At 54.7% G+C, this 140,303-nt stretch overlaps 7 protein-coding genes, 1 long non-coding RNA gene and 1 pseudogene across 9 annotated transcripts; 4 read left to right on the top strand and 5 right to left on the bottom strand.

Moving 5' to 3' along the window:
* The first annotated feature begins 5,981 nt into the window (after window positions 1–5,981).
* Window positions 5,982–9,832, top strand: LOC119091603 (uncharacterized). Its single transcript, XM_037214411.1, has 4 exons — window positions 5,982–5,990; window positions 6,354–6,426; window positions 8,927–9,416; window positions 9,808–9,832. Exons 1-4 carry the CDS (start codon window positions 5,982–5,984, stop codon window positions 9,830–9,832), a joined length of 597 nt encoding a protein of 198 aa, XP_037070306.1.
* Window positions 9,833–11,340: 1,508 nt separating this feature from the next.
* LOC119091247 (uncharacterized) lies at window positions 11,341–12,265 on the bottom strand. Its single transcript, XR_005093391.1, has 3 exons — window positions 12,170–12,265; window positions 11,892–12,025; window positions 11,341–11,418 (listed from the first exon to the last, which is right to left on the bottom strand). It is a non-coding gene; the product is annotated as an uncharacterized LOC119091247 (long non-coding RNA).
* A 5,591-nt stretch (window positions 12,266–17,856) lies between these two features.
* LOC119092023 (protein mothers against dpp) lies at window positions 17,857–25,762 on the bottom strand. The gene is made up of 8 exons (XM_037214975.1): window positions 25,695–25,762; window positions 23,596–23,838; window positions 22,629–22,800; window positions 22,133–22,310; window positions 20,864–21,050; window positions 20,221–20,419; window positions 19,636–19,876; window positions 17,857–19,081 (listed from the first exon to the last, which is right to left on the bottom strand). The coding sequence occupies exons 2-8, from the start codon at window positions 23,824–23,826 to the stop codon at window positions 18,922–18,924; spliced, it is 1,368 nt and encodes a 455-aa protein (XP_037070870.1). The 5' UTR covers window positions 23,827–23,838; window positions 25,695–25,762; the 3' UTR covers window positions 17,857–18,921.
* Window positions 25,763–27,027: 1,265 nt separating this feature from the next.
* LOC119092608 (translation initiation factor IF-2) lies at window positions 27,028–34,553 on the bottom strand. Its single transcript, XM_037215563.1, has 5 exons — window positions 33,503–34,553; window positions 33,078–33,248; window positions 32,530–32,658; window positions 28,875–28,961; window positions 27,028–28,280 (listed from the first exon to the last, which is right to left on the bottom strand). The coding sequence occupies exons 1-4, from the start codon at window positions 34,091–34,093 to the stop codon at window positions 28,884–28,886; spliced, it is 969 nt and encodes a 322-aa protein (XP_037071458.1). The 5' UTR covers window positions 34,094–34,553; the 3' UTR covers window positions 27,028–28,280; window positions 28,875–28,883.
* Window positions 34,554–34,561: 8 nt separating this feature from the next.
* On the bottom strand, window positions 34,562–47,336 carry LOC119091602 (lysine-specific demethylase 4B-like; annotated as a pseudogene).
* Window positions 47,337–47,688: 352 nt separating this feature from the next.
* Window positions 47,689–55,949, top strand: LOC119091696 (septin-2). Of its 2 annotated transcripts, XM_037214523.1 has the most exons (10): window positions 47,689–47,860; window positions 48,166–48,289; window positions 49,737–49,879; window positions 50,250–50,273; window positions 51,425–51,618; window positions 51,819–51,930; window positions 52,950–53,142; window positions 53,480–53,607; window positions 54,021–54,194; window positions 54,557–55,949. In XM_037214523.1, the coding sequence occupies exons 1-10, from the start codon at window positions 47,831–47,833 to the stop codon at window positions 54,725–54,727; spliced, it is 1,293 nt and encodes a 430-aa protein (XP_037070418.1). In that variant the 5' UTR covers window positions 47,689–47,830; the 3' UTR covers window positions 54,728–55,949. The 2 variants fall into 2 exon arrangements, with proteins under 2 accessions (XP_037070418.1, XP_037070419.1); XM_037214524.1 differs by lacking the exon at window positions 50,250–50,273.
* A 1,776-nt stretch (window positions 55,950–57,725) lies between these two features.
* LOC119091695 (Rho GTPase activating protein at 68F) lies at window positions 57,726–65,656 on the top strand. Its single transcript, XM_037214522.1, has 9 exons — window positions 57,726–58,005; window positions 59,455–59,589; window positions 59,888–60,179; window positions 60,414–60,632; window positions 61,665–61,763; window positions 63,871–64,024; window positions 64,344–64,569; window positions 64,994–65,100; window positions 65,266–65,656. Exons 1-9 carry the CDS (start codon window positions 57,954–57,956, stop codon window positions 65,434–65,436), a joined length of 1,455 nt encoding a protein of 484 aa, XP_037070417.1. The 5' UTR covers window positions 57,726–57,953; the 3' UTR covers window positions 65,437–65,656.
* A 4,095-nt stretch (window positions 65,657–69,751) lies between these two features.
* LOC119091694 (C2 domain-containing protein 5) lies at window positions 69,752–92,745 on the top strand. Its single transcript, XM_037214521.1, has 22 exons — window positions 69,752–69,948; window positions 71,157–71,344; window positions 71,868–72,027; window positions 72,700–72,846; window positions 74,194–74,410; window positions 74,862–75,002; window positions 79,000–79,130; window positions 79,417–79,578; window positions 80,328–80,496; window positions 81,187–81,334; window positions 81,928–82,046; window positions 82,582–82,666; window positions 83,095–83,244; window positions 83,543–83,645; window positions 84,068–84,162; window positions 84,813–84,911; window positions 85,946–86,155; window positions 86,328–86,430; window positions 88,583–88,722; window positions 90,138–90,266; window positions 90,459–90,605; window positions 91,436–92,745. The coding sequence occupies exons 2-22, from the start codon at window positions 71,168–71,170 to the stop codon at window positions 91,502–91,504; spliced, it is 2,901 nt and encodes a 966-aa protein (XP_037070416.1). The 5' UTR covers window positions 69,752–69,948; window positions 71,157–71,167; the 3' UTR covers window positions 91,505–92,745.
* Window positions 92,746–105,990: 13,245 nt separating this feature from the next.
* Window positions 105,991–134,776, bottom strand: LOC119091601 (E3 ubiquitin-protein ligase TRIM33). Its single transcript, XM_037214409.1, has 13 exons — window positions 134,745–134,776; window positions 130,010–130,215; window positions 129,281–129,477; window positions 128,800–128,889; window positions 125,012–125,157; window positions 123,292–123,402; window positions 122,909–123,103; window positions 119,877–119,980; window positions 118,109–119,643; window positions 113,167–113,420; window positions 112,777–112,951; window positions 106,924–107,064; window positions 105,991–106,583 (listed from the first exon to the last, which is right to left on the bottom strand). The coding sequence occupies exons 2-13, from the start codon at window positions 130,182–130,184 to the stop codon at window positions 106,467–106,469; spliced, it is 3,240 nt and encodes a 1,079-aa protein (XP_037070304.1). The 5' UTR covers window positions 130,185–130,215; window positions 134,745–134,776; the 3' UTR covers window positions 105,991–106,466.
* Window positions 134,777–140,303: the final 5,527 nt, after the last annotated feature.

Below are 140,303 nucleotides of genomic sequence, written 5' to 3'. Positions count from 1 at the left end.
ACTGACTTACAATTACCGAGGTTAACATTTCGATTTTAGGAGCATACTGTTAAGCGTAATCTTTGGCACCTATTAAAATGCAAAACTCAAAGCAGCCTTGTGCGAACTTGGTCACGATGACCCCCAAAATGTTAAAAAAGCCACTGACCTTAAATGAGCACCAGTGACCGTTCGCTTATAACAGGTATCTAAATTGTGTGGGCACTTTGGATACCAGTCTGAAGCTTAACCTTGCTTGACCTTATATGCCCGAAGATCATGACTTAGTAACCCCAAAGTTTGACACCAGTGAGTTTGCATACAGGATTTAATGATTCTAGCTCTCTTAGTTGCTGAGATTTCCAGGAGGGGGGGGGGGGCAAATTGACCACCCAACGCCTTCCGAGCAAATGGTATCCAACCGGCCACACGGGCGCATGTTAAGTGACTCACTTTGTACATATTTCAGGGCCGAAGCCCGGCACGTGTCCAGTGGCTTCTGCTGTGGAGCCGGGGAGACCGAACTGTGACGTGGACAGCGACTGTGGCAATGGCGACAGAAAATGCTGCAGGAATCTGGAAGGAAATGCGCGCTGCTCTTCGCCAAGGTCACCAGGTCAGAATGGATAGAGAACTAGATAAACTTTGATCACGAAAGCAAGCCCAACGAGTGTTCACAGTCATGCCGCAACCTCGATATCTTTACGGCCTGTTCTGGCCTGATGACTCTCGCGGAACACATGAGGAGTATTCCGCAAGAGTTTTCCGTATTTGTATGGGATTTTGAACTGAAATAGCCCTCTTGAAGATCAGTTGGTATAGTTCCATCCCCGCCCTTCGTAAGACCTAAACCCGTGTTGTCTCTGAGGACACGGCCGCGAAGATAGGAAACTTTTCCAGGGATTTCAATGTCACTTTGGCATTCATGACGTCATAATGCCATGCAAACCCCGCAAGTACAAAAACCATGCGGCTATCATGACCAAGAAGGCTTTAATGGTCGAGTCGCTCGTATCCGGCGCTCGTGAGCACGATTTCCAGATATAATGGCCGTCAGCCAATGCTCTCAATCAATGTTGTGTAAGGTACGATGACGTACCCAAACAGTGTCGCATCGAGAAGCATATTTACTAAACGGAGAACTTGTGTTGTCTAGAGCGGTCTTTTCCACTTAACACACTCCAGGGTGGCCGGTTGGTTACCCTTCATGACCTTTGGGTCAAATGAGGTCAGACAAGATCGAACTCCTGGCTAGTCTCCAAAGTGCCTCACAGAACCCAGATACCTGTTTTAAGCAAAAGGTCACACGCCCAGTTAAGATCATTGATCTTTTTAACCTTTCGAAGGTAATGGTGATCAAAATCATTCAAGACTGCTTTAAGTTGTGGATTTGAATAACCGACAAAGATTACGGTAGGCAGTATGTTCCAGAAAGCGAAATGTTGATCTAGGTCATTTTAGGTAAGTGACTTACTTTGTATCTCTGCATAATGTGGTTTCTGTCATCAATAAATTAAAAATGAGCACCAGAAACTATCCCATACACCAAGCCCTAGAGTAACAAAACAGGTTGGCTTTGACCTTTGTCTGACCTTCATGCCTGGTCATAGGTCAATGGAATTTGTTCATTCAATTATTGTGTTGCCTAAGAAAGTATCTCAAAGATGTATGGGTCGTCTAACACTCGGTTGTTGCATCGGAATGAACGTTTGCATAGAAATTGACTTCGCTAAATTCACGGCTTGGCTTTGACCTACCGTAGGTCAGCGACTTTACTATGTACATTTCAGTTTCTGATACCAAACGATCCGCTATTCAATGGTCTACAGCTATGCAAAATTTAGCGCGGCTATGCCTCGCCATTCAGAAATTATTCTGAAAAACTTTCGCGGTGCGTCAAATTGACCCTCACCCGAGTTAAGTATTGACCCTGTCAAAATTATACTTACAGTTATAAGTAAGCTTGTTTCATAATATCTGATGCTTGCTTTAATATGATCAGATGTGAAACATTCCTTTTAATTAATGTCGAGCAAGCTGTGCAAGTTGCAATCGCGGATCACGTTTGGTACCAAGTAATATATGAAGTTAAATATGATTGCTGGCTGGTACCAAAATAACGCCTGTAGTCTAATAACTCAGAATAGTGTCATAACCGGGCATAATAATAAAAGTAAGCTATATTACTGCACTCATTTCACTCATTCACTCATCATGAAATGACGGATGCAAATGCAAGTACACCATGAGAAGTGCCAAAACACGAGAACATAACGACATTTGGCACAACAAATACTTCAGTACCGCCATCTCGCGGCAAGTTTGAAGTAGTACAGGTGAGCGCCAGGGCCGCAGTTTGGCACGGCTAGTTTTACAGTGCTTCAACGTCATGGAAGCGCTCCATGACGCCACTTGGCAATGACGTATTGAGGAGCATATGTATTAGAGAAAATGTGTCGTCTAGGGCGGTCTTTTTCACGAAAAGGATACCAATGGCGAAAAGTGAGTTTACTTTATTATCTGTGATGCGCGCCGTATATATTCATATATGGAACATTTCTGATGATCATTCCTATTTGGAACTGTTAATATTTGTACCGCATGTTTGTTTATATTTGATCTTTGTCCAGTGTCCCACGTATTGCTTTGCTTCAATACCTTCTAGCATGGAACACTTCTATTGATTATTCCTGTTGGGAACTGCTGATCTCTGTCCTTGTTTGCTTGTACTTGATCTCCGTCCAGTGCCTCACGTATCAACTTTCAGTGCAACCCCACGCCCATGTCACCAGCAGGCCGCTTGGACCCGTCATCATGCAAGCCGGTGGCTCCTCCGTTTCGTCTGTGCGCTCCCCCCCCCCCCCCCCCCCCGTCAGCTGACCGGTGTCTCTTTTCGTACAGGATCGCTGCCCAGACACGACTGGCCTTTTCACCGCATGCCAGTTCATTCCCGGAGTCAGCTGCCTGCGTCAGGACGAATGCACGGACGGCAAACTGTGCTGTCCTTATGGCTGCGGATCACGCTGTGTAAATCCCGTACTGGAAGCTTCTAGTACCGTACCGTACTAGAAGCTGCACAAGTTGAACGGCCCGTGGGCTGCACGATGGAACTACTCGGATGTTCTCGTCATAACTTTGAATTCTGTGCACGTTTTCTGGCGGCCTTTTCAGGCCAGTTTTGAAGGAATCTCCACGTGAAGGCTTCAAGACCTACTACAAAGGATAAGCGAAATATACATGTGTTCTTCAGAAATATTGAACCAAGTGTTTTCAGGAGCGGCAAAATGTTGGAGCAGGATGATGAACTGTAATGCGGGTAGGAAATCAATGCAGATTACAGCATGAAAGGCAAACAAATTCATAATCCGTAGTCAAACGTTGTAACAGATTGCAAATTAGGCGGATGTTGACCCCAAGCATTTGAAGGTTTCGTAAATTGGTCTTAACCGTCGTAGAATTTGGCAGCATTGCAGCTGCTGTCACATTTATTGTTCCCGTCTTCCGAAAAATTGCTTGCTGGTCGTGTTGGGTTGCTAAGATGCGATGCCATGGAATCTTGCACGTTTTGCAGCAGATTCCATATTTGGTCTATGCAATGGCAATAAATTGCATGCGTCCGGGAATTATGCTAGAGTCATAGCAATGATGCCCTAAATAAGTTGCAGCATGCTGAGAGGGCATATCTAAGGGAAGGTGTGATATCATGCCTCCCCCTCTGCCCCGCTCAGCTTCATTTTTCTGTTAAATTGTCCTTGTTAGGTACGTGCAGCTTGTTATCGATACGTTGAACACAAGTAATAGATAGCATACACAAACGCTTCGCTGCAAAACCCGAGAATCACAGGATATCAAATGATGCCCCAACGCAGCATCCTCAACTAGTGGTTCAGATAACTGGTAACAGATCAATTGCACTAGCATAACCATGTAAGCAATCACCACAATAAGCACCGACTATCAGTGCTACATCAGCCTGGCATTCCACGACACACTACGGTCAAGGCCACCATTGTATATATATATATATATATATATATATATATATATATATATATATATATATAATGGGTGCAAATATCAGGTCAGGCACTGATGTTGGGGAGCATATTGACTGCCAGGTTAACATGCTCCTCAACTTGCCTGCGGACACAAGGATTCCCCTTTGGAAATTCCGATGTCTGCAGCTTTGTCAATAAACACAAACACAAACCACGCGATCCAGCACCTCCACTTCACGCCAGGAGCCGACCTCAACAACACTCAATCCGGCGGGGCACACACCGCGCCTGCCGACCACAGCCTCCACCGCGCTGGCCCAGCAGCCCGGGCGTCTCTTCAGGTCATCTCCGTCTCGGGTAGGCTGTCGTAGCGGCGGTGTACGGCGCGCACGGTCACGCCGTCCAGCTCCGCGATCCGACCCATCACCAGCTGCGCGGCGTCCTTCACCTCGTTGTAGCGGTGCAGGGCGTCGATGTAGAGGGGCAGCTGCTCGGCGCGGCAGCCGGCCGCCTCCAGCCTGGCGATCTCGGCGTCCGCCGCCACCAGCGCAGCGCTAAGCTCTGGGGAGCGGTCGGCGGCGTCACGCATGGAGCTCAGCTCAGGAGAGCGGCCGGCGGCGTCACGCGCGGCCAAACACGTCTCACTGGCGTCAGAGATCGTAGCGGTGGCTCGAAGGGCCGGAGAGGCCCCGCAACAGTCGGAGGCCGTCGCCACTGATGCCCTGGCGTCTGGGGTCACACGCGTCGGTGTCAGGCAGGACGACGTGGCGGCGAGGGCGGGAACGGCCGGCGAGTCGGCTGTGACGTCAGCAGCGGGTGAGGCGACGATAGATTCCGACAATGGTGCCGGTCCCTCAGAGTGGGCCGCTGCCGGTGGTGGGGTAGTCCGGGCTGCGATCAGCGGAGAGCGGAATGGCTGCCGGAGGCGAGCCCCACTCAGAGGGGTCCGGAAACGAGCACGCTGCCTGCCCAATGGCGTGCTGCTCATTTTGGTAGTTTGTCTGCAAACAAAAATGGTGGCAAATTCAATGATTCAGCAAGGTACAACCCATGTGGATTTCCTGCAAACTGACATGTGAAATGAAAAAAAGCAGAGAACAGTTCATATTGAGTCTAGTGTGGAGATAGCCCAGCACCCTAATAGTTCAAAGTAAAACACCATGTCATAGCAGCAGTTTGGTCAGAAATGACATTTTCTAGTTGTTTTTTTTTTGCCTTGTGTGCTTTGGTCTTAACCAGCCTGCAGAGACAAGAGAGAACATGCAATTTTCCTCCTCACTTTTTCAAACATATCCTGCCTATGTCACATGTTGTTCCAGTGGAGGATATTGATACTCTTCATGTTATGAAAGAGATCAAAATGTACTCATGTTTTTTCCTTAGGACATCCTAGTTTTCCTTATGGTATCGAACCACAAACATAGATGACAGAAGAGCTCAAAAAGCAGGCAAAAATTCACTGCTAGGTGATGTGCTGGCATTTCTTACTGTTAACATGTGTTGTGGGTCACATAATATCCCAAAAGCAGACACCCTTAATGGTTTATGTTTACTGTAAGAGTACTACAAACTTCTTTGTGGCTTCAATATAATCAGTGACTCATCTAATTGTCTGTGATACACAACAACATGTATTGCCTCTAATTACATCATATGAACACAAAATTAAAAGCTTGAATGGCATACGATCAGCAATAACTACCCTATAGTGTATCTGAACAGCACACTTCAGTTGGCCAAGATAGTTACTTTTGGAAATTGTATTTCATTTGACCAACCTGCAGCTTAGCACTGGCCCCGAAAACACGGCATGCTTGGCACTTGTGGATTCTCTTCTCTTTCCTAATGGTGTCGAGCATCCAGCTGCTCTGCGTTCTGGCCAGACACTTCTTAAAATAACGCAAGGACGATTGCGGCTCGAGGCTCGATAGCTTCCATCCTGCTATGCCCGTGCAGTGTCCAGATTCGTCATGAGCGCCTTCGGCGCATCGATATTCAGTAGGTATGTTCGAAGTATTATACGCTAACATTCATGATCGACTTATATGCGCCAGCAAGTCTTCTAAAGAATGCTATGATATAAATATGAAGTTTATGTAAATCTGAACTCATTTGATTTATACCAGATATCAAAATTATACAATGCTCGTCAAAAACCGAGTGGCGTGCATGTGTGCCGAATGTAGCCAAAATTTGTACAGTAGTGGTGCAGGTAATACAAAACCAAATTACGGCAAAATCCTTACTTCTTGGTTGATATTTCCCCAGTGCGCTGTTTTCGCATGGCTTTGGGTGGAGAAAGCGGCTTATTTTAAAAAGAAGTTGGCTCTTTTTACAGCTGTGAATGATTCTAGGGCTACTACTCCCCACAATTAGGTAAGTAGGGAGCGTCCAAAGCCCTGTAACAACAGCGGGAGCAGCAGTGACGAATGCAAAGGAGGCGACGACGGTGCGTGCCCCCCCCCCCCCCCCCCCCGGCTCAGATTGCCAAAAATTGTGCGTCACACTGTAGATGCTACATGCTATGTATATACCTCTTCAAGGTATCACACAATTTCAGAGCATGTATACTGTAAACTTGAGCACTCAGAGTTTAATGCATGATCACCATCAGGTCCAGGTCATAGAAAGCCAATGCTTCATGGAGTTCTAGCATTGTGATAGTAATGTGGGGTAAAAATAATCTGCGAACAGTTAACCACCAAATTTTTATTGTTCAGCATAATTTAGCCCAACCTTAGTGTGGTGCGCTCTAGTATGAGGGTTGGCATACTGATGTGATGGTGTCTGGCAAAATTGATGGATTTTATAAACTGCTCATGGCTGCCTTGCATGCTGTTATATATATATATATATATATATATATATATATATATATATATATATATATATATATATATATATATATATATATATACATATATATATATATATGTAAATATCTATATCTATATATCTATATGGGACAGTTATAAATAGCAATGTGAGTGATAAAGGATTGATTTATCATAAGTGAAGAAGAAATGAAGCTGTCACTGCTAGGTGCCCCATAACCATAGCAGTTGGCACATCCAAAACACTAATCACTTCCACAAACCGTCGCTGTCCAATGGTATGATACAGCATGTGGTTGCTAACTGATTGGCTGGGCGTGTCTATTGTCAGATAGGAGGAATGAATATAATACAGCAAAGACAGCATCAGCTTGTGTTGTCACATTCAATCACATCTGTGCACCACACATGCAGCATCAAATAGCATGTCAACAGGACTAGACCATATTTTATGTCATATGTAGTGGTATATCATGTACTTTATCAATTGCTGTAAAAATGCAAACCTCTGAATAGTAGCAAACATTGAAATTCCTCAAAACAGAACAATAATTCATCATGTTAGACATAGATATTCAGCATGTCACGATGATCAGACCACCATTGGTCAATGCCTGGTGCTGCTTGCTTGGTAAGTAAGCAACAATGCTACCTTTCTTCCATCAGATCCAGTACTTAATAATCACTTCTGGAGTTCTTGTAGTTTGTGCTCATTTTTAAAGCTTCCTTGTAAAAATGATTCATGCAAGTTGTTCAGTGTATTAGTGAGAAACATTAGTCACAGATAAGACAGTGGTATTAGCCTTGTTGCTCAGAAAAACCAGGAGAATAGAAATTTAGTTAGGCTGATATTTCAGCAACACATCTTTCTCAAAACAAGAGTAGAAGTGAAGTCAGAACAGCAGAAGTCTGCTGATATTGTTTTGAGATTGGCATGTTGCCAAAATACCAACCTAACCGTATTTCCATTCTGCTGGTGTTTCCGAGGAATGAGGTTAATGCTGTTGGTTTGTCTATGTAAAAATGATTTATGCACATGGAACTTTGCTTATGGAACTGTGCACCGGCTAACTTGCGTATGGTACTTGAGCTATTGGCAGGGCAGTTTGTTAATTTATGTGTGTGGTATAGGATGATCATGATGGTGGTGGTTTGGTCTTTCTTGTGGTTTTCTTGTGTATTTTTTCATGATTGCATGTTTTCACTTGCTTTTGCATTCACAGTTGCAACACTATTCTTAAGCAATTTGATTCCTAGCCCGGTGTCGGGGGAGGGGTTTAGCGGCCGACCGAACCTGTTGACAACCCCATGCTTTGTGCCTATGCTGCTGATCATCATGCAATTTTCACCAATCGATGTGCCATAGTCGTTATCTATTTTTTCCATGACATGATGACCTTATGTCAGGTCAGAGGTCGCCAAAAATACGTAGTCACCTAAATGGGCTGCGGATAATCCTATGCCCCGAGCCTGTGGCATCAAGCTTTCATCAATCGGTGTGCTATAGTCAATATCCTATCCTTTCCAGAATATGGTGACCTTGGGTCAAGTCAGAGGTCACCAAAAATGCCTGAGACCACCAAAAACAAAAAGGTTACCATGTTCTGGAAAAGACAGATTGTTGACCATGGCGCATCGATTGGTAAAGATTGCCGATCAGTTCCAAAGGCTGGGAGCATGGAGATGTCTGCAAGCCAGCTTGAGGTGGTTTCGGCCGTTTTTGTGATCTTTGACTTAACCAAATGACACCGTGGTCTGGGAAGGGTAGGTTATCGACTATGGCACATCGATCGGTAAAGTATGGGTGCCGATCGTTATCACAGGCTCGGAGTATTGGTTGTCTGCAAAAAAATTTCAAAATAATTACAATATGTTGATAGATGTCTGGTATACAAGCTCGTAGTTGATTATTGCGACATATGTGCAACGAATAGTATGGTTACTGGCCACAGCATACTCTCCAAGTTGAGATTGGGTGCCGGTTTCATTCTTAAGAAGCAGTACATATAAGACAGGGAATTAATAGTTTCTAAACATGCACTGATTGCTATAATGTGTGAAAGGATGTAGCATGGGCCTGATCCACATTCATTGCAGGTGCTGCCATGTTTCCAGAGGTTGCCAACTTCTTGCAACTGGATCTATCTCAGAGCCAGCTGCTGAGCATCAGTGAGCAATCCCCAGGAGAAGCAAGCTTTGTGCTGTGTCATCTGATCAATACAGCACTGAGGGAGGAGATCCCAGTATGTGTCTTCGCACTGGACAAGCCTCCCTCCCATTATCGCCACATGTGCGGCAAGTGCGGCGGTAGCGTGCGCCAAGCGGAGAGCACTGGCAGTCTAACGTTTGTCGACGGCGCCGAGATGGCGCTGCAGGTGCTGCGTTCCGAGTGTGGTCCGCCCGCCGAGCGAGAGCGCACGCTGCGGCTGAAGGCGCTGTTCGAGCAGCTGGTGGAGGTGGCGGGCGTGCGGCCCGGCCGCGGCCTGCTGCTGCTGGACGGCCTGTCGCCGCTGCTTGGGCTGGGCGCCTCCGTGTCGGAGGTGCTGCTGCTGGTGCACCACCTGCTGGCCTGGAGCCGACGACGCGGCGGCCCGATGGTCACGCTGACGGCGCTGGACGCCGCTGACGAGGAGCGCAGCCGGCTGGCAGCGGCCGTCGACCGGCTGGCGCGCGTCACGCTGGCCGTGCGCGGCCTGGAGTCGGGACACTGCCCTGAGGTCACGGGTCAGCTGGAGGTGCGCCGTGGGGGCGCCGCCCCCGAACTGCAGCAGTTCAAGGCAGAGGACAGGAACGCCAGGGTGTTCGCGCCGGGAACGTCGCGGGCGGTGTTGTGAAGGCATCGTGTGGACGCATGTGAAGCACCACCAGGTGTCGCTGTTGTGCTTCAGTTTTCCGATGCGTCACTGGTGGGTCTTACGAGAGGTCGTGAGATGAAGGGTTGGACCGTTTGTCAAGTGGGATGGGCTGACGTGGTCCCCTGTATGGCCGGGCCAAAGTGCACTGGTCCTGCTCGCCTGGTAAATCTTCATGCTTTGTTATAAACTCGTAGGGTTTTACCAGAATTTTGCGGGATTTTCGTAGCATGTTCTTCACCTGCATGTCCTATGCAATGAAGCGTCGCAGCAGACATGTTGAGTTCTGGCGTCCATGCAGCAGGTTATTCGGTAAATAGGTCATGTTTCAGGGGCATTTTGCGCTTGAAGCAAGCCGCACAGCTGCTGTCTGTTAATGTATTTGGCATCTCAAAATATATATTTGTACAATATTCCCAGTGAAGCACAACTTGAAGCAGGTCCAGACATACTGCATTCATTTCCCGATGCGGCTATTGAGTCGCCAATGACGTACCATTTGCAACGCTACAAGTGTCCTATAACTAAGGAAAACACTGAAGTAGTCGCTAGGTGCCTAAAGAGGTCTATGGCGGCGTGAGTTTGGAATAGATGAACGCGCATCGTCGTGTTTCTCTTAATGAAGGTATCCAAGTTCTAATCGTGGGAGCATACAACGTACTGCCTTCATACAACGTTACGTGTAACGTAGTTCGCATGTGAAAAGGAACAACACCATGTGCTAAGTAGTAAACACTGTGACTATCTCCTTCTTGTGCTCTGCTGATTTTGGACGCAATCAGTCAATTGGAATGATAAATTTCAATACAATTAAATTGGCAACGAAATGTCACAAAAGGCTACACAACCACATAAGGACTACGTTCCATATCAGGCGTGGAGTACGAACGTACGGCAATCTGTAGTATGGTGTTCCTGTAAGTGAGCAGCTAAGATAAGCTGACATACTTAACTTTGTCCGTGACAGTCTTCAATTGCAGTACACTTAAAAACCTCCTGGTCTCAAAGAGAATGTTGAGGTTTCAGCCTAGGTCGCGCCTGGTAAACAAAATGAACAGCACAAACGGAATAAAACGTGGGAGAAACCACGGGCGTGCAAGCGGTGTCTCCACGGAGAGACCACTAACTGGCGGGGCAGCCCAGTTGCAGCAGAATCGGTGCCGTCGCGCGGGCCAGTAGCCCGGCTGGCGGCGGTGCGGGTCATTTGGGACAGACCACCAGCGCGGGCATGCCCTCGGGCGCGTCTGCGTCGGCCGAGTCCATGTCGAGCACCCAGCTGATGGAGTCGGCCTTGCGCAGGACGGCGCGCACGTGCGCCGGCGCCGGCGGCGAGAGCGACTGGCGCGCGGGCTGGGGCTGGGCCGGCCCGCCGCCACGTCTGCCGAGGCGGGAACGGGGCGTCAGCGCCAGCCGGCCGGTGAGGAGGTCGCGAGGGGAGAAGGCGAGGCGCCGAATGGCTCACGCCAGACGATCTCCCGTGAGAACCTATGTACTCCACGAGCGTCAGCTGACCTGGTAATTTATGCAAATACTACATTCATTAGGAGTAGCTGCAATGTTCCGATTTCTGCAGTTGAGCGGAGCAGGAGCGGGGTGCGGTGAGGTGCCCCTGAGTGGTCTGAGGGCTGACCTGAGCCCCGTGGCGGCGACCGCGAGGCGCGGCTTACCTGGAGACGCGCGGCGACTCGCTGCCGGCTCGGACCAGCGGCGGCGGGCCGGGGCAGGACCGGGAGCTGTTCGAACGAGTCCGAACGCCTGCCAGTGAGCATGATGTCAGACCGGAGCCAAGACGACGGTGTTTCACCGGGGCTCACCATGCCATCAGGGCTTTACTATGACTCAGCTACTGAGGCCGAGTGGCGGCACTTACCTCTTACTGTGGTAGGCAGAGCAGACAACGCGGGGAATCGAACCACTGCACCTCTGTTTTCACGGACACGCAGCCTAACCACTCTACTGCTGGTACCGCGGGCGCGCGGTGTAACGACACAGAGCACTGGAACGGTTGTTATAAGATGACAAGCCGTTGTAGTGGTTGTTCCCCGGGCTGAAACATTCCAAATATGCTAATCTCGTATCGCCCGTCATACGCCTCTGGGCTTTGAATGAGAATAAACACAAGTCCAGTCAGGCGAGATAAAGTGGCCAAGATCGCACGCGATTATTGACCATCGCCTGGTCCATAATGATTTCGTGACCTTCCCGTGGTCGCCTGAGCCTAGACATACCTGCCGCCTTCCAGACGTCGGATATGTTGCGGAGTTTGTACTGCAGCTGTTCCTTCTCCGACGACAGTCGCATTATTGTCAGCTTGTCGCGATCTTGGCACTCTTTTAGCTTTTTGTTTTCGGCAGAAAGATCGCTGGAAGGGATCGGTCTTTCAGAGCAGGGCATGGCCACTGATGAACGTAAGCACAATTTGATTAAGCTCCAACTGCTAGAGACAGCCGAATAGCCGACTTCCTACCGACGGCTCACGAGTATGTGTTCGAGGCTGGTAACTCACCCCAACTCCTGTGCCCGCTGACTGAGGGACGCGGCGAGTTCGGCGACCCTGGAGTCCAGCCTGGCGGCCTTTTCCTGGAGCCGGGCGCTGTCGGCCCTCTCCAGTTCCAGCCGGCGCTGACAGGCGCGCATCTCCTCTGCCTGCTGCCAGCGCAGCTCCAGCACCGCCTGCAGTGAGTTCACCTCTGCCTCCAGCTCCGACGCCCGGCTGGTCAGCTCCTGCGGGGGGGGGGGGATGCGGCGTGTGACCGCATGCGCAGCAACTCACGTAACGATGGAGAGGTCGTGAACATGGCAGCAGTGGCGCCAACATGAACGCTCATGGTTCACATGAGGATAATTATCAGTGAAGGAACCAACGGGGCTCTATCATTTCACGTGAAGCTTTCATTGTTAAAACCGCTCACCGTTTCGCATCCCTGCAAACCCTTGCCGTCACCTGAATCTGGGCTTGGCCGGCTTTGGCCGCCGCCTCCTGTAGTTTTGAGCGCCGCCGAAGCTCTCGGTTCTCTGTCCCCAGTAGTGTCAGCTGATGCTGAAGATCCTGGTCCCTCTGCCGGCGATCCCGCTCTGTCTCGGTCAGCTGGCGCTGCCACCGCGCCGTGGCCGAGGCCAGGGTGTCCTGGTGCTGCTGACTCAGCTCCTTCAGGTGCTGGCAGTACAGCTCCCGCTGATGCAGCAGATCCTGGTGGAGAAGGTGCTGCTCCTCGTGCCAGGCTGCGCGCACCTCCTCCAGCTCCTGACGGCAGGCCTCCAACTCCCGAGCGAGGTCTGCAGACTGATCTTGGACTGGTCTTGCGGACTGGTCACGAGCGGACCCAGCTGTGTAATCCTCAAAGGAGCTATCTGTTGTCAGCCCCTGAGCGGGGCTGGCAATCTGCCCATCAGCTGTGTCAGCAGTCTGTTCCTGACTGGAATCGGCAATCTGCCCCTGAGCCCTGTCCGCGGTCTGCTCCTGGGTCGAGCCGGTAGTCCGCTCCTGAGTGGAGCCGGTAGTCTGCTGCCGAGCACCGTCGATAGTCCGCTCTTGAGTGGAGCTGGTAGTCCGCTCCTGAGTGGAGCCGGTAGCCTGCTGCTGAGTGGAGCCGGTAGTCCGCTCCTGAGTAGAGCCGATAGTCTGCTCCTGAGTGGAGGCGGTAGTCTGCTCCTGAACGGAGTCGTCAGTCCGATCCTGTGTAGAGCCGGTCGTCTGTTGCTGAGCATGGTCGATAGTCCGCTCCTGAGTGGAGCCGGTAGTCTGCTCCTGAGTGGAGCCGATGGTCTGCTCCTGAGCGAAGTCAGCGGTTCGCCGCTGGAGCATCGGATGGCTCTGGTTGCTCGACTGCAGCCTGTCCGACTGCCGGCTTTGCAGAGCTTCCTGCACCCTTCGCTGATTAGCGGAGGCCTCGTCTGAAAAGGCATGGCTGAAGTTGAGATGCCGATCACAGGGAGCCCCAGCTGACCAGTAACGCGAGACACATGATTGTTATTTGTCATATTTGTAATTGTAATTGTAACTGCCATCAAGGAGGCTCTTCTTGGCCAACGGCGCGAGACACATGACTGTTATTTTGCGCCAGTGCAACCTAATTGCGCCTCAGCGCCTAAGATGGCACCTGTGCCCAGGATTCAGCTGATATCGCATAGCTTATCGCGTGTAACGCCTGTCCCAGCCATGCACCGCATGCAGCTCAATGTTTGTTTTTCACCTTACCGAGTGACTGCTGAATCTCCAAACTACGGTATTTTAGTGTTTTCACTTCATCTGCTAGCTGCGCAGGCGCGCACTGCAACAGAAACGATGTGAGATGTAATGTTATGTGGAATGGTGCATACAGCTCATTTTCAGCGTGTTGGGTTGGATAATACTCATTTGCCAGCTAGAATGTACGTCCACGCCTATATCGCACCTCGACGAAAGAGACAAACGAACAGTCGAAGTCCAGGCCAGCGCATGCGGCAGCCAAAAAAGACATACCTTTGTCGGCATAAAGGATCGGAGGGTGCAACGAAAGCAAGTCTGCATTGCACAATTTTGCTAACACTTATTAAAAACGTATTTTTTTCTTAACTTAAACAAGCACTGAAGAAAGGAAAACTTTGGTGGAAGTACTGAACGTTCTTAGGTACGGGCCACAGCTCACAGCGTTCACGATGTTCAGTTATCGTCAGCCAACGCGTTAACTACCTTTTAACTACCTTTTTCGCATTAGCTTATCACTAATTACCTTACGTAACGTCGCTAACTACCTTTCTGTGGAAGAAGTTCACCGCAACTAGGGCGGCCTCAAAGCCTCGAGCCGCCCTGTGCATGCTGACCCGGGCGGTCCTCAGCTCGTGCTGGCGCCGCGCCAGCTCCGCCTCGAGACGTGCGACCTTGACATCATGTCGACCAGCTTCCGCGCCGTGTGCTCTGCCAGCCGCAGCACTGGCACCTGGGACGTGAAAGTTGCGGCTGATGCGTGAGAACAATCCCGCTCGAATAACCCCGAGCACGCATTGGCCCCGCAAGGAGGCGTAAGTGCGAGCGAAGCGACACTAACCGCAAACGATAACGAGACGCATAAATTCCGGCCAAGTGGAGCGTTGGGAGCGTTAGCGTCTCTTCGTGAGTGTTGAGCCATCCCGACCTGGTTAGCGTGTGAACGCAGCACCGGTATGCGGAGGTGACAGATACCGACGTGTTACGTTACACTGCGCACCGGAAGAAACGTTGCGTTGCCGGCTTGTTCGGATGCCTGGCTCATTCCGGTATTGTTTGGTTGTTCGTCCGGGATTCCGAGAGTGAAGGGCGGGGGACCGGGGGTGCCAGGCGCACGTAATAACGTGTAGGGCGGCCCGCGTGGGCGTAGCCATCACGGGGGACGGTGTAGTCTGGACCCCACCAACGTTTAGGACCGATTCCGAGAGTGAAGGGCCTGGGACCGGGGTGCCAGGCGCACGTAATAGCGTGTAGGGAGGCACGCCTGGGCGTAACCATCACGGGGGACGGTGCAGTCTGGACCCCACCAACGTTTGGACCGATTCCGAGAGTGAAGGGCGGAGAACCGGGGGTGCCAGGCACACGTAATAACGTGTAGGGAGGCACGCCTGGGCGTAACCATCATGGGGAGAGGGTGCTCTGGATCCCACTAACGTTTGGACGGATTTAGCTATTTTTGTTTGTTGACCATATAGAGTGGTACCAAAACAGAACTGGATTCCATTAGCGATTTATGCGTGGTTACGTTCATGGCTTCTGTCAATGCATGCTCTCCTGTCAATGTGAGTCTATATCAGGTTTTCTAAGCCATTACACACATGATCGGCTGCACATCCTCGACTACTGAGACACTGAATAGGGAATTACACCACGCTCGTAGGGGGAGACCGGGTGATGCCTTTACATAGGTGAAAATGCTACAGTGCCTTTGAAAAACTGTGATGTTTGGTTGCAGGCAAAAGGGCGGTCGTACTGTACGCAGTCAGTTCATAAGTGCCCCATCCCAGTTTTAGAGCGCTGTCGCGGCTACTGTAGTTGAAACAACTAAAAAAGACAACAAAACAAAACAAAAACAAGCGGTATGTTTTAGGCCTCCCGTACCTCACACCTGTTCTGCTTAGAGCAGTCCGTGCCTGACCCGTCCAGTAAGGTCCTCCCAGCGCCTGTCCTTCCCAATGAAGTCCGTACCCGACCCGCCCAGCACGGTCCGTGCCTGTCCTGCCTAGCGTAGTCCGTGCCCGACCCTTTTCGTACATGCGTTTCTAGGCAACCCATGTAAACAACGTGAGGAATAGTGCGGACCGATTCCGGCTGGTTCGTCATATTTCACCACATTTCCGGCGCACAAGTTACGTATTGAAAACGCGTTTCTATCCCCTAGGTTGGACTTTGGGGGTGCTGGTAGTGTAGTGGTTAAGGCGTTTGCGTTAACCACTGCGCGTCTGGGAAACCAGAGGTACGGGGTTCTGTTCCCCGCGTTGCCCGCCCTTCCTGCCAGGGTGAGAGGCAAGCGACGCCTTATAGCCTCAGCAGCTGAGTGCGTCGTAAAGCCCCAATCACACACACACCCGTCTAGCACGGCCCGTACTTGTCCCCAGCGTAGGCCGTCTCCGTTCCATCCAGCTCGGTCCGCACATGTGCTGTCCAGCGTGGTCCATACCTGTGCTGTCCAGTGTGGTCCATACCTGTGCGGTCGGATGGCCCGAGCACCAGGCGCACGTCGAGGCGGCTGCTCTCCATGCCCCGGCGCGGTCACGTGACGCCCCTCTGCCAGCGCCTCTCCGACTGGCAGCCCCATCCCGGCCCGCGCCCCTGACTCCCGTCAGCCGAGGTCAGTGTCAAGCGGCGCCTGGCGCCCGGCGCGCGTCCGCTCGCACGGCGGTCGGCCCGAGGGAGCCGGAGCGCGTTCGATGGCGACGTGCGGTCAGCTGAGTGGAGGGGTCACGGCGGCTTCTGACCTCGACAAACAAGATCGGTGGATCGGGACGCCCGATGAGCGCTTTGTGGCAGTCGTGTTGAGTTAGAGTAACATTACTCGGTCAAAATATTACGCGTTTTTAACAAGCGGGTACGGGTTGGTGTTATAATACGCATGAGAGTTGATGGTATCCATCTCGATTATCCGGTCAAAATTAATGTTGTTCTCATTAAATTAACGGCGGGTATCTCTCATAGCAGTTGCATGCAAAGCCAGACGAGCTATCAAGAAGTTGAGGCCAACCTGCCATTGACGGAAGCGGGGTGCTTGAAGGGCGACAGCGGTGTGACCCGAGCTGCAGCAGGACCGCCGCCGGCTCGAACCGCGGCCATCCTTCAGCGGCCGAGGCCGGCGGTGGGAAGCGGCCGTCACCGGCGAAGCCTGACACCGCCGCGAGGTGACCCGGGGTCGCACGAGAGGTGGCCGGCCCGGCGTCCGGGTCACGGCCCGCTCAGCAGACGCCGACGAGCCGCAGCCATTGGCCCGGACGCGAGGTCAGTTTTTTTCGGGGGCTATGCGCTCACCCAGTGCAGAGCATGATGCATAGCCAAGGCTGCTCTACCCCTTACAGAGTTGCACCACAATGGATGATGGCATGCACGACGGTATTGTCCAAAGGTTTTATGAATTTCAGTCGACGCCACTTTGAGAACACAAGGTGGTACTGCTTTGATTTCTTAAGCATAAACGACTGAGACGATAATGGGTGCATTTTTACGACCCAGTGAGCCGCGTTCCTACTGCTGCCTTGGCGATCGGACCGACCTGGCTCTGCACGGAGTGGAGCCAACTGGCATCATGCTTTTAGTGTGAAACAAACCGAGACGATGCTTTAAAAAGTAACCCTGTGGTAAGCTGTCGTTTGCCCCCGTTCTCTCTGTCATTCAGGACGTGAATATTCTCAAAGCCATCCCATACGTTACCGCATGCTGCGCGTCCAGATGGGCGTATTTGTCCGGTTCTGATCTCCCCAAGCGTGCTAGGGGGTGCGACGTCGCAATTGCAAACGTGTTTTGCTTATGTGTAGTAAAAGGCTGCCAGGAGATGCTGACGAGATGCTTCCTCGGCATAAATGAGCCAGTATTATCTGCATTAAACAGGTTCGAGGTTCCCCAGCACGCTTCAACTAATGGCTCGCCCCTCACAGTCTCGATGGGGATCCCTGGAGCACACAAAGCTGCCAGTTGACAAGATGCCGGCTGCTGTCGCAAGCTGCAACTTGATCTTGCAGTGACATCCGGGTAGCACTCTGAAGTGTATTTATGCAAAACAAGATTCCACGTATGAAAGCCGCGAAAATATATCGAAATGTCAAATGCCTTTGCCCCCATCGCGGGCGGCACCCGAGGCCAGCACGGTAATGCTATTCGCCGCTATACGTTGCAAGCACAATCCCTACAAGCCACTACTATAGTAAAAACGCTATTCACATTAAACGACTCACGATAAAAGCTGGATCAAATCGGACGAGCATTTCGTTGTCTTGTCAGCTGGCAGGGCCAGCGGCTTTGGACGTCACATGATTGTCACCGTTCGGGCCCTTTCGCCGCCTCGTATTATGCACACGTTACGCGCGGGGCGCCGCAGACCGTGTGTCGTGGTCGCGGCGGGCGTGACATCAGGTTCAAATCCCATCAAATCAACATCCGAGCAACGCCTTGCAACTGGCCGCGTCCAACTAGATCACCAGACAAATGGCACGAGTACGTCCGGCGCCGCCCCCGGGCCGCCTACTTCATACTGGAGGCCACCTCTGGGCCAGGTCGCGCAGACGTCGGTGGCATCGCATCTGCGGAGCGCGCGCGCAATGTTCGCGTCGCGCCCGCATTATGGCCACGAACAAGCGCCGCCCGTTACAATGATCGCGTGGGGCTCGCCCCGAACCGGGGGGCCGCCAAGCTCGCACTACCGCTCGATCTACTGGCCACGCGGACACCGCGCGCACGCCTGCCTCTGGACCCGCCGCGTGCCAAGGCACTATGTACAGGGGCGCGGGCGGGTCCCGGCACGGCAGCGGCCGCCGGGGCGGGAGCGGGGGGAAAGGAGGGGGAGGGGCCCCAGGGAAGGGAGTCCCGCGGCATCACCGGACGGCGACCTCCTGACGCCGTCGGCAGGAAAGGCGGCTTCTCGCCGGCTCCTGGCGTCCGCGTGGAAGCCTCTGCAGCGGCTGTCTGCCAGCGCAGCGGTCTCGCGGCGCCAGCCTCGCGACAGGCGACTGCCTCAGAGTCCGAGGCGGCGGCGGCCGGGGAGAGTCGCTCGCGGCGGCCCTCCGTGAGATCGCGCGCCGCCGCCGCCGCCGGCCCCGGCCGGCCCATCACGACACGCTGGAGATGGCGTTGTGCGGCGAGCCCATCTGCGTGAGCACCTTGTCCAGCCACTGGAGCGGCCCGTGCAGATGGATCTCGATCCAGCAAGGCGTGGAGGTCACGTCCTGGCGGTGGTACTCGGCGCCCCAGCCCTTCACGAACGACATCCTGCAACGGCGCGCGGTGGCGGCGGTCACAGCTCAGTTACGCTCTTGGTGATAGAGTTGAGTCTTGCTCGCTCGCTCGCTCGCTCGCTCGCTCGCTCGCTCGCTCGCTCCCTCCCTCCCTCCCTCCCTCCCTCCCTCCCTCCCTCCCTCCCTCCCTCCCTCCCTCCGCACGCACGCACGCACGCACGCACCCGCACGCACGCACGCACGCACGCACGCACGCACGCACGCACGCACGCACGCACGCACGCACGCACTCACTCACTCACTCACTCACTCACTCACTCACTCACTCACTCACTCACTCACTCACTCACTCACTCACTCACTCACTCCACTCACTCACTCACTCACTCAATGCACACAAGACAATCCAACCGATTCGCAGCCATAAACATAACCAACTGCGACGAGAAACGCGGCATGCAAGACCACATAAAAGCACCATTTCTCATTGCCTACTCCCTGATAGCAATGAGTCTGTGTCAGATGTCCGCCCGTCCCCTCCCCTCCCCCCTCAGTCCCTCCCTCCCTGCCAGCCACCGAGCCACCCACCTGATGGTGCACATCTTGGTCAGCTCGAAGATGGCCTCGTAGCCGTGGTTGACGCTCTGCGAGAGCAGCTGGGCGAACTCCTGGTTGTTGAAGATCTTGAGACTGCAGCCGGCCGGGATCTTGCAGACGGTGGACGGGTGGAAGCCGTGGTGGTGGTTGCAGTTGCGGGACTGCACGAACACCGCCGAGTCGGAGAGACACTCGGCGTACACCTCGCCGCCCACGTAATACAGGTGCACGCCTGCCGACCACCCAGCCGACGGTCAGGTCACAGTCACGGTCTGGTCAAGGTGGGACGCGGCAAATCCGGCGCCCCGTCCACCTACCAAACTCTGCGCTGTAGTCGTCACGGCAAATCATGCGCATCTCGACCGGATCCCAGCACTTTCTATCAAATGCCCAGCACATGCTCTGGATCAACGAGACAAAACACGAATGGATGGCAGAACGCTCGCTGCCCGGCACCTCCACCACGCCCTCCCAGCCAGTGCGGGCGGGACGCCGGCCCGGCACCTGCACCACGCCCTCCCAGCTGGCGTGGGCGGGATGCCGGACCTCCGGCTCGATGGGCCTCAACCAGCTTACCTTTTCCGATGTGTTTGCGTGTGCTCTCGATGGTGGAGTTACGGTTGACGTTGGAGAGCTGGCCGAGGCAGAACCGGTCGGACTTGTTGTTGGGGTCGGTGAAGCCATCCACGATCACAGAGTTGACCGACGAGTGGAACACCTCGCCCACGCGGTTGTTCAGCTCGTAGTAGGCGATGCTGGACCAGAATTTTGGCTCCTGTGGGCGAGAACAACGCGCACTTAAATGCACTGCATAACATAAACACAACAGCTGCTCTGGCTCGCATAGTAGTGGTTATTAATACTAAGGGAGGGAGAGGGGGGAGGGCAGTGTGTGACCAAATGTAACTGGCCGTTCTGACTTGAACACATGCCAAGTGTGTCAACACATGTGAAGCATGGTGCAGTTATGACACCGATGCTATGCTGCTCGCCACACGTAATGCACGTAAATGTGCGGGCTTCGGGTAGCTAAGCGGCAGCGATGGCTGCCGTAAGCCATCCTAATATGATGGCGTCAAATAAGACGGGTAAAACTAAAGATAACACCCGGTCATTTCATAATGTCATTTTAATGCGCGCCGCAGTGAGCGGCCGTTCCGATGCATCCCCAAGCCGGCTTGGCTCGCTGCTGCTCCAGCCGTGAGCGGCGCGCCCTCACCTGGAATGTGATGGGCTGCAAGTCGCCGGCGGCCACCGCGCCGCCCGAGGTGTCCATGCGGTTGGCCGCGTCGCCGCCGGCCGCGCCGCCCTCGTCCAGCTGGCTGTAGGCCGGCGGCGGCGTGTCGGCCTGCAGGCCGAACGGCGACTGCGGCCCGGCGCCGACCGGACGCGGCGAGCCGGCCGAGCTGCGGCCCGGCCGACACGGCGCTCAGTGAGACGGCCGACGGACAGAGGACAGCGGCCCGGCCGACGCGGCAAACGGTGAGACGGCCGACGGACAGGGGACAGCGGCGCGGCCGACACGACAAACGGTGAGACGGCCGAAGGACAGAGGAGAGCGGCGCGGCCGACACGGAGCACAGTGAGACGGCCGACACACAGAGGACAGCGACACGGCCGACACGGGGCACAGTGAGGCGGCCGACACACAGAGTACAGCGACACGGCCGACACGGGGCACAGTGAGACGGCCGACACAGAGTACAGCGACACGGCCGACACGGCACGGAACGGTCGGGTTGGCCACAGCCACCCGCCGTCAGACAGAGAGCGGCCAGACATTGGACCGGCACACACACCATGGCACTAGTCACAAAGTGCAGACAGATGACAGTCCGGCATATCTGAGATAAAGAACACACCACCCAAGCAAAATAACGGGGGACTACCCACACCCAGGACACGGTAAACAGCAGGTGGCCACACAGCAGACAGGCAATAAGACAACAGACCAGACTGTGCAGATCGGCTTACAGGTCAGAAGGAACAATGGCCCACAGCAGGGTATACACGACCTCTTGGTTTTGACGCAATCATGCACCAACAGTGAGCTGGCTCCTCACCAGAGGTCAATGTAATCTCGGTCGAATGACATCCATATGAAGCATTTGGACATTTTCCAGCACAATACATTATATAGTCGTCACGCAAGAACAGGGCGTCAGTGCTCCGAAACCACCCTGCTGCTCACAGTGCTGCCGCACACCAGACCCACGGACGCCGCGGTGCGTCATTGGATGGCCTAGTGCCTCGCAACTGAGAGCCGCTCACCAGCTTTAGGATTGCTTTGACACATGTCTTTAGCAGGCTAACTCCATTTTTTTAGAATAGTGGTAAGGTTGTGATCCCTGTGTCCCCCTCTCCCCCTCCCCCCCTTCAACACCTCCTTTCCCAGGCGACACAGTACAAAAAATCCAGACGACACAAGTCTGGCCAAACCGCTGCCAAACTGTTTAGTCCATGCGTGCTGTCGCTGGCGGGTACGCACGAGATGGAGGAGAGCGGCGACGGCGCGCCGCTGGGCGGCGAGCCCGGCTGGCTGAAGCCCTGGCCGCTGAAGCTGACGTTGTGCGGCATCAGCGGCTCCGGCTGCTGCGGCTGGAAGTGCAGCAGCGAGTGGCCCGGCGCGAACTCGTTGTGGCGCGGCACCAGCACGGGCGGCAGCACTGTCGGCGGGGGACGGGAGCGAGTGGTAACGTCGGGGTCGGCCGGGCCGCCGGGCGGGGTCGTCGGCGTGACTAGACCGAGGCCACTACACCGCGGCACCAACGACGCGCAGGCCGCGAAACAGCGCGATGAGTTTCATTAAGTTGAATTCAATAGAACATGTAATGGGTATTTGAAAACCAAGTTATGCTTGCTGACAGCTTATAGAATATGGTCAATGTGTATAAAAGGGCAAACCCTCGCTACAAGCCGCTTTAACACCTAAAACAACAGCTCGCCTCCCTGTGATTCACACATCACGTGACCGGGATACTAACCGGGACTCTCCACGCGTTTGTAATGGTACGGATTGATGCAGACGTCCTTCTGCTTGGCCGTGAAGGGGTAGGCGCAGTCCTCGACCGGCTTCAGCTCGTGGTGCGACTGCAGGTCGGGCCAGCGCCAGACGCGGCAGTATATCACGTGCGGCAGGCCCTTGCGGTGCGACACCTGCGGCACGCCGGAGCCGGCGTTACATGCCCCGCATGCGAAGGCAGAACAGGCGTCACCATACGAAAAGATGCCAGGCACCGCAATATGCAGGATAGTAGCAATGCTGTATCACTGAAACCCATCACGAAGTGTGTGTGTGTCATTGGGGCTTTACGACGCACTCAGCTGCTGAGGCTATATGGCGTCGCCTGCCTCTCACCCTGGCAGGAAGGGCGGGCATCGCGGGGAATCGAACCCCGTACCTCTGGTTTCCCAGACGCGCAGTGGTTAACGCAGTCGTGTTAACTACGCAGTGGTTAACGCAGTCGTGCAACTACACTACCGGCCCCCCCCCTTCCGATCACGAAGTGCAAAGGCAATTAATGCGCCACTGGAACCAAACTGTGACCTTTTACTTCACTTCAGTAACAGAAGTAATTTACTACAGTAGCCTTGGGGCAAAAATTAAAACAGCTGGCAGAAAAGCCACATTTGCTTCTAAGTGCAGCTTGGTGCATTGGCACCAACTTTGTCCCCACGCCCAACAAGCTCGAACGATCGGAAGCTTTTCCCCAGCTCGCCGGCCCAGTCACGAAACGCCATAGCACGGCTGCCCGCGGTACAGGTCTCTTCTTGCCTTCGGAGAAGCGCCTCGTCGACAGTGGGGCGCGAAACCACGGCATGTCACCTCTACTCCACTTGTCACACTTCCAGGGACCTGTGGCGTTCTCTACATCTCACCTCGACGGCTTAGTGTCTGAGTACGGGCGCCTATCATGGGCGCAGCTTCCCCAGCTCACATCGCTTGCTCACCTGCAGACGGCCGTCTAGGCTGCGCGGGATGGTGACGCAGTTGGTGCGCTCGCCGGGACGGCTCAGCGCGTTCTCCAGGTCCTCCAGCGCGCCCTTGGTCTTTTTCAGCTTCTTGACCAGTGCATCCACTGCCTTCTCTGCCCATTTCTCCTCCTCATCACCCTGCTTCCATCCCAACAGCTTTTTCACGGCTGGACTGGTGAACGTGAACAGGCTGTTCAGCCCTGCCATTGCGCTGGTTACCTGTCAACAGTGACTGGTTGTCAAACCAGTGACACAAAACATCAAACAACTTACAGGATTGAACCTGCAGCCTTGTATACACATTGCTGGCTGTTTTGCTGAGCAAGATCAATACCAACTAGAATCTTAGATCAAACATGCATGGTTTGCATCTGAAAACAGAATGGCAATAGAAATATTTGGGTTGAATGTTCAGCAAGCATACCATTTAAATGATTCAATAATTTAACCATTAAAGGATTAAAATAAAGATTTAACAATAGTCAATGCAATGAATAACATAATTCAATACCAAAAAATAGTTTAATCATCATCTTTATCATGCAAACTGTCTCAGCCTCCATTAGTTTGTTTTGTACCAGATATTATGTACTGGTAACTTTTGCATTCCACAACATGCAAGCAGAAGGGGATTACCAAGATTGTGTGACCTATATCAACTATCAACTAATGAGGTACATTTTCATAAAATCCTTGTGTATAAAATACTGGTCTTTGAGCACAGAGAATGGCCATGCCAATTGATTAAATGAGTAGCATTTCCTGTGTTCTATTTGTCTGGCATATGTGATTAACAGATCATTCATTATAGCAAATCTGATCATAAATAGTAAAAAAAAATCAACCTCATCCTCAGACCACATCAGCTACAAGCAGGTATATGTACCTGTTAGGTGTTTGTACAAAAGGACAACCATGCACACATTGGATCAACCAGAGGATCTTATGTATTATTTTGTTTTGCAATGCCTGAGTGATGTGAATCAAATCAATGGCATTGTGATCTGGGTACAACAAAATTATAACTACAGCACAATCACTTCTCAAAGCATTCATACCTCATGTCATGGCCAAAACTTTATGGAATTATTAGAGCATAAGAGAAAGTTCCTGGGCAACAAAGAGCCAACAAACAAATAAGGGAAGTGTGCTAAGTACTATTATACTATTACACTATATACTATTACACCCTCTACACATTATTCAAAGTGCAGCTTAAAACTAGCACCTGATGCTTGGGTGCTTCTCAGAACTCCCAGAGATAGGGATACTTTGTCTCCTTAAATATGAACAGGAAAAGCAACATAGTATTGGCTTTGTTTCATCCTGCAAAAAAGCACACACTGCATCATCTAAGCTTGTACCTGATCTTAAACCCAAATTAGCAGGCTGAACTTTGCACACATGTAGCCATCTCAGTCCTGGCTTCATTGCAATGCATAACCAAGCAGTTAACTTCCTTGAAATTATGATTCCATCCAAAACATTTTAAAAGTGTTCCAAGTTGCATGCAGACAGATTTACACCATATATGTACTGAATTTTTGGGTTCAATTTCACTGTCACCCTACATACCTATACTCCATGCAACATGCATTTCCTCCTTATATGTGTTTGGGCCATGGGAAGCTTGGTTGATCAATTATGAAAACAGCACTGCATGACATGATTATTTTTAACTGTTAGGTGTGATGGCAGAAATTATTTGAAGTTTTCATTGGGGACATCACATTGGGTACATGCTTGCATCCCGATTTGTGGTCATTTTCAGATTTAGCTCTGATGCACAAAGAACAAAACCTATGAGGGCGACGTTGTGCAAAAAATTGCTAGTTATACCCAACAATGATGCACACGCCTGCAAAATACACACATGCTAAGCATTGCAAGGGATAGAAGCGCCCATAAAGGTGCGCTGAAGACCCCAGCACTGCTAAGCCCTAACAAAATCAAAACCATTCACAAGGATGTCGGACACTATAGCATCAAGGATGACAAGTGAATAATCAGCCAACAACCAGATTAGTAGAACCACATGCTTAATCACTTTGAAAACAGCTCTTGTCCTTAATTACCTTCCTAAATACGCATCGGCCAGGCAGTACCGCCCGCGGTACGAGCGGTACGAGCTGTAAACAATCAAAACTGTTTGGAATCGGGCACCAAAGTGGGGCGTTTGCGGCGAATATTTAATATATCATGCTACTAAATACAAAGGTCTAGATTACACAGCAGCGAACACTCCTGCAGCGTGTAGGTGTTTTCCAAGCCGATTGATACTATATTTAAGGCTGAGATTATATTTTCGATGCATTTCAATGAAGGGTTGATCGATCATGCAATCCTGAAGTGACGTAACGTTTAACTTACCTTACCTTACCTTATGGTGATTGGGAATTATAAAAGGCCACTAGGCCTGTATGCTCCGGTCTTGTCAGGCTCCCGGTACGGTAGCCGAACAGACTCAAATTATGGAAAGATTTGGTGTGGGACGTCATACATGATGTCAGCCCAGTACATATTAAGCCCAGAATTGAACTGTTCATCTGAGGTTGACGACAAGACCGGGTGTGGAAGGGCGTTCCAATCGTTGACGGCCCGCGTTACGACGGAAGGGAGCCCTAGGTCGAGGTTTTCTGCGCTTCCATTGGTGTCCTCTTGTCACCTCCGAATTGTGCCTTGTCAAGAACTCCTCTTCCGACAGCAGCATACCTCCGTGAAACAGCTGGTACACTGTTACCATGTCTCCCCTACGACGACGGTAATACAGCCAAGGCAACTGAAGGAGTCCGCAGGTTTGTGTACGTAACAGAGTTTGTATACAGGGTGTTCTCGGAAATCGATAGGAGAGATGGTGCAGCAGAAAGCGTCTGGGCTTTTGGGAGGCCTCGGTCAACGGCATATCTGGCTTACGCTCAGAAATAAGCATACGCAAACCATCGCCTTTACTAAGCTCGCCCGCACTGGTGTGCAATACCTTCAGACCTTGCCTACCCCTGCACTGAGGAGCATTATGTAGTCATTTTAAACCTCCGCAGCCAGCATCAGCTTGAGCCTGAGAATGTTGATCCATGGATCCACCCTGAGATCCTGAGTGACAGTTTTAACTTATCCAACCACGCATGCGAATTTGCACGCCATCGATTATCCGCGGGGCGGCGATGCAGGCTGACGACCGACGGCGGGGGGATGAGAAGAATTGGAGCGGACAGGAAGCATTCTAAGCCGCTCCCCCACCTAGAGTGACAGCTTTGTGTCGTTTCGCACTTACCAGCGGTAGCTACAGCCGGGAGCCAGATGGACGCAATTTGAATTAATGCGTGCTATTTCTAGTCACCGTATCCCACCAGGCAAATTGTTAACTCGGATGCCAGGGTCATTCTAGCAAAGACTAGTAAATGCAGCCAGTATATTCACCGGAACAAACCGTACCCGAATGGCTGACGCTGGCGCAAGCGTTTCCGATTGTTAGTATTTGTCCAATGAGTGGGGACTGACCGGACCGTCACCGGACGCAAAAAAAAAAACACGCATCACGCAGTGCGAAAGGGCAGTAAAGCGACGGATCTCAGTAATGGGCTCCACCATGCCACGCATGTAGAGTACACATCCTGCACTGAGCGTACCGGTTGAAGGGACGCCTTGCGACTCGCCCGCCAGTTGATGCAATGGTAACGGTCCCATGGTAACAGCACCCGTCCCTGGAGGCAAATAATGAACAGGCTTGTCCACCGGCGCGTCCGGTACATGAGACTAAGCACAGAAGAAATCAGGATCACCGAATTCCACATACGAAATCTCACGGCGCCTAGCCAGGAACGGAGCGTGCCCGCCGGCACTATAATGAACACGCGTTCTGTGCTGGAGTATGACAATGTTTTTCATCATGCACGCATTGCTGGCGTAATGAGATTCTCTGCAGCGCTGGGCCATCACGCGACGGGTGCTGGCAGCACATCAGTTCGCACTGCACAAAACACGACGCTTTTTTGTGGGCGCGTGCTTTGTCTGCATACGATTGTGATATCCGACGGAGGACGGCCGGCTTTGTACTGGCCTTAACAGTAACGCACCACCACACGACAGACTATCCCGCAACACACCATCGGCATGAGCCAACCAAATGCGTGCCATCCCCAATGAGCTAAAGGATCGACGACACACTAAGCCAAACGTCCAATGTGCATGCGTCGAACCAACTGTTACAAAGCACAGAACATAATCGGAGACTTTTGGGCTGGTTCTACCAATAAGCTCGAATATAAAACATTAAAATCTTACACCTTTGTCTACAAATAGGTAATATCCAGACAGGGTCAGGGCAAGCTCGCACAAAAGCACCATGTAACAAGCCCGCACTGCGCAGCGGCGCGCCACAGCGCGATCAGAGGACACGAGCAGAGTGCTCCACCAAAACAACACACCGTAGAACATATTTGGTGGTCGTCCAAACCGGGCGCATCACTAGTCGACGACAACCGCTGACGACTTCCTCTTGGTGAGATCTTGAAGGCCGGGCCGCGGCCAAATCACCCCATAGCGTCCAACTGCGCGCGGCCCTAGCGAAGCTGCAGAGCGGTACAGAGACGCTCGCCTCTTCGCCTCCCACGGAGAGCAGCGAGCCGGAGACCAGCGAGCCCGCCTCCGCTTGCGTCTGCACCCTGCGGACGGAGCGTGGGCGCTGGTGTTATCACCACCAGCCAGGACCTCCACCTTCGGACCATGTCCATGCCGTGACGCCCCGCGCGTGTCGCAAGCGTGGACCCGGCCGCTGGTGCCCCTCGCCGTCTTGGATTTTATTCGGCGTGCTGTGCTCACAGCGCACACAACGCTAGCTGACTATTATGACATCTTTCGCAGGATTAGGTGCATCGAGATGATTTTTTAAATATGTGGAATGTTGGGCTGAAAGCTGATCAGCAATTAATTATGACGGGTGTTCAGCCGTCAGTTTAAATTCAAATCTTTCTCGGTGCCTTTTTGCAACGTATGCATATGCCGGTATGCAGTCTACAAAAGTGAGTTTTTGCAGACTTAGTACTGTTAACTACAAATCCTGCATATTCGTGGTCTTATATATTTTCATAGATACTAATAATCCAGCCACCATAGACGTGAGGAGCACGATATCCCAAAAATAGCAGCCAATTAGTTGTAACGAGCTGCCGGCCATACTGTGGCAACATCGCAACCGACGCGTGTTCACCGACACCCCCCCGGTCAGCGCGTGCCGAGAGCGCCAGCTCAGCACTCACCAGTGCGCATCACTGGAGCGCCGCCGGCTGGGGGATGATGAGCTTGGTGCGGGGCACCGTGACGACGCTGTTGTCGGTGAACCTCACCTGCGCACGAAAGGAGCGTGGTGCCGTCAGCCGGCGCCCCTGGGCAGTGCGAGACTGCCGCCACACGGCACGAGACGGCACCACGTCAGGGCACACGGCACGAGACCGCTCCAGACCAAGGCACACGCCGTTACACGCTGGGCAGCGTGGGACCGCCGCCACACGGCACGAGACGGCACCACACCGGAGCACACGGCACGAGACAGCACCACACCAGGGCACACGGCACGAGACGGCGCCACACCGGAGCCTACAGCACGAGACCACACCAGGGCACACGGCACGAGACAGCACCACACCAGGGCACACGGCACGAGACGGCGCCACACCGGAGCCTACAGCACGGGACGGCGCCACACCAGGGCACACGGCACGAGACGGCGCCACACCAGGGCACACGGCACGAGACGGCGCCACACCGGAGCCTACAGTACGAGACGGCGCCACACCAGGGCACACGGCACGAGACGGCGGCACACCAGGGCACACGGCACCAGACGGCGCCACACCAGGGCACACGGCACGAGACGGCGCCACACCGAGCCATACAGCACGGATCGGCGCCACACCTGGGCACACGGCACGAGACGGCGCCACACCAGGGCACACGCGGTCACAGCCAGCCATGTAGCCAACTTATGGGCGCGACCGCGTAAGGAGTCTGCGCACGGAGGCAATACAGTTAATCGTCCGAGTATTTGATGTGTGCTTTGTGTACATCTTCAATAATGTGTCCTGCGGCAGATACGCTATCTCATAATCGATACTTTTTCGGAGGCTTCAAAGGAATAATGCATACTCATTAATGTGCAATCACTGTTCAAGATTTACAATGCAATCACTCAAGGATTTCGCCCGCGTACCTGCAGCTGTGCTACTATTTTATGTTGAAATGATGTATGCCTGTATTGTACATATGCAAATCACACCACTGACGTGGGAACATTTCGACCCCGGTTTCCAACAAACAGCGTGTTACCCCGGACTGTACACGATGCTTCGGTGAAAAAAAGCATTGGGATGGTGCAAGCACAATCAAAGTTCATGAAATTTGCTGAGGAAGATGGAAGCGGATTGATTACCCTGTACCGCCCAAAATGTTGCATTTTAGTGTTTCCAGCCGGCTTCGGGCGCCTCCGGTCTAATGTGGAGAGCACACATCGGCGAAAGAGCAACGCTCCTCCAAAGACACAACACACCATCCATGGACGAAACCAGAATCCATATAATGATGATGATTTGAGATTTTAGGGCGCGTCGCCATCAAATGTCACATCGCGCCCATAACGGCTGTCTAGGGCTGTGTTGTTTTAAATAGCAAGGAGCAAATACAGCTGAAAACTTGATGCCTGGTAGAAATAGAAACAAGTGACCCGAGTGTAACAATGACTCGTCTCCCAACATGTCGCGATAACTCAAACATGACGCTTGCCGTCCAAAATGACGCCAGCGTTCTTCCTTGAAAGGTGAACAGGAAAGTGGAAGGTGAAAGGTGAACCCATAGTCAACTGTCAACGATGCATCACATTTGGGGCATTTGTCTCACGCCACCAGACAGAAGGTAGCCGCGTGCCACGTAAGCATGGCCAATTCGCAGACGGCACAGAGCGACTTCTTCACACCTGGCCGCTGGCGAGCAGGGAGACCAGAGGCCCAACAGTTACTTTATCATCTTGAGCCTGTTGTTGCTTTCGTCGTCACAGCAGCGTTGTCATTTTCTTTTTAAATAAGCTGTGATGGCTGGATAGAAATTCCTACGTGCGAGAAGAAAAGAACACGTGCAAGCCGCACAAGTGATCCTTTTGCGGTGGCGTTGGCAAGCTCGTTGTCCGTTATCCTGACATGGCTTGGAATCCAGCATAGCACTAGTTTCGCTCATGCCGACCAACCTTGTCAAGCGAGTCAAAATGTACCGTAAAAAGGACACTGAGGGTAAAATGTTTGAGAGCCATGAGGCCGCTGGGGGAGTCAAATAAGATCAAGTGTCGGTTGTCAGCAGTGACTTCAATATAGCAAAGTGCTTTAATAGTGGCAACAAGCTCTGCAGCACACACAGAGGCGTGTTCTGGCGGCGAGAACGAACGAGTGGCAGGACCAACACACACGAACGCAGGGGTCAACGTCTGATTCGGTCTCGGATCCGTCTGTAAAGGTCGTCACATACCCTTCATAGGAAGAGATAAGCTCAAACGTCCCAACCCTAGAGCCGCACGCGATAACCTCCCGTTTTTTATCTGTTTTAATGAAAGACCGACACTTAGAGCGCACAGTTCCCCAGGAGTGTTCTCAGTTGGTTGAACGTCATCAGTATAGCCTGTGCGAGTCAACGGAGCATATCATTATGAATGAGATCCGGACCTTCCGCCACGCTGCGCAAAGAGTTAATGGCTGTCATCAGTTCAAGCACGTGTGTCATGTCATTGGGGCTTTACGACGCACTCAGCTGCTGAGGCTATATGGCGTCGCCTACCTCTCATCCTGGCAGGAAGAGCGGGCACGCGGGGAATCGAACCCCGTACCTCTAGTTTCCCAGACGCGCAGTGGTTAACGCAGATGCGTTAAACATTGAGCCATTAACCATAACGCAGTTGCGTTAACCACTACACTACCAGCACCCCCCAGTTCAAGCATCGTGAAAGGTTTGTTAGATGAGAGCTCCTCAGTTATATGAAAGTTTATCTGAGCTGCGTAAGGCACCGGACGTGTGCGGCACGCTCTCTTCTGCCGATCGTTAGACTTGTGGAGGCAAGCTCCTCCACCGATGCAGGCCCATCCATCCAAACGGGAGTCAACCTGGCCTCTACCCGTGCCTATAAATCCCCCCCCCCCCCCGTTAGCCTTTTTAAGATCCCACCGCTGTGCCCTAGACACGAAAGCTGCTACGTTCTGGAAACGCACGCAAATGGGGGTAGTCATCACTATCAAAGGAGCCGTTTTCAACCGACCATGCCTGATTTACCGCTAGTTAAGGGCTTGCAAAACTCAAGTCCAACGTCGATGTCTGACCACAGGGAGGAGACACGTGATTTCGGGTCCCCGTGTTTAAAACACAGGGTGATACATCATGTAAAAATGTTTCACAGTGCCTGCCGCGAGTGTTGGCCTGGGCGCAGTCCCAAGAGGTGTGGCGAGCATTGAGGTCACCCAACAAAAGAAGAGCCGGGAAAGCTCAGCCACCAGAGGTTTTTTTTGGGGGGGGGGGACATCTACGGTCATTTGGCGCTCATCATGTGCCGTTTACCGCATCACAGCTCAAACACCGCCAGTCAGTACAACTTCATACACACGGCATCTGTAACACAAATCCGTTTGCTGCACGCCGTAAGGCAACCCCCTCCCCAATGGCTCCTCTAAGCATGCGTTGTCGCAAGAATGAAGAATGAATATATGTATCGCTGTCCATCGCATCGTAGCAATCATGGTAAGCGCATCCCCTTGTGGCAATTGCTTGCAAGCAATCACCTGCCTGTTTCGGAGGTGCCGTTCGCAGAGTCGAGCGCAATGCAGGAAACCCCAGCGTGCCCCTGACACAAACCCTGCATGTACTCACACGCGCGTATCAGCGTACCTGGCACTGCTCGACGCGGCGGTGTCCGCGGAATGTGCCCAGCGTCACGTTCTCGCCTTCGGCCGACGGTAGCCGCACGTACAGCCGGCTGCCCACCTCCGGCACGCCCTCCAGCGGCCCCTCCAGGCCCTGGCGGCGCCGGTCACCGGTCATCGGTCATCTGTCATCTGCCATCGGTCATCGATCACTGGTCACCGGTCACCGATTACGGCTGACCGCCGCTCAGGGGCACACCAGGGGGGTGAGAGGGGGGGGGGCATGATTCGCTGCAGCACGACCCGCCTTGATATCACCGTCGACATACTGTAAGGAGTATAGAATACGACATCCAGACTGTCCGACTGCACCTGCACCCCGCGTCAATCATACACCATGAATACAAGCACCACTCACTTTAACGGTGGCTGACTGCAGTAACCATGGCAAGTGAACCTTTGCCACCGTCACGATGTATCACGCCACTCGCGCCGCGACCCCCAGTGACACGCCCACCGTCCAGGAGAGGCACCGTCCGGGGCACCGCTCTGCCGTCGGGCGGCGAGCCGTACCAGGACGTCGTGCGGCGCCACGTCGCGGTGAGTCGAATCGTCGTCCAGCGTCACGGTGAACAGCGCGTGGACGGTGACGGCGGTGACGTGCGCCAGCTGGTACGTGCCGTCGGCGTGTCGGCTGATCACGCGGTTCCCTGGGGCGGGCGCCGGTCGGCCCGCCGGCTCCGTCTGTCGGTCGAGGCGTGGTGGCGGCTCAGGGGAGGCCGGCACGCAGGGCGGGCCGACACGGCCGGCGTGGCAGGCCATCAACGGCAGTCGCCCGTCCAGCCACCGCACCCCGCTTCCACGCTTACAGCAAACCGTCTCGCGATTCAACGCGACTTCAGACAGCTAACGAGTAATAAATGTATGTGAGGTAGGTTGCGACATTTTCAGGCAGACCACCCGCCTGAGGAGAATCCATATTCCAGAGCACCACTGACCTTCTCTCGAGGGTCTGGCCGTCGCCCGTTCTGCTGCTGCCGACCAGCTTCCGGCTGCGGACTGGGCACGGGCCGACGCTGCGGACTCGACGCAGCCTGAGGCGACGCCCGAGCCTGCGGCGCTGCGGCAGTCAGTGGAGCGCCAGTCTGCGCCTGCGCGCTCGTGACCCCTCGCGCTTGTGAACCTGCGGCGAATGGTGACGCGCTCGTCGGCTGCTGACGCGTCACCGCGCGAGCCGCGCTCCGCGGTGGTTGGCTAGCGATGACCTGTGACGCAGCCACCGGCTGCATCTTCAGGGCGAGCCGCGCCGCGACCGGCTGAAGCGGCGCGTCCTGGGTGGGCTGCGCCACGGTCAGAGACTGCGCGCTCTGGATAGGCCGCGCCACAGTCAGAGGTTGCGCGCTTTGGATGGGCTGCGCCACGGTCAGAGGCTGCACGCTCTGGACGGGCAGCGCCACGGCCAGAGCCTGCGGACTCTGTAGACCACGCGATGCGCCCCCAGCCTGGTGGTTTTGAACAGGCTGCCAAGCGTTCCGCGCCGGCGAAGCGGAGTCGCACTCCACAACGCCCAAAGAGAACAGCTTTGGCATGTGACAGCGCGCGTTCGCCAACGGTGGCGGGTCGGCAGCGGAACGGGCCGAGCCGGGCCGCTGCTGGGCTGTTGCTGTCGCGGACTGCGCCGGCCGGCTCTGCGCAGGCAGGCCGGCCCGTCTCGGAAGCAGCGACGGGCCGGCGCCGGGCTGCCGCTGCGCCGCCACACTCTGCGGACCGCGGCTGAGCGGTGGCGGAGGCCGCGGCGGACTGAGGCCGGTGGTGGGCGGCGCCGGTGCCGGCGTAGGCTCGCCGCTCGCCCGTGCTGACGGGCTGTGATTTGAACGCTGTGGTGATGGTGGATATTGGTGCCGCCGCACCGACGGCTGATGACTGCACTGCCGCACAGACGGTTGATGGTGGCGCTGTTGTACAAATGGTTGACCACCAGCCTGCTGTACCGTCGGCTGATGACCCTGGCTGGGCTGACTGCTGCGTCGCCCCGTGCAGGTTGGATTGTTGTACTGTTAGCCGCTCTCTGCACTGTTCTACGGACGGCTGGCGGCAGGGCTGCCGCGGCGCCGGCCACTGGTGGCCGGGAAGCCGTGGCGTCGTCCGATCACCGGCCGCCGGCCCCGAACCGAACCAGTCCCGGCCGGTGCTCACTTCCAGCACCGGTACACCGGCGCAGGCCGCCGCCGCCACCGCGTCCACCGGCTCTGGCTCCGTCTTCACCTCCACCTCGTGCACCGTCGCCGAAAGGCCTGGCTCGCTCTTGACATACCCCCGGACGGTCTGGGCGAGTTCCGACAGGCCCGGCTCGGTCTTGATGGCCCCGGGCGCGCCCGGCTCAGTCTTCACCGTCAGCGCGTGCGCGGCTGCAGGCAGGCCGGACCGGCCGCTGGCCCCTGCGGGCCGCGGGCGGGCCGGTGACGCCGCGTCCGTTGGCACGGCGCGCCTCCGGCCCGGCGAGACGGCCGCGCGCTGCCGGCCGGGTGGCCGCGCCGGCGCCCCTCCCGCGGGCGGCGCCGAGGCGTGGCACACGGCCGCCAGGAAGTCGACCGCGCTGCCGGACGGACTGATGGGCCGCAGGCGCGCCGCCGGCCCCGCAGCGCCAGCCGGCGCTCCGGCTGCCGCGCCGGTCGCAGCCGGTGACCGTGCCGCCACGCCGGAGCCCGGCCACGGGGGTGCCGACCCGGCGGCACCAGGCCGAGGTACCTGGCCGGCGTCTGATGGTCGGACGTGGGCACCAATGGCGAACGGCCGAACCGCCGAGCCAAGGCCTGACGACAGCATCACCGCGTTGACACCCGGTGGTAACACCACGGTGGCGACTGACAGTGGTTGGCCTGCCGTCCTCCCTGCTGACAATGGCTGAGCTGCTATCCTCCCGACTGAATATGGCTGGCCTGTTACCCTCATGGTTATGGGGTGAGCTGCTGTCCTCCCAGCTGATGCTGGTTGAGCTGCTGTCTTCACTGCCGACGATGACTGAGCTACTGTCCTCATGGATGACACTGGCTGCCCTGCTGTCCCCACGGCTATGGGATGGACTGCTGTCCTCCCAGCTGACACTACCTGGGCTGCTGTCGTTTCGGCAGACACCGGATGGGCTGCTGTCCTCCCAGCTATTCCCGGCTGGACTGCTGTCCTCCCAGCTATCCCCGGCCGGGCTGCTGTCCCCGCCACCGGCTGCAGGGCGTCGGCCCCAGGCGGGGCGGTAACATAGGTGGCGACCAGCCGCGCCCTGCCAGCCGCCAGTAGAGCCGCCGGCGACGCCGACCGGGCCGTCTGCATCTCACAGAGCAGACGCGCCTGCCGCGCCGTGATCACCTGCACCGGCGGCGGCGGTGCCTGCGCGGCCGGCGAGCTCGGCTGGGCCGGCTGCGTCTCACATAGCCGCCGCGCCTGCCTCGCTGTGATCTCCTGCACCTGCAGCGGCGTCACCGGCGGCGACGGCTGGGCGGGCGCCTTCGCTGCTTCTCCCGCCGTGCCGCCGCGCAGGCGGGAGAAGGCGGCGGCAACGTCGGACACGTACGCTGGACGTGACCGGGCGCTGCGCGGCCTGCTGCTGCTGCTGCTGCTGCTGCTCCTGCCTCAGGCGGCCGGCGAACGCCGGCAGGTGGCGGCGGGCGTGCGCGCTCAGACGCGGCCTGGCGGGGTCTGTTAACCGCGTGGTCCCAGCGGACACGGCCGCGCCGCCGCCAGGCGCCGACACAGCGCGCCCGCCCCGGCCCGCAGGGCGCCGGGGCAGCGTCGCGGACGCGCGCCGCGAGTGCGTACCGCTCACCCTGCGCCGCCGCCGGGCGAGCCGCAGCGCCCGGCAGCGGAGGCAAGTCTTCCGGTGTCTCCCGGCGGCTCTCTCGGCTCGGCGTCGGCGACAGTCGGCTGGCGGGGGACGGCCGTACGCCCGGCGGGGACGTCAGGTCGCCGGCGCTCGCGCCTCCACAGACCGGAGCGGGCCGCCCGGTAGTCAGCGGCCCGACGGCATCCAGGGAGGCTCGTGCGGTGGCGAGCGCGCGCTCGCCGCTGGTCAGGATGCTCTGTCCATCGTTACAGGCATGCACAAAGCTGACCACGCCGTCCTGCCTATTGGTCTCACTGTCTCCTCTGTCGGTCGCACTGTCCTGCCCGGTGGCCAGGCTGCCCTGTTCACCGATTAGACTGTCCTGTTCGTTGGCCAGGCTGTCCTGTCGTTTGTCCAGCGTCGCTTGATCACTGGACGGTGTCGTTTCTCCACCGCTGCCAGGCGTCACCGTGGCCGGGCCGCTGACGGCGGGGGCGCCCTCGTCGCCGGCGGTGATCGTGGCCCCGCCGGACCCGGACCCGGACCCACCGTGCTGCAGCGCGGCGCCGCCCGGCTGCGCCTTGGCCGCCGCGCTCTGGTTCCGCTGGCACTCCTTCAGCATGGTGGTCAGCATGCTGCGGATGGTCGGCGAGACCCGCGGCTGCCCCAGCAGGCGCAGCACGCGGCCTTGGCGCAGCTCCGGGTTCCTGCGGCACCCTATCAGCTCGCGCAGCTCGCGCAGCGGGCCGAAGATGAGCCGGTGCTTCTTGGAGGGCAGCGTCGGCGGCCGGGGTGCGGCGCCGGGGTCCGCGGCGCCGCCCGGCGGGCGCGAGGACGTCGTGGCGCTCTGGCTGCACAGGGAGCCGGAGAGAGCGGGTGCCGCGGCTGCTTGGCTGCCGCCAGGGACACAGCCGACGGAGGCCGCCGGGATACCAGCCTCTGGGAAATGCACCGACTCCGAAATATTCTGAGGCGGCGCAAGTGGCGTGGCCTCAAATGGGGCGGACGCCGTGGCATCGCACAGTGACGACGTCGCGCCCTCAGCAGGCGCCGCCTCCACGGCAACCGGGGGAACAGAGGCCGTGGCCTGAGGTGACGCAGACGCCACGGCCTCGTACCGTGCAGCTGTCGGAACCTGGAGAAAAGTCGGGACACTCGCAACTGTCGGGGTAGTGCTCGGCACTGAACAGGCCTCGGAAGACATCGTCATCCCGGTCTCGGACCCGGCACCCGCACTTGCGGTTTGCGGGGAGATGTCTGACTCAGAGGCCACCTGGAGAGCAGACGATGCCTCGTCACAAGGGAGAGCTGGTGCTGCGGTGTCCGAGGGGGCAGCCCGACCCGTTTGATCCTCGGCAGCAGCGGCAGCGGCACTCTGAGCTTCGGCCGCGGCGGCAGGCCGGGCCGAGGGGCCGGCCGCCTGCACCGCCCCGCTCGCCGCCGACCCTGCCTCGCTCCACGGCGTCGTCGCGGTCGGCAGCGCGTGGGGCGCGGCCGGGGGCGCCTCGCGACCGCCCGCGTCCGCCTCCGTCCGCCGCGAGCGCGCCTCCCATGCGTCCAGCGTGCTGTTCTCGGTCATCCAGCGCACGATGCGAGCGATGAGCGCCTCCTCCCGCTGGCGCACCTCCTCGTCGCTCGGCGGCGGCATCGACGTCCGCCCGTCGGCAGGCTTCCTCCCCCGCGGGTGCCGGCTCTGGGTCGGCCGCGCTTGCTCGGGCCTCTTCTGGTCCGCAACGGCCGTCGGCTCCTCCTTCACGTGCACCTCCCCCATGGCGGCCCCTTCCGCCCGCACAGACATCTCTCCTCCATCAGATGTCTCCGCTTTGAATGACGTCTCTTCCTTCACGCCCGCCGCTTGTGCTGGCATGTCAGGCGGCTTGGTTTTCACAATTTTCGCTCGCTTCGCCGGTCGTCTAGCCTCGCCCGTGCGTGGCTCCGCCTTAGCCGGATCGGCTGCTGAGCCTTCTGCTTTCACAAGGGGAGGCTCCACGTGTTCACGTTTGGGACGCCGGCCCCGCTTACGCTTGACCTGCGTCGCCGCCTCGCCGCGAGCGGCCTCGGGCTTCACTGAGTCCGTCTGTTTGCGGTCGTCTCCTTCACCTTCTGACAACTCTGCCGCGCCCCGGCCGCCCGTCTTCCTCCCCTTGCAGCATCTGCCTCCGGCCAGGCGCTTCCGCCCCCCCTTTTTGTGTTTCCGTTTCCGTTTCCTGACGCCGCGGCTGGTGTAGTCGCCGTCTGAGTCGGAGGCCGGCAGGCGCGAGCAGTGCCGCGGGTCCAGGAACATCTCCACGTCCTCGTCGTCTGTAAGAAGCAGCAGGTGAGATCACACAATACTGTGCGGCAGGAGACACCTCCAAGTCAACAGCCGTTTCGGTACCCACACGCTCATCTGGCCGGAAAGTCGAACCAACTACAATTCCACCAATAGCATACCCAAACGAACACTACGGCGTCATGAATGCCATCGTCAAGTTGAAGCACAAAGAGCCGGTTGAAGATATAATAGCGTCGCCTTATCACCCGTACTGCGGCGATTATAAGCTCCCAGGTGATTGCCAACAACTGGATGGCCTATGAGGGTGGCGGCGTGGCCCTACAGCTGCTGATGGCGCACAGGGCTAGTTATTATCATGGACCAAGTCTAACTCCCGCCACGATTCACTGCATTGAAATGTTTTGAACAGTGTATATCCTTATCAAAGCCAGGTATTACGAACTGTCATGTAACTTATGGCAAAAATACTTACGTGACAAAGTCTCGTGCGCAAACGATTTGGCAGCAGGTGGCAAAAGAAAACTTAAAATTGATAACAAGCGATGGAAATGAAAAAAAAAATGAAGAAATGATCGTGGTAAGAAAAGAGCGCTATGGAATATACCAGTGAAAAGCGGTCATTTCAAATGATAAGTGGGCCTTTCAAAAAAAAAATGAAAAAACTCTGCAGCTGAAGCCGGAAACGTATAATCTTATCTCGGACGCGTACGTTTCGAACTCTCCGCCAGGTCCACCAAACTACTACACACCGAGCACTACCCCAAAACGGAGTATTTCCCAATTCAGACCTATGCTGATCACGCAGGGACCAAACGTCAGCGCCTATTCTTCAGCACCGAAGACGCGGAACCGAAAGGCCCAGTGCACGTCCTGCAGCGCCCGCCCGCCGGGCTCACCCGTCTCGCCGGCCTTGGAGTAGAGCTCACGCAGCGCCACGATCTGCTCGAAGTCTGGCTGGCCGTCGGCCAGGTCTCCGGGCGGCGGCGAGCAGCTGGGGCCGGACTCGTCGCCGCTGGCCTCGCCCTGTCGCTCGTGGATCGGGTGCCGTTTGTGGAGGCCGGCCGACGGCTCGAGCGGCGCCTCCGCCTCCTCCTCAGCTCTGCCAACCGGTCACCGTGTCAGTCACACCGCACGGCGGCGCCTCCAAGCCGCACACTGACCGGCAAATGACTGGCCAGCGCGCCGGCCGGACCACCGACTGCCAAGCGCCACCCACTTTATGTCCATGGCCGGTGAAAATACGCCAGGTCAAGATATCACCGATATCACATATAATAACGACGTTGGGCCCTTATCTTGAAGCATTTTTCCAGGCACTCATACAGTGACGTTCAAACCCAACCTTACGTTCAACAGAGCATCGAAGGTCACACGGTTCCCCAAAACAGCGCGCCCGCCACCCGTCCGCCGACGGCGGCGGCGGTGCGCGGCCTCACGCGTGCTGGTAGAGCAGCAGCTGATCGAGGTCGGGCGGGTTGGCGGCCACCGGCGAGCCGGGTCGCTCCGGGTGAGGTGCAAGGTCGGCGCCCGCCTGCCACAGCTCATACTTCTCCGGCTGCAGCCGACGCACGAACGTGTCCATGTTGATGTGCACCGTGTCCTCCCTGCGGCGGACCGTGTCAAGGTCAGGAGCACGGGTCAGGCGCGCGCCGCCGCCTTCTGGCGGGTCGCGGCTCGGGCCGGCCGTGTCTCGCTGTGGGATTCCCACAAGGCTGGGCATGTCAGTCACGCCGTTCACACAGTAACGGGAATGGTTTTGAGGTAGTCTGTCGCTCGCCCACGGACCGCTGTTACTGCTGGACAGGCAGTTCAACTGCACAGTTGCATTATCGATCGCAGCTGTATCTAGAGTTTCGCACAGCAGAATAGAACCATCTTATGCTACATGAAATAGGGTTGGGTACCTCGCTGAGGTGCTGGTGAAAGCAAAACGAAAAACGCGACACACTAAAATCCAGATATCCAACATGAATGCGTCCATGTGGCATCATACAGTTGTTTCGTTCCAGAGCAGTCTGGGTCCGCAGAATACTCTGGAAAGGCAGGTCGAATGGCAGCATGGACAGCCAGCACTTCCACCGAACAAATCGACGAGAGCGCCACCTGGATCCCGTACCATCCGGATCGCATTTGATGGCTATCCATTCCGCCCCATCACTATGCACCGACTTACCCGCAGCAGCAGAAGCGTGGCGCGTTTGCCATACTCAATCCAGCGGGGGGAGGCAAAGTTAGGTCGACTCGGCCGCAGTTGAAGACCGTGGATTGTAGCCCGAGTGATAGCCGTACGGGAAAGGTGATCATGATGTCCGCCCTGCTCCTGCGTGATCTGTCGGAGCACCGGCGATCACGTGGTGAGCCGGGGCAGCCCACCAGTCAGAGCGCCGGACCACGAGTGAGCGGTGGCAGTCCACCGTCAGGGCGCCGGCAACCACGTGTGAGCGGGGGCAAGTCCCACCGGTTCAGGGCGCCGTCACCACGGTGTGACGGGGGCGTCCACCGGGTCAGATCGCCGGCAACCACGTGTGAGCAGTCCACCGGTCTGAGCGCCGGCACCACGTGTGAGCGGGGGCAGTCCACCGGTCTGAGCGCCGGCACCACGTGTGAGCGGGGGCAGTCCACCGGTCTGAGCGCCGGCACCACGTGTGAGCGGGAGCAGTCCACCGGTCAGGGCGCAGGCACCACGCGTGAGCGGGGGCAGTCCACCGGTCAGGGCGCCGGCACCACGTGTGAGCGGGGGCAGTCCACCGGTCTGAGCGCCGGCATGACGTGTGAACGGGGGCAGTCCACCGGTCAGGGCGCCGGCACCACGTGTGAGAGGGGGCAGTCCACCGGTCTGAGCGCCGGCATGACGTGTGAGCGGGGGCAGTCCACCGTCAGGGCGCTCCACCGTGAGCGCAGTCCACCGGTTGAGCGCCGGCATGACGTTGGACGGGCAGTCCACCGGTCAGGGCGCCGGCACCACGTGTGAGCGGGGGCAGTCCACCGGTCTGAGCGCCGGCATGACGTGTGAGCGGGGGCAGTCCACCGGTCAGGGCGCCGGCACCACGTGTGAGCGGGGGCAGTCCACCGGTCTGAGCGCCGGCACCACGTGTGAGCGGGGGCAGTCCACCGGTCTGAGCGCCGGCACCACGTGTGAGCGGGGGCAGTCCACCGGTCAGCGCCGGCACCACGAGTGAGCGTGCAGTCCCCGGTCTGAGCGCCGGCACCACGTGTGAGCGGGGGCAGTCCACCGGTCAGGGCGCCGGCACCACGTGTGAGCGGGGGCAGTCCACCGGTCAGGGCGCCGGCACCACGTGTGAGCGGGGGCAGTCCACCGGTCAGGGCGCCGGCACCACGTGTGAGCGGGGGCAGTCCACCGGTCAGGGCGCCGGCACCACGTGTGAGCGGCGGCACTGGTCACTGGTCAGCGCCGACCACACAGCCATCGCAAGTCCTCAGCTTCTGTGCCACTCAAACGACAGGACCTGGCTCGTGGTCACACACAGGGAGCCTTTCACACCGGTATGGGATTGGGCGTCGGTCACGGGCCTCACCTTGTTGACTGGCACCCCATGGCGTTTGAGCACCTGTGGGCTGAGCAGGAACGACTTGTGTCGGAGGAAGGCGTTGCACCGACCGGCCTCGACCGGAAACTGTGAGGCGGCCACGTGCTCCAGCTGGTGACCGTGCGCCGGCGGCACCGCGTACCTGACGTCATAGAGGTCACTGTCAGGGGCATGAGAGGTCATGGTCAGGGGTCATACAGGTCACACTAAGGGAGGAATCAGACCAGAGAATGTAGGGCAATCAGGTCATGGTCACACGAGAGCTCGTGCACAGGTCGTGGTAAGGTTATGGTTACAGGTCAGGTTAGAGGTCATGGCTGGGGCAAGGTCACATACAGCTCATATTGGAGGAGAGGTCATGCAGAGACCACGGGAAAGGAAATGTGGTCGCCGGAGTCACGGTCAGGGGGATCATACAAGGGTCGTGGTCAGACAAAAACCCATCAGGGAATGTGGGGATACAGGTCATGGTTACGTCATATGAAGGTCACAGTCTGGAGGAAGTTATGGCCAGGGAGGGGTCATGACAAGGGGGTGTGGAGACACAGGTATCTGCATCAAGGAAATGCCACAGTCAGGGAGAGGGTCGGGGGCAGGGGGACCACGGTCATGGAAAGTCCACCACCAGGAAGAAACGTCGCGGCCGGGGACAAGTCGCTGCCATGATGGGATTATGATGTAAGGTGTGGAGACGGAGATCGTGCCCCAGGAAAGACCACAGCCAGTGGGACAGGCCATGGTCAGGGCAAGGGACGCCGGAATCCTGATCCGGGAGAGGGCGGCGTCAGAAGGGTAAGCCACGGCTGGGGTAAGGTGACATTCCCGGGGAAAGGCCATACTCAGTCGGTGTGCGCACACACCGGTGATGGCCACGAGACGTCGCGCGATACAGGCTTAGAGCGTGTGTGGACAAGGTCACAGTCAGGCATTGGGACACAACAGGGTCATGGCCATGAGGTCTGTCTACGCAACATGCACGGCCAGACTGCAAGCCCGCTGTCAACGGCAATGACTCGCACCATCTGAAAAAGAGCCCACTGCAACGCCCAATATCTCACCAAGACTTCGGCGCTCCGTAGTGCAAATAGTTGATGCTGTACAGGTCCATGTCCTCTGTGTGCCAGGGAAAGGTCGTCTTCCACATGCCGAAGTACAGGTAAGCGGTGTTCACGCCCGCAATGCTGCGGCCGTAGTCCTTGTTGACGAAGTCCAAAATCGTTCCCAGATGGTTGATGTTCCAAACCTGTGGTAACATAATGAGGTCAGTTTACTGCAGTACACAATTAAAACATGTTCTACTTATAGGCAACAGCTTACCCAATCAAAAATATGTTCCATAGGGCTACCACTGTATAATCATGACTGTAAGCAAATTGTAATTCAACGGATGCTATACTTCAGAAAAGTATTAGACGACTTCGAAAATATAACCAAAACAGCCAGGACCAAAAGCCTTGTCCTGGTCAAATTAATCTGTAACTGCCCAACAAAAACAAAAACGAAAAATTGCCCATCCAAGATGCAAACGACAAGCAACTTCACTTCGCATAGAAAATGCAAGTCGACGATTGGCCTGCTCTAAAATTGCGTCAAAACACGCCCCAGAAAAGTTTACAGGGAGCATTAAGTGTGTGTCGCAAGACCACTGACGCCTAACCCACATCAAACATTCTCAAAAACTTCACTAGAAAACGCACCCCACCCACTCCAGCCAGTGCGGGGCACATCTTTCAGACCAACACGCGAACTCGCACATCTCCCCTGCAAGTGAGCCCGCGGGATTTCCGAAGACAACACGCGGGCACACGCGTGGTACCTCCAGGCGATAACTACGACGCACCACGGTTTGTGACGTCATCATGACACTCGAACCCTGGCACGACAGGGTTCGAGACCGGAAAAATCTACCGCATTTACCCGACCGGAAAAATCTACCGCATTTACCCGACCATTTTAGTCAGTATTGGGATGCGCTCGGCAAAAAGCGTGCGAGCGGAACGCACTACGAAATTTGTATTATAAAGGCAAGAAGAGCCTAAGGCCCTCGGTCTCCGGTAATATCAGTTCTTTCGCTGAGAATAAAACCTCATAATACCGACAGAAAAATCGTTTTCATGAATTTCCCAGACCGAGGCAGGCTCCTTCACCGACCCACTGGAAGACTCTCAGATACCAGTGAAGCCACAGACTGGCAGCTGCGCCACAGCATCAGGGACTGTACATGGTGACGTCACAGCCCTACCACTGCGGGCAGGGGGCCGGGACCACGCACGTCGCAGTCGGCGTCGGTGAGCGAGCCGGACACGTCGGCGCCGTAGATGGGCGACACGTAGGTGACGTTCTTCCAGTAGCGTCGCTCCAGGTCGTCAAAGTCGGCGTGCGGCGGCGGCCGGTAGCCGCGGCTGTCGGCCAGCTCGCGGTACTCGCGCACCGTCAGCCGATTCTTCAGCACGTTGACCTGGGTGTAGGCGCCGAGCCGGCCAGTCACCACCTGGCCGCATCACGGACGCCGGTCAGTCGTGGGGTGGGGGCGGGGGACACCACGGGCGCGGGGCCAGGGTCGGCCGCCGCCCGGCCGCGCCCGGGACGCACGGCGTGCACCGCCAACCAAACTCTGCTGGCGCCGACGGGAAAATGGCAACTAACACGCTTAGCGGGATCAGTCGTCATGCGCACGACGTGGGCAATGATGTCCTGACGTCCCTGGGAGCTCACCTGGCATATTGGATCGTTTATGACCATGTCGCCAATGTCATTCATGTCGAAGCCGCCCTTCCGTGGTATCCACTCCTTCGGTGGAATAATCTGGAACACGACAGCATGAAGTAAAAAAGTGTAGCCACAATATTACTAGAGGTCCGTGAATTTCGACAGGGAAAAACAGTTGGACGACGCATGCCATTTATCCTTCTGTGCTCTCTGTGTGGGACACCATGTAGGCGAGTACTCCCAAGCCTCGCTCAGCCAGCGATATTAACTGCAACTGTTCGTACACCTGACGCTTAGTTTTTCCTCACCCTCGCGAATAATACAACGGCAAACACTTGCTGGGAGGCCTCTTGAATGTGGGCCAGGCGTTTGGCAGTTCAGCATGTTGCCGCGGCGGGATTTCCCCGCCTGTGCACCTCGCATCTCGCCACTGCGTTGCCAGCGCAGTCCTGCACGTCACGCTCCGGGCCCCACGGCCGCAAATGGTGCATTCCGTGAAGTCTTTGGACTTCAGTTCGGTGTCGGTATGAAGCGCAGCCGATTCCACATATGGTGTACTAAAGAAATGATATTCAAACAGCAGGCCTTGACCCAAGTTGAAGTTTCTTGGCTCTTTGGCTGGGTTGGGTGGAATCAGACAAAACAGCCTTATGCACAAAGATGGTAACATGATGAGGGGAGACCCATTTCAACTGATAAAATACTGACCTGATTAAACACTGACTTGATCTGAATAAATGACACTTTGATTGATCACATCTGAACTGACCACTTTTTGACCTTTCACTCTCTGATCTGGCATTTTATATAATGCTTCTTACACCAATGAAATATTATGATCTTACATCTGGGCAATAATGATGAAAACAAACAACAATGTTGAGCAAAGTAAATCGGGTATCTTAATGTCCCACACCAGGTGAAAGAACATGACACCTTGCATCATTAGTGCCATAACAGATAACCAGAACCTCAAACATGATGTCCTTTGGGGTGATCAAGCTACCAAACCAAGTTGGAAAAAAACTGTTTAAAAACAGCTGAATGCATAGGTCACTTGGCATCTAATAGACATGTGTGGGTCCAGTTTGAGTGTTTGCAGGAAACAACCTCTATGAGCAGGAGCTTAAGATTTGGTGCTGAATACTGCTGATTGCACCAAAATCAAGCACAAATAGCAAAAATTGCACTTCTTCAGATGTATTGACATATCCAGTACTACTACTTCACATATTCAAAACAATTTTGAAAGAAATGGTTAACATGCCCAGATGTATTGTGGGCACTTTCACATTCTTCTTACAACAGCACATGGCCCTGTGGACTTATCAGCCAGGAAATTGAAACTTGCAGCCCAGATTGATCATTGTTAAGATCATAACAAACTGGAATATCAGAATGCAATGCTGAAAAACTGATACAGATAAACAGATGCCTCTACAAAAATGTGTTTGAATACTGCATACTAGCACAGTATGAATGTAGTTATGTGTAAGTATGAACAGTATGGGTTCTCTGCCATGTGGGTTTGACATACATATTCAGCACAACATTGGAGTCTGCATGTAGTTGGGTTGAGCCTGTTAACCTATGATGATGCTATGCCAGGTCCAGGCTGGCATACTTGGCATACCAGGAACAGTGACATTAAGGTATTGTGAGAATACAGGATTAAGGGCTAGATGTGATGTCACCTGGCATACACAACCAGCTTGTTCAAACACAAGTTATGAATTTATATGCAGACACCCATGAAATATGAAGCAGAGGCAAAGGTTTGCTTAATGGTGTGGGCTTACCTTTGCTAGGCCTGCCCTGTGGGCACCTTGAGACTCAATGTACTCAATGTACTTTGAGAAATCCTTGAATTCTTCATATGATGGCCTGAAGACCATGATCTGAGGGATATCTCCAGTAGGCATTGCAGGTATTTCAGTGAATGTTCTGCAATAAAAAAACAATCACTTATTGACTTTAAATAGCTTCTTAAAAGCTCCAAATGCCACAATAACAGCAATGATATTCAGCAACTATATGCTAAATTACCACTCTTTCTCCCATCTAAACAGCTGGCATACCTGGAACCTGCATATCAGATGGCAAAACAATGCAGGCTTCCTCCTCAACTGTACCAAGTATGTGACCCATGCCCACTACCTACCCATCATAATCGTGCCAAAATGAGTGTAATAGTTGTTTCAGGCATGGTCCTGGCATGCCCTCTGTCTGTAAAAAAGCATGAATTTTCAGGCTGTGTCATTGACGACTCTTCCATATAGCCCTAGCCGTGCCTACCTTTGAAAAATATCAATCCTCTGGGCACGACCACGCACTGCCACCAAAAGTGACACCGGACAGAGCTTCGGAGATCACCACGCAGCCCGCCAAACTCATCGCGATAAATTCGGCAATCAGATGTTCAACGCATGCGTAGCAAGCAGCTTTCAAGCATTGTCCTCGCGTGCTTTTGCAACGGAGCGGTGCATAACCCCCACCACTCGCCACCCACTCTCCACAAAACAAAACAGGACGGCAAAACATTAGTTGACCATAGACTTTCCTGGCGCAGCTTCAGCTGAAGTAACACAAATCAGCTGGCTAGTGCAATCCGTGAGAGCTGCTGGGCCGTTGGATAAATCAAGGCCAACAAAGACACTTGAGTATGCAGTGTTTTTTAACTATCAGGACACAAGGAAATCATATTTTGTATAAACTAGCATTACATGCAAGCTTCATAGTCCTATGCAAGCAAAAACATTGAAATTCATTTGGATCCGAATGGAAAGAACAATGGGGACAAAACCCCGACCTCAACGGATTCGTTTTCGAGAAACCTTGACTAACTTTGGCTCCGTTGAAATTGGTGACTGGTGTTGTCCGTCTCTGTAGTGGGAGCTTTATTGAAAGTAATTCGTCGGTGTGAAGGTGTGAAAAGTAATCGCTGCAACTACCAGCGGCCACGTTTTTGTCATCCACCATGCCACCTGTCGAATTGGATAAGCCTAAGGTTGGTGTATGTCGAATGGTCAACGGGCAACGCCCCGCTTGAAAGTCTGTAACGGTGAAGTGTTTGTTACACTTACAGGATGGAAAATGTGGAGAGCCGGTTGCCTATTTTGCTGTTTGAGTTGTATTTTGTGCTTCGGGGTAAGCCTGCAGAATATTTGAATGCTTTCCATTTCTTAAATGTAGTGGCTACGGTGTTGGCAGCCAAGCAGGTTACATGTTTGCGCAATAAAGGCGTTCTGTCAGTTTCGATGAAGCGTGATGTGATCTGCTGTCGATGTAAAGAGAAATATTTTGTGGTTGCAGGCAGTTGGAGGAAACCAGCCAAGGCCACTGGAGCTGTCAGGACATGTGGGGTTTGACTCTCTGCCAGACCAGCTGGTGGCAAAGTCTGTTCAGAATGGCTTCACTTTCAACATCATGTGCATTGGTAAGCAAATTTTTTTTTGAGTGTGAATTGATAGTGTATGAAGGAACCAGGTATGGTCATGCTCATGTATGCTGGCAGCTGTTCATCTGCAAATGTGGCAGGGTCTGACAAGGTATTGCTGGGGTATTATGGGCAAAATATTGACAAATAGGCATCTTAAAACAAATTGTTTGCCTCCTTAGACTGCAAAAACACTGAGCAGCATGAGCTTGATTTCTTCAAGCTACAAAGATAAGGTAAGTATGACCTTCGGAAACAGGAACATCTTGCCCAGGAGGCCCCTCTGTAAATGTGTCCTATGAAAGTTCTGCCCCTATCTCAAAATATGTGATAATGCATCTGTGGATATGGCATTTTAACCAGAATTTGAGTATTGCAAAATATGCTGACCCTACTAGCTAATAGATCAGATGCACCCTTCAGAAAAACAACATTATTGTGCTGAAGCCAAGTTGGACAGGTTCCTTGCCAGGCATAATTTTTTGTACAGATACCAGCCAGCCTCAAGTTCCCAAACCTTTGCCAAAAAAAGGTTATCTCTGACTGCTAGCCTACTTGCACCAGGCAATGGTAGCATGTCAAGCAATGTTAGAGTATGTGTTCAGGTTAAATATGCTCTCCTTGTTATGAATACAGTCTGGCTGGATAGAATCTCAGCCTTGATAGGGCCACTGTTGACAACCAACATGAATGTTGGTTAAATATTATTTCTTGTTGTGTTTTACTTTCTGTCTTCACTTGCTTGCTCCTGCAAGGTTAAGCTGTGTGTGAAGGGTTTATGGTGATTGGCTTTCCACACTTTGCACTGCTGAAAGACATGGAGATGTAATGCCCATCTTTGTCATGAACATATACCTTTTCAGTTTTGTAACTGGTGGTACCATTTTTGTGCTGATTTGACCTTGGTGAAAGGGGGCTTCCAAGGCCTGGACCATGCTTCACTTAGTGTTTCATTCTTTTTGCTTGCAATGCATTGTAACATTTTCAGTGTTCACTTAGCTCAGCTAGGTGTTTGCTGTGTAACACATGTGCTCATGGGTCACAGGACTAGAATGCTGTGTGGGATCCCCCTCCCTCCCCTTGCCCCAGCACACCTTGTGCTTCTCTCATGTAAAAAGTTTTTCAGAGTGAATGTTGTTTTTTATACATAGTTTCTTCTTCTCATGCATCAGTCCCTTATACTAGGCACAGATTTGTGAAGTCTATGAGGCCATTTAATGTTTGCTTGCCATCTGGCATCCAGTCTTCAGAGCTTCATGTGACTAAAGAAGAGCTTGTATTTTTAACAGTGAACCTCTAGTAAATGATGTATAAGAACTCCTAGCAATGTCAATTGGTCCTGTTATGTTTTAGATACTGCTGGTCCTATGTTTGTAGTATGCTGACATGCCTGGTGAGATGTTGAGATGTGCTCCAGTTTTGTGTTGATTCCATGCTCTGTCGACAGGCGAGACAGGATTGGGTAAGTCCACCCTTATGGACTCATTGTTCAACACCAACTTCGAGTCATCTCAGAGTCCACACAACCTGACTGTTGTGAAACTGAAGGCGCACACATATGAGCTGCAGGAGAGCAATGTCAAGTTGAAGGTGAGTCTTAAATGGGTTAAATGTTGTTTAACAATTAAAAGCTGTGAACTTAATGGAGAAACTATTTTCAAATGGGCACTCATGGCATAGCTTGCCAGTAAGCTATATTTCTTATTCATTTTTAGTTTCATGAATTAAATGTTATATGCCTGTAATAAAGAGAAGTTTTTCATGCTGCCACATTTTTTCTATGATGTTATCATAAAGAATGTTGATAATACAGTGAACCACTGTGTGCTAAATGCTTGCTTACTAGTATTTTGTAATCTGTTTGATAAATTGTGGTGTGTCTTGCTATGGCCGTGCTTTTATGCTATGCTTTTACCTATGAACAGCATTGCTATGGATGCTTTCTGTTTCATGCTTCTAGAAGCCACAAAAAGTGAAGTTAGTGGTAAGTTTTGCATAGTTTAAGAAAGGTAAGGCATTTCTCTGCATTTAGTGATGTGCCATCACTAGGCATTTTTTACCTAGATTTTTAACTTTAAACTTAAGTGTGGGTGTACTGAAAGGAGACAAATGCTAGAGACATTAAGATGATTTTGCTTTGACAACCTGGCAATTTTCGCATCCCCATGTTGTGAGCATACCCTTTTAAGAGTTCATTATGCTCATACAATGTTCCACATGGGAAACAGATGAACATTTACAGTATGGGGTGAATTGTCCAAAGGGAACAAGCTTAAGTACAAAACATGCACTAGTGGGCTTCGGCTCCCATGCTCCTGCCTGGCCGTCCTCAGTACTGAAACGGACCTCGGGTGGCCTCATCACCCATGCTACGTGGCTCCATTGACTGTGCTGTGCGCTTTCCCGCGGGACCTGCGGCCTGCGACCAGGCCAGTTGGCTCGCCTTTTAGCCGAGCGGAATCGTCGGAATGCACGCGCGCGTCGTCCGTGTGACGCGTCGCTGCGGCAGACTCCACGGCAACGCGGCCCCTCGACTGGCCCTGACAGCCCGGGCCTCGGGCCAGCTCAGATAGCCCTCCGTTCCGGGGGGTGTCGGGTCGGACGGCGCGGGCGGAGCAGTCGGCGCCAGGCCGGAGTGGGCGCCGCCGCAGACTGCGGGCAGGCGACTGTCGCGTGCTGCGAGACTGCACAGCTTGCGAGCCTTGCGCCGATTCACGCTTGCCTGACGGCCACTGGCCGGCTGCTGCAGCTGGCTTGGCGAGCCCCGATCGCCAGCACCCGGACAGGGAGTACCTGACACCATGTGTGACCCGGCAGCTGGCGCTGTGTGACCTGGCAGCTGACCCCCTGTGACACGGCAGCTGACGCCCTGTGTGACACGGCAGCTGACGCCCTGTGTGACACGGCAGCTGACGCTGTGTGACCCGGCAGCTGACGCCCTGTGACACGGCAGCTGACGCCCTGTGTGACACGGCAGCTGACGCTGTGTGACACGGCAGCTGACGCTGTGTGATCCGGCAGCTGACGCTGTGTGACACGGCAGCTGACGCTGTGTGACACGGCAGCTGACGCCCTGTGTGACCCGGCAGCTGACGCTGTGTGACCCGGCAGCTGACGCCCTGTGCGCCCCGGCAGCTGACGCTGTGTGACACGGTCGGCTACGGCGACCAGATCAACAAGGAGGACAGCTTCAAAGCGATCGTCGATTACATTGACACGCAGTTCGAGAACTACCTGCAGGAGGAGTTGAAGATCAAGCGCTCGCTGTCGGCGTACCACGACACCAGGATCCACGCATGCGTCTACTTCATCTGCCCGACGGGACACGGGTGAGCCAGGATCGGGGTGGCTGACGTCTGCGTCTGCCGTTGCTGGCTGTCGGAACGATTACTGGGAGCGAAAAATGTCTTATGAACAGTCGTGAAGCACGTAGAAAGGTTTGGTTAGTGACGAAGAACGTTTGAGTACTGACGCGGAAGATCACACCTATGAGTGCATCCTAGTTGATACTGGCTTCGTCCCTTCGCAGACTGAAATCGCTAGATCTCGTGTGTATGAAGAAACTGCAAAGCAAGGTCAACATCATCCCCGTCATCGCCAAGGCGGACACAATCTCCAAAACCGAACTAGTCAAGTTCAAGGTAGGTTCTACCATGTGCTAATGAACCTGTCATAAAGATATGCTGCCTGTGTATGTAGGTTTGCCAGGCCAAGAAATTTGTCATGTGTACCAAATTTTCCGGGAGATACATTGAGGAGTAATCAGTGGCATGGCTTGACAGTCTGTGCTTATTTTTACCTCAAAGCATATGAAACCTGTGCAGACATTGGAGGTCGAACCGTGCGGTCAACGGAGCGCAGAATACAGTGCGGGTCACATGTCGGCCTGCTGTGGTCGGCCCTGACCGGCTGTTGTGGCCTGTCCTGACCATCTGTGGTGGTCGGTCCTAACCGGCTGCTGTGGTCGGTCCTGATCGGCCGCAATGGTCGGTCCTGACCGGCCGCAGGGGTTGGTTCTAACCGGCTGTTCTGGTGGTTTTGACCGGGTGCTGTGGTCGGTTCTGACCGGCTACACGGCCAGACCAGACGTCCTGTGAGCACGGTCACCGGGGGTAAATCAGACATGACTTGGCTGGATCAGACTAAATCAGGTCTGATTAGGCGGGATCAGACCGAACTAGACCAGACCGGACCAGACCAGTTTAGATCGAACCAGCCCCGAGTAAACCATACCAGGCCAGATCAGTCCGGAACAGATCAGATCAGACCTGAATCCGTGTTTTCCATCGCGGGCTTTTTCTCACACATGTCCACTTTATCGGAGTTTTCCAGCAGTCGACGCTCGCGAATGCTCCAGTCATCACTTGTTTTACACTTTCCTGGCAATGCAACCATCTGGAATGAAATACATGTTGTGAATTATGATGAGAAGAAAACGTCTATCGATGGTAAACAACGGAATAGGGATCTGTGCCAACTTTGATCCACGGAGTGTGCAGATGCAGAATTGATGCCTCGCTTCCAGTGGACGAGGAGGTGGCTTGCGTCAGTTCGCGTGCTTTGCTTTGCACGGCCAGCACCGCGGCGAACCTACCGCAATTGAACGAGGCTGTGTCGCCACGTTCTCTGCTTCACGCCGTTGGCGCTGCCGTGTCCACAGCAACGCATCCTGACGGAACTGAACGGCAACGGCGTGCAGATCTACCATTTCCCGATGGACGACTCGACCGTGGCTGACACCAACCGCTCGATGAACGCGCACATCCCGTTCGCCGTCGTCGGCAGCACCGACTTCGTCAAGGTCGGCAACAAGATGGTGCGCGCCCGCGAGTACCCCTGGGGTACCGTGCAGGGTGAGTGTGGGGTACACTTGGAGTACCTTGTGGGGGGGGGGGGGGGGGAGGGAAGGAACTGTCTTGGCCTGTGACAGGTGCCAGTGTTGCGAAGCGTTTGCGTTGGCTGCATATATTTACCGCTAGCTACATTTGCTAGCTGTTTGCACGGTGATGGCGGCGGTTGCCATGCATTTTCAGGTTACAGTTAACGACGAGTGAAGCTTCGTGGCAATAGGCACAGAAATGTCTCACGACGTCTGTACCGTGGGAGACCGGAACACAGTCAGGAACAAGCCCCAAAGCCGCGACGCCGCCATCAGGTGGCGGCTTCATTGCCGTTGTCTCCGTTTTCCAGTTGAGAACGAGAACCACTGCGACTTTGTGAAGCTTCGCGAGATGCTGATCCGCACCAACATGGAGGATCTCCGCGACACCACGCACACCAAGCACTACGAGCTGTACCGCCAAGCCCGGCTGGAGAAGGTCAGTGCTGGGCAACGCCGTCCCGGCGGGCTGCTTCGGCCGGTGCTGGGGGCTCGAACCAGCTGTGTCTGCTCAGACCGCTGGACGGCCGAGGCCGGGGCTCTGATCACGAGACCACCCAGCTAACAGCCGGTCCCCGCATCGGCTAAGGCAGCCGCCCCGCGTCTGCCCAGACTACTGGACCGCCGGGGCCGGTGCTCTGATCACTAGGCCACCTAGCTAGCAGCCGTTCTAGCATCGGCCAAGGCTGCCGCTCCGTGTCAGAGCCGTCACACTGTGACGTCCGTCGGGCCGTGACTGTCAGGTGCCTTGTTTCCGAACGACTCTCGTGATCTGGGCCGGCGGCCTTCAGTCCTGTCAACAAGCCGTTGTGTGAGTGATGTGTCAGTGACCGCCTTTCTGCGCTCCGACAGATGGGCTTCAGCGACGTGGGGCCGGACAACAAGCCGGTCAACTTCCAGGAGACGTACGAGACGAAGCGCTCGGAGCACCTGGACGAGATGCAGCAGAAGGAGGACCAAATGCGGCAAATGTTCGTCCAGCGGGTCAAGGAGAAGGAGACGGAGTTGAAGGAGGCCGAAAAGCAGGTCAGTCATGTGTACCGCGCTGCGATATGAGAACTTGCACGGAACGTAAACTTTTTCAAAAGGCCTTTCGACAGGCTTAACACCGATTGGAGCAATGCGAAGTGATTTACCGGCCGGCGCAGTATCTTTTCTGTGTTTTGAAAAGCTTGGCGCTTACGGAGACGGTGCGCACGAACACGTTGGATCATAGGTCCAGGATATCAGACATGTGGTCAGTTTAAGTACACCGCGCCGAAGTGTCTCGTCTCTCTCGGGCAATGGCCCGCCTCACCTAATGTCGTAAAGCGCATGGCAACATGAGGACGTCACTGGCGGCGGTTTGTTCCGCCGTGATCTGACGCGCCCCGTGCCCGGCCGCGCAGCTGCAGCAGCGCTTCGACAAGATGAAGCGCGAGCACGGCGACGAGAAGCGCCGCGTGGACGACGAGCGCCGCCAGCTGGAGGAGGAGGTGGCCGAGTTCCACCGGCGCAAGGCCGCCCACCTGACCGCCTCCCACGGCGGCACGCTCACGCTCGGCAAGAAGAAGAAGTGAGCCGGCGGTGCGGCACGGCACGGCCGCGAGCGCGACCGGGACCAGCGGGCCGGACGGCGAGCTGGCGCGCCAGCCATCGCGCCGTCCCTGCGCGGCTCTGGCGGACCCGGGCTCAGGCGGTGGCAGCTTCAGGCCTGGCCTGTGACGTCAGGAGAGAGGGGCTCTGCCAAACGTGCCGGGGGCTCGCCGTCCGAACGCCCCAGACCATAATGCTATGGGTATATCATACTTTGCTTTTATCGCATGCATGTTTTAAGTTGCCTAGTGGGCCACCATGTATAATCGAGTGCATAACAACCCTCCCAAAGCACGGCCACTTGTAGTAGTAAAGAGCACTGCGAGGCGAAAACGACGCAGTTAGTTTTTGGTATAATTCAATCCTTTAGTGCAGGTACCCATGCATACAGAAGCCGTCGATCCTCCAGAGCTTGCCACTTTCCCGACTTGCCTTTTTTCTTTTAGTGCCAACGTTTCGTTATTTGCCTTTTGTCATGTCGTTACGCACGATATGCTATGACTAGAAGCCAAACAAAATGAAAAAAGTGAGACCAGTAACACTCAGACATGCAAACGCTGTGTGCGTCGTAACACACGGGAGAAAGAAAACATCTGTAAGGTCTCCAAACGGAATCAGAATGGGGTATTCCCAGTTCATCATCATCGTCGCCCAACCCCTGGACTTGTAACTGCAGTGCCCCGTCTTTTTCGTAAAGTGATGTGTTTTTACAGTATGCCTTAGCATTTTTGCCAAAACAAGGCACACAAAAATTTGCATGCAGCCAGAGATGCTCTCCCATGCAAGAATGCAATTGGTTGTCCTGTTTGGCGAGCGACTTAAGATCAGCATCTGGTGACAGCGTGACCAGAGGTGTTTGGGGTAGTATGTTCAAATCAGCTTTGACCCGTCTGGTTGCGTTTGGGATTTTTGCGACTTAGGTGACTGGATTATTGACATTTGACCTCGGCAAGTGTGCGCAATTCGTACTGTAAGTCATGTTGATTAGCAGAGCAACGAACGGGCCAAACGCAGGAGTTGGAGTCATACGCTGGCGTCGTATTTGTTGTCGGTGATGTGTTATTAGTTAATGGCGTTTGCTGCTCTAACTGCACAGCTTACCTGCGCTCGAGGCAGCACTTGTGTTTATTCTTGCGCCCAGTCAAATGTGTCCAGTGGCTCTTCCTTCGTGTTTTGTACGAACTATATAAACGTTTATAGAAAATCTCGGTTGTTTTTCCAATCCGGATGGAGGTGAGGTCAGCATAAAGGATTCGCATGGTGCGTGTGATTTTCGAGCCGACCACGTGGCGGCTGTGCGGTTGAGCCGCGTGTCAACAGGATCCGCCTGCCAGCTGTGCGCTTGTGTAGTGGGGTGGGGCGGGGCATTTTCCCCTTATTTCAGCAAGTTTATTACGAACGGGTTGTCCCAATGACTTATACGTGGCGCAATAGTGCTGGAACATGAAGTAAGTCAGCGGTGAAACATTGCGCAATGCAAGTAACACGTGTGACGCAGTGTTACACCGCTTCTCCGCTTGTGGCTCTCATTTTCATTTTGATGCACTGCTGTCATGTGTCATTTGTTGGCTTTGCCAGTACTGCATTTCATATGTCCCAACCTTTAATGTGTCTACTACTGCGGCTGGTTAGTGTGGCGCGCAGTCCGTCTGGATCACTGGGGTCACGGGGCGCGGTGCCTGACCCGGAGTCATTCGACACGTCAGCGACCCAGCCTCCGAGGCTGGGGCGGCGGGGCGGAGAGCCACAGCACCGGTGGCGGTAGTGGTGGTTCCCGTGACTATGGGCGACCCAGCCTTCGAGGCTGAGGCGACGGGGCGGAGGGAGTGCCGAGCTACAGCACCGGCGGCGGCGTTGGTGGTCCCCGCGGCCATGGGCGACCCAGCCTCCGCGGCTGGGGTGGTGGGGCGGAGGGAGCGCCGAGCCACAGCACCGGTGGGGGCGGTGGCGGTCGCCGTGGTCGTGGCGTTCCGCGGTCGCTGGGGTCCATGAGAGGTGGGGCCTGACGCCCCCCCCCCCCCCCCCTCCTCTTCCCCTGCCACCACCATTGTTGCGCCTTCGCCGGATGTTAAGGCCGCATCACTCGTGGGTGCTGGTATCACCAACACGTGATAGTCCTATCGGTATGCCGTCGGAGGGCACAGAATTGTGAGGCCTTGTCGTGTCTGGTAGCGCGCGCACTGACTCACGCACTGGAGCTGCAGCGGTGAATCGCACCCGGCATCTGCGGCAGCCCCCATTGTGGATGGTTTGAACACGAGTAATTTTATAGGCTCGGCGAATGTACTGCGCCACGCAGCGTTGTCGCTTCGCAATCAGCTCGCAGGTGGACTACAGACCTCCCCTAAGTTTGTCGTCAGCCCTCCCCCCCCCCTCCCCTACCGAACTGCGCATGGAAAGTGGCCTAAATGCGTGGAGAAATTGGACTGCCTGAAAACTAACATGGTTTCCGACCTTTTCACAGCAGTCAGCTTGCCCACCCCCGGATTTTTCCAAAAACCGTGCCCCTGACGCCGATGACGATTCGAATAGTGTCAGTGTCATGCAGAAGTAAATGTTGGTCACGATGTCTCGGGGTAGTTAAGAGGGCAGTTGGCATTATTATGCTGGCACAGGACATGCAGAGTACTTAGGCCGCCAGTACAACAGGAATGAAAAAAGGGAAGCTTGAGAGTGTTCATTTTGTGCCATAGACGCGGTGAAATTGTGATGTTTTGAGTGTCATCGAATATCACATTTGATACGCGACATTTAACGAAAAAGGAGTGGTTTGGTGGCTCAAAAACATAATGGCCACTTTCGAGAATATTTCGTGATTCGGCGAAACCGCCTCTTCTGGAACTGTCAATGATCCATATCCAGCAAGCGCCGCATCATTGGAAGAACTCCGCGAATATGACGTCGATTTGTGTTATCAGCTGATTCACGTTTTCGAGCCAGACCAGAGTTCCTGCCAGAGCCAGAGTTCATCCATGTCCACAATGGCGCATGGATGCGTCACGTACCCAATCACCGTTGTTTGTGTCTGCTGCATCACTGGTCAGCTACGCGGTACAAAGATAATTGCTGGCGTGTGAAGGATTTTCACTCGAGGGGTGTTTTCCGCTTCGAATCACCAGGAGGTATGCTTGCACCTTAGGGAATGGTGTTGAATCACAGTGAGAAGGGCTGTTGCTGTAGGTATTTGTGTTGACAGTAATCAAATTCAAGATGGAATCGCTGGCCAAGACATCCAAGGCGAAGCCAAAAGTGGCACAACCTGGTAAGTGAATCGTTATATGTAGGTCTTCCATAATGGTTTACTTTCGTGTCTGGATCTGTCTGCAACATGACATCTGAGCCCATGACTTTCCAGATGTTGAAAGGGTTTGGTATAGTCACGGTTGCAATGCTCATATTGTCATGGTCTAAGACATTGTCATGGCATCAACAACAGTATAGGAGACATTTCTTTGTTGGCAAGCAAAGAAGTAAGGCAATCTACTTGTCTACAGTATGCAAGGAGTGACAGAGATATGGACACAATGTGTTGGGAGTTGTAGCTTTATAATGTGGCATAACGGATAGAATTGTGACATTGGTGACGGCATGTTAGCCAAAATTAGTGCTTCATGTTTTTGCATTTTGTATCACATTCTTGGCTTATCATTAACCATTAGGATATTATTTCTACTGTCATGCAACCTATAAACAGACTGAAAGAATCCCGCAGGTTTTCATTGGTTCATCATTGTAAGGGATGTACAACCAATCTGACCAACCTGAACCCAGCCTAACTTAAAAGGAGGCTCTTTCACATAATTGGGTTATTATAGGTCCTGTCTGGTCACACTCCTAAATGTTTATGCTCCATATCTCTCTCACTATATTATCTGGCACTTTCATTGAAAGGCATAGTAAAATTGTTTTCTGCTTTATTTTCACTAGATCAATATGTTGGTTTTATTTTCTTTGTGTCTGAGAGCTCTGTCATTTATGTCAAGTCACTGGTTATATGCTGTGTTTTGTGATTTTTTATCTCAGCTCAGATCATTATCTATGATGAATTTTTGCACTGAACATTTCTTATATGCCTGGTTGTACCAAGTTGTACCAAAAAAGACTGTTGCATCCAGTTTTAGTGTTTCTAAATACTTTCATCTTAGTTACATTGGATTTTAGGCTGGGGGGGAGTTGAACTTAATAAGAGCATTGTCAAATAATTTGTCTGCAGAAACACTTGATTGAGTACTTAGATCTAGGTCTGGCACAGTCTGAGGATCCAGCAATAGCATTCAGCGATTTTGGCTAGTTTATGGCATGTGTTATAGCCAGCGTATATTTTGCAAATAGCTGTGGGCACCCTTAAAGGAAATTGGCCTAAATTTAGCATTGTTTCCATTGAGATGTCAAAATCATGGACAGAGGCCCAAGGTTACAGCATGTTAGCAGATGTATTCTGGGGCTAGGGCCAAAAAAGTTAGCTGCTGTTAGACTGAAACATTTCTGGGGGTCTTGTTATATGGTTCTTCATATGCATTCATCACAGGCAGTCCATTAATGGCTAATGGTTCTAAACATCTAAGGCATAAAGTCTTGTAATGATGGGAGTGTCACAACATAGTTTGCAATGATACTGAATGCTGTGTTTTGTGACAAAAGTTTCATGGTTTCTGTATTAATGTACATGCCACCAGGAATCTGCACATGTGTGACATGGCTGGGCTGGCAGGGTCAGGTTCTGGGCCAGTATCGCTGTCAGGAGGTGGTGACGACCCCTACCCATCACTGTCAGACTACCACGACTACGAGCCTCAGCTGGAGTTTGACGACACTGAGGTGGCATGTGCTACCAATGCTGGTACAGGTCAGTAGTGTGGAGAATTGCCTTATCTTGTCATTGTCATCATTATGGAATATATGACACTGGAGTGGGTCCACCCAAGTGGAGACATGCCACCATATCCAAGTGAAAGTTTGAAATGCTATGCCTGTTTCACCAAACCGAGCATGAGGGGAGCAAACTTTGGCTTTGTTGACAGTCTGGGGTCACACTCTCCTCTTGCTATCTTGGCCGGTGGGTCTGTGTCGGAGTGTGGAGCACCGTCACAGGCGGGTCCGGGATGAACCGGAGTGGGGCGTGACGCGCGCCGTGCTCTCGGCAGACGCCGAGCTGGAGGCGGAGCTGGACCTGGCACTGGCGCTGGACACCACCGTCTCGGACGGCACCATCGAGGAGAACTTCGAGGCCGAGCTGGGGCCACTCTCGCTCGGCCTCGACCTCAACGACGACTTGTACCGCAAGGCGCGCCTCTCGACCGAGGCCGACTACCGGGACGTGGCGCAGCACGGCATCGTGGACGTGGTCGGCGATGACACGTACGGCCGCAAGGTGATCGTCGTCTCGGCGTGCAGGCTGCCCAGCAACAAAGTGCTGAACCACACCAAGCTGCTCAGGTGAGCACCGACTGCCCCGGGGAAAGGTGGCGTATCGCGCCTTGTGGCGGAGGTCCTGCTGACATGTGTTAGCCCGCTGAATTGCCGCTCTATGGGCCAACTGTCCTGCGTTGATAGTGCGATGATCGGTGCGGTGCATTCTTGTGTTGCAGCTGTGTGGTGTCTTCCTGTAAGACATAGGGTATGACTCAATTCACATGATGATCTGACTGACCTGTCAACTTCTGCTTTCAGCTACCTGATGTTCACGCTGAACCAGTATGTTGAGCAAGACTACAGCCTGGTGTATTTCCACTATGGACTGAACAGCAAAAATAAGCCACCCCTCAGCTGGCTCTGGCAGGCATATCGGGCTTTTGACAGAAAGTACAAGAAAAATCTGAAAGCTCTGTACTTGGTGCACCCCACCAACTTCATTCGGGTTGTCTACAACTTGTTCCGCCCCGCAATCAGGTCAGACTTCTGTGACATGTTGAGGTGCATGGGTTCGAATCATGTCGGTTGGTAGAGGACCGCCATATCTTGCACTATCTGAGTCATTTATTCCTCACTCAATTTGATCAATTTAGTGTGAACAGCTATCCAGATGTAGCAGCGCATGATGGTGTGGCGTGTGACTGATGTACATGATTTATGGAATACCCAATGCTAAGAGAGGTAGTAGTGCATCATGGTGTGGTGTGTGACGGATGAACGTGATTTGTGGAATACCCAATGCTAAGAGACTAAAGCATTAATGCACAAATCATGGTGGGTGATCTGTCGACGTCAGTCATGTTGCCACGTCATCGTTGAATGATTTTTTAGAATATGACTCGATTTCGTTGAATCCAAAAAGCTCAACACGAGAGAATCCGTCGCGACTTATGTCAGCCAAAATAAGATAGAAATAACGATACCTTCAATAGATGGTAATTCAAGGCTTCACCTGGATAGCTGCTGCCGGTGGGCGGGGCTTGGACTCGGCGTTGGCCCCGCGCACCTGTTGCGGCCTTGAGCAGGTCAATCAGCTCTCCACAGCTGAAACGGAGAATGGGAGGTGTCTTTTGACGCCAGTCCATGCGTCATAATAACCTAGACATGAGTCGATTGCGTGTCACGTTGTAGGGAGAAAATATGCATTTTAAAAAATGGTGGAGGGCGGACGTTTTGAAAATGTCCAGGTCTTGTGACGTTATATTCTTAACTTAAGCGAGGTCGAGCAAAATCTTCAGCTTTTCTCCTCAGAAAACGACATGACGCGGTATCTGACGCAGACGGTGGTTGAAGGCTGCATCGGGCGTTGCCATCCCCAGTTGCCAAGACAATAAGTGTTTTGTGGCATGCATCTCGACACCAATGAGGTTTGCGCTTTTGCGTATCTGCCCAGAGTTGCCAGCGTGTTTGGTCCAATCCGCTGACTAAAAGAAGCAACTGCTGTCGCATGGGCTGAGGGATGAAATTGTTTGTGCAAGCTGTGTTAATTCGTGCGTTTTCCCATTTCAGCGTGAAGTTTGGAAAGAAGATCTTGTACGTGAATTATCTGCACGAACTTCGGAATCATCTCCCGATGGACCAGATCACGATACCCGAGCCCGTGTTGGAGTGAGTATTATGGTCCAGATCATGATGCCCGAGCCCGTGTTGGAGTGAGTATTATGGACCAGATCACGATACCCGAGCCCATGTTGGAGTGACTATTATGGACCAGATCACCGTACCCGAGCTTTTTGTTGGAGTGAGTATTATGGACCAGATCACCGTACCCGAGCCCGTGTTGGAGTGAGTATTATAGACCAGATCACTGTAACCGAGCCCGTGTTGGATTACTGTGGACCAGATCACCGTACCCGAGCCCGTGTTGGAGTGAGTATTATGGACCAGATCACCGTACCCCTGCCGGTGTCGGAGGGAGCATTATGCCCCAGATCACCGTACCCGAGCCCGTGTTGGAGTGAGTGTTATGAATCAGATCAAATACCCTACACTGAGTTGGAGTGAGTATTCTAAAATATCATAATGCAATTAAGCCTATCATCGGTTGTCTTGTATCCTTCTTGATAAGTTCGACTACCCAAGAGTATGTTCGAGCGGTAGATTTAAGCACTGCATGATGGACTACGGCTGGAGGGAAAGAGTTCCGCAAATACACAGCGAAGTATGAATGAACATTGGCATATTTAAAACGACGTGGTCACAGGTCCGTTTGGGCGCGTTAAATATAGACGGCATGTGCTCACATGTTACCACTGCTCTTCACGCACGATCTTTTAAGGGGTTATTCGGGACTGCGAAACTTTTCATCGGATAGATTCCTGTGACGAGAGCCGACGCCAAGCAGCGCTTGCTGCGTGGGCACTGACTCCATCATCCGCTCGTGAAATTCCACGTCAGCGGCAGACTTAAGTGGAACAAGTTTGACGTCCCGTCATGCTTGGTATGGCCATCTTGCCCTGTGACGTCAACCAACCTTTAGCACGGCTGTGGCCACCAGCCGCGGACCATCGCAGTCTGGGGCAAACAGTGGGCGCTTGAGGAGATTGGGATCCACCCTCCCACGGATGGGTGGATCCGAAGACAGACGCTCCAATCAAATGAGCGACGGGTACGGACAGACGTATTTCGGCAAACAGCGTGTCTCTGAAAAATGGGTGACATTGAACTATGCAGCCGTATGTCGTATATTGTGGCCATGTGTAGGCAGCAGAAGGACGCAAACATGCGCAAACACAGCAACGATGCTGCTAGAAACGCTTCGTTGTTTGACCACTAGCTTGGGCGGGGAATTCCTCGTCTGATTTACGTCACCGTTTAGTTGCCAAAATTACAGTTCATGCGCTTGCGTCTAGACATTGGTGGCACTCAGCCCGTTGCTCCGACCAAAGCCGTGAAGGTTGTCGTCGGTGTGCGTGGGCGCGAGCCGTCGGCCGCGCGCGCTGCTGACCCGAGGGGGCCGGGGTGGATCCCGGCCCCCTGGACGGGTGCTGTGCATGACGGCTGCTTTTCTGTCAAATGACAAACGGCAGTAGCAACGTATATTCATAAATCCATTTTGATTTTTGTTTAGACCGATGTTTGCGTTGTTTGTGAGTGACGGGTTTTCGCTGCTGCCGCCGAATCTCGGCCATTCATTTGGCCCCAGTCACGCTTTGATGGGCGTCCGGTGACGTTACACCCGTCGTTCGGTACTGTAAGCAGCGCTGGGGACAACCTCCGCCCGTGAAGTAGGGTCCGTCGTTGATAACCGTCGCACTGGCGCCAGCAGTGTCTAGCCGGCGCTTCAGCGATGCCCGATCGGCAGTTTGGTCATCATATCAGCTGCTGGGCTCTGCGCTGCTGGTCTTTGCAGTCTTTTGCGCGGGACGTTGGCGTTGGGCGCCGGTGTTATTTGCCCTCTAGCCCAGCACGGGTGGATAGCGTGCAAAACAGGACGGAAGTCGCTATCCTGTGCCGTGCCAGTCGTGGGAAGGGGCGGGGTTGAGAAATTAGATTCCAACTCGTATCAAACTTCAGGGAACGTGTCGCAGAAAAATAGGGCTACCTTTCACTTCTGGGTGGCGTTTTCCTCGCAGTCTTTTGATCTGGCGGTGCTGAGTGAGGCACCGCTCTGAGTCACCGGCTGCCGTGTGGGCAGGCGCAGTTTCGCCGTCGCTCGCTCCTCGCAGCGCCGTCCGGGCTCCGCCTCGTCTGACGCCGCGCTATCCGCCGCCAGGCACGACCGCACGCTGGTGTCGAAGCCGCTGCGGCTGCCGACCACCCCCAGCGTGCAGTTCCACACGCCGCTGGAGACGCAGCAGTTCGGTGTGGCGCTGCAGTTCATCAAGGAGCACAACGGCGGCGACCCGATCGCCCCCGTCGTGCGCCAGGTGAGGCGCCTGTCGGGTCCCCCGCACGCACGCTTCGCCGACCTGGTGACGCCGCCGTCTACCTCACCTTCTCACACGCTGTGACGGGCTCCTGTGGCTCACTGCGTGTAAAATGCGTTTTGCAAGGCGCCCAGAAAGGTTTCACGCGTGTTTTTTTGTGGGTGGAAGATGGTAGGAGGTTGACAAGCAAGATTTCCACAAAATATGATATGGAAATGATTGTGCATTCGTCTAGTAGAGGAAGCAAACAAGCAGCATACTGTGATCACTTTGCCGTTGTTTTAAAACGGACGTCTAACAAGCATTGGCTGCCGTGCAGTGCGTGGAGTTCCTGAGCCAGCCGGACCTGCTGGAGACGGAGGGCCTGTTCCGACGCTCGGCCAACGTGCGCCTCATCAACCAGCTGCAGTCACAGTTCAACCACGCCGAGACGGTGCAGCTGACGGACGCGCACGTGGCCGCCGTGCTCATCAAGTCGTTCCTGCGCGAGCTCGAGGAGCCACTCATGACGTTCGACCTGCATGACGAGATCGTGCAGGTGCAGGGTAAGCCGCGGGGGTCGCCTCGTCCCGGACGGCCGGTGCAGGGTTGTGTGTGACGCACGGCGCCGGAGGTGTTTCGACTGGGCGGGCGTCGCCTCGCTGAAAGCGTTGTATCGTGTTCACTGCGTACGCGATATGAAATAACTTAGACGGACAGCATGCATGCGAAAATCGTCTCCGGCTGTGCCGTTTATTGCGTTGCGCTGCTATTGTTCAGAAACAGGCTCGTCTTGTGACGGCGCCCGTCATGTGGTTTGGTTTGGTAGTGGATGTGTAGCAAACAGGCTGCAGAGAGACCTTTGGTCGCGAAGTTGCGAATTGTCATGTGCCGTTGACTTCCTCGAGTCACCATTGTGAACATTATGCAGCCGACGATTTGTTTAGGGCAATGAATGATGTTGAAGTTTGTTTGCTATGTCCTTTGCAGCGTTGCCCAGATCAGAGAGAGGGATGGCGGTCAAGTCGTTGGTGCTCGAAAAGCTACCGGAAGACAACTACGTGGTTCTCAAATACATCATCCACTTCCTGGGAAAGGTATGGCATGAGTTGCGGTTTGTACCCTGTACGTGTTGTTTGATCCGCTGTAAATTATCACGGCGAGTTTTAAACATACAGTGTCAGTACAGAAAATGCCAACAGCTGCTGTTTCCGATCCGGCCGTTCACCAGCTCACCGTCGGCGGTGGGGCTGTCGTTTCAGGTGATGGACCGCAGCGACCTGAACAAAATGACGTCAGCAAACCTGGCCGTGGTGTTCGGACCGAACCTCATCTGGCACCACAACCGGCAGATGTCACTGGCAGCCATCGGGCCGATCAACACGTTCACCGACTATCTGCTGCAGAACCACCACCAGCTCTTCATATTGTAGCGCGCTCCAGGCGTCGAGCGCAGAAGCATAGGTGAACGAGCTGGCCGGAAGATGGCGGGCACGCCGCGGCCCTTCTCGCCTGAATTCTAACTTGTCAGTCGACCAAAGATAGCAAGCCACCTATGAACGGGTCCTCTGGGGGATTGTACCTCACCCGCCGCCGGAGCGGAGGTGCGTTGACCCCCGTATGTGTGTATCAGGGGGGGGGGGGGGGGGTCGGGGCAGGGCAGAGACACTTCCACAGGCAAATAGGTGGGACAAACACGGAGCATCGATTGAAAAGTCACTCGGTATCTATAGTCGCGGAAGTAGCTGGCAGTCCCTTTGAACATTGTCGAGGAGCGGATTATCATAGGCGTGGCCTCTCCCTCTGCCCTGCCACTGAGGGTCGCATGGGACTGTCACGCGACTGACCCTTCCACTGTGTTATCGATGCTTCGTCGGAAACGTGTTAAGTATAATATTCTACCTTATTCAGCACATTGCACGCATGCGTCTGCACGTGGAGGGAGCAGCACTTCTCGATCGAATGCATGCTAGTACACACTGTTCAATCAGGCAAAGAATTAAAGAGGCAAAGTAGACTAGTGATATAGGGTAGATTGAATGGCATCATGTCAGTGTAATTGCGGACGCGGACGCTGCAGTCGAGTTGTGGCGGGTCGCTGTGTCGCGTCGACTCGACTCGACATGTCGGCCGAGTGGCGGCCCCGTCTGCGGTGTCGGAGACCGCCGGCCAGTACCAGTTAACCAAAGCGGGCCGCCGGCGGCGCGCCCGCGCCCATCGGCCGCCGCCGCCGCGCCGCCGCGCGCCGGCGCGACCTCGGTCGAACGTCGTTGTGATATTGCGGCCGGGCGGCAGCGCGTCATGTTTCGTTGGTGTCGTCGGCGAGCGCTGCGATTTGTTTGATGGCGTGTGCGGCGATCTGTGTACGGTTTGCGATTTGTTTTCGACGTGTGCGCGCAGTGTTTGGAGTGCGCGGCGCGGCGCGGCCCTGCGGCGCTCGGTCTGAGTCGCGCCCCGCCGCCCTCGGTGTTCCGCGTGTGCACGCCCTGCCGCCGCCGCCGTCAGCTAACTGCTGTGGACAGGCGGCCTGCCCTGTGGCACTGGCCGCCACGGGGGTGGCTGGCCGGTTTGGTCCGCTGATGTAGTGTATTGTTCGGAGGCACCAACCATTGTGACGTGCTGCAGACTTCTTCCATTGGTTGCGTGCGACGTGGTTGACCTGCTTGTTTCTGCCTGGTTAGACCTGCATTTAAGCGGTTTTGTATTCGCATTTTATGGTACAAGTGTGATGTTATGCAACACGAGCTATAAATATGAAAAGTATCTTCATAATTGGTCCATTTTTGTCATTCCAGTGCCATATGTTCGTAATTATTTGCGGGTGGTTAAAACAAATCGAAATCTGCAAAATGCATCTGGCATGACATACCCATAGCTCTGGTATGTTGTGTATGACCCAAAGCTTTGCTAGATCCTACATAGAACATGCTGTTAACCGTTCTCTTGTCCGCTCAGCCATCGTGCTTAAATATATTTACGAAATGACTGATGCGTGGTGAAACTTCGGTCCCACGTCGCCGGTACAGACGTGTCGGAACGCTTTCCGATAAGCTTCTCTGTCCGGGCTGGCACGCAGATCCGTGTCTTCTGTGTCCGACAGCTCCACTGGTCCACGTGGCGTTTTTAGAATTTTGAAATTTATTTCCGCTTCGGATGAAAACCAATGTTCGTGAAGTTAGCGATTTATTCAGCATTTCTTACAGCGACAAGTTCTGATTTCACTGAAAAATGGTTTCAAGGTCAATTATGGCGTGAGAACACCAAAGATGACACTTCTTTTGCAATAGCATGTGACCTTCCAGGTCAAAAGCTAGGTGAAAGGACAGGGAGCCCGATATCACCCAAAAATTACCGGCCGATTTCAACTTGCAAATGCCAGAATATTCAGTACAGAAAGAAGTAGCGTCCGTCCAAAAGTCCTGACCTCTCAAGGTCACCCTTCAAAGTCAAACGTGGGCTCAAAGGACGTGGAACTCCATATCACCCAAAAATTACCGGCTGATTTGTACTTAACAAACATGAGAACATTCAACGCAGAAAGATCTAGCGTCCGCCAAAAAGTCCTGACATATCAAGGTCACCCTTCAAGTTCAAATACGGGCTCAAAGGACGGGAAACTCCATATCACCCAAAAATTACCGGCCGATTTGTGTTTTCTGAAAACCAGAACATTCAACGCAGAAAAAACTAGCGTCCGTTAAAGTCCCGACCTCTCAGAGTCACTCTTCAAAGTTAAACGCGGGCTCAAATGACGGGAACTTCATATCAATCAAAAATTATCGGCCAATTTTTAACTGACAAACCAAAACATTCATCACAGAAAGAGGTAGCGTCCATCAAAAAGTCCTGACCTCTCAAGGTCACCCTTCAAGATCAAACACGCACTAAAAACGAGGAACTCCATATGACCCAAAAAATACCGGCCGATTTTTGTTTAACAAGGATCAGGACATTCACCACAGAAAGAGCTGCCGTCCGTCAAAAAAAGGCCTGACCTTAAGGTTACCCTTCAAGGTCAAATGCGGGCTCAAAGGACGAGAACCTCCATATCACCCAAGAGTTACCGGCCGATTTTAACTAACAAACATCAAAACATTCATCACAGAAAGAGCTAGCGTCCGTCAAAATCGGCCGGCAACTTTTGGGTGATATAGGGTTCCCCGTCCTTTGAACCCGCGTTTGACCTTGAAAGGTGACCTTGAGAGGTCAGGACTTTTTGACGGACGCTAGCTCTTACTGCGGTGAATGTTCTGGCGTTTGTTAGTTAACAATCGGCCGGTCATTTTTGGGTGATATGGAGTTCCCCGTCCTTTAAAGCCGCGTTTGACCTTGAAAGGTGACCTTGAGGGGTCAGGACTTTTTGACGGACAGAAAAGGTTCCAACTCGTAAAGACCTTTTATTTCGCGAATTGTTTCACAATGTCTTATATGCCATTCGTCAGCGACAACAGATAAGCTCTGCAAACATCCACTCCCTCCCTCACGCCGCGACACGCGCACGCGGCGGTCGGGCCGCTCGCTGCTCCAGTGACTGCCGAATAAACCTTGCTGCTAAGATACGCGCTCAAGTGGTAGTGTCCATACGCACAGCAGCATGATGTGCAAAATAAGGATTATTTTTGGTGTTCTCATGCCACAAATGACCTTGAAACCATTTTTCAGTGAAATCGGAACTCGTCTCTGTAAACATCGCTGAATGAATCGATTACTTCACGGACATTAAAAACCGATACGGGAACGAACGTCGGTCGGCGAAATGTGGGCTCGCGCTCTGATGACTGGGTTGGGTGGGTGTGGCAGGCAGCATACCTCCGGCCTCGCCATCCTTCGTTGAATTTGGCCCACTATGCACTGAAAGACCTAACAGTTATTATTTCAACATCAAAACGCTCCGTATGGCGCCATAGCTGCACCAAATTACGATTATTCCCTACCTATGTGTCTGGGAATTAACTATGACGCGCTCAAACGCCGAAACACGTGTTTGTAGTTTGAACCGAACCGCAGTCGTGGGTTGCAGATTCTCGAAATTGTGATGTTTGTATTAGAAAGTCCAGGTTAGCCTTTTTCGCGATCTAGGGCCGCAAGTTTCGCAAAATTAACTGGATGGGGGGGGAGGCTAAGCAATGAGAAATTACGTAACATACCTCCAAGGATGCGTCGGCAAACGGATTTCTCCCCGACTCTGGCCTACTCTTCTCAAAGTTGGGGATGAAGAGGGAGACTGAAGCCCCCTACCCCTAACGGAATATGAGTAGAAGATGAATAACAGAGAAGAAGAATATAGCAGACTACACTATACAGATAACTACACTATAACAGACTACAATAACTACAGCCCTTTCCGTGACCTTAGGGTCATGGGCTCGTTGTTTGTAAACCCCACGGAAACGCAAGACGATCCGCTGCTCCATACTTCCCGCATGGGATATATCCAATGTTACTTAAAAATGGTCTTGATCACTGCATACATCGGCTGAGAAGCACATGGGCAGGTTTGTGAAACGTCATCTTTTTACAATGAAATTGTAGTCATGTTTGTATATTTCTGACTACAGCTATTAACATTTTTATAACACCGGGATGAAATACAGGTTTGGCGCGGATGTTTCATTTCTGTGTTTGCCCTTGGATATTGTTTGGTATCAGTTTTGTGTAAAACAAGGTAGGTCGATAGAGGCGGATAAAGGTAGGGATAAAGCTATGTTCGAGTGTTGTAAATAACTGTGGATTGTATGAAGCCAGTCACACATTTTGGTCATGTTAAAAAGAATAATGAAGTGATGAGTTTTGTCCAATGCCCTCTGCCTGATTTTTCTACAAGCTGTTATTTGTGAACTTAATTGAATATCTTGAGTGTATTATTCTCTATTACATATTTTGTGAGGCCGGAGAAGCAAGGAACATCATACTTTACTACATAGGTAGATGTGGTGTATGCAGAGGTAGGTAGATACAGGAGAGGTATGTGTGGTACCTCAAAGGTGATGCCATACCTTCGTTACGGCACCACCACGTGAAGTCAGGGATGGTTGGGCACCTGCATTGGAACATGACTGCACATGGTGTCTGAGCAGTGTGCAAAATGCTTTTGATGAGGGAACATGGTATAATGTAGGGATATTGTGCACCAGGAATGCAGGCCTGATGCTGGCATGGCAAAGGAGATGCACCATCAGCCCTTTTCCTGTAGAAACCAGGTATCCCATGCTATTTTGTGCCAGGTGAGCTGTGCTGGGAGTCATGTTGGGATTGGCCTATTTATGATAAAGGAATTGTTTGCTTCCATAGAGTAATATGTTTTGCAGCAGAGTTTGGTTCTATGCCAGACTTAATATGGTTGTAGTCCAAAATCAATCAATTCTCACAGCTTTGCTGTTCATGTCACTCCACCACAGTACTGAGGTACCCAATGAATGATCCCAGCTAGAATGCATCTTGCCATAACATGCTTTTTAGTTTGGGCCCCTGATGGTTGGCAAGATGGTTCACAAGACCATGCCCTTTGCTGCAACATGGTTCCTGTTGAGGTGCTCCTTCAGGGCTCATGTACTTACACTGTTCAGATGAGAACAGTGTGATGTAAGACATTATAAAAAGTTGAAAAGCACTGATTCTAGTCTAGAATGTGGGGCTCTCAAGTGCTGCCAAGACACATGTATTGAAAGAGGGCCTCAGTTATGGATTACTTATAATTTTGAAAGAAGTTGCATTCATTTTGAGGCAATGAGCATTGACAGGAAAAATGAAGCATGCAAAATGGGGCACAAGCCTTTCCAGGGATTGCAAATCTTCAGTCAAGGTTTTTCACACTGGTTTAGTTGGGCTTGTGATAGATTAAGATGACTTTGCTGGATAAATTTCAATCTGAGGTCAAAATACATATTTTAGGGATTTATTTATCCTAAGGAAGTGGAAAAATAATATGTGCATGGCTAGCAGGTACTGATTCATCTGTCTTACTGGGCCTACAGCAGTGCATATCATACTAGCTATGCATCTTTGGATCCACTGATGCAAGCTACCAAAAAAATGCAACTAAATGGACTGATATATATTGTTACAACATACTGTAACATACAGACTAGAACCACACAGCACTAGGTGGGCCCAGTCTTCCTCAGCTTGTGTGACAGATGGCTGCTGCCTCCAGAAACATTCACAATGCCAGGCAAGGTGAAGGTGCGCGTGCTGGCCGGCCGCAACCTGCCGGTCATGGACCGCGCCAACGACACCACTGACGCCTTCGTCGAAGTGCGGCTAGGCGCCGTCACGCAGAAGACGGACGTGTGTCGCCGCTCGCTGAACCCGCAGTGGAACTCGGACTGGTTTCGCTTCGAGGTGTGTGCTTGAGCGCGCAGGTGTCACTGCTCGCTTGGGTTGACCTCTGGAGTACCGGTGTCGTTTTGGGGACCTAGTCTTGGAAAGGGAAGTAGGCAAGGGAAATTTTATTTAGGGCGGTGACAAGCTGTGAGAATTGTATTGTTGGGAAACTTCAAATGGTGCTGAAAATGTCGTCATCTTTGATATCCTTGGCGGATGCATTGTTTTCAATGTCAATCAATGCCTCCACACCCTTCCCACCAGTTACTCACCACACATGATATGTCAGCCAGGGGTGTAGATTCCTGTTCAGTAAGGGCCTGGGGGCTCCAGCCCCTCAACAAACCCTCTTCCTCAACTTTGAGAAGAAGTCTCAAATCCTAGGAGAACCCTGTTGTTACTGTATATCTTGATAATAGTTTTTCCATTTCCCAGCTCAGCTGCCCACCGCCCCAAATTACTTTACGAGACTACAGCCCTGCTTTCAATGCAATACTGCAGCAGGCCACCATTCACATGCGCTTGTGTGGCCGTGTCACAGGTGCAGGACGACGCCGAGCTGCAGGACGAGCCGCTGCAGATCCGCGTGATGGACCACGACACGTACTCGGCGCACGACGCCATCGGCAAGGTGTACCTCAGCTTGAGTCCGCTGCTGGCGCCCGAGCTCATCACCCGCACCGAGGCGGCACAGCCGGCCGGTGAGAGGAGGGGAGCCGTCCCGCCGACAGACGGCCGATGAGGGGAGGGGTGATGTCCGGCGGATAGCCCGGGCTGTGTGGGGAGGGGCAACGTTCGGCAGATAGCCCGGGCGGTGAGGGGAGGGGAGCCGTCCCGCGGACAGACGGCCGATGAGAGGAGGGGTGCCGCCCGGCGGATAGCCCGGGCGGTGAGAGAAGGGGCAACGTTTGGCGGATAGCCCGGGCGGTGAGAGAAGGGGCGACGTTCGGCGGATAGCCCGGGCGGTGAGAGAAGGGGCAACGTTCGGCGGATAGCCCGGGAGGTGAGAAAAGGGCCGGCGTCCATCGAAAAGCCGGGGCGGTGAGGGGATGGGCGCCGTCGCGCGGGTAGCCCGGCCGGTGAGGGGAGGGGCGCCGTCGCGCGGACAGACGGCCGGTGAGGGGAGGGGCGCCGTCGCGCGGACAGACGGCCGGTGAGGGGAGGGACGCTGTTGCGCGGGCAGACGGGGTAGACTTAAGCCTCTTGGTGGGAGCTGTAGTGGCCGAAACGGCCGAGTCCAGTTGTGCTTGTCTGATGATCTCTAGTATATTCAGCGTTGCGAGAAACCATGCGTTCTGGTTACCGCTGGTCGGCCGCCACAGTGACTGGGTCGCCGCATCTGGCCCTTCATCACTGTGTGTCCATGGTTACAGTGAGTCCGTCCATCATCTCTGGCTGGATTCCCATATATGACACGCTGCACGGTGTGCGTGGCGAGCTGAACGTGATGGTCAAGGTGGACCTCTTCTCCGACTTCAACAAGTTCCGACACTCTTCCTGCGGTGTCCAGTACTTCTCCAGTAAGGCATGGCTGAGCTTACCACTGGCTTAGTTCTCCAGTCCTCGTCGACGTCTGGGCCTACCTGATGGCCAGATAGGTGCTATAATGGCATGACATGTATGGGGGGGGGGGGGGGGGGGGGGCAACTTGGCAGTTCTTTGGTGACAGCATGCCGTTGTTGGAGTCGAGCAGGCGTTGAAAATATGGCACGCTTCGTGTAGGGCTTCGGTACATGACGTCATCCTAGATGCAGTAGAATACGCGTCTACGTGTATTTGCAGCCGCAGTCACCACAGGATCCTGCATGCTGTTACAGTGACGTACAAAACGTCTCTTCCAGTCATTGCACTACTCGAAGTCTGACCACGGATACGGCACAGTCACACCCAACATGCGACGCTCTGGTCTCGCCCACTGGCCGGCCCCGTGCTGTCCCTGCCCACTGACCGACGCCGTGCTGCCCTTGCCCACTGACCGACGCCGTGCTGTCCTTCCCCACTGAGCGGCCCCGTGCTATCCTTGCCCACTGACCGACGCCGTGCTGTCCTGGTCCACTGACCGACGCCGTGCTGTCTTTGCCCACTGACCGGTCCTGTGCTGTACTTGCCCACTGACCGGCCCCGTGCTGTCCTTGCCCACTGACTGACGCCGTGCTGTCCTTGCCCACTGACCGGCCCCGTGCTGTTCATGCCCACTGACTGACGCCGTGCTGTCCTTACCTACTGGCCTACTGACCGGCCCCGTGCTGTCCTAGCCCACTGACCGGCCCCGTGCTGTCCATGCCCACTGACCGGCGCCGTGCTGTCCTTGCCCACTGACTGACGCCGTGCTATCCTAGACCACTGACCGGCCCCGTGCTGTCCCTGCCCAATGACCGGCCCCGTGCTGTCCCTGCCCACTGACCGGCCCCGTGCTGTCCTAGCCCACTGACCGGCCCCGTGCTGTCCATGCCCACTGACCGGCCCCGTGCTGTCCTTGCCCACTGACTGACGCCGTGCTGTCCTGGTCCACTGACCGACGCCGTGCTGTCTTTGCCCACTGACCGGCCCCGTGCTGTCCTAGCCCACTGACCGGCCCCGTGCTGTCCTTGCCCACTGACCGGCGCCGTGCTGCCCTTGCCCACTGACTGACGCCGTGCTATCCTAGACCACTGACCGGCCCCGTGCTGTCCCTGCCCAATGACCGGCCCCGTGCTGTCCCTGCCCACTGACCGGCCCCGTGCTGTCCTTGCCCACTGACCGGCCCCGTGCTGTACTTGCCCACTGACCGGCGCCTTGCTGTCCTTGCCCACTGACTGACGCCGTGCTATCCTTGCCCACTGACCGCCCCGTGCCGTCCCTGCGCACTGACCGGCCCGGTGCGGCAGGCGCGTGTGTGCCGGCCGGCCACTGCGTGCAGAGCCTGCTGGGCTTCGTGCACGAGCTGGTGGTGAACGACGACCCGGAGTACCAGTGGATCGACAAGATCCGCACGCCGCGGGCCTCCAACGAGGCGCGCCAGACGCTCTTCTCCAAGCTGTCGGGCGAGGTGCAGCGGCGCATCGGCGTCACCGTCATCGAGGCCGGCGGCAACGCTGTTATTGGGTACGTGAAGGTGGCAGGGTGGGCGTCACGTCCATGTGGGTGAGGGGAAGGGTTAGGTGTGCAGCAAATGTCCTGACGTCAATAAGGATGAGCTTCCGTTGTGGGTATACCGGCAATGTTAGTAACTATTGTCTTGCAGTCCAATCTCTTGTCTCGAGTTTTTTTAAATGATGTTGCAAGCAAGTGTGAAACGAGCGCTCTTCTCCCAGCGGCCGTCAGATTGTCTGGACCGTATCGGGGAGAGGGCCGATGAGTCTTTTCCGTCTCCGTGCCCAACTGGCTCACGCGTTATGAACGACCACCTTGTGCGTCTTGAAGTCACGCTCAGTGTGATGCCGTCGCTGCCCCGACCGGGCCCCAGCCGCCGTCCTCGCCGCGACACCGGCTCTTCGTCCCGCTCCGCCGGCGGCCGCGACGGCAGCAGCGGGCTGACCGCGCGCTGCGTGCCCAGCTACCGGCAGTGCTTCGACCTGGAGGGCGAGACCGGTATCGTGGTGCGCGGCATCGGCACGGCGGTCAGCATGGTGCGGTCGGAGGCGCGGGAGCCCAGTCCCAGCCCGCTGAGCCGGCTGCCGGGTAGCGGACGCGACCGGTGAGCGCGCGCCGCCGCCGCCGCCGCCGCCGGAAAGTGACCTGTCAGGCACGGTCACTGGTGCAGGGGTGGCGGCTGCGGTGGGATGGTCGTCACACGACGCGTCCCCGTGTGCCCCGACCGCCCAGTACGTCGCACTGGGCGGTGTGCGCGTTGGTTCCCTGTCGTTGGCAGGCAAGCTGGTTCGGTAATGCGCGTCATGTATGTGAGGAAGTCTGCTGGGATGTGGAGCATTGTTGCCACATCGGAGCTAGGATTTTACCAGTGTTTTGTCTCATTCTTATGAATTTGTTGGTTGATGCCGGCTGGGGATACTGTGCCATCGGTGACACCGGCAATGTTTTGCTGCTAACAGCTGACGCCGGCTACATAACACTGTGTCATTGGCTGATGCGATGCCAGCGAGGCTGGGCAATGACATCAGTTGACACCGGTCAGGCCAGAGGATCGGGGCCCGACAGCCCCGCAGCGCACACGGGCTGAGCGTTAGTATCGCCGGCCAGGCCAGAGGATCGGGTCCCGACAGACCCGCAGTGCACACGGGCTGAGCGTTAGTATCGCCGGCCAGGCCAGAGGATCGGGGCCCGACAGACCCGCAGTGCACACGGGCTGAGCGTTAGTATCGCTGGCCAGGCCAGAGGATCGGGGCCCGACAGTCCCGCAGTGCACACGCGCTGAGCGTTAGCATCGCTGGGCAGGCCAGAGGATCGGGTCCCGACAGACCCGCAGTGCCCACCGACTGAGCGTTACCACCGTTGAGCGCGCCACCGGAGGCGGCTGGTGCGGCGGCCTTCAACTTGTGACAAACGCCGCTGCTCACCAGGGTTCCTTTCGCCGCAAAGTTAGGATGGTTTTTCAGACAAAACATAAAGGGCAGCCTTTTAACCATGTGAGAGACCGATGGCAAGACAGCACTTCAGTTTGGGTGGATCTGGGCCTAAGCTGCGCTGGAGTATGGTCTGATATTTACAAGGTTATGCGTCATTGGCTGCACGTCTGCTGCCATGCTCTGTGCCCTCCCCCCCCCCCCCCCCCCCCCTCCTACTCAGCGTCTGAGCGGCTGGTGTTATGCCTGGAAGACACTCTGTGGGGAGGTAGGCAAGGGCTTGCAATCTGTCAAATATGAGTATGCCCTCATTATTTATAGACCGTCCTCGTCGCTACTGGCTGATAAGAGCAAAGAAGCATTTATATTACAGCCATGAGGACCGAAATCGGGCAAAACGAGGTCATCTGTGCAATCACGCGGTAGGATGGTTGTATAAAAACATAGCCGCGGAAAACCGAATATGCGCGTTTCTTGGTCCCTTTGGTTTCGCGTGATGGTTGCGAGCAAACAGGCCAATCCGTTTAATGACGCAGCTGTTCAGGCTCGCTTTAGCTTTCTTCTGGACGGTGGGATTGCATTAAGGCTTAAGCCTGGTACAGGTAAATATGCAGCGATGCACAGGTAGACTAGGCACCATGTGTACGCAACAGTCAGACGTGAACTTAAAGGGTAAAGTTAAGTATTTCATGTTGTATCGGACACAATTTGTTGTGGGCCAATATGAGGTCCACTCAAGCGTAACTAAGTCAGCTGAGAGGTGCATAATGCGTTCCAGGTCATCAAAGTTTGTTAACCTGTACACAGGTGGCCCTAAATATTTGCAAGACAAATAACGTCTGGACTGCAAATGAATGATGAATTCGTTCTTCCGGGCGATAGTCTGGTCATCCCGTGTTAAACATCGCAACGGTTGTGCATCGGGTAAATAAATACATTATCCGTGCAGCAGAAACCTTGGTCCGCAATCCGCCTGCTGCGGCGTTCGCTTCTGGATCTGGCTGGTATGCGCCTTTGCGGCACTTAGATGTTGCATGTTTTCATCGGCGGCCGGCTTTACACATCGACTTTCCGTCTGGGATCTCGCGGTGCGTGGAAGGTGGAGGCTTTCGCACGCTTGGCTGTGGCTGGCAGACTTAAAGAGGCGTTGGCTCTGTCTAGTAGCTTTGCCGCTCGCAATGCACTCCGCTATGCTTGTCACGATTACTGCCTGCGGGCGTCAGGCGGGTGCCTGGAGATGCGGGGCTGGACCGTTGGCTGTGTCTGTGCTTTGCCTGTCTCTGGGTGCTTCTCGGTGGTTGTCTTAGCGCCAAGCGGCGGACAGCGTGGCTCCCTCCCCCCCCCCCCCTCAGCTCTAGCACCGCACGCCCTTGACTGGCATCGCCATGATCGTGCCCCATACATGGGTACGTCATAGATAAGCCAGCGGAGGCATTCTGCGCCGTCCCACGTAAATGCCGGGCGTGTGATGCGGGCCGGAGGGGGCGCTGGCTGGGTGCCGCTGTCCGCCGCCGGCTGCCAGGCCGCGCCGGCACCGGCGCCCGCCGGTGAGCCTGTGCCGTCTGTGCCGGCAGCGCGCCGCCGGAGGGGGGCAGCGCCGGCCGTGCAGCTGGTGCCGCCCTCGCCGCAGGAGGCGCCGCCGCCGCTGCCGCCGCCACCTCCGCCGCCGCCGCCCGCCACGCCGCCGTCGCCCTGTCCGTTCAGCGTGCCGCCGCCGCCGGCGCCGCGCGGCATCCTGGCCGCCGCGCAGCAGTTTGTGCGCGAGAGGCTGAGCTTCCGGCGGCGCGCGGCGCGACCCGGCGCCGAACGCGGCGAGCGCACGCTCGGCCGCGACGCGTTCAGTACGCCCGACTTCCAGCGCTCGCCGGCGGCGGGGGCGGCGGCCGGTGCGCACCGCCGCCTCGGTCGGCGGCGCGCCTCCTCCTGCGAGCCGGCGCCACGCAACGAGGACTCGCTCACCACCGTCACGTCGGCCGGGACCGGCGCCGCCGACGGCGACGGCGACGGCGACGGCGACGATGATGGAGACGTCGACGGCGATGATGACGGAGACGGTGATGATGAGGGGGAGGCTGTTGGAGGGGAGGACGGTGACGAGGAGGGCGCGGGTGCAGTCGACAAGCCCATCATGGTGATCAGCTCGTCGGAGGATTCGTGCAGCGAGGAGGACCGCGACGGCGCGGCCGGCGCGCCCGGCCCGGCCCACCTGCCCGACTCCACCCTCCACCTGGCGCTCAACAGCCTGGACGTGCATGACGTGGTGTACATATCCAGCATGAACGTGTTAGTAGAGGTGGCTTCGCTCTACCCCAGCCTGAGTACGGACAACGCATGTGATGACGATGCGCCCGTGCTCGACCTGGAGAGTGTCTCGCAGGAGTGCCTAGATGCCATGGATAGCGCTAGCGCACCGCGGCCGGTCACCTTCTCGCTGTTCCCGGATAGTGCAGATAGCTTGACTAACCCGGAGGACGTTTCGTTGGGCGAGCGCCGACCATTCCCGCGTCCCGCCTGTCCTGCCGCGCAGGCCGCTGCGCCCATCCGATGCCTGGACAGCGTTAGCGAACTGTCGGCGCAGTCCGGCAGTGAGGACGATTTGGCGTCGCTGGCGGAGAGCGCGCCAAAGCCAGGTAGCGACGGCGACGTGGCAGCGCTGGTTGATCACGAGGGCGCGGTTGGCCCGCGCTGGCGGCCGGCCTCCCCCGGCGTCCCCGCGCCGGCGCCGCGCCAACTTCGCTGTGTGGCGTCCGCGCCGGACCACTACACAGCGGCGCCAGAGAGCTCGCCTGACCCCCGCGCCGCCCCGACCGCCGGTCCGCCGAGTCCGAGCGGCGCCTCCGCCTCCTCCATCCCTTCCGATCTGGCTTCCCTCAACAGCGCCTCGGACCCGGCGCTCGACCTCGACCCGAGTGACCCGGCCTGCCTGCCGGGCGTGCCGCGGCTGGCCTCACTCCACAGCGTGTCCTCAGAGCAGCTGCTGGCCGGCGCGGCGCTGCCGCAGAGCGCCCCGCGTCGGGCCGGCGCCCCTGACGACGCGCCCTCCTGCTCCGGTGCTGTGTCCGTGTGTGAGTGTGCCGCCGGCGCGCGGGGACAGCGCCTGGCGGCAGCCGCCGCCGCGCCCGCCGCCGCCGCCGCCGGACGCCGCCGTGACAGCGTGCCCGCGCGTTGCAGTGAGCCGTCCTGTAGTCCTCACCCTCCGCAGGCGCCGGCCGTCGCCGCCGCGCCGCCGGTGCCCGCCGACGCCCCCGACGCCGCCGAAAGGCAGCTCAGCCGCTCGCTGGAGAACGACAGCACCTTCAAAGGTCAGCGAACGCGCCGGAGAAGCCGGTCACTGGGCCGGCCCGGGGGACCCGGAGCTCGGGGGCGGCTGTTCCACATTGAGCCTCGAGTGGTTGCCCAGAAAAGTGAGCCGTTATTTTCCTTAAGGCCAGGTCGCTGACCCTGTGCCGTGGGTGAAGTCTGGGTGCATAAGCCGGCCGGTGTCTACCCCCACCCTCCGACCGGAGACGGGTGTTGTGAGGATGCGTGCCGCCGCCGGTCTGAAGCGGCCGCCACTCTCGCGCTCTCACCTGCCGTCCGCCGCGCCAGCGCCCAGCAGCAGCTCGTCCAGCTGCGCCGACACCAAACTGCTGGCGCAACTGGTGGCCGCCTCGGCCCAGCAGCGCAGCCAGCAGCAGGACAACTACGAGTCGGCCGAGTTTCCGTTCGTCACGCTGCGCACCTTCGCCCCGGGCTTCATCACGCACATCGGTACGGCAGGCGCCGACGGCCCGTCGGCCATGCGCGGTGTGTGGGCTCGGTGCGTGGCCGAGGCGTGAGCGCTCCGATTGTAACTGAGACGAGCGAGTTGTTGCCGCGTTTTGTGGTATGCGTGTGCTGCGTTACACCGGGCAGATGCAATGAACCAACAGCTGGTGGCTGCGCGAGAAGCCTCCGGCCGGCCGGCTGACGGCGGTACGGCCTCGGCCGCTGACGGCTGTCCCCGCCGGCCCGGCACGCCCCCGGCCACTGACGGCTGTCCCCGCCGGCCCGGCACGCCCCTCGGTCGCTGACGGCTGTCCCCGCCGGCCCGGCACGCCCTCGGCCGCTGACGGCTGTCCTGCCGCCCGGCACGCCCCCGGCCGCTGACGGCTGTCCCCGCCGGCCCGGCACGCCCTCGGCCGCTGACGGCTGTCCTGCCGCCCGGCACGCCCCCGGCCGCTGACGGCTGTCCCCGCCGGCCCGGCACGCCCTCGGCCGCTGACGGCTGTCCTGCCGCCCGGCACGCCCCCGGCCGCTGACGGCTGTCCCCGCCGGCCTGGCACGCCCTCGGCCGCTGACGGCTGTCCCCGCCGTCCCGGCACGCCCTCGGCCGCTGACGGCTGTCCTGCCGCCCGGCACGGCCCTCGGCCGCTGACGGCTGTCCCCGCCGGCCCGGCACGCCCCCCGGCCGCTGACGGCTGTCCCCGCCGGCCCGGCACGCCCTCGGTCGCTGACGGCTGCCCCGGCCGGCCCGGCAGGCGGTACGGTGAGCGCCCGCTCGGTGAAGCTGCTGGACCGCATCACCCAGCCGGAGGAGAGCGAAAGTCGCGACGCCTGGTGGGCGGAGCTGCGCACCGAGGTACGCTCCCACTGCAAGGCGCTCGCCTGCCAGGTGGTGCTCGGCTACGAGGAGACCACCACCATCTGGTGAGCCCGCCGGCGGCGCTCGAGGTCGGCGTGCCCTCGGGCCGAGCACGCGGGCTCGTCACCGTCAGTGTTCTCGTGGATTCGGTGTCACTACCCCGGGAAGACTCCTGTGCGACGTGAGCCGCTACGGAACGGTAGCTCTGTTTGGCAGTGTAGCGTCCTTTTGTCAGCCCTCCTGCCTCTGCGGCTGTGACGTGTTTAGGCTTGTGTTCGTGCGTTTGACCCTCCTATCGGCGTCGTTTGTTTCCCCGGTCCCGACGCGGCTGGAGTGTAACTCACGGGTGTATCAGCCGCCTCGTAGACGGCAGTTGGTGTGCGGGGCTCAGGCGCTGACGACCCAAACCAGTGGTAGTTTAAATGCGCGCTGACGTCCCGCCGCCACTTAATCTCTTGCATAAAATGAAACGGAATGACCAAACGTTTTTACGACAATTGTGTGCCCGAACTTACGCAACTGTCGGACTTTCGATGATATTCTTGGAGCAGTGAGCGTTGACGGGCCCTTTTTCATCCCTCTGTCCGTTTATAGCTGTTCTCTGGCAGCTGGCAGCTTATCGCCGCCCTCTGGCAGCTGTTTCTATATTCGCGCATGTCACTGCTGTCGCTGCCGTCTCTGCGCGTGATCCCTGCTCCCGACGCTTGCCCCTCCCCCTTCCCCGGCTGTGCTGACCGGGTGCGTTGCCGCCCCAGGGACGACGTGTGTGTGCTGAGCGCATACGGCACGGCAGCCACCGTCAACTTCGCGGCGCTGGGGCTGGCGGAGCCGGCGGCGGCGGCGCGCTGCGACTCGCGCGAGGTCCGCACCGCCCTCCGACTCGAGGCCAGCCTCACCAGCCAGGTGGGGCCCTGCCGCCGCCGCCGCCGCCGCGGAGCGCGCTCCGCTGGGACGGCGCGGTGCTGCTGGTCCGGCCGTCTGGTCTGGTCCGGCCGTCTGGTCTGGTCCGGCCGTCTGGTCTGGTTCAGTCCGGTCCGGTCCGGTCCGGTCCGGTCCGGTCCGGTCCGGTCCGGTCCGGTCCGAGTGCTGGTCCGGCCCCGCCGGTCCGACTGTCAGAGGCGGCTTTCAGCGTCGCGGTCAACCTGGCCGCCGTGTGGGCTACTGCGGTGTGCCCCTCTTCACCCGAGTTTGACAGTCGTTTGGCTCGCGTGGCGAGGTAACTGTGTGTGAGTTGTTTGATGTAGTGCGTCATCATAACATCACTTGACTCAGAAATATAGACCTCCCTGGAGCAGTAATCTCGGCCACAGTCCTACGATCGTAACAGGTTAAGGACGGACGGGCCCAGCGCTCCGGCCGTTTTGAGCCTCTGCGCCGGTGGCTAGCCGCGCCAGACTGCAGGCCGCCATGTTGAGCCGTGGCGTGGGGCCGCCGCGGCGGGACCGCGGGCACTGCTGGGCCGCGTGTCTACCCGACTGACGCCGCCCGCCCGCCAGGCGCTGACCATCCTGGAGGAGCCGGACGTGGCGGCGGCCAGCTGCGCGCCCTGCCACCTGCCCTACAGCCAGGGCAGCATACCGGTGTCGGCGCTGCAGGTGCGCTGCGCCCTCTGCCGGTGCGTACCTGCGGCTGGCGTGGCAGCAGGCCGCGCCGCTCGCCGGCCTCGGGCCGCTGCGCCGCCGGCGGCACGACGGCCGGCCCGCTGATCGCCGGCCGCTATTCGGGGTCATTGTTGGCTCGCATTCGTTACGTGGCCATTTGACAGCTCTGTGGGATGTTCGGAGACACGTTCGGTATTTTTATTGCTCCGTCGATCGCCTCGACCTGATCGTGATCACTGTGACATCGGGCGCGATGCGCCGCCGCAAGGCGATACGCAGTTGTCAGTGTTTGCGTTACGCCGCCGTCTGTGCTCGTGTGGCGCCGGTGTCTGTGCTCGCATTACGTCGGTGGCTGTGCTCGCTTTGCGTCGCTGTCTGTGCTCGCATTACGCCGGTGCCTGTGCTCGCGTTACGCCGGTGTTTGTGCTCGCGTTGTGTCGCCGTCTGTGCTCGCGTTACGCCGCTGTCTGTGCTCGCGTTACGCCGCTGTCTGTGTTCGCGTTACGCCGCTGTCTGTGCGGCTGACGGGTCCTCGTATTCGTGTTCTAGGAAAAGCACGGTGCCCGACGTCATCTTCAGCACGATCGAACCGCCAACGAACGTGGCCATCACGGGCCGTGGCTGTCTGGTGCAGGTCAGAGCCGCGCCCGTCCGCCGCTGTGCACCAGGGACTATCGTTCCTGTCTCGGATGCGCCGGCGGAGTCGTATTCCAGCTGGCGCCAGGAGTGCGGAGCCCTGGTGAACGGCCAGCACGGGTTAATTTTCATCTGAAGCGCCACCCGAACGTATTGGAAGCGGCATTCAAGAACCGAACACGAAGATCATGAGATCATGGGTTGTAGAGAGAGCATGAGATCACGGGTTACGGCATTCTTGCCTGGCCACCGATAATGGGACTCAACTGTCATGACTATGTTTAGCCTGAAATCCTACGCCTTCCCGACTTGCCCTTTGACGGCGTGTCCCGGCCGCTGGTCTGTGCTCACGCGCGAGCGTTCTGCTCAGCCGTGACTGGCCGACGGCAGCCTCGTGTCCGACTCGGACGTGCCGCCGTCCGGCAGGCGCGCGTCTGCCGCGAGAAGGCTGACGTTAAGTCCGAGCAGCTCGCCAAGGAGGTGTCGGACCGGCTGCCGTTCCTCGAGTACGAGCTGCACCGCCAGCTGCTCAACAAGCTGCGCATCCTCGGCATGAACGCGCTCTTCAGTCTGACGGTACCGCTGGCCACCGCGGCGCAGACTCCAGGCCTCCCCACGGCGTGGCCAGCCGCCCTGTCCGCGTACGGAGCTCGACCTGTGTCGGCTGTCTCTGCCTTTGTCTGCGCCGTGTGACCAGCTCGCCCCTGACGTGCGTGCGGCGCCGTTTGTGAGCGTCGAGACGCTGAATCTCGTGCGGGCGGTGGTGCGCCTCTCTGCGCGCTGTGCCAAATGGATGGGGCGCGTGGTGAGAGTTGCCGCGTCTGCTCGGGGCGCGGCGCGGCGCCGGCGCTGACCCGGCGCCGTCCGCCGGCAGATTCAGCTGTCGATCGGCGAGCAGATCATGGTGGCGGTGGCCACGGCCACGGCTGTGTACCTGACGGCCCTGCCGCCGCCCGTGGTGCCCCGCGTGACCTCAGGTCAGCCGCCCGGCGCGGGCCTGGGGCGAGCACGGGACCGAGGCAGCCGTGGTTTAGCATTGGTGACGCTGGTGTTCCGGCGGTGGGACCTTACCCGGGATCAGGCGGGAGGTCGCGCCGTGTGCGTAGTGGCAAGCGTCCCCGACACCGTGTTTGAAGCCTAGCTCATTATCGACAACGCACTGACAAGCAAAACCTCAGTGGCAGCATGCTATACAGCTCTTCTGGCACCTTCGATCTAATTGCCACAACGCTGCATTCATTGATGAACCGGTCAAATCGGATTGTATGATCAGGCTGTGAGAGCTGGCCCCGCCACACCGCTTGCGTGTACGCCTGCCGAGTGGAGTCGTCTGTCGGCCACGCGCCGCGCGCCGCTCGTGAGCGGCCGGCCGTATAACGAGCGGCCGCCGCGTCCACAGCCGTGCAGGAGGGCGCTGACCGGCTGGAGCAGACGCAGCGGCGCATCGCCGACACGGTGGCCAGCAACCGGGAGGCGTTCCAGCTGACGGGACAGGTCAGGGCACGCCGTCGGCAGGTACTCGCGACTCGGGAGTCGTGGTGGCTGGCCCGGCCCCGGCTCTAGGCTGTTGAGTCCTGAGACGGCCTGGAGCTCCGGCTACATCTCCAGGCTGCTGAGTTATGAGATGGCCTGGAGCCCCGGCCGTGGCTCCAGGCAGCTGAGTCCTGAGACGGGCTGGAGCTCCGGTGTCAGCTCCAGGCCGCTGAGTTCTGAGACGGCTCGGGGCCCCGGCTACGTCTCCAGGCTGCCGTATTATGAGATGCCCTGGTGCCCCGGCCGTGGCTCCAGGCTGCTGAGTCTTGAGACGGCCTGGAGCCCCGGCCGTGACTCCAGGCTGCTGATTCCTGAGATGGCCTGGAGCGCCGGCCGCTGGATCCTTCCCACTGGCTCCCGCATCAGCCCACAGCGGTGTGGCGCCGCCTGGACTGTGTGCTGGCTACGCGCACTGGTTACCACCCGCTCGCTGCCCAACGCGCCGTGGACGATGATACTCACGTAACGTGACCCCTTTGTGTTCTGTGAGGGGCGGGCCTTTGCGCTGCTGGCTGCGTCTCGCTCTCGTCGTGGCACCAGCGGCGTTGTCTGTGGACGGAGCTCGTCCACCGGCGAGTCTGCCTGCTGACGCCGCCTGACCCGTGCGGCAGGACGTCTCCGAGCGCACCTCCGACGACGAGTCCGACGAAGAGGAGGACAAACCCGACCTGGACCTGGCCGCCGGCAACAAGGACGCCTGCATACTGGAGGTGCGCCGCTGCGGTCCGGGCGCGGGCGGCGGCGGCGCCACTCCCGCCGCTTTGGACGCCGTGGCGTCGTGTCGCAGTCGAACCTGCAATGGGAACCGCTCGGGACGTGTCAGAAGTGATGGCGGGGGTCCCCGCCAGCCGTGTCATGTCCGCCGGTCGGTCTGTGTCGGCCCGGTCGGCCGAGACTCCAGACCGAGCTATGCTCGTGTGGGGGCAGACCTACTGTGTAGGTCACACACGCCCGTATGGTGGCGTCAGCCTGGGCTTTAACCGGCGCGGCTGGAGCTGGCGATAACAGCTTGATTTTCGCCGCGACCCAAGCTGAATTAGAACCAAGCGGTCTGTTGAGGCCGCCAAGAGAAGAAGGTGTGTGTTTACGCCCCCATTTACAAGCCTATTTCCACACTCAACCCCCTGACTTGAGAAGAAACGTCAATTATGCCGTGCTAGCATGCACCGTTAAGACGTGACGGCCATAGATTAACTTGACGCCGCGGACATCCATCCACTTCCAGCTTTTCCCCCACGTGTACAGCCCATTCGTGAACCAAGATTCATTCTATGTACAGCTTGATAAAGAAAGGCATAATCTCAATCGACATTGAGCGAAAGCTTTGGGATCAGCATCCGGATATGGGGAACAAGGTGTGTATGTATTTCATTGTCGGCTGCTCGTTGGCCTGAAACAAATAGAAAAATGTGGCTTAGAATGAATTTGGGATGTGCATACCGTAGACCGACCGTTTCTTTGGGTTTAAGAAAACAAAAAGTTGTTTATTCTGACTCTTTAATAACAGACTCCCACGAATTTAAAGGGATGACAACGTATTTTTTCGCTACCTTGCCTGGTGCCACCACCGCCGCCGTGACTCGCCTCCTCCCGTCAGTGACTCGCCTTGGCCCGTTCCGTAACTCGCCTTCGTCCGTGCTGTAACTCGCCTCCGCCCGCCCCGTAACTCACCTCCGCCCTTCCCGTAACGCACGTCCGCCCTTCCCGTAACTCATCTCCGCCCGGTACGCCTCGGCCGCCACAGATGGACGACGCCGAGGACGCCGACATGCTGTTCATGCTGATGAGCCCGAGGCCGCCGGAGCTGTTCGAGCTGGTGTCGACGGCCGGCGTGCCAGGTGTGCCCGACCGGCTGCTGATGGACGATCGCCAGCTGTTCACGCGCATCGTGCGCACCAAGCTGGTCAGCGTCACCAACCGTCACCTGGCACAGCTGGTGGAGAAGATCATCCAGGTGGGGCGCGCGGCGCGCGGCGGCGCTCTCCGCCGCTCCGTCGCGCCATCGGTCGTCCGTGGCGCGTGCGGTGTCCGTGACGCGGTCCCCCGCGGTGATTTGTGCGGCTGGACTGACCTCTGACCGGCTGGCGCTGGCGGCGGGCTGACCCGTCGCTGACGCCGTCCCCCAGGGTCTGTACTTCAAGCTGCGTAAGCTGGCGCCGTGTGCACTGTGCGGTCTCCGGTTCAGCATAGACATGCCCGAGGACGACGAGATCCAGATCTCCGTGTACGGTACGTGTGCGGACGAGATCCAGATCTCCGTGTACGGTACGTGCGGAAGAGTGAAGGTGCGGTTGCAGCGGGCGGCCATCTCATTTGGAGAGGGTCGGCCCCTCACACAGTATCTGATCTGGAGTGGAGTAGGTGCGAAATTGTGCCGATAGAAGACGGGAATCATTGTCCCTGTGGGAAAAACTGGAAACCGACGAAAAATCCGCATTTACCTGAAATAACAGCGTCAGCCTACTTCTGTTTTCAAGAATAATAACAACAAAAATAACCAAAAATAAACAAAAATAGTACAAATATGATACGAATAAATAATGATAAAAACAACGAAAATAAAAAACAACAAAGACTTGCCTCCAATGTTACCTCTGGCTTACCACACCGTTCAGAACAATCGCGAGGACACACTGGAAGCAGTGAAAGCTATGTGGAAAATAAACAAGGGTTGTATTGTCCACCAGCTGTGCCTACTTCTCAGAAACATTCAAAAGATACGGAAGGGGCTGTATTGTCCATCTGCTGTACCTACTTCTCAGAAACATTCAAAAGATATGGAAGGGGCTGTATTGTTCACCTGCTGTGCCTGTACTACTCAGAAACATTCAAAAGATATGGAAGGTGTCTATCATCTATGTCGAAGAGAAACGCAGAAATGACTATAGGAAACTTGCAGGAATGATGATAGCAAAGATTTAGACCTTTTCCAATATGTAACGTAATGAATTAAACAAATAACGGCAGCCAATAAACGGAGCTCATCGCATTAGATCACCAGGTCCAGTGTCTGTGGGAACATAAGATTATATGTCATACGTACCCGAACCAAATGATTCGATTGTTCAAATTTCACACCCGTAATCGGTGTGCTCACCCAGCGCCATCTGGCGGGCTCCAGGTTCCGGCGGTTTCCGAGCGTTATCTGAGCGTGTCAGCACAATCTGCGGTCCGCTCTGGATTTGCCTCCGTGCAAACGGCGACCCTGCAGCTTGAAATCCATTGTGGGGAAAGAAGGAGAGGTCGACGTTTAGCTTAATGCGACGTACGTGTAACCTAAGGCGGTGGGGAAGTGGCAATGGCGCTGGCGCGGCCTAGAACCTCGTGCATTCATAGCGCACTGTAAGCAGGCACGTTGTCATGTTAGAACACCTGGCACACAACGTTCTCCATGAAGCAGGCAGGCTAGGTGCGAGACAATGGTACGCTTGTTTTTGTTACATGTGCGGCGTTGTGCACTGCTAAATCATCCCCGCGGGGTGGGCCGTCAGTGCCAGGCTCTACTGTACCAATCCGAGGCGTCTGAGGGAGAACATCCGGTGTGAACGGCCTGAAGTGGGGCGCGGTGGCAGTGGAACGCTCCGACATGACAACTTCCGCTGCGGGAGAGGCGAGCCGGGTAGCGGGGTATCGGCGGCGGACCGGGCCACCGGGCGCCGGCGCCGGTCGGCGACCTCTGCCCGCGGCATTGTTTGTTGTTTTTGCGCTCGTAAGGAAGATGTGTAAAAGTGAAGAATAACAACATTTCGGGGTGCTGAAAAATTCATTTTCCTCACCAGCTCCGTCGCCTTTTCGCGCCTGCTTTACTCGCTGGCTTCGCCTATCTGGGACTTGCGCGCCTTCCTCAAGATAAAGAGCAATGAACGGGTCTGCCGTTTTAACATCGTTGAGGAGATCCAACGTGAATCGCAGATGGCGCATGGCACGCTCAAAGTCAGAGATTTCCCGGGAGCGTTCCCAGCGTGACAGAAGCGCTGGGAGCGGCATAGCACTGCACAAAGTGACTGCCTATCAAGAGATGGTGGTCAAATTCGAATCAAACACGTCTTCTGCTGTTTATATGTGTGGTTTCCCACCTGTTTGAGGGCAGTCTGTATGCGTGTGCGGTGTGTGCTGGCTGTCCTTGGTGCGGCCGGCCCTGACCTCGTCCTCGGCTGACCGGTGACGCCGCGGGCGGCAGGCATGTTTGGTGTGTGTGTGTGTGTGTGTGTGTGTGTGTGTGTGTGGTGTGTGTGTGTGTGTGTGTGGTGTGTGTGTGTGTGCGTGCGTGTGCGTGTGCGTGTGCGTGTGCGTGTGCTTGTGCGTGCGCGTGTGTGTGGCGCGTGAGTGTGTGCTGGCCCTGACCTCTCTCTCGGCTGACCGGTGACGTCGCCTGCGGCAGGCGCCGCGCTCAGCGTCAGCGAGCCACTCAGCAAGCAGACGTCGGTGCGCTCGGCGGCGACGGAGGACGGGGAGGGCGCGCCGGAGCGGCCGCCGCCGCCGCTGCGTTCCGACAATGCCAGCGGTAGCCTGCGCGCCCAGGTACGGACCGGCCGTGGCGCCGCCTCCATGCAGAGTGAAGCCGACGGGCGGGCGGGCGGGTCACCCGCCCTCCACAGGTGACGGTCGGTCGGCAGCATGGTCCTGGTACCCCCGGGATCGCAGCTTCGCTCTCGCCCTCGTAAGACGTTGCTCGAATGGACCGTGCGGTGATCTTGCCGCTGCTGAATACCCGTGAGCTAGTGCGGGGCGGCTTTTGAGATGCGCCGACATCACGTCTCCAGATCGTGTTCCATGGTTTGTAAATGATGCGAGGTGTCTGGCATCAGGGAGGTACACTGCATCGGCGTTGTGTTGGGTGGGCGGCCACGGCAGCGGCTCGCTCAGGCTGTGGGATCGCGAGCTGGAACCGTGGCCGGAGCGGAGTAGCAGTCTCCCTTCTGGCCCCCTCGCAAACAACTGAAGATGGTGCGCTCTGTCCCCGTATGTGCTCGCTTACGTCCGTCGGTGACGGCAAAACCAGAGAGTGTAGGAGTTAGACGTAAGGCCATATAAGGGTAGGTTTCGTCCTTGCCAGTGGTGATTGGTCGGTGGTGGAGCTAGAAGCTATTCGTAAGGCCATATAAGGGTAGTTTCGTCGTCGTCAGTGGTGATTGGCCGGCGGTAGAGCAAGGAGTTAGGCGCACGACCATACAAGGGAAGGTTCCGTCGTCGCCAGTGGTGATTGGTCGGTGGTCCGGACACACTGTACCGCGCACAACCGCGCTGTACTGCGCTGTGCCCGGAACTTTGACCTCGCGCCTGACGCCCGCTCCGTGCACGTGGCTATCAGCTGCCCTTTGCACCCGTGATATACGGTGGCCTCTTGCACAGCCGGCGCACGCGTCCGCCACGTGATAGGGGACTGGCCGGTGACTCACGCAGCACGGGATGAGGCGTGGCGCCTTGGGGCCCGGGGTTCGTAACGGCGGCTGATCCCGCAGGCGTGATCAGCAGCATGGCGGGAGTCCACAGGCGCGACCGCACACTGCATGACCGGGTAACGAACCAATGTGAATAAGACGGCACAGAGCCCACTGTCGGATGTGGACTTGGGGGCCCGTCGCTACCCCGGGGAGCTGGACGGGTGTGAGGTGGTTTTGGACACACCCACCACACCTGCACCGCAGAGCGGGGCGCCTTCCCGGGAGCGTGGCGTCGACCGTGTTGTCCAGTTGTGCTCTCACGTTCTCCGGCGGCCGCTGCCGCGCCCGCGCCGGACGCCGTGTGTGGTAGAAGGCTGGTGGCTCCTCCACGTGTTGGGTGGGGTTCCCCGCTGTCCGCTGGGGTCCGCGGAGCCCGCCGCATGGTGTGCGTCCGAACACGCGTCGATTCCGTCCTCTCGAGACCGTACGTCTGACAGCCTGCCTCCTGGCCACGGCTGTGACGGTGACCTGGAGTCGCGCCCCGCCCCGCAGAACTCGCTGTGGCGCGGCGACTATGACGTCATCATCACCCCGCTGCCACATGTGACGGGTGGCCGGGTGGAGCGCTGGCTGGGCAACCTCAACTTCTTCTTCATCAGGGAGTGCACCAGCCTGCGCGAGGTGAGAGGGAGGCACCGCGGCCGTGCCGCCGCGCGCCGACAACCAGCTGGCGTGCTGCAGTGTGGGCCGGACAGATGTGGTGGCACGCCCCTGGGGATCGCGCTGGGCTCGGTCGATTGGTGGTGCAGCCACCTCGTCACGTGGTCTCACGCCACGTTGTGTGGAGCCGGCCGTGACACGCGTGTTCGGCAGGTGGGCGGTCTGAATGGCTTCATGCAAGACCTGGTGACCGAGGTGCTGGCTGTGGTGCGCGCCCACGTCACCTCGCTCGGCGGCAACGCGCTCGTCTCCTACTTCATGTCGCAGTGCGTGCTGCTGCCCAACCCGCATAAGAACCAGGTGAGTGGCCGGTCCCCGCTCCGGCGGCTCCGATGGTCCCGATGGCCCCGGTTCCAGTGGTCCTGGCTCGGCTGTCCCGGGCTCCGGCGGCTCTGTCTCTGGCGGCTAGAGTTCCGCCGTGTGATCAGCCGCGGTCTCAGTGTCCGACTGTGTCGCGCGTGTCCTAAACTGGTGGCTTCTCGACGGCGTCCGGTCCTAGAGGGTAGAAGCAACTCACCAGCGGGGCGAGAAGGAGGGTATAATGACTTAGTCTATCGTTCCCGCCTGGTGCGGTAGTGTGTCGAGAACGGCCCGGTCAGCTAATTCTGCTGTCGTCAAGTATTGTTGAGTCCTGGGAAGAAATGGGTAGTGTTTTGCTTCAGCCATGTGCCTTTTATAACCTGTTATGTTTGGAACTGCTTGGATTCGAACCTGTGTTTTGTTATCGCAAGTTCAGCGTTCTACCACTGGGGTAAAAGAGCAACGGAAGGGCAACGTTGGTTACATATTACTACCAACGGGGGCGGTGGTGTGAGTAATTAACCCGCCAGTAAGACTAGTTCAGTGGTCAAAGGTTCAAAAAGTTGAAAAGTCCTTGTGTTGACCGTCCCGTAAAATTGCATTCGATCCTTTTTTCTGTTTGGTCCCTTTTCCTTGCTTAAGCTGGTTTCAATCACTTTTCTCTCAACTCACTGTTGAAATCCGGCTCCATCACCATCACCACGCAAACGCCTGACGCCTGCGCAGGGCGTGGCATCAGACGTGTGCTGGGCGCCCCACTCGCGTAGGCGGACCGCCTCGGGCCCGTCCGGCGCACGCCTGAGGCTGCCACGCTGTCCGCCGCTCCTCAGGCGCAGTGTCTGGTCAACGTCGGCGGCGACGCCGTGCAGGTGGGCCACCAGCCACGAGCTGAGGAGTGACCGGGCGCCGCAGCGACGCCACGCTCGCCGCCCTCCCAGCGACGCGGCGCGCGCCGCTCCGGAGCCGGACCGGACGGCCAGAGCGCGGTCGCCACGCACGGTCAGGCGCGGCACTGGAGGCGACCGCGAAGTTGGCCCCGGCTCGCTGCGAACGACGGGAGGAAGATATACGGCGGTACAGCGCTGGCGGTCGAGCTCGGCTCGGTCGGCGCTCGTAGTGCAATGCCAAACGCGTTGAACACGGTAGTCGTTAGAGGCGTTTGTAGCCTGTGGGGATTGTTAAGTGGGACTGTGACCGATTCGGGAGCATGCTCGTAGCCACCAGCCGGCTCGTAGCGTGGCGTTCGCTCCACGATCCAGAAAGCGCCGTTTGCGTCGCAGGAAGCTGGGCAAGCTGGCGGGGCATTTTGATGACGATGCACGAGTTCGCCGGACGCTTTTGAACGGCTCTCTACCGCTGTACTATGTGCCTGCGCGTATAAGACAGTTTCGTGCGGCCTGTGCGACGTCGTTTCCAGTTCATTTGCAACGATGCTCAACATTTCGTTTGCCAGTACGGCCAAAGGAATGAGTGGAATCTGATTTTATACCATGTATGCTTGGTAAACGCGCCCACTGCAAAGCGCACTCCGTGTGGGGAGAATGCTGATCTGTTGTGTCTGGGTTCGGGACACAAACTCCTGTGCAACTGTCGCAACGATTTGTTAGTAGCGTCATTGATAGAGTTCGCGTATGCTTTGCGGAGTAGTATTTTCACGACGGTCTGTTTTGAAACTGGTCGTGTATAGAGGCGTCCAAAGGGTGCCCTGCTCGTAGGCTTTGTGACCTTTATGAACTACCGGTTGTTTCAGGGGATATTATTGTAGTTCGGTTTGGATGCCGGAATCTTGTGCCGTGGCGCGCCTTCGCCTGCGGTCTCATTCGCCTTAGTCGCTGTGTTCACCAACTACAGGAACATGTGGGTAGTCGTTAGCGAGCGCGTGTGCCGCAGAAGCGTCGTCGTCTGTACAGTGCACGACTGAACACTGTCGGACGGCTGGCTGTGTGGATGTACCATGTGCAATATCAGGGATGTGCCATGCTCTCGTCCAGGGACATCGAGTCGTGACCCGACGGCCAGTGCGCACGCGCGGTGACCGTGCTTCCCCGCCCGGCCGCTGATTGGTGTGGGCGCCGGCCGGCGGCGGTTTCGGACCGCGGGGGTCACTGGCGGTGTGGTGTCCTCGCCGTGCAGAGGGCACACTCGTCGGTCGCCGCCCGCGGCGTGCGCTCCAGCTGACGCAGCACAGTGGCCCGGTCTGTGGCGGAGGGACGCTGGAATACACCTAGTGGCGCGGACGCTGACTGTTGCAGAAGATTTCGGGGGAACACGGGGCGAGGGCTGCGTGTGGGGTGTCGTCTTCTCCCCGCGTCCGCTGCAGATGATGAACTCCGCGGTCCGAGAGGCGCCCGAGTGGCCTGATCAGCTTTAAAGCACGGAGCAGGGCGGGTTGCCCGCGAGCATGACGTACGGAAGGATTCGCGTTCGGTTATTTGGCGTCCATCGGCGCGAGCACAGTTCTTGACATCACATTACCTCATTCCGAATCACTGCGAAAAACAGCGAAAACGTATGCGGCAATTACGACTCGCGTGGATCGCTGGTAGATTCGCATTCAGACAGTAAACGGAGGACACACAATATACAGCAATATAGCGTAGTGGCTTCTCTGTCCTATGCTGAGGAACCACACCTTTAAACACGTGAATGGTGAGAGCGACCTGTACCTTACTGGGTGACCTGCGCCTGGGTTAATCAGGGTAGCGAGGTTGCTGGATAGCCCAGTGCCTCACCAGGTTGTAAGTACTTGCCAAAGGAGCGCGTTCGGCGCACGTGCGTGGTTTATATTAGAGCTGGAGCGGACCGTTGCACCGGGACGCCGACATACCAAACGCCGGCTCACGAGGGTGGTTATAAATATCTAACGCCGGCAGCGTGGAGTTACACGCGACATAGCCTTCCATCGTACCCTAGTCAGGACGAAAGATACCGCGGTCCCCTAACGAGGTGGAGCGCTGTTGAGCTGCGACGAGACGAGCATGGCGGAGTACGCAGCGGTGAATGCCTTTATCGCCTCTGAGAGAGAGAGAGGGTTGTTTACTCCATCCAAAGTCCCTGACCTGGTTTGAACCGGAGGCGTCGCGCCTCTCGCGTGGAGGTGGCGCCGGCCACAGGCGGCGGGGACCGTCGGACGCGGCGCCTGGGCTGCGCGGCGCAGACCAGCCCACCTCCGGACGAATGACCGTCACGGTCAGTTCAGGCGGTGTTGGTTCGGGTCAGATCAGGTGGTGTTGATTTAGGTCAAGTCATGCGGTGTTTATTCGGGTCATGTCAGGTGGTGTTCACTTGGGTCAGGTCAGGAATGACTTGTCCGTCCCGGTGGCTCAGTTGGTTAGAGCGCCTGCATTCCGATCCACCCATCCGTGGCGGGATGAGTTCAAGTCGCTTTAGGGCGCTCGCTATTTGCCCTTGGCAGATATGGCCTGTGCCGGTGGCAGCGGTCGCGTTGAAGGCCAGTTGACGTCAGAGGGCGGGACGGACCGTGCCGAGCATTGCGGCACGTTAATCTTTCGCCACTAAAATTCTGCCGTTGCCTGGAATTGGAATGGTAGGGGTCAGGGCTCACTCAACAAGCACTGCTTAGCGCGGGCGCTAATTCCAGAAATCCATCTGTTCAAAGGGGTCGGATGAAATTTTAAGAAAGAAATGGCTGAATTTGAATAACGTTATTATGGCGTCATAGATGTCTGTGATACCTCGGGATAATGTCCCTAAAATAGTCTGCACATGTTCGCGGGCGTGTAGCTCAAAACGAGAAAGATTTAGGTATTTAGAAGGGCAGAGTTGTGAACTGCACTAAATGGTCTTCACGGTGGCTATTTCAGTTTAAAACCCCATGCAAATGTCTAGTGCTACCTCTAACAGCATGGCAATCCGTTTTCTGCCCCGTCCAAATGTGTCGGTTTCATGCCACTACAACGCCGGGTCGTTAAAATCTGGACGTTTTTTCGAGTGATCCATAAGTTCAGACCCCTGTCTGAGCAAAGAGCCGGCGTGAGTATGCCTTTAAGATATTACAGCACATCTTCCACGGAATTGAACCTACTGCACCGTTGCAGTGAGGTGTGCTGCGCAATTTTTTGTAACTTCTGCAATTATGCAATGTTTTCTTATTACTTTTTAGGAGATCTCTCATCGTGTTGAAGACACTGGATGCGGTCTTAAGGCACCACCTTTGCATTGTCTGGCCTAAACGAATTTTGCAACATTATGCAGCATTTTGAAAATTTCCAAAAATATCGTTTGGAACCTCTTGTGCATTGCGAGCACACTGAGGGTGGGCCGGGATGATGTAACGGATGCCCGCGGCGACGCACCCCAGTGTGAGGGAGAACACGCCTGTTCCTCTGGTGATGGAATCCTCCAGCTGGTGTCGTTTAGCTTGCTCTGTTCTGGTTTGCTCCTCTGATCTGCACGGAACCTTCTTGGCCGCCCTCTGGCCGTCCGTTCCCACGGTGCGGCGCGAACACGAGCGGCGTGGGACGTCTCCGCTCGATGCCCCGCGCCCCCGGTGTTTCCCCTGCTCCCGACCTGTTTTTGTCACTTGGCACGAGACGCAGTCTCGCTGGAAGACACCCTGCGCCCTCACCCGGGGGTCTTCCCTTGTCGGTCTCGTCGGCAGGGCTGTCACCTGCTCCTCCGGCGCGGCCTGTGCGCGTGGACGCCCTGCCCCTGGTTTTTAACTATGTGGGTTTATAGGCCTGGGTCAAATAAATGGCCTTGCAGGTAATGAGTAAGAGTGGGGGGGGGGGCGCAGGGGGGTCATGCTACTGGTGAAGGTAGGGGGGGGCAGCAATGTTAGCTCCCTCACTTCTTGGGACTTGATTCGCGCTCAGCTTGCTTGTATACTACATTAAGCATGCATGCCGATGTACTTAGCTCACTAACTTTCTTCCTTAATTCGCACCGGAAAAAAGCGTTTCATGTGATGAATGGCAGCATCTATCCTGCAGTGGACGGCGAGCGGAGATATGTATGGATAAACTCCAGGTTTCTCTAGAACCAAAGGCTCCGTTCTGTCTTTATAAAGATTTGGCTCCTCTGCATGACTGTTTAGTCACCTCAGCATAGGTTCATGGAGTTTAACGTGGATCTGTCACGGGCGATTGACGTAGTCCAGCATGTCAGGGAAAAACTAGACTTGCATATACGCCGGGGTTTCATGTAGCTTTCACAAAACTATGGCCATTACGTTATCGGGTTGAAGGTTTTAGGCATCGCTCGAAATGTCCCGATTTGGCGACAGATTAACATTGACCATATTGGTAAGCTATTTCTTCGCGGACGTCTTTTTGGAGGCATTTTATGAAAGATTAGAAGAACGTTGGGCGTTTCAAGAAAAACCCACACAAAAATCAAGCAAATAAATCAAGCACAAAACACGCTGTGTGACCGTTTTATGTTTGCTGTTTAATGAACCGTCCGTATGATTCCGTATCCGTACCGTACCGTCATTATACTTTCGCCTCACAGAATATAATGCACTATAACTCATAAGAGTTAGCCATGTGGCACCCAATCGTTTCAAATCCACATTGCATTTAAAGTAAGTCTTCAGGGCAGTGCCGGCACGTTCGAGCATGTGCCGGCAACCGATGCAGCGACGACTAGAAAGGCATGAGTTTGCGGGAGGTATTTCTGAACGGTTTTGGTTGGTCGGGCTCGACGCTCGTGCGTCCTGAGGGGACGACTCGGGCGCCGCGGCGCCCACAGCGCGTGCAGGCCCGCCCGCTCTCTCCGCTCCCCGCCTTCGACAGGCCCTGCGCCCCCCCCCCCCCCTCCCCCCGCCCCGCCGGCTTCCCACGAGATGCAGCGCTGATTCCAGCTGGGGATTAATCGGCGTCGTCACAGCGGAGTTTGGTGAGGGGGAGGGGAGACGTTGTTGTTCCCGCCGGTGGGCGAGTGTCGTGCGTCCATTGGTATTGTCCAGCCGATGGCAGGTGCTTCCTTTCAACGTGGCGGACCGATTCGGAATGTACGGCCGGCGGCGTCCCAGATGTCCGCGAGGGGGACGCTGTTTTGCTGCCCCTGTCCGTATGACGCCGCACCTGACCGGTCGTCACGCTTCTGAGCTGTGCGATGTGGGTGACTGCAAGTGCCCTTCTCTTGTTGCAGGCCGGTCGGCTGCGGGTTCTGACGGCTTCTTTTCCCAGGCTCCGCTTGGCTTAATGGCTTTTTTGGTTAGGGGACGGGCTTCTGGCCCTCGCCGACCTGTCCGCTGTTTGGCGCCACCGATCCCGCACGGGCGGCCAGGAAAATAATAAGAAATGTAATAAATATATAATAAATATATAATAATAAGTAATCAACAAAAAAAAAATACGGTAAGGTATGTGACAGCCTCACGCGAACAAACTTGACCGGCGGCAGCTTTTCGAGGAACGCGACGTTGTGATCCCTGGGCCAAAGCCGTTCACTGGACCGCTCGGCCAAGCTCCGCAGAGCGACTGCAACAGCAGTGCATGAGCTGCTTGTCGCCCGGCTCGGCCCATCCGTGGCCATAACGCCGAGATGACACCACCTGTGGCGCTGAACTCAGCTCCGACTAGCGGATCCTCGGTGACCTGACAATCAGGGTGCAGAGGTCGGACCGCCGATTCCGTCCGTTGTAGCGAGCCGCAAATCGGGCCGCAAAACGGCAAGGCAAAATCGGGCTCCCACTTAGGTGTAATACGCTGCTCTTTCTAACATACGTTTTTAAAGATGTTAGAGGCGTTTTAGATCATCTTCGGATTTGAAACAAATGATAACCTCACAGTCTAAACCGTGCCCTCAGTATCGCACTGTCGCTGTGTTTATGTTCTATTGCGGAGGATCGTGGAAAGTTAGCTGTGGCGTCGCTGTGCTTGCATGAATATAGCTCATGTTTCTACGGGGATGAGTCAGCATAACTTGTCTTTGGACAGCAGTGTCCTTGCCAGCTACCTATGCGGGAAAGAGTTGACATAAATAATCTCTGGAAAACAGCCCTCGCCAGCTACCTATGCGGGAATGAGTCGACATGAATATTCTCTAGACAACAGTCCTCGCCAGCTACCTATGCGGGGATGGGCCGACATAAATAATCTCTGGACAACAGTCCTCGCCAGCTACCTATGCGGGGATGAGTCGACGTGAATAATCTCTGGACAACAGCGTCCTTGCCAGCTACGGTCACCGCTGTCCATGAGCAAATACCCAAATGCGTTTGCACACATACAACATATTGCATTGCAGGTGACTTACTTTCGGTGCACATTTACAATGAACAAGTAGGTCAATGGAAAATCCAAACAGCCAGCGTCCGCACATAGCGAAGCATGTGATGCGCCACCATGTACCAAAGTGGTTCGACACCAACAAAGCGACATATGCGGCACTGGATGAAAAGCACGCTGCACGCTCTGGGGCTGTGGCGGCTTCTCCCAGATCACATGGAGCACTTTCGGCAGCCCGTCATGGAAAGGAATGTCTGCGGTTTTCATCCCAAGGCTGTGCTTTTAGCGAAAGAGAATGACAGTGACGCAGAGATAAGAGCCCAGGCCCTAAAGCTGATCAAGAGACGCCGTCCAGGGTCACAGGAAGATCCTCTCCCTTTCACTCTGCCAGCTGTATACTTTACTGCCGGCAGCCATGGGTGGTAAGCCGACTGGGACGTAACTTTGGTGGCAGAACGAGACTGATACAACAATTGAGTGGGCAGATGCTTCAAAACATCCAAGAAAACCAGATTTAGATGCAAGGGTTCCCTGTCTGTACTTACGCCGTACGTAGTACACTATGCACGATAAGTATGTTGCATTAGAAACATGGGCCTGGCTACGAAACGTCCCGCCTTACCGAATTAAAAAACTGTGGACCACACACAACATGCATTCATGCATGATGTATGCTCCTTAAGAAAACAACGTACAAGTCCGAAAGGGGCCACGGCATAAAGCGAATCAGAAATTGGGGTGTGAATGCGAAATGCCCTAAATCCTGCATAGTTCTTTTCCTGGACTTCCATTAAATCCCACGCAAGGTTGCACAAAAACAGAGGAAGCCGGTGATCTCGGTGACCCGCCGAGGGGTCAGCGGTTTTTGCGGTGGGCTTACACGCTGTAGGAATGTGGGTGCTGGGCGCCCTGCCGTCGGTGGGCGCCGACCGAGTCTCGGATCGTCCGTCAAGGCGAATGAACGCGACTTCAATGAATTATTCACTTCAAATCACTTCCGACGGGGTCAGCGTGTTTAAGAGGCCACCCATTATTGATTGTTCCGGCGCGCATGTCCGGAGCGAGCGCCCGAGCTATGCGAAACAAAACAAAAAACGTACTCCGCGGAAAGGAAGAGCATGCGGTCCACGGGGGACAGTAAAGCGGCGCGCTTCCATGGAGTCCATAGTTGTTGCCGAGCTCGCCACTGTGGGCGCCTCAGCTGTTCAAAGCCGGTGCTCAGGTAACGCAACAGGTCACTGAGTTATCAGAATAGACCTCAAAAACATAGAATGGCCACGAATAATGACGTTACCTCCAGCCCGTCCTGGGCGAAATTTATCTACACGGAAGGAGACAGCCAAGTGACGGAATGCCCGAACTCTGAAGTATCCTGGCCGTAAAATACTGTTCCCGGAGGACATACGATTTTCTAAATTGTCATCCTATTAAACAGCTATCTAAAGCGCTTTTATGCATGAAAAATATCATTGTTGACATTTTTAACCCATCTGCACGTGCGCAAGAGAGCGTTTTGGCGAAAATAATAGTTTAACATTTAAGATGACTACATGCCTCGGTGGGCCTCTTGAAACGATTCGGTAGAGACTTGAACCAAGAGACTCCCCGGCCGTGCCACTGGTCCACAGAATAGAAGTCAAATATCCCGACAGGTCACAACAATCGTTCAACTTTGAAGGCATTTCTCGATGTACCTGGTGTTAGCGGAAATAACGGTTAGTCTGCCCGCTGCAAAGGGCTCACCAAGCGTACCAGACTAGACCTGTTCAGCAGCTTTTGGCCACTGGAGGTAAAAAAGCGGCGGGAGCCGGACGTGCGAGAACGACAGTCGAGAAATAATGGTTTCGGAAGTCGTTCCTTTCAAAATCAGCTCGTACTGACACAGATTGGAGTGGATCGTATATTTTGTCTGCATAATTTTGAGGTGGTCTTCTGAACGGACAGTTTCAGCAACACGCAGAATTGAGAATCTGCCCTTATTCTTTCAGTTCCACCGCCAGATTCTAGCACCAATTTGCGGCGCTGTGAAGGCTTATCCGTTCTAATAATCAATATAAAAATCGCACAAGTGAAAAAGGTACCCGGGCTGCCTCCTGAATATGCGTATTGATGTCCTGAAGGGCTTAAGGGTGTCTCTTTCAGATACCTTATCATTTTCGTCAGCACGTCGGCCGACGCCTAGTGCCAGCCGCAGGGCCAGCGCCGCGCGGCCTGAGGAGACTGCATGCCAGGTGTCGGATTTTCGTTTCTCAGTCTTGCGAATGTAAACACCATGGGTGTCGACGTATGTTCTTTTGTGAGGACCCTGCCCCATCCGCACCATGTTAGTTGGGCCTCCCCAATGTCAGCTTGAGCCACAATGCTTTTGGCTGGAATGGTATAAAAAAGCGCACGAAAAAGTTGACCATCACGCAAAGACAATCTTCCCTATCTCCTTTGGACATTGCTCGCTGGGGATGATTGCAGGGACGGATCAGGTCCAGATCCAGGAATCCACAGGGACGGATCCAGGTCCAGATCCAGAATCTAGTAATTGTGTTCGGTGGGACCCTCTCCAGATTTTCAATCAAGAGGCCGAGGCTGGCGCAGGCATGGGACGAAGCCGGCTTCAGATTCGGCTTCGTCTTCAGTTTTTCCGTAACGTTTTTGTGTTCGACTTGCACTGTGAGCTATTCTCACGGCTGGCCCTGCTTCGAGTTTGGCTTCGCGCTGTTTGACATGGCTGGCCTCGCCTCCGGCTGTGCTATTTTTAAGAGCCCACATCGGCTTCCTCTCGGCGTGACCGTAGCTCCTTAATAACTTACTCGGCGTGACCGTAGCTCCTTAATAACTTACTCGGCGTGACCGTAACTCCTTAATAACTTACTCGGCGTGACCGTAACTTCTTAATAACTTGACTTTACGTTCAGAAGGGGAATGTGCCGCAGGTGTACTCCCATTTGGATCCGCATCCGCGTGGCTACTATACTGTTCGAAGTAAGCATTTCTTAATAAATGATACCAACCTAACACATAAGCTGTCTACCATCAAAAAAATGATCTAAACCCGTCGTAAAAATGATGGAAGGTTCAAGCGTCAAGCCCTCAGATGCCCCCCCCCCCAATCATTTACAAAAATGCACACCACTGGCGCATGTCCAAAATAAGGCCGCACAATATCTTCACTCGACGGTTCTGGAAGGTTCAACATTCCCAGACGACCATGGGTTGGCCACGTCATTTAATTGTTTGACCCCTTTTCCATCTACAATCTACGCTCCCATTAACCTCAACTTCTTTATATGACTGATACCATTCTAGCAGGGCATCTAAGTGCTATCGGTTTCAAAAGAGCCCGCTGAACCATTGCAGACTGAATGGCGCAGGCCGTGACCCCAGCCTGATGGCCCGCCAGTGACCCGCCCAACGGACGCACGTGGCAAACCTTCGTTCCTGAATTAGAACCGTTCAGAAACGCCTCCCTCAAACTCGAGGCTCTCTGATCGTCGCTGTCAGTCGCACTGGTTGCCCGCACACACTCGAACGTCCCAGCCGCACACACTCGAACGTCCCGGCTGTACTCACTCGAACGTCCCCGCCGCACACACTCGAACGTCCCAGCCGCACACACTCGAACGTCCCGGCCGCACACACTCGAACGTCCCAGCCGCACGCACTCGAACGTCCCGGCCGCACACACGCGAACGTCCCGGCCGCACACACTCGAACGTCCCGGCCGCACACACTCGAACGTCCCGGCCGCACACACTCGAACGTCCCGGCCGCACACACTCCAACGTCCCAGCCGCACACACTCCAACGTCCCAGCCGCACACACTCGAACGTCCCGGCCGCACACACTCGAACCTCCCGGCACCCTTCTTAATGCTTACTCTAAATAAAACGAGCATTTGAAACACGCGAGTACCATATGGCTGACGTATGGGTTTTTTGTACATGCACTTTATTCATTTTCACATCCTAGCAAACTATTTTTGCTTTATGTGAATAGCTGAAATTGATGTAAAAAAGATTCCCATCTACACCTTCAGCAAAACTGTTTTATCATCCACCATGCAGATCTAATAATACGCTCAGCAAAAGACACAGTATATGCAAAAGCAGTATACGAACGAACACCCAAAACATCGTGATATACTTCACTCGGCAACAAGCACACTGCTCTGCGAAGCAGACATTTCGCGACAGTCCGGCACGGCCGTGTGACCCAGCGCGGCTGCGCACAGCTGGGCGAGAGCAGCAGCGGCAACAGCAACGGCGGTGGAGGGGGCCGCAGCACCTCTTACGTCTAGCGTTTAACATGGGGGGGGGGGGGGGTACTCTGCTAAGAGGTTGACGTCGATTGAGTTTGGTTTCTTGTGCAAGGTGTTGTAGTAAAAGGTTGAGAGTTCGCACCCTTGTGAAGGGTTGAGTTATCGTGGATTATTGTTCCCTGTTTCGTGTCGCCGTTTCTTCGGATACGTAAGGTACACACACAGCCTTCGGCGACACTGCCAGGCCTTAAACCCACACTCTGTCAGCCTTAACCCATACTTTATCGCCCTCAGCACTCGCTTCTAGCAAAAACACAAGCACCAAAAACACCGAACACCAAGCATGCCGCTCCAGCCCCCATCCCCATCGCGCCGCGATCCGGGACCCACCCCTCGTCGTGGGGCCCGCGCTACCCCGTCGTCCGAGCTGCCGGACGGGCCATCGTTTCTCCTAATAAAAAATAGACGGAAAAATTTTGCCACGCTTAAACCGTTCACGATCCGCCGCGAAATAGAGCACCAAGTTGGAGAGGTGGAGGGGGTTCTTTTGATAAAAGTCCACGGTGCCCATCAGGCGTCCGTGCTTCTCAAGCAGAACCGTTTCCTGGTGCGAGACGTCGTGGTTATGATGGAAGGCCGCCTGAACAGTGTTCAGGCGGTCGTGTACGCCCTGGCCCTTGCCGAGATGTCCGAGGAGGACATTCTCGGCGAGTGTCTAGCTCGGGGCGTAACGGAGGTAGTGCGCCTGCCGTCGCGCCGCCCGCAGCTTGGGCCCAACACCCTGCTCCGATTGCGTTTCCGGGGCACAGCCCTTCTGTCGTACCGCCTATGCGGGTACGTGCGGGTACCCCTGCGTCCCTGGATTCCCGCCCCGCAACAGTGCGCGTACTGCCATTGCGAGGCCCGGGAGCCGCGCTGCGCCACCTGCGCTGGCCCTCACCCGGCCTGGGACCGACGCGCCTGCCCGGCGTGGCTTGAGCTCCAGGCCCATCTTAGGCAAAAGCAAACAAGCAGCGCCCCCTCCTCGCTCCTCCCTCCTCGCGCTCCCCCCCCCCCTCAATACTGGTGCCTGGCCCACGCCGGCGGAGGCACACGCCCGACCCGCCCCCTTTCGGGGTGGAGCGGAGAGCGGGGGTTTGATCCCGCCCAACGGGTACCCATTGGGGAGCGCCCTCATGGCCCGCACCCGGGCCCGCCAGACCTGGTCCCCGGCCCCTGAGGTCCGGTCCCCGGCCCACCACACCCGGCCCCCGGCCCCTGAGGCTTGTCCCCCGGCCTCCCAGGCCAGGCCCGTCGTCCCTGAGACCCCCTGACGTCCCCTCAGGGCTCATGGCTGATCAGCGGCTCTCGCCGTGCGCGACCAAGAGCCGCGTCGGGCCCGGGGTCGTCCACGACTGGCTCCCCCCGGACCAGCCTGGGAGCAGACCCATCAGGATCTAGTCGGACGACCTCCCCGTCCCCTGAGAGAGGACCACCACCCCGCCAGCTCTCCCTCTCGCCGCCCTCACTAAAGCTGCAATATTCAACTGCACATGAAGAGTTAGTGTAGTCAGGTATATCCTATAAGGTAAAACAAAATGAGCAATACCGACGATTCAAACAGCAAACATAAAATGGACATAAAGCATAATTTATACACTGTTTCATTCAACCTTTCTTAAAACACCCAATGTTCTTCGTTTCATACGTTTCGTTTCAACGTTTCATAAAATCCGTGAACATGAAAATCGGTCAAGAAACTAGTACAATGCTGCCTGTGTGAAACGGCCGCGACATCGGGCGTTTTAACCAGAACGTTTAACATTTGTATGGGGTTTTGAGCTGAAATAGCCGCCTTGGAGATCATTCGGTGCAGTTATCACTGTGATCACAGCCGTGCAACCATAATTCCACAACAACACCATCGAAATCCTGCTATTCCATTAGCCGAACAGCGATCAAGGCCGATAAAAACAAAGCTGTCAAATCTTTCATATCTAGCGTTTGTGAGCACGATTTCCAGATAAACGGCCATCAGTTGGCTTTAAGTCTAGGTTGTGCAAGATACCATGCCATGATCAAACATTGCCGTACTGAGGAGCATATTTACAAAACAGAGAAACTGTGTTGTCTAGAACAGTCTTTTCCAGTTAATAAAGTTCGCAATGGAAATTCTACCCCTAGTTCATAGTGGGGCATCTAAGTTCATAACGGACTTTCTGGTTCATAATGAGCCTTCTAATTCATAACGGCGTCTCCTAGTTCATACCACGAGCCACCTTGTTCATAAATGTGGTCTTATGATTCATAGCGGTGGGCTCCTAGTTCGAAACAGGCCTCCGAGTCCATAACGGGGCCTCCTAGCTCATAAAAGGGGCCTCCCAGTTCATAACGAGGGTGCCTTATTTTTTAACTTGGATCTGCTTGTTCATAATGGCGGCTTCCTTAATTATAATGGTGGTCCCACGAGACAGCAAATGCCATCCTGATCTACAGCACGGGCTACCTAATTCGTCAAGATGATCTAGTGATCCAGGAAATGGGCCTCTTGATGCATAAGTCCCATGAACCCAATTAGTACCGCTTAGCTCAATTATGGGATTTCCTTGATCCGAATTTTGGTAATCTGAATGAGGTCTTGCATGGGAACACGGGCCGCCCGAAATTTTGAGGGCTAAAAAGCATTCTCTTGTCCCTCCATTCCTGCCGGCCGGGTGAGAGGCACTTGCTCCCTTAACCCCCCCCCCCCCCCCCCTCCCCACTCGTGGTTCACCGCTTCTGTGATTGGACAAATAAAGCACCTTTAAGTGAATGTTCGCCACATAGAGATCTGACGCACGCATCAACTATAATGAAATAGGCTCAGTTTTAACCTTTGGTTTTCCTAGAAATTTAAAAAGTGCTCCAAGCGACACAATTTTTATTTGTGTAAGTATGACCCTAAAAACGTCATCGTTTGATTGCGTCATGGAACGCCTGTATGACGTCGGAGTTGCTGCCACACTGGCCGTGTTAGAATTGCCAATGTAGTGGAAGGGCTGACTTACTTGTAGCACTTCAACTTGCCGGGAGATGGGTGTGTTTCCTGTACAGTTTTACTGAATCTGAATCGTGTTGCGTGCCTGTGTCTTGGCCGTTTCTCGTGGTGGTCTTGTTTATTCGCCCGTGTTTTTACAATGTTTACTTGCATTCATATATTGGAATATGGCGACTCGGCGAGTTGGTGAGTATATGGCGAGTTGTACGAGTCCAACTCTTATTTTCGTCATAACTTGCAACACTGTCCAAAGTTCTGTATTATGTATCACAAAACGTGATTTGTGTTCGAAATTTACGCGAATACATTGCACTGATTGAAGGCCAGCTAACGTCCGTTGACACCACAAATCGTACCGACGTACGTCAGACACGATGAATACGACGATCCCATCCTGATGATATATGTTTGCGGCCGGAGCATTCGCTTGAACCGCACTTCTGGTGTACGCCTCTACCTACTCTGGTTGCCCGGATAGCAGCAACCCCCTAAAGGTCAAAAGTCATAAATTCATGATTTTCGCACGGTTCCGACAGGCAGTATCACATAGTCCGATATCGCTGCGACGCCTGATCACCGCGGTCTGGCCCTGTAGTCCTGGTCCGGTCTGCTGGACCTACTTGCGTCGCGTCCGCCACCTTTTAACGATAAAAAGGAAATGTCCACATCGATGAAATGGAAAATGAAGTACTGCTGTTTAATCATCGGAGAAAATGCTAGAACTTATCAGAGAGACTGCATTTAAGTGTCTTGAACATATTGCAGCATACCTCTTGTGCTGAGAGGTGTGCTACTCGGTGCAAGAACTTGACGGTGATATCATCAGGAGCTGCAAACCTTCAAGTCAGTCACGAGCGTGGCCTTTCCTTCAGATTCGTGCAAAATGTGGCCGCCTCGGCGGCTTTGTATTTGACCACTTATACACATTAACACAACATGAGGGATCATGGTAACAAAATGTAAAAACCTACGAACTTCGAAGGTCATATCACATCTGGAAAGCTTCCAGCAGCACGAACAGTTTGACTCAATTCGCGACCGTTCTCACACATAACGGGCACGTAGAAACCATTGGCTTATCGACGATATAATACGGCATGAACGTACCGTAGATGCCAACGTCCCGCATCCTTAAGGCATCCGTCCTGACCACTGCAACACGGCAGGCAAGCTCTTACACTCGGTGAGAGCGCAACGTGCTAAGCTTACCCGCATCGCGGCTATGCTGAACTGTACGCGGCTGATTGCTGAACATGCTGCAGCTGAACGCCAAAACATGTCACCTCTCGTAACAGAGAAACAGATCACCTGTACACAAGAACGGGCAAAGGCGACCCATTCACCAGGTAGTTGGCTGGTGGCCGCAAAGAACCAGCCGCCCCCATCAGGCGTGCCGTCATTTGGAAGATCGGACATCGTCCACGTGAAGCCAATAACTATGCATATGCTGCAGGAGGAACTGCTCCAGCATATCATCCAACTGCTTCAAATACTTGTCCGGGGTGGTGCCTTTCTGCAAAAGGCGTGGAGTGAAGTTAACATTCGGATTACAGATGGTTTTGTTAATTTCTTTTGTTCTTGGAAAACACGGCAGTACATTCGTTTGCTCAGGTCGGATAACTGAAAAGAATTATGACGGCATCGTCGCATATCTATAACATCGTTTGTCAGTCCGAGCGTTGGATATTACCGCGGCACTATACTACGCGACGTTGTCCACATGATTACCCACCCGTAAACGCTACTGTTGGAGATTCCAGGTCATCGCGTGTCTTGTTATCGATTACTCCATGGAACTCAGGAAAGTGCACAGAAGCATTGGGAGTCCTTAAATGGCATAACAATGCTCATACCTTAAAATACTGACGCTGGTCGACAAGCTTCTTCAGGGCATAGAGGAAGCGCATAAGCGTGGAGAAGTCTCGCGCGAGCAGCCGTTCCTTGATCTGGTCCAGACACAAGGGCCGCGGGATTTGATCGAAGTCGGCCAGCTCCTGCAACGCCAGGGAGTTCAGTGATCACCTACCCATGCCACGTTACCGCCCCAATGCTGAACTGCTGCATGCACAGCGAAGCACGGCGCAGGCGGATGACAACATGAGCAAGATCGTGTGGGCGAGGATACGTCGCTGCGTTGGCTCCGGCTACGCCGTTCAGGTACTTGCGGGGAGCCAGGCAGCCACGACAAATGACATGCTAAGCGAAAGGTTGGATATTTCCCACCCAACACCTCAACATCCAGGCCATGACCGAGGTCCTGTTCTCACCTTTTCCCTAATCGGTTGGCAAATATCAAAAAGGCTCTCGAGAAAGGCGCTTTTCTTGCTGAAGCCATCACGGACTTTTGGCCTCGCCAAACGATGAATGTGCTTCAGCCAAGCCCGAGAAAAGCTGGCATTGCGAGTGCTCCGTTTCAGCTGAGGGGAAACAACAGGGCGTCTGAGCTAACGGAAGAAACAGCGGGGTGGCTGACCAAGTAATTCGTTTTTGGATATACAACTGGATACATCCGTGTTAATGAACTTTTGGTGTTTCCATCCACTGGCAACTGAGCAAAATATATTCTTCCCCGGAGAGCAGCTGCAACCATAGCAGATAATGTCATTAGAACTGTGTCCACGCGCGTTTTGGGGACAGCAATTATCCACCTGACCTGGCATTAGCGTCTTGAATCTCAGCCAATCAAATCGACCGAATCAAATTGTTCCGGAAGAGTGCAGCATCAACATAACCGAGATGTGAATACTTGACGACGGTCAAGACAAGATGGCATTACGGTTTTTCGATGGAGAAGCCACAGGCGCCAGCTGAAGCTGGTGAGAGCTCAGGGGGTCAAGAGCTGATCCGGTCCGGGACGGGCGACCCGCATCGGTCGAATTCATGTCGCGGACGTGCCGGTGGGGCGGCATGCTTCGAGACAGCCAAATTACGGCCAGCGCACACAGATGATGGGGGGCGCGGGAATGTCAAGAAGAAGAAATATAAAGGCTAGATAATTGACAACATGCAGTGCTATAGGGTCAAGAGCAAACACCACGTCTTCGCGGGAAGAACGCACTTAATTCTATCCATGCATGAACGTATCGCGCATCGTATAACACAGAAGCGAGCTCAATACTGTCCGACACAGCGACGCCAGTAATCGACCGGGAAGCGGTCAATCGACAAAAGGAAGCGGCAATCACGCAGCCAAGAGAGCTAAAAGTACTTTCTACACTTTTACACAGGCTTTAGGCCTAGTTCGTTGCAATTAATAACATACCTAAAGGCTTTCGTCTTTAGCAACATTTTTGTTATTCACCGAAAACACACGAGTTCATGTGCATTAAGTGAAATCATCGGGTCTTGTCAGGCTCAAGGCCTTTTTATCTGCCAGCAGTCATTTGTAAAGCTACACACGAAAACTACGTATTCATGAGCCCCAGGATGCTATGCTCATGACGCTACGCCACGCTCACCAAATAAATGTTGACATCGGAACATATTGAGGCAAGTGATAGAATGAGATAACCTCACTTGTAATTTGGTTTCCTTTGAGGGTTAACAGACTGCTTTCGGCAACACGAGTTCACCGTTTACTACGTTCTACAATACGGCATCGTTTGATTATGTCATGAAACGTCTTTATGACGTGAGAGTCGTTGCAAGACTGGCCGTGCCAGAAATGCTGCTGTAGCGGACGGGCTAACTAGCTCGTAGTACTTCGATTTGCATAGAGATGGCGGCCTTTGCTGCCGCGTGTTTGCTGAAACCGAAAGTCGTTATGTGCGCGTGTGTTGTTGGTCCTTCCTCGCCAAGTCCTTGTATATTTGTCAGTGATCCGTTTTTTTACTTACAATGATACACTCGATTACAGCGTCATTCTTAAGTTATTCGACCAGTCTTATTTCCGTTATAACCAGCATCACTTCCCAAATCCCTTTGGAATGTAGCACACAACTTGTTTGCATTCGCAACTAGCGCATAAAGCCTTAAATCGGCTGAGGGGTGACTGATGCCCGTTGTTGCCACGATTACTGCAGTTTTATGGCATCGTGCAGGCCTGGGTGACCTTAAAATAGTCGCACGTGTTCGCGGACATCAAGGTAAAAACGGGGTTTAAGTCTAAAAAGGGAAATGATTGTGAATTGCAATCATTGTCTTCAAAATAGCCATCTCAATTCGAACTCCATACAAATGTGGAACATTCCTCTTAAAGGGAGTGCCATTTTAAAGATCATTCGATGCAGTTCGCAGCCCTGCCCTTGTTAAGACTTGAATCCTCTGGTCCACCTGAAGACTGTCGCGAATGTGTGCACTTTCGTGTAGACGCTTTGAAGGTGACCGCCACATGCACGATGACAAAGAATCGTCACTCAAAAACCACCACCCCTTTAGCCATTCGGCAATTAAAGCCAATACAAAATGGTCGTCGAGCCATTCGTCTCTGGCGCACGTGAGCATAATTTCTGGAACCAACGGACTTCAGTTGGCTCTCAACCAATGTTATGCCTTCGGTGCAAATTGCAAACCTGAATCACGTTTTGCGCTACATAACACAGGAAGCTGGACGGTGCCGTCCTTCCTGACAGAATGAGAGGCATTCGACGCCATATAGCCTCAGCAGCTGCGTGCGTCGTCAAGTCCCCAATTAAGTTGGACGATGCTGCTGGTCATTACTGAAATACAACTTGTAATCGAATAACTGAGAATGGCGCCACATCCGCGCATGTGAAAGCAAATACACAGTACTAAATCACGGACAAATGTGCAAGAACAAGACGAGGAAGTGGGTGCACGCGATATCTGGGTTCTGGAAACGACGCATCCAGTACCACAACACTTCTCGAGAAGTGCACTTGAAGTGAGTCAGTCCGTCCGCTCGGGTGAAAATTTCACAAGACCACTTTGGAGACCCTTCTGATGTCATACTAACGTTTCAGTACACAAGCAAACGATGTCGTGTTGAGGGGGGTATTTACCAAATAGTGATTTGTTTTGTAAAGAGTGGTCTTTTGTGCCTAAAACTATACACCTGCTCTCAAGTGAACTTATTCTATTTCATTCATTACTTATAAGAGAGCTTATTTCATCATATTTGACGCTTGCCTCAATGTTTCCAATATGGAAGATTCGCGCTAACGACTAAAATAATTGAGTTTATTTCATCATATCGGAGCCTCGCTTTAATACCTTAAAGGGAATGTGGAGCATTGCCTTTGTCAACCTCAAAATTGGTGTCCAAAGTCCCCCCAAACCTCGTGCGACCACCTCATACAACCACCTTCAACCTAGATATTGCTCTGTGATGCTTATTTTAGGTTAGTGACTTTGACCTGCAAAGATCACGGTGACAAAAACTACACGATTATTTTGACTTTTGAATTTGAATGAGCGTCATGGATCACGCTAGACGGTATGTTCTCGGAAACCAAATTTTGATCTGGGTCATTTTAGGTCATTGACCCACTCTGACCTTTAAGAAGTTGGTGGAAAAATGTCTATTGCAGTCTTTGTTACACACAAATTCGACACTGGCGTCAGAAACTACCCCGTACAGTAAAAAGCGGGCTGTTTTTTCTTGCTTCGGTCTGGCCTTCATACCTGGCTCAAGGCGAATGGAATTTAGTTGTCATTTTCCTATATCACAGTATCGCATTATCTTAGAGACTATGTCAGAGATGTAAAGCTTCGCGAACAATTCGATGTCACATCACATTGAACGATTTCCCAGAAACTGCCTTCACTGATAGCCACGGCCCGACCTTGTCCTGCACAGGGAAGCGATCTTACAAGGCGCATATTGGTCTATATGCCAAAATGTGATGCAGTCCAATGCCTAAAGCTAAACAAGTTTGGCGCGGCCACGCTAGGCCGTTTGGAAATGATAATGGAAAAACCTTTGTGGATCAAACTGATCCCCCTCCGAACGCGTGTTGAGAAGCGTGAGGGTTAAGAATATTACGTTTGGATACAAATATAATTCGTATGAGTAACGGGTAGGGGTGGGTACGGACTTATGGTAAATCACGGATATGGGTGAGCTTTGAAGCTTTCGAAATGACGGGTAGATATTCCAAAACGATCCTTTACTTAGAATATCTTTAAAAAACGCACACCGGTGGGTGACGGCTGCACACAACAACTGACGCAAGTAGCGTGTTGATGTGGCAGCGAGACACCCCGACACATCTTGTCCCCCATTTGCACTGGGCGGAAACTGGACCGAACTTAACTGGGACTGTACTACGGTCAGCGTTCCTACCAGCCGGGCGTGATCACGAGCAAGCCCTGCCCGAGCCTTCCCCCATTCAAACACCAACAACGTGTTCCGCATCCGGCACCTAAGGTACCTACATAATAAGGTGCAGTATTTTGAACAGCGAGTGGAGTTAGCGCCTCGAATAGTGGCCGTCTTCAGGAACGGAGTACGAATGCCAATCCTGCTACATAAGAAATGTAGCTGCAGAAATGAGGAATAAAGTACAGTTCTCAGAAATGTGCGCATCGGCTGCAAACCGGAACAATCTTGCGTGGGAAGTATGAGTGTGTGGAAGTAGAAGCGTCGTGGAAGACCCAAGCTGATGTTACACCGAAGCTTTCCACCGAGCCGATATCTTCATCATCTTATTCCATTCCATTTCCATCATCTGCTCAGCAGCAAGACCAGCCACTCCGCCGCAGCCAACCGCACCGCATCCCACAAGCCGCCGGACCGGCCGGTCTGAGAGGCAACGCCAGGGTGAACAGGCGGCCATCCGTGGGGACGCGACAACATCGCGGCCATGGCACCATGGGCACGAATGCCGGGCGCCGCCGCGCAACGCGCGGCTCGGCGGGGCCACACAAAAGACTAAGCAAAAGCGACGCAAAAGACAGCCGATCCGACGTCCCAGTTTTACCAGCAGAGCAGCGGAGATCGATAAACGTGTGTGTAGCTGTGAGTGTTCCAGTGTGCACTGTGGCTGCCAAGAGCAATGTTAGTGTTTGCGTATTGTGGAATCGGTTAAGGTATACGTTGTGTTTACCTGCCCTAGATTTAGCGACATGCTACGTCCGCTAGTTAAGTTTTTGGCCGGCACGCTACCTACGCACGAATCATTTTAAGAGAGTGCTGCACATTTGCATGGAATTTACAACTGAAATACCCATCCTGAAAATCATTTGATGCGGTTTACAGCCCTGCCCTTCTTAAGGTCCACCACCGGCTAGTTTCTGGAGTTCACACCCGCAAAGATGTGCAGACTTTTTAAGACTATCTCAAGGTCACCCAGGCATCCATGACGCCACGACAACGTCCTTCAAATCCGTTGCTGCATTGTCCATGCGGCGCTCAAGGCTAAAACAACATCATTGTCGAGTCGTTCATATCAAGCGTTAGTGAGCGAGATTTCCATACATAACGGCCGTCATTGGGCTCTCAATCAATGCTGTGCACGGTGTGATGACGTCATCAAACGTGACGCATTGAGAAACATTAACTAAACGTAACCTGGGTCTCTCCTCATTTCCTGTATTGGCGCGAGACTGTGAAGGCCATAGTTAAGGGCTTGCGCGTACGAAAAAATTATCATGGAACAGCGTTTCATAACCGTATGGTTCAAATAAATCGCCAGTTGTTACTGCCCATATCCTACATCCTAGCTACATAACTGCTTTTTATTACTGCGTGATAGCTTCGTCTGCATGGGCGGGTTCACATGGGCCCACAGTCCAAATCCTCTTACCGACATGGCCTCCAGGTTTTTGAAGTACATGGACGGATAGTAGGCTGCATAGAGCTCCATCAGCAAACGACGGGCTAACGTCATGTCCTCCGCGTTCATCTGGTCACCGACGCGCCGCTCCATCGGACTCATGGGGGTCGGCATAACGCGGCACATCAGACACTGCCACGGCCCGCTGCGGACAAGAGGATCACGGCCGTCAAACGCGCCACCGACACATGTCTACAGCTGCCACCGCAAGTGCTGGCACATGGCGACAGGCACAACGCTACGCGAATCACACGACGGAACAACAGAGCCGTACGAGCCTCAGCCGGACGGGAACGCTCTCAGCCAGCTGCAGCGCTCGACGCTCAATCTGCTCACCGGCCGTCGCTCCGGCGGGCTCACCTGTCTGAGTCGTCCGCAGGACCGATGTAGCATTCACGGTGGAAGGCGCGCTCGCAGTGGTCACAGAGCAGCAGCTCGCCACCGTCCCAACACAGCACGCAGTAGCTGACGTTGGGGGACTGGGGGCCGCGCTCCGGCGGCTGGTACAGCATTTCGGACGAGAAGCCGATGCCGCGCGGGTCCTCCGTCGAGTCCCACGCCAGGGCGGCATCACCATGCAGCACCGGGTCGGGCAGCTTCACTACGTGAGTCAGCTGGGTGGAGCCAACCGACAGCGCCGTTGGCCGACCCCCGGACGTTGATGCCCCCGACTGGTGCTCGCCGACTGTCGGAGGCGGGTTGGCAGGAGCACTGGTGGTTTTCTGCCGCGTACTCGAAATGCCCTCCACCTCTTTAGAGGCTGGAAGCGGATCAGGCGTGTCACTGGAAACAGCCCCAAGTAGACCCCGGTTTTCCGCGCAGCTCAGCGTCTGCCTCGCGCTCTCAGAGATGGCCCCCGTCTGTTTCAGGTGCCCACAGGACGGCTTAGTTGAGTCCAAGTCAGCGGGGATCTTCTCAATCTTTCCCGAACTGCTAGGAGCGAGTTCGGTCTGACCAGATCCACAGGAAGCAGATCCAACCGTAACAGTGGACACAGAGACGGGTCTGGTCGGACCGGAGACCACAGGAGCGTGTCTGGTCTGACTCGAAACTTCAACAGCGCCTGTAGTGGTGCCTGCAGTAGCTCGGGCCTCATTAGGCCCAACATTTCCCGGCAACGCAGGACGTGGTGCTGATGTCACGCTCCGTGCCTGAGCAGTGACACGCTCCGTCCCGCGAAGCAAAAGTGATGGAGGACCGCATGACGGGAGAGGAACAGAGCTACGCCTGTCGCTTTGCATCCTATCGACGGGTCGTCCAGCAGGGGGCTTGACACGCATCGCCGAACCCTGTCCTGATATCAAAGCGCCTTTGACCAGGGGTTCTCGTTCCACTTCTGTCCGATCCTTCTGACCGGACTTGACCAGGGCCTCCTGATCAGACTGCGTCTGGTTAGCTCCACGTTTCGCCGGCGCCCCGGACGATGGGACCGCAGTCGAGTCCGACACCTCCTCCGTCGATCGCGCGCCCGGCTGACTGGCACAAGTCGTCTGTGAACCTTTAGGTGGCGCTGCTTCGCATGGCTCCCCCACACGCTCTGTTATATTTGTCGAATCGTCCACACTTCCGCCTTCAGCCGACTTGTGCCGCCGGGCCGGCGATTCTCGTTCCCAGCCCGGAAACCTTGGCCTCTTCACTGCTGCTGCAAACCCTCTTCCGTTGCAGGCTCCTGCTCCTGTCGCCCCAGACAGGCCGCCTGCTCGAAACTGCCGCCTCGCTTTTCCGCCCGCCGCATGGAGGGTGTTTCTACCGAGGTTCGTGTCCTCTTGCCATCCTGGAGAATGTCTCCGCCTCTCCCCATTGGTTCCAAATCTACCAGCGGATCATGAACGACTACAGGCAGCGCAGGCGGATGGGGCAGCAGGACGCCGTTGGATGCTGTCGGAGCTGTGATTATGTTTGGCATGGTGATGGTAATTGGCTGCGCGATGAAGGGCTTCCCAAACTGCAAAGCCACTGCATCACTGGCGGTCGACAAACCACTCGCCACTGACGCTGATGGCTTCCCGGACTGCGAAACCACTCCACCACTAGACGTGATAACCTCATCCGTCACAGTTGCCGAAGACGCGATTCGACGTGTTTTGGCCTTCAGCTTTTCGTACGTTTTCGGCGTCAGCGTGCGTTTGACTGCGCATGTAGGCGATACTTCTGTAGGGATTGAGCCGGTTGGCCGCATCTCATCAGTGTTGACCGGCGTTGGCGACTCGGCAGATGGCGGCTTACTGGGGACAACCGGGGCTTGCTCGCATTCAACAGCTCCTATGATACTTAGCAGCTCGTCAAGAGGGTCGGCTGAGGGCAAGTGACCCAACGCCGGCATGCTGTCCGTGGAGCTGGGTAACGGTGAAGCCTGGACGCTGCTGGCGAGGTCCAGCGCGGAGGCGTCCGCATGAACACGGGTGAGGGTGACATCTGGCGCCGGAATTTCGACTCGGGGCCGTGGGGGATCCTTTTCTGACCCGGCAGGCGTCGAGATGGACGGTGTTGTTACTTCGCTGTTTTCCTTCCTTTGGGCCGCTTCAGAGGATGTTCCCTATAACAGAAAGCAATAATGAGGGATTAGGTATATAACTGACGGGAGTCTAAGGGTCGTCCAATCTTGTGTGGTCGAATGGTACCAACGACGCATATTTCACGACTGGGCCATAGAGACCCCATGCTAAAAGGTCTCTCCGGTGTTTCTGAAAAGCTGCCTGATGAAGTTTACTTTGAATATGCGGGATCAAAAACCACGTCATAGCACTTCTCTTCGAGCTTTAAGGCAAGACGTGAACCAATCCACACGCTGCAAGGCACGGGCATGGGATGAAATTTCATTTCTATACATCCTTTTGGCAGGATGCGCTTTTCTTGAGTCCTGGGATCAGGGACGTGGTTCTAAAAAGAAGTGTGGGAGGAAGGGACTTAGGGGGAAATCGCCGGAAAGGTCGCGCTTGCATGCGCCGAAAACTCAAATACAACATTTGTTAACCCATTCACAACGGAAGCAAAAGGGGAGCGAGCACAAAACAGAATGTATCATCATTGTCTGGATATGCGGCAAGATTACTTAAAAACAACACAATCTCACCAGTCTTGTGCCCACCACCAAACACTCTAGGACTGTCCAATACTAGTCCTTACAACTACTCATCGCCACAGCCCGACCACAGATGTCGCTAACTTTGTGCTGTCGACTACTGGTAACCATCGTAAGTCCAGTCTTAATCCACGATCCCATTCTTTTTACTGTCAGTACCTGCTGCTGAAAACTTTTCTGAGCCCAAAGTTCTGTTACTCTGGTATACGCCACCAGAGTGTTACTCCAAAACGCACAGCGGAATCTCCAACATGAAGCGGCATCAAAGTTCGTGTGCAGAACTTCACCTTGGGGACGAGTACCCCATCATTTCGTGAAACACAACTATTAAATTTGGGGCAGCCTTGCAGCCTGTCCACCGAGGTAAAGAATCAAAAGACACTTGTGGCATTACCCACGAGTCCCGTCGATTACAAGTTGTATTAGGAAACATGCCTGGTAACTGACGTTAAAACACAAATATTGCGAAGTACAAGCCTGCTGATCCCATAGAAACAGCGTCGCCGTCTTTCTGGTCGTAAGAGGGAACCGGCTGTTTGATTTCAAGTTAGATAACGCCATTCTGAACTGTATGAGTACGGTGTCCAAACGGGGAGTCATCAAAAAGTCCACCTCCGCAGCGTGCAGTGTTCAGACCGTCCAGGATAGCACCATCCAGTGTTCATAACGTCCAGAAAACGTCCAATTCCGTGCCCATTGGGGGCGTTCATTCCTGGAACTCCGTGCTAGGATAGAAAAGTCCAGAGATGAGCACCCTAACCACTTATCACCATATCACCACCGTCCCTCTGCGGCACAAACTGCACCCGTCTCAACTCCAGACTGGTGTTGCTGGACCCCAAATTCCACACTTCGGACGTTCTGAAGCGTAAAAGGAAGAAAGCGTTTCAAGATTAATGAAGTGGATGCCGAATACAAGCTCACGATTCTCCCCGCTTATTCAGCTTATCTATCACAAACCAGCTCGGTGACATACACTCGACTCCGCTGTTTAGATGGTGAGTCAACAGCGCATTTAAGCGCGACACGTGCGTGGTGTTTTGCGTGACGTTTGGCAGGCAGCTGAACACATCCGCAGTCAACGTTTGCTTTTCTTTTGCTTCCTGGTAACTCGCAACCAGGAGCGTGGTTCCCTATGCAATCGCAGGGGTTTCACACAGCCCCCCCCCCCTCCCCCCGCCGTAGCTTGGGGTGCAGCCTGCAGATTTGTGAGGAAGTGAGCCAAATTTGGAGATAAACCAGTCCGATGACATATTATCACGGTACTCTTCGTTGCATTTTCATCGCTCAGCCAACCAACTTATTTTGGTAAACTACGCCCGTTTAAAGCGTACTTGGTCGAAGAAACGAATGGTTTGCAGGCTGGGCCAATGAACGTGCCTCACCAGGGAGTAGTATCTGGATTAACCTGATAAGACAGCCCCAACCTCACTCTTGGAGAGAAAAGGCATGTAGAATTCAGAATAAGTCCCGTTTGCAGGAGCGTGTGAAAAAATTGTAATTGGAGGAGGGAGAGGAAAGTCAAATAAAATCACTAACAATATGGGTTAACGTGCCGGGACCTGGAGATACATACGCGCGCCTACCTGGCGCAGACACCAAATCAGTCAGCCTTACATATCTGTCATCATTTCCTTCAAAAAAAGAGAAACATCACCTAAACATACAGTAAATAACGGAACCAAATACCGCAGAGAATCTTATCCATAGCCCACAATACTAAACAGGTGCTTTCCACGAGTACCGTGCAGCTTCTGCTGAATAACCAGCTATTTCCCATGACACGAGCCAAGGATCAAAATTTTGACTCATTTAATGCGCGTGCTGCCAAGGGCGTGCTGACGCGGCGAACTTTGCGCGCTCAAACAAAACGTCCATATCGATGCCCAGTGGTTAAACTGGGCAGCACTGTACTGCATGGCGTCACTCCTCAGCTGAGGCGGGCGAAATCGGTTCCGGTAGCTCTCTATCGGGCAATATCCCAACTAATAGGTGAAGGGTTGCGAGGAAGTGGGGCGGTAACCCAACCTGTGGATCTCACGCACGCTGTTTTTTCATGAACACTGGACTTTATGAATCCTGGACTTCATGATTCTTCTCTGTCCAGGGGTTTTGGACGTTTTCTGGATGTTATGAACGCCGCACGCTGCGATTCTGGACTTTTTGGTCACTGAACTTCATGAACTCAGGACGTTTCAATACGCATCCGTCAAAACCCACCTGGACGGTTTCGTCCGTATCCTGGTCAGCGGAGAGCTTGCGCTTCCGGCCCAGCCGCACCCGGAACCTTTTGTCTACACATATTTCGCCAATCCGGGACGGCAGAGGTGTGGCAGGGTTGTGCCAGGAGATGGTCGGCTCTGGAGGCTCCGGCTCAGCCGCTGCGCGCTGCACCGCTGCCGCGCCTTCTCGCGCCGTCTGTTGCCGCTCGGAGGATGGCGACGCCTCGTTTTGAAGAGCAAGACAGCGATGGGTCTGAGCTGGTGCCGCCTGGGGCTGTGGCGCCTGAGGCTGCGGCGCCTGAGAGCGTGATGCATGAGGCTGAAGAGCCTTCTGCCGCTGCACTCGAGACTCAGGAGCCTGTTGCCGCAGAGCCTCAGCCTGAGAAACCTGTGGTCGCGACGCCCGAGGCCAGGCTGTCTGAGACTGAGGAGCCTGAGGCTGCCGCATCGGTGTTGGAGACAACTGGTGGCATGGTGGCTGAGGTCGTGGCACGCTGTTTGACATCTGTTGTATCTGCGTTAGCACCTCTTGCACACCCGCAATGGGCTGAGCCGACGCCGGGACAATTACGGCCCACTGAGTTGGATTCCCACTTTGAGTGATTGTCCCACGGGACTGCATGGAACTGAGACCAAGAGGTGGTTGTTGGGCGTGATTTGTCTGCAATGATGTCGACTGCAGCCCACAATGCGGCGGCATCCGCTGCTGCTGCTGGTGACCGTGGTACTGGGGGACATATTGTTGCTGTTGCTGCAGGGTATGTCGCTGCAGCTCTTGCTGCTCCCTTGGCTCTTGCCCACGTTGCTGCGATATCGGTATTATCCAGGAATTCTGCTGTTGGTCCGTGGACTGCCGTCGTTGATGAGGTAGCTGACAATACGAATCAGATTCCTGCCGCTGCTGCTGTTGTCGCTGCTGCTCCTGCAGCTGGGAAGGAGGATGAAGTTGAGATGGTTGTCGGTAATGCGGGTGACTTTGTTGACGGATCAGAAGCTGCTGCACATGAGACGGCGGCTGCTGCTGTTGGTCGCTCTTCTCAGTGGGTGCACGCAGAAGCCTTGACAGCTCACTAGCGGGTGCACTGGGCGTCACCTCATCCGCCGCCATGCCTCTGTCCAGCCGCACTGCCGCGTCTAGGTCCTTCGCGTTCAGCAGCGATGGAACAACGTCGGCTGTCGGCTGGCCCGCCGTTCCGGCATTGGGCTGGTCCGCTGGCAAGGTCTGGGGCTGAACTGCGCCCGCCGCGCCCTGCAACTGGCCCACGCTGCTCACTGTGTTCGCACGGGCCGCCGTCACTGTCTTGTGTAATTCCTGTATCAGCCTGTACAGTTCTGGCCGCATGCTGCTTGACTGACATATGACGTAGAATAGGCCCTTCATGTACTCTACGCCAAAATCCGAGTTGGTGCGCAGTTGTTGGTCCATGACCTGGTGTGAGATGCTCAGAAAGCGTCTCATAAGATTTTTCTCCATTGCTGGCTGAATACAAATTTCATCGTCGTAGAGCAACATGCCGAACATGTCTCCAATTCCTGTAAGGAACACATACTGTCAGATGTTGCTTGGAGTGTCTACATGATAGGAAAGCTTGTCACATTTCAAATTACGCATTCGTTCACTCACATACGTACACGTTGCTGGCCAAAAGGATGCTGAATCCTAACGAACGGCTCGTGGCCAGTCCCGGCACTAACATAACCCTCACTGACGAACTCAGAATCAGTATGGATATCTCAAAGTGACACTGTATGCTACAGGAACTCACTGTCAAGAGGCATTGACCGGTGCATTTCCAATTTGGGCAGTTTCTTTTCCAGTCGAGTGTTGATGTCGACACTTTGCAACCGTTTGGCCAGGTCGAGAACGTGTCTGTAAACAGATGAGACGATACGTTCATTCCACCTAAGACACTTCATATGGGACACACGTAATGTTGCCGCGTTACGCCCTCCGTGCTGCCAATTCTCAGTCGGACGCCATCCGGTCGGGCGAGGTCAGCTCCGCCCAGTCACCGCAGCACCACGCCACGTCGCAGCAGCACCACGCCACGTCGCAGGCCGTCAGCGCCGATGTCACAAGGACCGGTCCCTGCTTTGCCAGTGGCCACATGTAGCGAATGCTGCCTCACAGTGTTGTGGGTGAAACAAATCGACAGAGACAATAACCTTCGCGCCCACCACTTGACCAACTGCCCGACAAGACACCTCTGATGCTTGGCGTGCCCTCAACCGCGCTGACCTGGGGGATGGGGCCAGCGCGCACGGAGAAAAAGTAAAATCGCAACTAGGCTTAAAACCCTACTAGGCTTTCCGTTAAGCCGCAGTATCGAAAACAGAACAGGTCAGCTAAGCGCACATGCCATAAACGACCTTTGCAAAACAGCGCATAAAGCGTTGTACACTCGAAGGCTACCCATCCGTACACTGACCTTATGCACCAGCCCGACTAGTTTGCTAGCATCGCATAGTCATCTCCATCTCAAACTCTGAAACCCCGGACGTCTGCACCCAATCTCGCCAAACGCCAACCGTACTTCGCCGTCTTCAGTTTCCGGCCCTGCTATCCTAGAAACGAATGCTGACGTCCGGTTGTTCCCTTGGCCCGAACCTTGGCCAGCTGCAGATTCTTAACACAGCTTTACGCTGCACCGGAGTATACTGGCCGGGTGAGCACCAAAACATCAACTTCGTTATCAACCCCCATGGCCACCTGCACTAGCCCGACCGTGCTAGTATAAAAGCTTTTCTTGAAGGGAAATTATATAACTTAGTTTTACGGCATGCTCGACACCCTCCTACCTCGTTGATCTTCTATGTTACGGCGTTCAAACTTGTAAATGTTGTTGTACATACTTTCGAAGCTGCAATTTCGATGCCTGTCAAGCCTTGGGTGTTTTAACTAACCGTCGGTCCAGTCGACAGTGAAGGCAAAACCTGGGATTGAGTCAGGTCTACTTCCTGAACGGCCTTTCCGCCGAACCGCATGACCTTGTCCGCGGTTCAATGTCTCATCTGTAACAAAATATCTCTTGCGATGTCCTTAGCCGTGCACAGTAGTGTTTAGGTTCGTGTTCGGCTGGCTTATATGTTACGTCACAGGAGTCCGGATTGTAGCCTCCAGGCTGGTTGGGCCACTTTCAGCTATCTTTTTGGGACGCGCTCCGTCGACTGATCCATTCTGTGGGTTACCTCGCCCTCGCTTCTCCATGCTTTGCATCTGTTGATCTACTCTGCCTTACGTCTTCTTCGTCTGCGGTTCCCTCATCTGGCTGGCTCTTGCCCAGCGAATTTGACGACAGCCCTTTATGTCGCAATTGGAAGCGCCTCGACTTAGGCCAGTTCTTCTTGCTGGAAGTGGGGAAGGGGCTTATCTTGGCTAAAGGGTCGTCCCAAACTGGCAGGTTTTTCACGTGGCGCGGCATGAAGACCGGCCGCTGTGTCTGGCACAACGGTGGCGGACACAGACCGCTAAAAAAGCGTCGAATTCAAAAGGCTTTTGAAACAAATTGCGTGAAGCAGCCTTCTAGAGGCATCCTGGTGATGTAAAATTCACTTATCATCATAGGTGTACTCATATCAGAACAATTTGGCTCACATTGGCCCATTTGCCTAAGTTTGGCTCATTAAATGCGAAATATTCCTTGGCGTCCCTGGCAAGTTGCGGCCAGTTCCGGGTCACTGCAAAAAAAGCACAAACCAAGTCTACTTTCGCATCGGGCGGCACTACAGAATCCACTGACATCAGGAACAAGGCCTAGTAAAAAGTATTTAGGTGGTCAGAAGGGAACAGCTGAATGATGAGGGGGAGGGAGCGAGACCCCCTTAAAGAGATATGAAGTGGCTCTCATGATTGACACCATCATTTATGTTTCGTAAATTACACTCATATCCTGTTCAAATGGCCAGTGATTTTATAATGATCGTTTCGTAAATCATATTCCAGTGCGGAAAAGGAAGATGCTCGCAGATTGATGGTCATTCCGCGCCATTGGTATACAATGGTTGGAAAAGGGCGGAATATAATTTATGGTTTCATGACAGACAGTCGTGAAACTACGTGATTTCGTGAAATAACGAGTCGCCAATGGTGTGTGGTTTTTCTTTGGGGGGGAGGTGGGAGCGCAGTGATAGGAATGGTACGTTTTTATACGCGGGACAGCCGGGAGCAATTTACGCACAGGGCTAGTGTTATGTTAATTACCACTGGAACAAGTAGAGAATGCTTCCCCTCCCCCCCCCCCGCCTTAATATATTCATAGTCATACTGATTGAAGTGGCTCGGTGATATCAACCCCGTGTTGCCTCGGACAATTCCCTTTAGAATCAGAATCCGGTGGAAATAAAGTCCCGATGAAACATCTGTGAAACTTGACAGGAACCTGCTTACATCTCCACAATTTGCAAACATTTATAAAGTATTTGAAAACGTTTCCGGCTGGGCTTGCGAGCAAATGTGTGCGAGCCGGCGTTCACGGACCAACACAGCTATATAGGCATGCACTGGCGACTAAGCCACGCACACAATGCCCCCTTCTTTACTTCTCTCGCTGGCTACCCGTGATGGAGCCTTTTTCTTGGTATGTTGCGATGGGCATTATGTGAAGCACTATTAAAACATGGCGCCCGAACTTTACAGAGACATACGTAGGCGTAGTAGGTCTTACACAGATAACGCCCATTCCTACGCTAAGAAGACCCGTTTGTGCTGTCAATGCGTTTCGGTGGTCTTCACTGCCATCTGAAATTCGACGCTCTCTGGGGTCACGCAGTCGGCGGGCGGCGCGTGCGGCCGACTCACCTCGCGTTCTTGACGAGCGTCAGCGGCCGACCGTTCTCCATCAGCTGCTGGGCGAAGCTGTCGAGGTGCGCCAGCCTCATCTCCATCAACTTTGCGGTGTTCAAATGGCTCAGCAACTCGCGCTCGTACCCGTCGTACTGGTCCTCAGTCACTCCCAGCTGCTTCGAGAAGAACTCGGTCACGCGTGCCTGGTACCTGCGCGAACGGCAGCCGGTTGGTACGGTCCGTGCACCAGAGCTGTTAGACGCCCACGGCATTTCAACAGTGGTAGAGCTGCTTCTAAACACAGGAGCGGCGGCCGGCAATGGAGACATCACCGAGAAAATGAGCTGCGCTAGCTGCTGGGCGCTGCGAAACAACGTGGTGGATAGGGGTTTACTTACTCCTCGAAGTGTTTGACAATGCCCGTCATTCCGGCCCTTTTAGCAGCTCCTGCCTCCTCCAGATTTGCCTTCAGGCTATTCATTCCATCCTGAACCTTGCTGCTGAGCCCCCTACAAGCAGATCCGACACAGTTAGCGGCCACATCTTTCAGGTACACGTTGCAGGTGCGGATCAAGCCATGCCCATCGTGCAAACACCGTGGAGTGTAATTTTATGTTGAACGGAACAAATCACGTCGACCTTACGAGCACGTCGACCTTACGAGCACCAAGCCGAGATCACTCGACTCATTTCGGGAGCCTTGTAAACAATGTGGGTACAGACACCCATCAAGTCTAGGGCTGAGCGATACTTCGCATTCTGTACTTCCGAGGCAATACCGATAAACTCAACCGAGAAATAACGTACAAAAAGAACGATGATGTGCCTTCTTTGGGGGAGGGGAGGTGAGTGTAGGAGAGAGGAGAGTATTTAGAGTATTGAGAGGGAGAGAGAGAGGGAGAGAGCGTCTAGGAGACCTCTCCCCTAGTAGGAGGGGAGAGTTCCGATTACCACGACTGGTCTATCACCTTACACGACACCGAAGTCCTCGCAAATCCGGCCAGAAGAATTTGAAACTCGACAGAGGCTAAGGCTGGAGGCACGATAGGCCAAGGAGGCAGTATACACAGTACTGGCTGATAACCCCATAAGCGAGCTAGGCTTAAAGCTTAAGTTCGGCACGGCTCCCAATTCTACAAAAAAGTTCCCAAATATCCAGGAGATAAATAAGAGGAAGCTGTAACACCGCGATACCAGAAACCGGCTTCCTCTCTGCACCATGGATTTGTTGGCCCATGACCGCGAGCGGGCGAAAATGTGAATGCACGGGTTACAACTGGGGTGAAATCAGTGTACACGTAACAATCTCTGTGCTTCCATAACCCCAGAGCGTGCTGTGAATACTACGCCTATCGAGCCTGCGCCACCGCTTAACGTTCTGTGTTGAATCCTAATGTGAGTGAGAGGCTGGTGATATGACGGAGAACCTCACCCACCGGCTGGTGATACGGCAGGGAACTGTCGGCATCCAGGCGCAGCAAGCGCTCCGTTCGGCCCAGCAAAAATGGCGGGTGTAGCGCTGCGGAAGGGCGCTTCGGGCTGCTGTGGCCAAGTGTGGTGGCATGGACGGGAGGGATTGAAAGGCGCCTGCCCTGATGTTCATGCGTAAGATGGAAACGACAGTAACGGGTATCACGTTTTCGGTGGATGAATGTCACGTCTTGAGACCATAGTGAAGCCCATTCTGACGATGAGAGAATCCCGATTTGATCAACCACACGCCATGAGTGCCAAGAACGCCGACAATGCTTGCCATTACCAGCCCGATTTAAGGCATTCACTGCATGCCACCCAGACGGCGGAGGCCTACCCAAGAAATGGCCATTCGGCCTGAGCACATAAAACCCGCGTCGCGCGCGGGCAAGGTCCGCGTCCACAGCTTGAAGACGTCGAGCTCAACCGCGAGGATCACCGCAGTCCGGGGCAAGGAATCCAGACAACCGGATTTCTCAAACCCGGATGAGAAGTTTGGTCCCGAAATCTGCACAGTCCAGGGACGTAGGGCGAAGATGGAAGGTTAAATGTTGGCGGGGTGCGAGGCCAGGCAGCACAAGTGCGTCTTGACACTGGGCTATACCGCCTCAGCTGCTTATCCGAAACAGGTGAGGCGCATCTCACCTCATGTTGTCCAGGCAGGTCTTTAGTGTATTCTTCACTTCCGCGTCCTTTTCCTGCAGCGTGCGTGACTTGTGGGAACGGTGGGAAAAGAGGATGCAGTCTCCGCAGCCCACTGTGCGACACGTATCGCAATAGTTGTCATACGTCTGCAACGCGCGTACGTTGTCAGGCCTGAGCTCCGGGCACCCTGTTCGGCGCAGTGTGATGCGATACCACAGCGGGGGTTTGCCGTACTGGATTACACGAACTGCTCATCGGAAATTGTGAGCGAGTGAACGGTGCAATGTGAAGGAAAGGGAGGGAACCACCCAAACCGGACACTATCTAAAGCACCCGTGGATGATCCCACAGCGGGAGATACCAGAATGGTGTATCAAGAGGAACTGCATGTACGACGTGTGGCAGGCCCGCTGCACTCCGGTAACGAAGAGATGCCAAAGCATCTCATGAACCTTAGATTGGAGGACATCACCAGGAATGTCATCTATTGGCGCAACGTAGCAACGACAGCTCTGCCACGCCCAGAACGGCTGGCCGTCATCCAAGCAACTTCTGGACATCGACCTGCGGCCCTGCTGGGGGGATCCGCGGAGACCTCTCTGCCGTTGACAGCGTTTTGTTGAAAGGTTCCGGGGAAATCGTACCGCTTGCTGCTGGATCTCAAAATCTTGGCACCCTCCACGCGGCTAATCCAGGAACTGGGCGGATGAAGAGACGAGTCAGACAGACTAGTGGGCAAGTCTAGGTTCGGAAATCAAGGAGCTGACCGGCAGCTGTAATGCCTGCCAGCTGCACTGCTCGAGCCATGTCAAGGAGCTGCTGATGACTGACTCTCCACCACCCCGTATCTTTATAGGACATCTCGGCAGACCTGCTCTGTCGTACTGGTCGTCATTACCGAGCCCACGTGGACATATTCTCCGGATGGCCGATCGCTTTTTGCATTTCCAGGAAAACAGTCGAGACGGCCAGCTGATCCTAGTGGTCAGAAAGGTATTCAATTTCGGTATTCCAGTCCGCTTCCGCTCCGACGGAGGTCCTCAGTTCTCCAACTACGACTTCAGAAACTTCCTCAAACGTTGGGGAGTGAGGCTGGAACAATCGACGCCTCATTACCCACAGTCAAATGGACACGATGAAGCAGCAGTCATGACCGTTAAGGCACCCATCCGGAAGACGCGTCATGGTGGAGAGCTCACCACTGATGGTTCCTGTGAGGACCTTCTGGAACTTCGAAACTCGTTTCGGGCTGATAGACGCTCTCGAGCTCAGGTCTTTTACGGCCATCCTCTCCGCTCCTACGTTCCTGCCTGTCGCCGCTCATTCTCCCGTGAGTGACAAACCGCAGCAGCTGAGCGCAGTTCCAAAGCAGCAGCGCTGAAGACCACAGCTGATGACCATTACAACCAGAGCGCCGAATCTCCATCACTTCTGAAGGCCATTACAGAGGTTCACATACAAGATCTTCCCAACAAACTATGGGATTGCGTAGGGACAGCCATTAGTGTTGGTAACAGGCGTGACTACTATCTCAAGGAGCCCAGTGGGGCAGTTTCCAGATGAAATCGTCGTTTTCTCCGCCCGATTGCGCAGAGGCTTAATGAAGCTCGGAAACGGCCGACCCCTCCATCTTGCCGACGTGTTTTCTTCCACCTGTCTCCCGAGAGCAGCATGAGACGCAGTCAACACAGCAGGTGGCAGTCAGACCATGTCCACATCATCACTTCGGTTGCCACGGAGGGGGAGTTGACGTGTTCCTGCCTGGGTGGCCCGCCAGGACTCGCCGGCAGCCACCCGGCGTCGGGTGGCCACATGTCTGAGGCACCGGTTGACCAACCGCGCCAGGGGTACGAGGGCCTCCTAAAACTTTGCTATTGGATAGTGAGTGGTAAGCGAGGATAGCGCGTAGTGGTAAGCGCGTATGATTATCTATAAGGGCACAGTGGTCCTAAAAGACTCTGTTGGAATACACCTCTGCTGGACTGCTGTCTCTCGAAGGTACGTCTACAGACGTAATCACTCCCAAACGGGCAGAATTCCGACGGGACCAGGCATGAAGAGTAGGATGAGTGTGAGATTATATCGATATGTTCCTCGAGCGAGAAGTCCATCACAAGTGCCTTACGGGGTAGTTTTCCTGGTGAAGCGCAAAGTTGTCCTTGGTTACCTTGGGTCGCCTATGCTCGATTCCCCGCAGAAGGTTCTTCTGAATCACACTCTTGTACTACTGACCAGTGACGGCGGAGTTATAAGGAACTGGATTGCTATGGACGGCCCACTCCTGGTCCCAGAAAAATGCGAAAAGGGCCGAATCCAGAAAAATCCCCTACGGACACTTCTACAATAGAAGGGAATCCAAATGTTTCCCGTTCGGACGCATCTTCGGCTCAGAATTTTGTTGAGGTATATACAATTAATATATTTCACGGCTAAAAACGTTGTCCGGGTCATCCAAATGACATCCGAGAAGTGAATAGCATGTACAAGCTCACTTCTCCTTCACCCCGTCGTCCAGCTAACGCAGCATCCATCTGGCGCTGATCCGCCGTCATCGCAATGTTTTCGGTGATAATGAAATGAAGAGTCTGGTGGGAAACGACCCAGATGCTAAGCGATCTCATTAACATCGACTTTTCGGTCTTGTGCGATGAAGCTCTCCACCTGGGAGCATTATCTGCGGTAATTGATGACTGAGGTTGCCCAGCGCGTGGAATGTCATCGTGATCCTACCCACGTCTACAAACACTCGCACTCATCCTCGAACTGGGCTTCTTTTCAGCGCATTATTACTGCCATCAGGTTTCTTTTTTAATTTTATAGGCCTTTCTTTGCACAAAGCAATGGTATGCCTGGCACCGCTTTAACGTGAACAAGCTTATCTCTGCGACTTATGGCAGAGCAGCCTCCAATGCCGACCCACAGAAATGGATGTTTTCACAAAGAAACAACGATTCGTCATACTAGTTATCACTGGCAACACTACCGTGTGTGGCGTCGCAGACACATCCTTGTCTGGTCTGGGGTCTGGCTCCTAGCTCGATGATAACCAACGATGAAATGGACGCGGCGCCATCGCCAGTGCATACGCCGCAACGACACCCAGGACCATTTACACATATGTTCGACATGCTGTTGCGCTTCCACGCAGATCCTTTTTCAAACACAAGCACATGCCACCAGAGCAGTTGGCGACGGCGTGACCGCCAGTCCCGGTCACTCCCGTCCAAGGCGAAAATTTTCCGGGGTCTAAAAAGGCCCCGTAGCCGAACACACGGTTAATTCGTCACACAGCCGGTTGTGCTCCCAGCCATTCGTAACAATAACCTGCTCCTTCCCATCCTTAGCTAACGATTCGTTCTAAATGCAACTTAGAAGGACGGAGAAACAAAATGGAAACGTAGGCGACCTGTAAACGCACATGAACTAACAGCACAGCAAGTTAATATGCTTCCTGTAGAAAAGCGACTGTGTCGCTGCAACGACCACGAACAACAGTCAGTGGTCAGGTGTCACTATTCGCACCGCTGCTGTGAATTAGGTGTCCTGATCAACGATTCGTTCCTGGCTGCCACTTAACATCCAAGCACTCTCCGCCATTTACATTTAAGACTGCAAGCCAGTGGCTGGCGAAACACCGGACAGTTGTATTCATGGTTTCCATCACACAACCCCCATCTTCCGTGGTTTCCGCCATGCAACCCCTATTTTAAAAAATCAATAACGTACCCATATTGCAACCAATCTCCATCACCGGGTCAAAATCATTTTAACTGTCCCAGAACGCCTACCTTTTGATGCTTGGGACACAAATCATCTGTGGCTGTATCTTGATGCATAGCAATCCTGTGGTCCCAAGTTACTCTCGTACGCTGATGCGCCTGCCGGTCCAGAAGGTGCATCACGGTAACAATCCCCACATCCCCAACAAAATTTAAAAGAAACTGAAATGCAATGCAGTACAGCGTCACTACATTTCATGACCCACGTATTTATATGCACGACAGAATATTTGTGAGAGTATGCACAGAAGCCGACAACAACCAAAATGCACTGACAAGCCGAAACATAAACATCATCTCCGCACCAGCATCGAAAACAAAATCTGCAACCAAAGCTCAAGACCGTCGACCAGACGCAAAGTTCGCACCCCCACATCAAATGTCAAAGCCTGCCAACACGCCGCAGATTCCAAGAATGATCCCAAAGCGCACACACTGTGGGTCAGTTCGTGCCGGGCGGAGCAGTATGGGGGGGGGGGGGGGGCCGCACCTGAATACAGACGGTGCACAGGTCGGTACTGCATTCGTCACAGGTGCCAGCTGCGGCAGCTCGACTTCCGCGCTCTGTGCACTGGCCGCAAAGTCGGCTCCCCTGCCCCTCGTGCTGCTGCTGAAGCAGCTCTTGCACCAGCGGGTGGTCCAGCAACGTGGGCGACGACGTCATACATATTTGGCACTCCAAGCCTCCTGCAAAGTAACGGGCATTCAAATTCATCGTGATACGTCCTAAATCTGCACATCATCCACATGGAATATACGTTGTCACTCAAAATCGCAAAGAATGCCATTGTCATGTCTCAGGCCCTGGCATAACGCTAGAGCGACAAACGCTCTATGAAAAACGTCTGGTCGGACTGGCACTCGCATTTCCTCAGTCTGTGTTAAGGCTAAAAGTTTGCAAAACACTCAGCATAAAAAGAGAAATCCGAAGAGCATACAAATGAAGAAAATAGTGCACACTTTACAAACTTTTTCATAACAATATCTATAGCTCCCCTTTCTTTCCACCCCGTATCATAACATCCGAACAAATTCATAAGCATAAAATACAGAGTATGATCGACGAAATAAAACTTAACACAGCACTGGTCAAACATGTTCAGCATATCCATGTCCAGCAACAGTGAGTCAAAAAGAAATGGTTCAAGTCAAGTATAACAGCAAAAGATGACGCGTTTAGTGCTTTTCGCAGGCACACTACCATCGCCTTCTCCCTCACCGGAATTGCACTGCTGCCCACACGGGGCACACACGGTGTGCAGGCACCCCGTTAGCAGCTTCGGCGTGCGCTCCCCGTATCGGAGCAGCACGTTACAGCTGGAACAAGTCAACAGGCCCTTGACGAGAGAGCTGTCGCTTGTCAACTCCTCTTCCATGACCACCGCCGCTGTCATCGCTTCTTTCCCATGACCACCAGGTGTAGAGCTGTAACAGGTACCAACCTTCTTGCAGCTTGCTGGCCAAGAGACACATGACCGCATTGAACTCATCAAAAAAATATGTAGGCCGCATGAGCACCGGATAAGAAAATCACTCAGGAATCCAAGGCGCAGGTCGGGCTGCTGCAATAATGTTTATAGTGGCTGTAGCACGGTCTAGGGGGGGAGGGGGGGGGGCGACCACCAAGCACGGTCGAACTGCACCTCGATCCACTCCCCCGCACAAGGCGGAAAGTTTTGGTATTGGGCAAAACTTCGCATCCAATGTATTCGTAACGCATTTCGTTCGCACAAATCCGCACGGAAATCTTCATAGCGTAATGTTAGACCGCAAATTAGTGTCGCCAACCCTCGCACGGAACTGCGCGTGTTTGCAAAACTCGGATCAATGAAACTTCGAAATCGAGACTTTCGGATGGTGTTTATTTGCACAAGCCACTCTCGTATGAGATTCCTTCTTACGTGCATCTTTTAGTGCACACGATGTCGTATATCGCATGCCTTCGCACGTTAGTGAACTTAATTTTCTCGCGTGCGCAATCGTTTGTCTCAAACACATCGCGATGGGAACAGGAACATCCGCAACCGGTGAGCGTGTCGCACTCGTCACTGTCTTCGGCGACGCCAGAGAAAGACAGCAGAAGTTGCCGTTGTTTTCATCAGTTGACGACCCGGGCCCCAATGCAGTGCGACACAAGAGTGACCACCGGCATCAAGCCCGTTCTGTCAGTCCGGGCGGCAAGGTGATGTCGTCCCGAACTGACGGAGAGGCAATCGCGTCCAGAGAGGGACGGTTCACGAAGATCTAGAATTACTCTGTTGTCAGGTTGCACAGTATATATTGTATCGCCAATGCTCGGGATAGCAATCAGTCATTTCATAGCAGTAACAATCCACCTAGTTATATGACTGATAATATGCCATGAGCCACCAAATAACAGCGACATTAACAATCGCTTACTTGTAGATAAAACGATAAAACACCCATACCATTTCCGAACATAAAAACAATGAACTAACCTCCCGAGACACTCCAGGTTCTCACCCCGACACGTAATGCCTCTCACACATAACACTCGTTGGCGCCACCTATTGCTGACTTCACTCGTCTCAGTGCTGACCTTGCATCGCGACAAGCGTTTTATTTATAGACGTAGTTGGTTTATCATTGCCGACTTCCGTGGAAACGTGTCATATGATACCATGCAGTAGCGAGACCGATGGTTCAAAACATCACTAGCCAGCTCGAGGTTAGGGGCGAGAAAAATGGGCAGTTTTGAGGGACAACGTTCAAAGTGGCCGAAGGAACGAGCAGTGATCTCACATGTGCCACCAGGCACAATGCTGGGGTATTCACCGTTTCCCGGCCTAAAGGTTCGGGATAAGCCCAAGCTGTGTTTTCAAAATTATGGCCGACGTGCTCTGTAAGATTATGCCGCCAACCAGTGCAATGAAAAAGGCGTGAAAATTGAACTCTAACGCGAGGACTGCTACAGATGGGCGGACGGAATATCGGATTGCATTCGTACCGATAATGAACAAACGAACTGTTGTGGGTAGGTGCATATAACCTGGTAGTCAGATGCGTAGAATTTAATGGGAAGCTAGGGAGAACGATGAATTGGTTGCAAGTGTGTGTGCTTCGCGGTTATTGGGTGGATCGTCACTGGGCGGCATTGAGGAGCACATCTATTAAACAGAGAAAGAATGCTGTCTGGAGCAGTCTTTTCCATTTAGGACTATACCAAAAACTATGCGAATTATTTCATCATATCCAGCCCTTGCTTCGATATCTTCAAATGCGGAGCATTTCCTCTAAGGTAACGAAAAGCGCAAGAACTGACTGATCCCGTGGGAGGAGGGAATCCCCATCCACCCACCCAGTGGGCAAATTTCGGCGAGAATCAGTTCCAAATTGTGATAATGGACGTTTGCTTTTGAGCATATCTGAATACAAAAAGAAGAAAGGCCCCATAAGTTTGACAAAGTAATGGAGCCTTTTCTAATTTTATCTTTCCAAGCCTATGCAGCCTCATTCCCACCAAAAGGGCTGTTCTGTGCCCGGCCCTGGACAACGGCATGATCAAAAATCGTGTCGGTGTCAAAAATCACGTGAAAATCAAGATCACGGTCGTGTTAACAAGCGTCATGTCTATCATGTCCAACAGAGTACCATCATCACTGACCTGGGATAACTTTGTTGTGGGTGCAAAATGACCTCAGCATTCGGCGTGCTCTAAAACCCAGTAAACAACAGACAACTTCGCCGTCAATCGCTAACTTCAACACATCAACATGTCGCCTACAATCACCTCACCAGACGGCTGCAGAGATTGGACTAGCGCGATATACTTCTGACAGGATTCCGTCACAGGCCACTACCTAGCATTGCAGGGTTACCTGCGCCTGCCAAATACGCTCCTTAGCCCCCGAGCTGGTACTGTTCGCCTCCACTTACCAAATAAGGGCGTGCGGTAGGGGCTCGAATGCCATTGGCTGAACACCGGTCGGGCCCATGCCTACATTTGGAGGCAAGCGCACGCGCTTCTCCTGATTGGTCGCTTACATGAGGTCTAGCGTGGCCCACACATTGAATTTTTGATAGACAAAAATGATTGTGATATGTTGCTCAAATCGGCGCAATCAAATTCCGTTCACGATGCCCACGCCAACATGCAAGCATGCACCCACATCCTTGCAGGATCCCTTCGTTTTGGACCAATTTCGAAGACAAGCACGTGGATGGTTCTTGATGCTGCTTGACGCGCAGTAATGTTGAGACCTCGCGCAGTAATGGCGCCGGTGTCGCCGCTGCTGTGTGTGCGGCGCTCGGGAGCTCGCCATCGTAATTATGAAAAAATCGAAGGCAAGAGCATGAATCTGCCTGTTTTGTGATTATTTACGATATGTCCTGCCTTAAACACGACGAATGATGTACAGTGATTTTTTCACATTACGTAGGAAAGTATACCCTGACCCATCTGCCTGCTATTTTACATCTCATGATACCAACAGCTGATTCACCGACCTGATTTTTCCAACTACCTTCCGCCCTGTGTCGGCCAAGTTACCGACTATGATATTGACGTGAAGTGGTTGAGAGGGCGTACATTTACTTACAACGAAGTGTTATGGGTAGCATCAACCTGAAAGTAATATGGCAGAGCGGGGGGATCGCAAATACGCCGCATCCCGCAGATAACCTAATCAATAAATCAGCCATCACATGTCGCGCAAACAGTTTCCGCGAACACGTTGGGGGGGGGGGGGGGGGGGCTGCAGTGACGACACACAAAATGACGCTAACAAACAAGTCTCCCCACGAATTTGGCCAACATTCCTTTCAAAGTTGAGGGGGAGCGCTGCACCTTCCCCTTAAAGTGGAGGGGGAGCGCCGGAACGCGGCGGGACTTGAGGACAGAACAAACACCGACGCACATTTCCGCCGCACAACGTGGGGGAGCACGTGGTCGAGCTTACCACAAGCGACTCGGGGACTGAGCCACTGGTCGGACGTTTTAAGTAACGATTACTTCACTCGAATTTGCTCCATATACAATGTGCATTGCCGAATTCAGCGAGAGTTAAGCTCTCCGCCCACTTGGCACAGCCCACGTCCGCCCACTTGGCATAGCCCACGTCCGCCCACTTGCCATAGCCCACGTCCGCCCACTCGGAATAGCCCACGTCCGCCCACTCGGAATAGCCCACGTCCGCCCACTTGGCATAGCCCACGTCCGCCCACTTGGCATAGCCCACGTCCGCCCACTTGGCATAGCCCACGTCCGCCCACTTGGCATAGCCCACGTCCGCCCACTTGGCATAGCCCACGTCCGCCCACTTGGCATAGCCCACGTCCGCCCACTTGGCATAGCCCACGTCCGCCCACTTGGCATAGCCCCACGTCCCGCCCACTTGGCATAGCCCACGTCCGCCCACTTGGCATAGCCCACGTCCGCCCACTTGGCATAGCCCCACGTCCGCCCCACTTGGCATAGCCCACGTCCGCCCACTTGGCATAGCCCACGTCCGCCCACTTGGCATAGCCCACGTCCGCCCACTTGGCATAGCCCACGTCGCCCACTTGGCATAGCCCACGTCCGCCCACTTGGCATAGCCCACGTCCGCCCACTTGGCATAGCCCACGTCCGCCCACTTGGCATAGCCCACCTCCGCCCACTTGGCATAGCCCACGTCCGACCACTTGGCCAAGCCCACGTCCGCCCACTTGGCATAGCCCACGTTCCGCCCACTTGGCATAGCCCACGTCCGCCCACTTGGCATAGCCCACGTCCGCCCACTTGGCATAGCCCACGTCCGCCCACTTGGCATAGCCCACGTCCGCCCACTTGGCATAGCCCACGTCCGCCCACTTGGCATAGCCCACGTCCGCCCACTTGGCATAGCCCACGTCCGCCCACTTGGCATGGCCCACGTAGTAGCCCACGGCGCCCTCGCCCTCGCATGGATGGATTGGTGACTTGACGGCAGTGCGGTCCAGTTTCGATTACTCACGGAACTGCGAGCCCCGGCGCGTGCTCTCCCACCGGCTGCATAGATTCGACTGAATCTATTTTCCTCCGGCGCGCGTGTGACGTCATCGCCAACTGGCATCCGTCACGTCATCCGGCTTGCCACATAGGGCATGCGCCAGGAGACCGGCTCTGGTTGGCCGAAAGCCGGTGAGACTGGCTTCCTTATTTGGAAGCAAACGCGAGCGCGGCTCCCCATTGGCTGTTCACTTTGGCGTTGGCACGTGTCCAAGGGCACATGCGCTGGCAATTATTTCTGGAAGGGCGCCAACAGTTCAACTGGTGCCAGATTTCATGTTGTTTGTTGAGACCTTATACGCGATTTTGCCCTTTTGCGATTGACTGCTCCGATATGACGTAGAAGTGCCAATGTAGTCACAGAGAGCGTCGGTTTTAACGTTGCCGCCGGCTGTCAGTGCTTCAGGCAACAGAATGTACCGCAGTGTGGCACATTGTTAAAATAGGTATGCACATATTCCCCTGAAAACCCGTCACGCGCAGCCATGCTTTCACCACACAGAGCCAGATCGCCTGATCGGACTCCACGCGCATTCAACGCGCCCCCGCGGCCGCGGCAAGGCGGCTGGCAGCCGGCGTTGTCGACCGCCCGGCCTCCCCCCCCCCCCCCCCCCCTCTCCCACTCAAGGCCAGTCGATTTGTGTGCGCCTGCGCAGTGCTTCAGCGCCGGGTGGCATCTGTTCCAGACGCCGCATCACAGCGCCGCGCCGCGCGGGGGGAGTGGGGCGGGCATGGGGTCCAGTGCGGTTTCACGGGGTCCCCCTTCCTGGGGGTCGGATCATGTGACTCCGGACAAAAGATGCAACTTTTTCAGTCTCAGCCCGCGGCCCAATGTGCCATCGTCAGCTTGGGGTCTGGCCCGCAAAGGCCCACTGTGCCGCCTTGGTGACTAGGTGCAACCCGCGGTTATGCATTCAAATGCGAATTGCCTGTTGAAACGCTGAAGCGTGGTGTTTTCGGATGATGTAAAATTGGCATCAAACAGCTATCGGCGTTGTCAATTGAGAACAATAATTTAATGCGAGGAACAGTAGACGGATGACGTTACGCATTTTGAGCCAGCTAACGCCCCTACCCGCTGGTTGCGCACTGCTTACCCTGCATGCATTCGCGCTGTAGTGAGTTCGTAGGCTCTGAGCAGAGCCTGAGCTCGCAGGATATTGGTGCCGCAATTTTTTAGCTCACAGGCTCTTCGTGCTGCAATTTTTGAGCTTGCGGGCTATTTGCGCTGCTACTTTTGAGCTCGCAGGCTCTTTGTGCTGCTACTTTTGAGCCCGCGGAGCCTCTAGCGAGTATCGCTGGCTAATTTTCGTAAATTGACAGGCGGTCTAAATACATCAGCCTTGTCATGGTGTGCTCTCAACCACAGGGTTACGCTTTAGTAGCTAGTCATTGTTGGCAAGAAATGCGAATGGAAAAAAACCCTTTGTTTGCTTGAGTGTGATTAAGGGCAAAGTTGCAGTTCATTATTAAGTTTTCCGGTCATGCATTGCATACCACTTCATTACGAGATATTCCATAGCATGTTGCAGCTGTCGCAGTCTAGAATACCAAAGCTGAACAATTGTCCGGCCTCTATACACTCTGAGAGCATGAAATCTCATCATAAGACAAAGAACCATTCTGAAATAACCCTACACCTGTGGAAAATCGTGGCATAGGTATCGTTTCCAATTCAACGAATGGGCTCCAGTGCCAGGAACAAATATAACCCAGCTCCAGTAACAAATGACAACGGAACAAGTGCAGCTATGATTCCTGCTCAGCCCACCCAACGCAAAGGTTGGCAAAATTACAATCGTGAGCCTTGCGCACCATATGTTGAATAAATCACAGGTCATATGCTAACACATTATGGTTTATGAGCGCATCTGGTGGGGGCAACTACACAGGACATGCTCGAACAGCAAACACCATCCAAGGTTTGGATTGAGCTGAAAGCATGGCTCGCCATTGCATTGCCAATTCCCGGCTGAGAACCTGGCTCATACAGGACAACCCTGTAAATGTGGCGGCGTAAGTAAGGCCCAACTATGGCTGCAAATCATGCTTGAGTCTTGTTTAATGCTTGAGAAGATTCTAGTTGGATGCCGTTCGTATCATCCGATGACAGCAACACATCCGTTTCGTTTCGCATTTCTTGCTCGATTAGATGCCAGACCAACGTTTCTTTTATTGGATGCTACACATGCAGCGTGATTAAGTGGTCACAGTTTGAGAATTCGATATCCGCACCCAACCGGCATCCAAATATGAAAATATTTACCAGCGCCGCAAGACAAGTGCCCGCATGAGCGTGTTCTAATTCCACGCATGCACACGTAGCGTTATCTTAACATAAGGTTTACCATAAGAATCTGCAACTTTGCAGACAAGTATTCCTTCGCCTATTTTTGATCGGCAAACACCGAGTAAAACTGTGACTTGGTCTAATTTGAAGATTTTGGACCATTTTCAAGAGACTGCTGAAAATGCGAGTATGCTGTTCCTTTCATCTCAGGTAAAATGTCCGAATCCAAATCCCCTTGGTCCCTCAGGATGCGCCTAATAACGCCTTGCCCAAGCAACCCCCCACTTCACTAGCTGCGGCCCTCTTAGCAGCTTACAACAAACTCTGGGCGACTGGAGATTTTCCGGAGTCTGACTGGAGATTTTCCGGAGTCTTGGCGTGCGTCGTACATGGTCCCTATGCTCAAAGCTGGTAAGAGTGGGGTTGCCCCTGCCGACTATCGCCAAATATCACTGACATCATGCATTTGTAAGTTGATGGAACGTATGGTAAATGTACGTTTGTCGTGGTTTCTAGAGCGGTACAAAGTTTTGACGGCTGCTCGATGTCGATTCGAATCGAATCGAAATCGAAAAGTCGAATCGCACCTCACTGCAATCTCCATAGTGAAGCCAGCCGAGATTGGGAGCCACCGCCAGGACGCTATGAAGACGCCTGTTGTGGCAGTCACCGCAGCAGTGGACCGAGTGAACAGAACCATCCCCCCGGCCGGCGAACTGCGATTCGCGCCGCAGGCGCGGGCCGAGAACATGAGCGTGCCGGTGCCCAGACCGCGCCAGCCCTCGATCAAATGTTTTGCGTCCAGCGGGATACCACAGCCACCCTCTCTCACCGACCGACATGCTTTCTGGCGTGCACTTATTAAGCGCGTAAGCAAACGGCTGTGCGCTTTAAGTGTGCATCGCTAGGAGGACGGCGTCCGAGGTCGGCCAAAACGCACTCGACCTTAATTTTAGATCATATCGCAAAGTTGTAATGGTAGCAACCGAAATGTAGAGTAGTCTGATGATCCTAGGAGAAAAAAATCAGGTGAAAAAAAGACACAAAGTTGCACGATATGGTGCAAACATGAGCAAACCTAGTTGCAGTGCACTAATCATGTATCCTTAAATGTCTGTTTTTCCCCCCGACTGTCGCGCAGCAAAGCCACGGCACGAGCCTCGACTGCCCCCTCCCCCCCCCCCCCCGAAGTCCTGACTGTCACGGCTGCAGCGACGCCCCGGTGCGAGCCTCGGCTGCCTCCCCCCACTCCCCAAAGTCCTGACGGTTACGGCTGGAGCGACACTCCGGCGCGAGCCTCGGCTGCTCCCCGAGTCCTGACCGTGACGGCCGCGTGGTCGTTGCAGTTGCGTGACTTGTTTATTGCCCTTCCATTATGCGAAGCCACACCCAGCCTGCGGAACAATGGCCGTGCTCCCTGGCCGTTCGCTAAAGTCGGTCTGAACACGCGACGGTGGTGTTCCGCGTCGGAGTACTGACGGCCTGCTGACGACACCGGATTGTGGCTGTGTGCCCGTTAGGAGGAGAGGATCCTTCCCTCTTATCCTTTATCTTGCTTCATCCTGCATCCTCGCAGCACCCTGCTTGTCCGGGGCGTCTGCAAGCTGCATGCGTCAGCCACGAGTGGGCCGAGAGTCCCGTGGGAAGGAGGCCGCCAACCGGATGCCCAGCGCGCATGCGCGGGCTAAAGCTCGGCTGTTGGCCCCCAGGCGCGTGCAAGTCTGCCCCACCGTTGACCATTTTCCTTCATCCACTAGCCCTGAAATGATCATGACTGGTCGAAACGGTCTAATCCAAAACAAAAACAAAAATCCGTCGGGAGGAGGCTGTGTGCTTCAAGTTTACTGCGTGGCTGGAAGATGTGGTCATGGGAGATGTGGCGGTGACCACATCAGGTCTCATTCGGTGGGCTACAATTTTAACATTTTGATCATTTTAAGAAGCTCGTGGTGGTAGATTTGTCGCACCACCTTCCGTGCCCGCGCCACTAAAAACCGAGTTCGGGCATGTGACCGTTTGGTACCATTGAAAATGAGTTGGTGTATATTTTAAAACAGATCAGACTGGGGCCAGACCAATGCATGTTTTATCATTGGTTTCTAAAACATCACGCAGCCCAAGTGTGATTCACATTGCCTTGAACTAGAGTTCGAGTCTGAGTCAAAGTCCAATGATCCAAAGTCCAAATGAGTCTCAAGCCAATGTCGGACTGAAACACAATGGAATCAGAACAGGCTGAAACCACACGAGGCAATTGTTCCGAATGGTCAGTATGCCGTGTCACATGTTGTCAACAGATGTCGTAGAAATGTGTCACCTGCGCACCCTTCTCGTCTTATCCTGATGGATCTAGTTGCAAAATACGGCTGGATGCCTGTGCGTCAGCTTACTGAACTCTGATGACGTGTAATTGGCCAGAACGTTTGATATGCTAATTCCCCATGTGGCCTGCATTCTGCTGGCTTGCATATTATGTTTGGGCTTTTCTGCGTTGTTGGTTTATATTCATTCGTGACCCTTTCCTCCCTGTGTTCTGCACATGATTTGGTCGTTGTATCATACTGACCCTCTACATAATGCTAGTTTTATATTTGGTCGGACGCTTTGCTGATCTTGGACAGCTGATTGATCTATTATGTACAGTGTTTGTCAGGTATGATTCTATTGTCCCTCTTAGATCTTGGTTGGAAAATGTCGGCTTTCGGTACCATATCAAGGAGCCTGTATTTTTTCTTCTTGGAAGTTCACTTGCATGCGGCCGCGTGTACCCATACACGACTGGGCACTAACTCGCGGGCCAGGGGTTGTCAATGTGTAGGCTGGCGGGCCAAAGCGGTGTTCTCCATTCTGGTCCCCAGCCCATAGTTGGTTTTTTAGATACCCAGGCTTCCAAAGAATGAGTATCGTGTGGATAGCGATAAAACACGCAATCAGGAGGCACCATGAGCCCTGCACCTCGTGGTGGCGCGTCTGGGACGGGAGTTATGCATCGGGGAAATGTGCAAAACCTGATGCGTGAACAGCACGAAAGCCAATGATCCCGCGCGAGCCGTTGGTTCGGAGGCGTGTTATCAAGCAGAGACGACTAAATGAGGCACGAGGGACAGCCGAAAACGAGGTGTGCCCCGACGGTTGATGTTCAAACCTCATTTCTTTTCTTTTTACCCGTGTTTTTATCGCACACCGTCACAGCGCCTCCATGCAGACTTGCAGTCCACAATGTCAATATCGTGC

Source organism: Pollicipes pollicipes, unplaced genomic scaffold, assembly GCF_011947565.3.
Source record: "Pollicipes pollicipes isolate AB1234 unplaced genomic scaffold, Ppol_2.1 Scaffold_3447;HRSCAF=4054_pilon_pilon_pilon, whole genome shotgun sequence".
Classification (NCBI taxonomy): domain Eukaryota; kingdom Metazoa; phylum Arthropoda; class Thecostraca; order Pollicipedomorpha; family Pollicipedidae; genus Pollicipes; species Pollicipes pollicipes.
This window is presented reverse-complemented; position numbering and strand designations above follow the sequence as displayed.

Coding starts and splice junctions, on each gene's coding strand:
- LOC119091603 (XM_037214411.1), top strand. Junction 6,427..8,926: donor ATGCAAAGGAGGCGACGACG/GTGCGTGCCCCC, acceptor CCATGTTTCCAG/AGGTTGCCAACTTCTTGCAA. Junction 9,417..9,807: donor GGCGGCCCGATGGTCACGCT/GACGGCGCTGGA, acceptor GCCGGGCCAAAG/TGCACTGGTCCTGCTCGCCT.
- LOC119092023 (XM_037214975.1), bottom strand. CDS start 23,826: ATGGCAGGGCTGAACAGCCTGTTCACGTTCACCAGTCCAGCCGTGAAA. Junction 22,801..23,595: donor GCCTAGACGGCCGTCTGCAG/GTGAGCAAGCGA, acceptor GGCGTGCCGCAG/GTGTCGCACCGCAAGGGCCT. Junction 20,420..20,863: donor TGCAGCCCATCACATTCCAG/GTGAGGGCGCGC, acceptor TCTCGCCCACAG/GAGCCAAAATTCTGGTCCAG.
- LOC119092608 (XM_037215563.1), bottom strand. CDS start 34,093: ATGCCAAAGCTGTTCTCTTTGGGCGTTGTGGAGTGCGACTCCGCTTCG. Junction 33,249..33,502: donor GGCCAGACCCTCGAGAGAAG/GTCAGTGGTGCT, acceptor CTCGACCGACAG/ACGGAGCCGGCGGGCCGACC. Junction 28,962..32,529: donor GCCGCGTCGAGCAGTGCCAG/GTACGCTGATAC, acceptor TTTCGTGCGCAG/GTGAGGTTCACCGACAACAG.
- LOC119091696 (XM_037214523.1), top strand. CDS start 47,831: ATGCCACCTGTCGAATTGGATAAGCCTAAG. Junction 50,274..51,424: donor CACAAAAAGTGAAGTTAGTG/GTAAGTTTTGCA, acceptor GCGCCCCGGCAG/CTGACGCTGTGTGACACGGT. Junction 51,931..52,949: donor CCGAACTAGTCAAGTTCAAG/GTAGGTTCTACC, acceptor CCGTGTCCACAG/CAACGCATCCTGACGGAACT.
- LOC119091695 (XM_037214522.1), top strand. CDS start 57,954: ATGGAATCGCTGGCCAAGACATCCAAGGCGAAGCCAAAAGTGGCACAA. Junction 64,025..64,343: donor TCGCCCCCGTCGTGCGCCAG/GTGAGGCGCCTG, acceptor GCTGCCGTGCAG/TGCGTGGAGTTCCTGAGCCA. Junction 65,101..65,265: donor TCATCCACTTCCTGGGAAAG/GTATGGCATGAG, acceptor CTGTCGTTTCAG/GTGATGGACCGCAGCGACCT.
- LOC119091694 (XM_037214521.1), top strand. CDS start 71,168: ATGCCAGGCAAGGTGAAGGTGCGCGTGCTGGCCGGCCGCAACCTGCCG. Junction 82,047..82,581: donor GTGCGCTGCGCCCTCTGCCG/GTGCGTACCTGC, acceptor TTCGTGTTCTAG/GAAAAGCACGGTGCCCGACG. Junction 90,606..91,435: donor CCAACCCGCATAAGAACCAG/GTGAGTGGCCGG, acceptor GCCGCTCCTCAG/GCGCAGTGTCTGGTCAACGT.
- LOC119091601 (XM_037214409.1), bottom strand. CDS start 130,184: ATGACAGCGGCGGTGGTCATGGAAGAGGAGTTGACAAGCGACAGCTCT. Junction 123,104..123,291: donor ATTGTCAAACACTTCGAGGA/GTAAGTAAACCC, acceptor CCGTTCGCGCAG/GTACCAGGCACGCGTGACCG. Junction 113,421..118,108: donor ATACGGACGAAACCGTCCAG/GTGGGTTTTGAC, acceptor GGCTCCACCCAG/CTGACTCACGTAGTGAAGCT.